The sequence below is a fragment of the Xenopus tropicalis genome, chromosome 4 (genome assembly GCF_000004195.4).
Source record: "Xenopus tropicalis strain Nigerian chromosome 4, UCB_Xtro_10.0, whole genome shotgun sequence".
NCBI classification, from domain to species: Eukaryota; Metazoa; Chordata; class Amphibia; order Anura; family Pipidae; genus Xenopus; species Xenopus tropicalis.
Genome location: NC_030680.2, coordinates 18,681,987 through 18,813,510, shown reverse-complemented (window position 1 = coordinate 18,813,510; position 131,524 = coordinate 18,681,987). Strand labels below are relative to the sequence as shown.

The 131,524-nt window shown below is 42.2% G+C and overlaps 2 protein-coding genes across 2 annotated transcripts; one reads left to right on the top strand and one right to left on the bottom strand.

Moving 5' to 3' along the window:
- The first annotated feature begins 58,880 nt into the window (after nt 1-58,880).
- On the top strand, nt 58,881-81,528 carry eif3m (eukaryotic translation initiation factor 3 subunit M). Its single transcript, NM_001004794.1, is given in 11 exon segments — nt 58,881-58,955; nt 62,110-62,242; nt 63,530-63,668; nt 64,285-64,408; nt 64,662-64,756; nt 66,038-66,121; nt 66,777-66,876; nt 68,055-68,136; nt 72,733-72,876; nt 73,094-73,154; nt 81,209-81,528. Coding segments are annotated over 11 exon segments (1,125 nt in total). The 5' UTR covers nt 58,881-58,913; the 3' UTR covers nt 81,330-81,528.
- Nucleotides 81,529-83,965: 2,437 nt separating this feature from the next.
- ccdc73 (coiled-coil domain containing 73) lies at nt 83,966-126,699 on the bottom strand. Its single transcript, XM_018093292.2, has 17 exons — nt 126,576-126,699; nt 123,232-123,303; nt 121,182-121,253; nt 118,769-118,804; nt 118,042-118,116; nt 114,595-114,633; nt 106,249-106,384; nt 105,630-105,709; nt 98,844-98,972; nt 96,019-96,078; nt 95,360-95,464; nt 93,295-93,405; nt 91,705-91,824; nt 90,065-90,248; nt 87,620-88,804; nt 85,955-86,058; nt 83,966-84,751 (listed from the first exon to the last, which is right to left on the bottom strand). Exons 1-17 carry the CDS (start codon nt 126,687-126,689, stop codon nt 84,575-84,577), a joined length of 2,799 nt encoding a protein of 932 aa, XP_017948781.2. The 5' UTR covers nt 126,690-126,699; the 3' UTR covers nt 83,966-84,574.
- Nucleotides 126,700-131,524: the final 4,825 nt, after the last annotated feature.

The following is a 131,524-nucleotide window of genomic DNA, read 5'->3' as shown; positions in this document are numbered from 1 at the left end:
AAAATGAACCAGCCCATCCCATTGGGTAGATATAAAGCACTAACATACCCCAGGGCATTTACTCTGCTGCTGGGGACGGTTGCCTACCAGAGTGGCAGAAAAGAAAGGTGATTGGTCAGAAAGAAAAAGATTAAATACAAAAGTGAACTTCTAACGTACACAGAAATAAAGTGTAGTGGTTTAGGGTATGGGTACATCCTCGCTGTGCTACTAGACCCCAATGGGTCAGCATCAGCTTATAGGAAATGTGACTTATTAGCCAGTTGGCCAGGGATTATAATTTCCCATAATGACACTCACTAGTTACTCGGGAAACATTAAACCCATCTACGTAAAGAAGTCACGTGGGCTGTATGTGTGTGCAACCAATGGCCTTGAGCCTTCCCCACAAGCCAAGGTGGATGCACGTTTTCTGTCTGGGCCACATTGGGTGATCTTGTTCCTTATGTGGCCCCAGCCAAAACCGACAGGGACTTCCCTAAGCAAAAGAGTTGTCACCGCAAATGAGCCTTTCCATTAGAGAATATTTAATTAGTACTCAGTACTGACATTTTCTGAACATATGTTTTACTTAATGAGAAGGCTAAAAGGATAACTAAGGAGTGAAGCGTCTGAACTAGGGGGCATAACCCACCAGACAAAGGCCGATAGAGGATTGTAGCTGTGGCAAAAGGGAGAGGGGTTAATCCTGCTGCAAGATTTGCAAAATTGGGGGATCTAATTGTGCTTCAGAAATAGACTGTGAGGCTGGGGTTAATCCTGCTGTAGGGACTAATAGAGAGGGGCAAATGTAAGGATGGAGAATAATCATGCCAGAGGGATTGATAGAGAGGAGGGCAGATGCAATGATTGAGGTTAATCCTGCTGCGAGGACTAATAGGAGAAATGGTAAGGCCAGAAGTTATTTCTACTGCAAACACCTAGAGGAGGGGCAACTGTGAGGCTGTAGCTTAATCCTGCTGCAAGGACTGATATAGAGGGGCAACTGTGAGGCTGTAGCTTAATTCTGCTGCAAGGACTGATATAGAGGGGCAACTGTAAGGCTGGAGGTTAATTCTGCTGCAAGGACTGATATAGAGGGGCAACTGTAAGGCTTTATCTTAATCCTGCTATGAGGACTACTAGAGAGGGGCAATAGTAAGGCCAGAGGTTATTTCTACTGCAGGGACTGATAACAACTATATACTGTGAGACTGGAAGGTAATCCTGCTGCAAGGACTAATAGAGAGGGGCAATTGCAGTGCTGGAGGTTAATTCTGCTGCAAGGACTAATAAAGAGGGGAGAAACTGTAAGGCAGGAACTGAGAGAGAGGGGCAATTGTGAGGTTGTAGCTTAATGGTGCTGCAGGGACTGATATAGAGGGGCAAGTGTAAGCAAAGAGGCTAATCCTGCTGTAAGGACTAATAGAGAGGGGCAATAGTAAGGCCAGAGGGTAATCCTGCTGCAGGGGCTGATAGAGAGGGGCAATAGTAAGGCCAGAGGGTAATCCTGCTGCAGGGACTGATATAGAGGGGCAAGTGTAAGCAAGGAGGCTAATCCTGCTGTAAGGACTAATAGAGAGGGGCAATAGTAAGGCCAGAGGGTAATCCTGCTGCAGGGATTGAAAGGCTGTAAGGTTAATTCTGCTACATGGACTGGGCAAAAACATAAAGGTATGTAAGAAGTAAGGATGTGTCATGAAATGACTGTACTAAAGGCAAAGTATCCCTGCTGAAAATGTAATAATATCACAGTTAATATCAATACAGTGTTTGCTGCAGAGCCAGGCCCAGGGCTTGTTACAAATGGCCGGGGGAGCTCTAATCCCCTTTGCTGTGTGTCCTGCTCGGGGTTACAGTAAATAGATCACATTATAGTTTCACCTTCAACTTGAGCCAAAAAGAATGAAGCGGTTATTTGTAGCCCACTCTATTATTTTACCGTAAATCTTCTAAATTCTGGAACTAATTACACCGAGGATATGTCTCAATTTGTTCTGCTTTAATGCCGCAGTCGGAGCCACCACCAGACCTGATTCTCAGCATCATGAAATTGATGAAGTGAGACTTGCGGAGTCCTAAATAACCGTGCGGAATTCCAGACTGGGGTTACCAGGAGAGGCGCTGACCCCATCCTCAACTTCCCTGGGAGCAGAGAGTGTAATCCCTGCACCTGTAGGATGGAGCTGCCCTACCGCTTGGTCCCCTGTAGGCTGAGGAGCTAATGTAAAGGCTGGTTCTATGGACACATTAGAGCAACCACACATCCATGTTCATTGTTACATTTTGATAAAAAAATATAACTTCTAATTCCATTTAAGGCCCCCAAATTTGGTAAAAAAAAAATTTCTACTACAGGTATGGGATCCCTTATTCGGAAACCCGTTATCCAGAAAGCTCCGAATTACGGAAAGCCTCTCTCCCATAGACTCCATTTTAATCAAATAATACAGAATTGTAAAACTGATTTCCTTTTTCTCTGTAATAATAAAACAGTACCTGTACTTGATCCCAACTAACATATAATTACCCCTTATTGGGGGCAGAACAGCCCAATTGGGTTTATTTCATGGTTAAATGATTCCCTTTTCTCTGTAATAATAAAACAGTACCTGTACTTGATCCCAACTAAGATATAATTACCCCTTATTGGGGGCAGAACAGCCCTATTGGGTTTATTTCATGGTTAAATGATTCCCTTTTCTCTGTAATAATAAAACAGTACCTGTACTTGATCCCAACTAAGATATAATTACCCCTTATTGGGGCAGAACAGCCCTATTGGGTTTATTTCATAGTTAAATGATTCCCTTTTCTCTGTAATAATAAAACAGTACCTGTACTTGATCCCAACTAAGATATAATTACCCCTTATTGGGGCAGAACAGCCCTATTGGGTTTATTTAATGGTTAAATGATTCCCTTCTCTCTGTAATAATAAAACAGTACCTGTACTTGATCCCAACTAAGATATAAATAATCCTTATTGGATGCAAAACAATCCTATTGGGTTTAATTTATGTTTTATTGATTTTTTAATAGACTTAAGGTATGGAGATCCAAATTACGGAAAGACCCCTTATCCGGAATACCCTTTGTCCCAAGCATTCTGGATAATGGGTCCTATACCTGTACAATATATTAATATTTATCATTAATTAGGGTCTCACTGGGCCCAATACAACCGCAGGGTATGTTTTAATGACATGTGGGTTGACAAAAAGTTGACCCATGCCCGCCACCAACCCGTGCCCAACTTAACCCAACAACTCACCTCAATGGGGCTTCTGCCCCACCCCATCTCTGATGTCACAAAGGGGGTGGGGAAGACTAGGCGTGCACCTATGAATAGAGGCTGCCAGAGGATGCAAGGAAGAGCTTGGTCTGAACCCACCCACGAGCCGCAAACCTTGTGCGTGGAGGTCGGACCGAACCCACCCGACCTGAGGGAAAACCCCCTAATGTGCATGACACATAAGGACTCATTTACAAAGGCCCCAGATGCACTAAGTACTTGCAACCCGGTGTGTTCTACAGAGGGCAACACTGGTGGATACAAGGCAACACTATCCTTACAACCTGTCATATGATAGATGCTAAGGACAGGGCTACTTTGCACAATGCACCCTGCGGCGCTCCATGATTTCCTCCAGCACACTACCCATGAATACAGAGTTGCCCAATGCAGGGAGTGCTGTATTCATCCCTAAAGCACAGGTCCTTGCACTCCATTGTGGAGCATAAGATATGGTGGCTGCTTTTTTGCACTTTGAGCCCCTCTGTTGTCACCTCCATCTGCCTTCAGCACAAATTACCAACCCAACAGAATGGTCCAGAGAGCACCCAGCGTACCAGCACTAGGTCCGTTATATTAATATTAGATGAGTTGACAATGGGATCCACCACCATCTAAAAAATAGAGAAAAATAAGACAAAAGAAACACTGTTGGTTCTACCCTGTATCTCTTTCATTTCTACAGCACATCGGGCCCCGCCGGGATGTGGAACACTGATCACACGTTTCCTCTGTGCCAGATTTATAGGCTTCAAGGCTATTGCCCAATCTCATTTAAGCCCTGAGCTAATGAGTGGAATTCAATACCTCTTATCTCCTTTATTTACATCCCTGTGGTGCAACAGCAAGAGGTAATTATGATGGCTGGTAATATAGAAATTCAATGTCCAGGGACTGTGAGGTTCTTTGGGTCCCACATATAATCCAATTGAAGAAGTGTTGTTTAGGGGTTCAGTGCTGCTTTAAGATTCCAGACTAAAGCTCCTCCATGCTATACTGGAACACACTGTCTGTGCACTGGCAATATGGTGGGGATGATGGAGGAAAAGTTCACACGGAGAAATCTGACTTTAGCAACATACATAACTCATGGCGAGGCAGCCATGCTGGCACTCGATCATATGGAGTCACCTCTCCATGGTTACAGCTTGTTTGGTTGCGGGCAGTTGCAGTTACACAAGTACAAAGGCTTAGCTGAGATGGACGGAGATAAAGTGCAATGGTCAGATAACTCTTCTTTCACTTTAATGATTGCTTAGTGCTAATTTAACCATTTCATTTCAGTACGTGCTTCTAAAGCCCTACACTAAGATCTGCTCATTTGGCAAGTTCCCCAATATTCCCACCGAATCGGCAGCTCAGATCTGCCCATGTATGGCCTCCTTTATACTACCATACCCACAGTATAATAGCTATAACTAGCACCCTGGGAGAGGGAGGAGCCGGAGTAGTGCAGAGTAGTGACAGGTCCCCTTTAAAAGCTTCCATTGTACAAGAGTTGCACAGTAACCTAGTAGGGTGCTAGTAGGGTGCTAGTAGGGATGATTCTCAGTGATTCGCTTTGGGTCGGTTACTTAGCTGGACTGGGCAATGCAGAACAATTGATTTTCAGAGTTGTTTTAGGTTCCCTTGAAACAATGATCTGGTTATAAGGGTTCTGGTGGCCCAACCCATACTGATTCTCTCATGGCTAAGGAATGTTGGCCGGCTGATGTTACAGAGCAGGCACAGGGGTAGCAGGCAGCTGAATAATGGTACAAAAGGTAAGGGAGACATTTCCGCCGCTGCCCCCGGGAGTGAACTCCAGTTCATGTATGTTGAGGGGAGACATTAGACACAAGATATACAGGTCCCTGGATCATTGGAAAGTATTTTAGTCTGCATTTCTCTCTGTTACGTAATATATGTTACTGGCGCTCTAATAGGGCAAAACTGCAGAAGGACTTGGGACTTTTCCTGGGAAAGTGAGTGTATCCAGCAAGCAACTGCAAATGGAACCTTAAAGGGGACCCGCCGCCTGGTTCTGTAAGATCCCACTGGTTTCTTAGTCAGAAGTGCTTGTGTTGTTCTTTAGGAATAGATATAAATGAATTTGCTAATAAAAAAAAACCTCCCAGATTGGGATCCTTTGCTTCTCCTCTGTGAGTGGCACAGGGGTTCCTCTCCTCCTACCTCCCCTCCCCCTGTGGGTGTAGCTGAGATAACCACGCCCATGTTTGGGTGGGCCTGCAGGTTCCTCTCCTCCTACCTCCCCTCCCCCTGTGGGTGTAGCTGAGATAACCACGCCCATGTTTGGGTGGGCCTGCAGGTTCCTCTCCTCCTACCTCCCCTCCCCCTGTGGGTGTAGCTGAGATAACCACGCCCATGTTTGGGTGGGGCTGCAGGTTCCTCTCCTCCTACCTCCCCTCCCCCTGTGGGTGTAGCTGTGATAACCACCCCATGTTTGGGTGGGGCTGCAGGTTCCTCTACTCCTACCTCCCCACCCCCTGTGGGTGTAGCTGTGATAACCACGCCCATGTTTGGGTGGGGCTGCAGGTTCCTCTCCTCCTACCTCCACTCCCCCTGTGGGTGTAGCTGTGATAACCACGCCCATGTTTGGGTGGGGCTGCCTGCTCTACACGCCCCTAGTAAATATGCTAGATTAGAATATTCTTGGAGTTGTAGTTCAGCTGCATTTGCTTAAAGGGCACCTATCACCCCAATATTGTGCGCTCTGCACTCCGGCTAGTAGAAACAATAGTTTAGCAGACTGGAGGCCATTAAAATACTTTGAAGGGCCACATCCAGCCCACAGGCCTCCAGTTGGACAACCCTGGCTTAAAACCATGGTTGAGTAAATGTATTTTCATTCCCTAACCCTAATGGAATACTTCAGCTTTTACCACAGTCCAAATGAGTAATGGAAAAAATAAGCGGAGTGACAGCGCAGTAGTATTTGCCAGGACAGAGTTGCCCCAAGGAAACCAAACCCCAACTTGTTCCACCCAAACTCTACCCCCAAACTCACTGTTATGGAAAACCCTGTCCCGTACACAGCAATCCATTCTCTATGATTTGACCAGGCCCCTGAAAGTACTCCAGCCTATCTCCACCTTATAGTGGCCCTGTGCTGGGACATACATGGGGTTATCAGACCTGCACACATAGGGGCCACCTACTGGCAAGAGTTAGAAGTGCAATAAAAGGATTTTAAAGGGGAACTCCACCCAAACACAACAAGCTTTTTGAAAGTAAACATAATTTCACACAACTTCTCAATATACATCAGTTAAAAAAATGCAGCTTTTTCTTTATTTTAATGTAATAATATGGTTTGGAACAGTTCCCTAAGCCCCGCCCCCTGCTGATCTGGCTGACTACCTCAGCCTGCCTTCAGCCTGCATCCTCCAAACTGACAATTCCCTGCACACGTGATGTCAATAAGGAAAAGAACATCACAGTGCAATGCATTGTGGGTTATGTAGTTCCTGCATGCTGTCTGTAAGCTGTGGAGAAGTTCTTACGATTTGTAACATCAATGTTTTAGTCCCTCCTCCCCTGCCAGGATTTCAAATGATGCAGAAAGGGAAGATTTCAGCATATAAAAATGGTAAATATTCATACTTTTTGAAGGAACAGATTAGATTAATAGGTATATTAGGGGTTTCTGTGTTGTGTGGGGCTCTTTAACAAATAAAGTTTCTCTCTCCCCAGCTCTACATGAGCAACTCAGAGTCAGACAGATGGAAGAAGAGTCTCCACCTCCAAGTTTATAGGCAGCAGAAATCAAAGCTTCCGTGGTTATTTAGAGTTATTTTCATGCAATAAGGGAGATGTAAGAATAGGATACAGGATTTATTGACTGCAAATGCCAATGCCAAACCTTGTGAAATCCGTGTCTGAAATAGAACCAGGAAATCCTGCTGAAATTGACAACAGGACAAATTAGCTTCTTGCTTGCCAGCAACTCCATGTGACAGGCAATGGTAAATTGCTACAAACGTGGGTTATTTGCAACAACGACAGGGGCGAACTGTGCTTAGATAAAGCAGATATGGTGGAAAAAGTTCAGGGTAACCATCCACCATAGCCGGCCCCTATCCACCAAGGAGCCGAGGTTACTAGGCCATTGTCTACCTGGGCAGAGTGTTGGGCCCTGTCCAGTAAGTAGAATTAGTTCTCAATTAAAAAAAAAGGCCTATGTATCTATTCTGGGCTGGTAAAACACCTGCCAAGGCCAGGGCATGTAGTTGCCAGGAAATTTATAATAACCCTAAGATTACCCCCTGTCCCACCCCCAATCCTCCCCAATCTGCCTAGATCTTATTTTATTTCTTCCTGAATGGGCTCTATAACCCTCTCTCCAGCAGTCCCAATGTCATGGCTCCACCCATTTTACATCAGTTAAAACTCATGAGAAGGGTGACAACCCTAACACCTCACCACACTACTCCATTAACCCACCCAAATCGCACCCATGTTTAATGTTGCTACTCCTGACCAGCTTAGCAGCTTATTGGCTCATATACATACTGCCAGAATGATGGTATCAACTTGACTGAGGCTGGGGATGTAGTCCTTGCCCCCCTGCCAAATAAAAGCATGGAAAATGCACCTCTGGACAGGCATAGTCCAGGCAGAGCAGGGAGCACAATAGGGTGTTGTGGCTATGTGCATGTTTGGGCGTGTTTAGCTCTAAAAACTATTTTTGGGGGGCATTATAATTTTATAATTATAGTGCAACAGCACTCACAGGTGCAAGGGAGCCCTTTGCTCAATGACTGGGCTTCAAAGCTTCATAGACTATTTTCTATACAGGCACTGGAGGGCCTGTGCCGAGGGTATCAGCTTTAGGGGGGCAGGCCTACTCTGTCTATATAGAAAAAAAATGCCTTAAAAATATATATTCACCCAGCCACCATCAATACCTGTGGCTAAACCTGGCTGCAGAGCTAAGGGTAGGAGGGTATGCATTTATTCTACTATTGGCATATGTATACACTGTACTGAGCTTGCATTGAATGGCAAGGGGGTGGTTGTCAGAGGCAGGGTCGGACTGGCCCACCAGGGAAAATCCCAGTGGGTCCCTGCTGTCTGCATGCAAGCCAGCCAACTTCCGGAAGATTTAAACTAAATTAAAGATGGTTGTGTGTTCCACTGTGAGACACACAGTCATCTTTAATTTTTCCCTGGAGGTGCGGCCTGATGTGAAAGTGTCACAAATTGGTAGAATAAAAAGGGAGGTGGCAGGGGTGTGCAGTGCAGAAGTGGCTGGGTGGTGGGCCCTTGACTCGGGCACCCAATGGGTCCTAGGTACCCCAGTTGGTCCTGTGCTAAGTCAGCGCCAGACCCAGAAACTATGCTGCCCATAGGCAGCGAATAATAAAGGAGGCTTAGCCTCCCCAAAAAAAGACCAGTATATAGTTGAAGTACAAGCAGTGCTATAGAACTAACAGGGGGGCAGTTGCACTGTGGCCACTCGACGCCTTACCGCCTTGTGAAAATTGACCCCTAAGGATTTGATCAAGGTTAAAACAAACATAAATTCCAGATTACCCGCAAAAAAAACCAAAAAAATATGCAAATAAAAGAAAAAATAAAGAAACTAAAAAAAAACATACAGAAAGTTTAAGGTAAGTGGAATATTTATGAAAGGGGAACTGAACCCCTTTTGAAGCTGTGCTTAACTGTTAATCAGACTACTCAGGGATGATAAATGTCCTGTAATACCTTGGGTGCTGACAGCATTTCAAAGCGTTGCAGGGAGAGGCCGCCGTACCACCCAAATGGTTAAAAAGAAAGGGAAAGTTTGAGCAAAGATAAAGGAAAGATCTGTTTCAGGAACACGAGTACAAGCGCCTTGGCCTGTGAGTTATGGGCCGGAGTTGTACAGGAGATGATATATGCCCCTACGTGAGATCCTCCTGATATCATTTGTCATGCTCCATACGTTATTTATCCCCCCAAAAAATGCATTTTGTATCTCAGCGAAGAGCTGCCATCTGTCTGGAATTATGGCATTTTTCCTATTCAAAAAAACACCGCCATTAATCAAAGGGAATTCTCGGGACTGGACCACATAAAGTGCAAGTAGGTGATTTCTGATGTAAATTTTGGATCACTTGTATTCCTTTTTCCCCCACAAATCCCTCTGATTTATTTGTCTTCATTTTCTGTCCGTATATTATGTCCCTATTCCGTTTGGCCGGCGGTCAGGTGTGCGAAGAGCTCCAAAATACGCCGATATATAAAAAAAAAAGGCCATAAAAACGGCATAATTTGAATTTGATGAGAAACGGCTGATAGATTCGACTGTAAATATGTCAAATATTCCGACTTGTTTGGGCGTTTCAGTTCTGTGGCCAATTTGTATCTCTTTATGTAAATATAAACGAGCGAAATGTTTGATTTTTAGCTGTTTCATAAAACACCAATCGTAGGGAAAAAACCCTGTCCATACCAGATCCCCCATTGCTCCTGGGCCCCCAGTGTTGTGGGGTTGGATCCCCCTATGGTTACGCCATTGGTTAGGGGTTAAGTGCTAGAAAATACGTGATTGCATACACACAGCAGGCAGGATTCTTAGGGGCGGATTTACTAATCCACGAACGGTCCGAAGGCGTCCAAATGCGTTTTTTTCGTAATGAACGGTATTTTGCAATTTTTTTGTAAATCGTCGCGACTTTTTCGTAGCCGTTACGTCTGTTTCGGAAATTGTCGCGACTTTTTCGTAGCGTTACGACTTGCGCGAATTGTCACGACTTTTTCGTAGCCTTCGCGCCGAGTACGAAAGTTTCGGATTCATTCAAGCGACAATTTACGATAAAGTCGTAACAGCAACGAAAAAAACGCAAAACATACGAAAAAGTCACAAAATGTTCGTTTCCAATCCGAATTTTTCCCATTCGAATTCGTGGATTAGTAAATCAGCCCCTTAGGCTGATGCCACACAAATAGCGTTTTTAGGCTGCGTATTTTCTCCGCCTAAAAACGCCGCACAACCCACACAGCCCCTGACTATGGCGTTTTTCAGCCTAGAACTGGTGACGTAGCAAATCCCGTTTCCCATGGTGCTAATAGTGCGAAATAGTAAAAAACGCTGCGTATTTCCGCTAGGTCTGGCAGCTGCCTTTGTGTATACATAGGAATAGCTTGCTGTGCAAATAACGGCGTATTTCGGCAAACGCTTGAAAAATCCGTGGTAAGGCGTTTTCTAGCGTATTTACACTTTGTGTGGTTTGCTTCGAGTCTTTTCAAGTTATTTCTATGGATGATGATATCAGGCGTTTTTCAGCCGCCGAGAGAATTAGAAAATACGCAGCATAAAAACGCCACGTGTGGCATCAGCCTTACTGGAGCATCCTCTTGCTTTAAAACAGCTGGGAAACCATAAAGGAAAACTATACCCCCAAACAATGTAGGGTGCTATAAAAATATATTACATAAACCAGCTCATATGTAAACCCTGCTTCATCTCAATAAACCATTTTCATAAAAATATACTTTTTAGTAGTATGTGCCATTGGGTAATACTAAATAGAAAGCTGCCATTTTAGGTACTAAGGGCCGCCCCCTGGGATCATAGGATTCACAGTGCACACAAACAAGGCACACATACATGCTAGGCCCCATCAGCCAATTAATGGGCAGAGTTCTGTCTTTTACTCCCACACTACTTCCTGTTACAGTTAGAGCTGCATTATTTCCTGTCAGCTGATCTCTGAGGGAGCACACAGCCCATCACTAAATGGCGGCTCAAGGGAAAAGATATAAAAGGGCAATATTTACTGATATATATATATTCCAGTTTGCTATGCTACTTTAATAGCCCCTATATGATATAAAGTATCTCTTGGTTAAGTATTCATTCTGGGGGAATCGTTTTCTTTTAATTACACGTTCAAGAACATTCACCAATTAGAATTCTACTGACCGTAAACTTCATTATAGGTGCAAAGGAATTTACTCTAATTTACAATTGGAATGCTGAGCCACAGCACTATGTAGGGCATTTGCTGGTATCTTACGTTGTTTCATTTTGGCTTTATTATATTACAATAGAATCAGACATCTGACCCAATACTAGATTTATCATCTATATTTCTATTATGGAAAATTTGACATTAGGTAAAACCCACCTTCACTTAAACATTCTGTTTTCCGACCATTCCATCTGATAGTAACTTCAGTGAAACTGCACACACAATAGTCCCACTCACACCCTACCCTACCCTGACAATGGGGCTTAATCAGTTCTACCCCACAGATCCACTGGCAACTGCTCCAGTTGCTGCCATCTGCAAAAAGTCCAGTTCCAATCTAAACACAATATATTTCATTCTGCTTCAAGCTGGTAACCTCAATATCCCTGTCAATTGCATTTATCAATAGCCCAACCCTAGGCCCTGGCATTGCAAGTACCCAGAGGCCCAAACAGCCCCCCAGCAGCCCAATAAATAGTGACTGTCTATGGCATCTTACAGCAGCCCCTCTGGTATTTGCCTGAACCCACAGATTGCCAGTCTGGGCCTGGGTCCTGGCATTCCAAGTACCCAGAGGCCCAAACAGCCCCCCCAGCCCAATAAATAGTGACTGTCTATGGCATCTTACAGCAGCCCCTCTGGTATTTGCCTGAACCCAGAGATTGCCAGTCTGGGCCTGATGTTGGAGAACAATTACTCTCCCCAAATCTCACTCTAAATGACTTCCAAACTGGGCTTTCAGGTGTATCTTGGAAAACAATTACTCTTTCTCTGCAAATTTCACCCTAAGCCTGAGCCCCTCTCCAATTCTCTAAGACCACCAAGGAGGGCCATTCCTGCAGTTTGGGAAACTGATCTAGGGTTTGGGGCACAAGTAATATCCGGCCTAGGGTACATAGGAGAATGTATTCATGATAATATCAGATATCCCAGGTTCTCTGTTGCCTCCTGCATCCTTACCCACTATAATATGCTTGCAGGCCCAGACTGGCAATCTGTGGGTTCAGGCAAATGCCAGAGGGGCTGCTGTAAGGTGCCATAGACAGTCACTATTTATTGGGCTGGGGGGGCTGTTTGGGCCTCTCTATACCTGATATGCCAGGGCCTATTTTGAATCTCAGTCCAGACCTGATGTTTTCTCTTCCAGGACAATTTTGCAGTCATCGCGTTTGCCCTTTGGAGTTGAGCAACATCTTCTCATTAATACACAAGATTCATCCGAAAAGGAACCCTCGCAATCAGCGCATCATTATCATTGTGATGACAAAGCAGTAAAAGGGGCCACGGGTTTCTGGTCTTCGCAACACTGTAGCCTAATTTGTTTCACTATAACCTTTACTTTGTCCTCCCACTCGGAATGAATGAGTGACTCGCTCCGGCCGCTCCGCCGGCTGAATTAGAAAAATCTAATTAGCTCCAAGAGATTTTGTTTTCCGAGGAAATTCTTTCTCAGGTGGCCTGTAATTAATTATGTCGAGCAAACTGAGGAGCCTCGCAGAGAAATGTTTAATTAAAATGAATGGCGACGGCAGGGGGGTCTCAGAGAGAAAGCTGGCTGGATACAAATAGTCAAGCGTTGCCAGATTTGGCCACTCAAGTGCAGGGCAATGGGCCCCAGGCCAGTAGTCCGATCCTGTGCAGGCATCATTGCTCAGATGTAGTCCCCAATATGTACTTTTCACTCCAACCTAATAGATCTATATATAGATTTTCACCCAGATTTCAGTTTGGCAGGTACAAGTATACGTTCTATTTCGTAACCATGGAGGTGAACAGGAAACAGAAGCTAATCGTGGCCTATAAAAAAGGATATTTGTTGCCAAGGAATGGTTAATTTGCAGGTTCTGGTTGGGGTACCTTTTAGTTATTATAACATGGCCAACTCCTAGCAACTTTTCAATTGGTCTTCCCATTTTATGTGGCAGACTTTTTGAATTATTATTTTCCTTCTGCTTCTGCCTTTTTTCAAGATTTCTATTTAAATTGTCTTCTGGTTGTTGGGGGTCTTTTTTTATTGTACAGGTATGGGATCCCTTATCCGGAAACCCATTATCCAGAAAGCTCCGAATTACGGAAAGCCTGTCTCCCATAGACTCCATTTTAATCAAATAATTCAGAATTTTAAGATTGATTTCCTTTTTCTCTGTAATAATAAAACAGTACCTTTACTTGATCCCAACTAAGATATAATTACCCCTTATTGGGGCAGAACAGTCCTATTGGGTTTATTTAATGGTTAAATGATTCCCTTTTCTCTGTAATAATAAAACAGTACCTGTACTTGATCCAAACTAAGATATAATTACCCCTTATTGGGGGCAGAACAGCCCTATTGGGTTTATTTCATGGTTAAATGATTCCCTTTTCTCTGTAATAATAAAACAGTACCTGTACTTGATCCCAACTAAGATATAATTACCCCTTATTGGGGCAGAACAGCCCTATTGGGTTTATTTAATGGTTAAATGATTCCCTTTTCTCTGTAATAATAAAACAGTACCTGTACTTGATCCCAACTAAGATATAATTACCCCTTATTGGGGGCAGAACAGCCCTATTGGGTTTATTTAATGGTTAAATGATTCCCTTTCTCTGTAATAATAAAACAGTACCTGTACTTGATCCCAACTAAGATATAATTACCCCTTATTGGGGCAGAACAGCCGTATTGGGTTTATTTAATGGTTAAATGATTCCCTTTTCTCTGTAATAATAAAACAGTACCTGTACTTGATCCCAACTAAGATATAATTACCCCTTATTGGGGCAGAACAGCCCTATTGGGTTTATTTAATGGTTAAATGATTCCCTTTTCTCTGTAATAATAAAACAGTACCTGTACTTGATCCCAACTAAGATATAATTACCCCTTATTGGGGCAGAACAGCCGTATTGGGTTTATTTAATGGTTAAATGATTCCCTTTTCTCTGTAATAATAAAACAGTACCTGTACTTGATCCCAACTAAGATATAATTACCCCTTATTGGGGGCAGAACAGCCCTATCGGGTTTATTTAATGGTTAAATGATTCCCTTTTCTCTGTAATAATAAAACAGTACCTGTACTTGATCCCAACTTAGATATAATTATTGGAGGCAAAACAATCCTATTGGGTTTGATTAATGTTTTATTGATTTTTTAGCAGACTTAAGTTATGGAAATCCAAATTACGGAAAAACCCCTTATCCGGAATACCCTTGGTCCCAAGCATTCTGGATAATGGGTCCTATACCTGTAGTATGTCATTCAAACCACTTCCTGGTTGCTAGGGAAAGAGGACCCTAGCAAACTAGATAGCTGATAAATTTTCAAACTGGAGAGCTGATTAAAAAAAATCAAAAGGGGTTATTTATCAACGTTCGTATTTTTTCCTTCTGCGATTCTAGTTTTTTTTAATTAAAAATCATCAATTTGTTTAGAAACCCTGAATTTTCGATATTTATTAAGCGAAAAAAATTGAATGTAAAACTTTGGTAACTGAAAGCTTGTGAGGTCCTGTATTAGTCAATGAGAGCTCTCCTAGGTAAATTCAATTCAAATTCAATTATTCAATTCAAGTTTTTAGAATTTTTTTTGGTCGACACTTTAAAAATGATCAGTAAAATATGAATTTGAAATATTTTTTTTTTTGTCACGGTTTCATTCTATTGCATTTTTGTATCCTAATTTTTTTAATAAATAAGATAACATTCGCGGTTTTTTTTGAGGTTCTTCAAAGTAAACAAAAAAACTACAAGAATTACACAGACATAAATTTTGATAAAAATATTTCCTTCCCTGCGTCAGTTTGCCAATTTTTCTTGTAAATTCACAGACGTGAGGAGGCATTTACTAAACAGCATGTATGTATGTATAAATAATAATAAATAAAGTTATACAACAGCAAGGTTCGGTTTTTTTTTATGCTGACTTTTGTGCGACAAAATGAAAAAGTCACGGTTATCGTGGGATAAGATGAAAAAATTGTGATTTTCGCTACCTTTCTGCCACTTTTTTCTTTTGTGCTCTTTCAGTTCAGATCTTTTAATAAATGACTGGGATTCGCAGAAATGAGTTTTTTCGTGGTTTCAAACAAATATAAATCAGAAAAAAACGTGCTTTAGTAAATCCCCCACCTTAGTAACAGATTTATGAAAATTCCCAGCAGAGTTTCATCACATTTATTAAGTCATAAAAATGTTCCTGACATTCAGGATATGGAGGATATAGGAGTTTTCTAACAATTTGGTGTATTTAGACGAACCTTTAGAATTATTTACATCAGTCAGAACTGACTGGACTGTTTTAAGCCAATTCTAATCAAATCTAAATCAGCTGCATCACAATACAGGTATCCCTTATCCGAAAAACCTATTACCCAGAAAGTTCCGAGTTACAGAAAGCCCATCTCCCATAGACTCCATTTTAATCATATAATTCACATTTTTAAGAAGGTTTCCTTTTTCTCTGTAATAATAAAACAGTACCTTGTACTTGATCCCAACTAAGATATAATTACCCCTTATTGGGGGCAGAACAGCCCTATTGGGTTTATTTAATGGTTAAATGATTCCCTTTTCTCTGTAATAATAAAACAGTACCTGTACTTGATCCCAACTAAGATATAATTACCCCTTATTGGGGCAGAACAGCCCTACTGGGTTTATTTAATGGTTAAATGATTCCCTTTTCTCTGTAATAATAAAACAGTACCTGTACTTGATCCCAACTAAGATATAATTACCCCTTATTGGGGGCAGAACAGCCCTATTGGGTTTATTTAATGGTTAAATGATTCCCTTTTCTCTGTAATAATAAAACAGTACCTGTACTTGATCCCAACTAAGATATAATTACCCCTTATTGGGGGCAGAACAGCCCTATTGGGTTTATTTAATGGTTAAATGATTCCCTTTTCTCTGTAATAATAAAACAGTACCTGTACTTGATCCCAACTAAGATATAATTACCCCTTATTGGGGGCAGAACAGCCCTATTGGGTTTATTTAATGGTTAAATGATTCCCTTTTCTCTGTAATAATAAAACAGTACCTGTACTTGATCCCAACTAAGATATAATTACCCCTTATTGGGGGCAGAACAGCCCTATTGGGTTTATTTAATGGTTAAATGATTCCCTTTTCTCTGTAATAATAAAACAGTACCTGTACTTGATCCCAACTAAGATATAATTACCCCTTATTGGGGCAGAACAGCCCTATTGGGTTTATTTAATGGTTAAATGATTCCCTTTTCTCTGTAATAATAAAACAGTACCTGTACTTGATCCCAACTAAGATATAATTACCCCTTATTGGGGGCAGAACAGCCCTATTGGGTTTATTTAATGGTTAAATGATTCCCTTTTCTCTGTAATAATAAAACAGTACCTGTACTTGATCCCAACTAAGATATAATTACCCCTTATTGGGGGCAGAACAGCCCTTTTGGGTTTAATTACTGTTTAAATAATTTTTTTAGTAGACTTAAGGTAGGAGATCGGAATTACTGAAAACCCCAGGTCCCGAGCATTCTGGATAACGGGACCCATACCTGTACTACAACTATGACCAATAATCTATGGTGAAATATGCCAGACTGGTACAAATAACTCTGCATTATAACCTTTGTAACCATTATCACCTTAGAGAGTCTCTAAGGGGGTTATCAAAATTCATGTTTGTCTAATTTTTGTATTTTTTTTTATTTTGAATAACCTTATATTTAAAAAAAAAAAATTGGGAATATGACCTTATTTAATAATAAATCAGATTTTAAAAAAGCAATCCAATTCGTCTTTTACTCATCACTTTTTTTGCTTAATAAATATCGAAAATGTGTGTATTTTTAACTATTATTCCATCTAGATTGTAAGCTCTACGGGGCAGGGACCTCCATCCTCTTGTGTCTTTGATTCTTAACTTATTGCAACTGTATCTTGTATTTATTGTTATACTGTGTATTTATCTATTATCTTAATAACCCCCTGTTTGTATTAATGTATTCTACTGCGTACATAAGTAGCACTTTATAAATAAAGATATACATACAAAGATATACAGGTATGGGATCCCTTATCCGGAAACCCGTTATCCAGTCTCCCGTAGACTCCATTTTAATAAAAATAATTCAGAATTTTAAAACTGATTCCCTTTTCTCTGTAATAATAAAACAGTACCTGTACTTGATCCCAACTAAGATATAATTACCCCTTATTGGGGCAGAACAGCCCTATTGGGTTTATTTAATGGTTAAATGATTCCCTTTTCTCTGTAATAATAAAACAGTACCTGTACTTGATCCCAACTAAGATATAATTACCCCTTATTGGGGGCAGAACAGCCCTATTGGGTTTATTTAATGGTTAAATGATTCCCTTTTCTCTGTAATAATAAAACAGTACCTGTACTTGATCCCAAATAAGATATAAATAATCCTTATTGGATGAAAAACAATCCTATTGGGTTTAATTCATGTTTTATTGATTTTTTAGTAGACTTAAGGTATAGAGATTCAAATTACGGAAAGACCCCTTATCCAGAATACCCTTGGCCCCGAGCATTCTGGATAATGGGTCCTATACCTGTACATTATTCTAATTTACGATTGAATTGTGGAAAAGAAAAATACAAACATTTTAATGAAACATAATAAATCCCCAAGAATAGAAAAATAAGTTTAAGCAGGGACTCTCTCTGTAATCTACACCATTGTTTTTAGCTTTTTGTACAAGTTTTTTTATCCCAGTGTTTAGAATTTATTGGAACAAAGAATTCATATTTAAAAAGATCTTTTTACCCTTATTTAATTCAACCCAAAAAAGTAAAAATAAAAATTAAATCATTCTTCCTATTTTTGCACAGAGCAGAGGAGTTTGGACAAGATTGAAACTGTCGGCTCAGTCAGGTTCTGTTTTGTTGTTTCCAATTTTGCTCTTGTTTTGGTAACGGATTTACTGTCACTGAAGTTGCTATTTTCCAGGTTTGAGCAACATTCCCAAAAGGCGATAGTCATATTTGAAAGGGGAAAAATGGGCAGATTTGTAGAAAGAAACAAGCAGGCACCTTCCCTACAAAGCGCTGGCTTTATTCCATCTCCGACTGAAGTACTTTTTGTGCTGAGAATAAGAATGGGACGGCATCCAATAACCGGTTATACAAACGAAAGAATTATGGAACGGAGGGCAGACACAACAGCCAAAGTGGTACCACCAGCTGCAGAAACATTAATTACCGTCCTGGACCACAAAGCAGCAGGAATGACCTTGGTGCTAAAATGAAATCTGAGAAACCAACATTTTCTTCCTTTTCTTCGGATTTGATTTTGTCTTTTTTTTTGTTTCAGGAGGCAGTAAATTCCCCCCAGCTGCTCCGACATAGAGACCAGTGTTGTGGGCAGGGGTATATTGGCTGCAAATAAGGGTGATAACATTATTCCACCTCTGTAAATAGGTTTATGAATCTGCCAGCCTATTCAATGGCAATGTGCAGTCTGACAGGAAAATACAAATCATGGCGCTAGAATACAAAACTATCGCAGATAAGATAATGAGCGTGAGAACTCAGGTCCAATTATAAATCCGCCTGGCGAGTAAAAGGAAAATACATTTAATAATTGCTTCATAAAATATAATGGAATGTGATGGAAAACATAGGCATTATTTATTCAAATACCCTGCCTTGCTATGGCTGTTACATTACATTTATGTCTGCTTGTTTTCTAGTGAGACCCAGAGACTATAAGGGTGAAGACACACAGAGCTACTAGTAGCAGCTACTTGTCATGGCTACTAAATAGACAATGCAGATCATTTACTGATAATTGTCTCTACATGTGTTTTAGCAGAGGCAATTCTCAGTATTGTCTATGGCAGGGGATTTTCTGGCATTTAGTAGCCTTGAAAAAGTAGCTGCTAAGGGTGAAGACACACGGGGCTACAAGTAGCAGTTACTTGTCGCGGCTACTAAAATAGACAATGCTGATCATTTACTGATAATTGTCTCTACGTGTGTTTTAGCCGAGGCAATTCCCAGTATTGTCTATGGCAGGGGATTTTCTGGCATTTAGTAGCCTTGAAAAAGTAGCTGCTAAGGGTGAAGACACACAGAGCTACTAGTAGCAGCTACTTGTCGTGGGTACTAAAACAGACAATGCTGATCATTTACTGATAACTGTCTCTACGTGTGTTTTAGTAAAGACAATTCTCAGTATTGTCTATGGCAGGGGATTTTCTAGCATTTAGTAGCCTTGAAAAAGTAGCTGCTAAGGGTGAAGACACACGGAGCTACTAGTAGCAGCTACTTGTCGTGGCTACTAAAATAGACAATGCCGATCATTTACTGATAATTGTCTCTACGTGTGTTTTAGCAGAGGCAATTCTCAGTATTGTCTATGGCAGGGGATTTTCTGGAGTTTAGTAACTGTGACAAGTAGCTGCTACTAAGTAGCTCTGTGTGTTTTCACCCTAAACAACCAGACAGGTGCTGCCATCACATCTACAAATAACTTGAAATCCATAAACACATTTTTTCATTAAAAGGGATGAACTTATGGAAACTTACTCGGAGCACTTTTGCAACTGAGATGCATTGTAGCTGTGTGCTGGCCAGAAAAGGCACAACAACGAAAGGTATCCTTCCCAACCTGCCTTCCCCCTGAGCCATTTTCTGATTTTGATAAATAAGGCGCCTTAATCAAGGTGAAAATTGTTTTACTAAAACGTTAATAACCTTCCCTGAGTTTTCTGAGCAAAAGACAAACATTTTACTGCACACCATTTTTGGAAATCTATTAGTTCTGAACACATATTTAACCAAAATAAACCAAAAGATTGTTTCTATCTTAATGAGTGGCCTATTAAGGAATCTTATCATACATTTGGGGGCACATTTACTAAGATGCGTTTTTTCTTCTAGCCTTGAAACGCGATATGGTATAAATTCGATCATTTCTGTAGTTCTAAATGTCTCAAAAATGCTTTTATTATTCATACGAAAATATCGCAATTGCGTTCCTGAAAGTCACTAAATTTTCAGGTCGAAAAGTTTGTAAACGCCACAAAAACCTTTCTGGCTTTGGAAGCCTTCCAGAGGACTCGACAGATCAATCTGTCCAAAAGATAGTCCCGATGAAAGTGTAAACGAATTCCAAAATGTTCATATTCTTTGCGCAAAATACAATTTTTTCGTGGAAATTTACCGACAATTTTAACAAAATTTTCGCATACGTTCCGAAATGTTCTATAATTTAGAAAATATACAGATTTATGTCAAAATTGTTTAGTAAATGGGCACCACAGTATTGTATAAATATGGCCTTTTTTTTTTTTACATCTTTTACCATGAGCCACCATTTTGTTTCTGCTCTCTCAGAGATCTCCTGACAGGAAATAATGCAGGTTGTTATGGTGACAGGAAAAAAGTGTGGGAGGAAAAACCCCACCTTTGTCCATTTATTGGCTGATGGACCCTACCATGCATGTGTGAGCACAGGGCCTCATATGAGCCAAAGGGACAGACTACAGTCCATGATATTTTTCAGTTTTGCATTATTCAATAGCACGTGTTATTTAAAAAAATATATGTTTCCTGAAACAGCTTTATTTATATAAAATAGGGGCACATTCATTAAAGTACAACAGGTCACAAAAAAATCGTATTTTTTCTAAAGTTTACAACTTTTGAGTATTTTCTGCAATATTTTTGTTAATTTGCACGACTATGTGCAACGACTACAAAAGTTTCAGATCAAAGTCAGAAAGGTTTTCCCGCCGTTTACGATCGTTCGGATAAGAATCGAATCGCCATTCGCAAACGTTTCAATATGAAGATTTCGGATCGTAAGTACGAAATCTTCATATTCAAACAAAAGGAATTTTCGTGACTTTTGCAATCATCAGAAATTATCAGATTTCATGATTCGGATTCGTACTTTAGTGAATATGCCCCATAGTGTTTAAACTATGGGCTGGACTAAGTCAGGGTGAATGGAAATGATCTCCAGAACCCTTAACAAGAAAGATAAATGAAGAAAAGGCTTGTGCCCTGGTGGGTTCGTGCCTAGAGGGGCAGCTTTTAGTGGTGGCACTTGGGTGCATACAGTATATATATAAAACAAACACCCAGCTCACCACCAAAAACTCAGGCATTGGAAGCTACTATTAGGCTTTTGGATCACTTATGTGATTGCCAAATGTGCGTAGGAAGAGATATGGCGCCTAGGGCAGGCCTGCCAATCTGTGGCAAATCAGTCACTATTTATTTGGCTGGTGGGGTGCTGTTTGAACCTCTGTGGGGTGCTGTTTGAGCCTCTGTGGGGTGCTGTTTGAGCCTCTGTGGGGTGCTGTTTGGGCGTTTGTGGGGTGCTGTTTGAGCCTCTGTGGGGTGCTGTTTGGGTATTTGTGGGGTGCTGTTTGGGCCTCTGTGGGGTGCTGTTTGAGCCTCTGTGGGGTGCTGTTTTGGCGTTTGTGGGGTGCTGTTTGAGCCTCTGTGGGGTGCTGTTTGGGCGTTTGTGGGGTGCTGTTTGAGCCTCTGTGGGGTGCTGTTTGGACATTTGTGGGGTGCTGTTTGGATGTTTGTGGGGTGCTGTTTGAGCCTGAGAGAAGAAACCTAACTGCAATAGGTGCTTGTAAGCTCTTTTGGGCAGGGCTCTCTCCACCTCTTGTATCGGTTATTGATTGCTCTATATGTTACTCTGTATGTCCAATGTATGGAACCCACTTATTGTACAGCGCTGCGGGATATGTTGGCGCTTTATAAATAAATGTTAATAATAATAATAATGCTTCCATGTGATGCCAGTGAAACAAGGTCTGAACTGACCCCCACAAACCATCCAGTTGGTGCAAAGAACCTATGTATAAATATATAAGTATATTTAGAATGATGTTAATTGTACCCGTTGGTTCTGGTACCAGTGCAACCCCTGTGTGGAATTGAAATGCATGTGGGGTTAAACATATTCTTCCTGAATTAAAAATATATGTCCTTCTATTTCTTATTAGTGGGAAAAAGGACCCAAGAAAAAACTGCAACATTAGGGTGAAACAACATTAGGGAAGGTTGATGTCTCCTTTAATACTAATAAAGTCCTACCAACTGTCCAGCTTATCTCTCGCTTTGAGCCAGAGGGTCCTGCAATCACAAGCGTCTGAATGAGAAAGGAAGCTTTTTTCATTGAGGAAAGACCTTGTGCTTCCAGATAACATTCCACACCTATCCTTTTATGTTCCCAGCCAAGAATTTGTTTTCAAAATTCACTTTGCATTTGGCAAACACAATGCTCTGCTCCGGCCTGTAGAGCATTCCCTCTGCATTTCTGCGCTGCCTTCTATCACGCTGACAGGGACAATTACAGGCACTAATCCTTCAGCTCCGCTCTAGTAATAGAAGTTCTTATTGTCTGTACAAAGGAAACACATATTCCCCATGTTCACACTCAGCCAAAATCTCCTTCCAAATCCGAGCAGTTGAACCTCTCCACCTTGGGGCAGTTGCTGGCACGGGGTCCCAAAATGGTTCTTGTGGGGGGCAGAAGCTATAAATGTATCCTTTGGGGGGTAGATTTGGCCTTGTGTTATTGTGCTCAGTGCAGAGATCTTGGGTATTTCAACTGACAAAGGAAATGAGTCCAACGCATCGGGTCATCAGATTTGAAATGCCTACCATATTAAATGCCTTACTGAATTATACAAGTAGAGAAGGATATGTGCACTATATAGCCAAGTATCCAGACATTATTATTATTATTAACATTTATTTATAAAGCGCCAACATATTCCGCAGCGCTGTACAAAAAGTGGGTTTCATACATTGGACATACAGAGTAACATATAAAGCAATCAATAACCGATACAAGTGGTGAAGACAGCCCTGCCCAAAAGAGCTTACAATCTACAAGACATTAGCCTCCCCTATATTTGCCTCCAAAACCAAGGGTATTAATATAAAGTTGCTCCTTTTTCTGAAGTCTTTCATGTGTTGATACATTGTTGGTCCATTCAACCACCAAAGCATTCGTAAGGGTGAGTATTGTGGATCGGGGTCAGATAGGTGATATAATTCATCCCATGCAGGGACGTCTCTTGCCTGAGATGGCTCCTCCAATGCCGCACTTACCTTTACAGCACCGGAGGGGGTACGGGGGGAGGCCACATTGGCACAATGGAGCTCTCTATATGCTGCCTCTGGTACCTTTGGGGGCCCCTGATCACATGGGACTTTATTTGGTTATGGTCAGGGCTCTATGCAGGCCAGTTAAGTGGCCCCTGTGTTGGAATAGATGGATGTGGCTGAAACAGGCAATTGTTTTTTTATTAGAACAGGTGTCCAAAAACTTTTAAAAGTAAACATGAACCCCAAAATCATTTTTTTTATTAAGACATCAATAACAAATATAATGACATAAAAAAAAATCCCAGCTGTCGATAATATATTGCTTGCCATGCTTCTATTCCTTAGGCACAGAGGCGGGGCAGACAATTACTTTCACTTTCTATTCAGCACTTCCTAGATGTCACTGCAATCCTCACTTTGCCCCTTACTCCTAACCATCTAATTGAGTAGCCAGTGCATGGGCATCAGGTCCCCCATTCAAGTGCACACACAAGATTTTGAAGTGATTCAGAGCTTGCCTTAATAGTAGTTTCCACAAAATGGCGCCTGCCTGTTAGCTGTGATTGTGAATTCCAAGATAAAAGGATACAAAATATTAATAATTTATACAGTGTATGTGAAGTTTATTTTGCTTAACGAAGACAATAGAAAACTATTTGGAATTATTTCTTAGGGTGACAAGTCTCCTTTAAGTAACAAGTCAGCTGCTTAAAAGCAAACTAAGGATACACCGGATCCAGGATTCGGTTCGGTATTCGGCGAGGATTCGGCCTTTTCCGGCAGGGTTTGGATTCGGCTGAATCTATGCATATGTTAATTAGGATTTGGACGGGTTAAGGGTGAAGACACACAGAGCTACTCAGTAGCAGCTACTTGTCATGGCTACTAAACTCCAGAAAATCCCCTGCCATAGACAATACTGAGAATTGCCTCTGCTAAAACACACGTAGAGACAATTATCAGTAAATGATCAGCATTGTCTATTTTAGTAGCCATAACAAGTAGCTGCTACTAGTAGCTCTGTGTGTCTTCACCCTAAATATTGCTGCGTCAACATGTGCGGCGACATTTAACCCTTCCAAGGGTCCAAGGTTTCTGATTCGGTTCGGTATTCGCCCGAATGCCTTACCATGGATTCAGGGGTTAAGCTGAACCCAAAAAACTGGGCTCGGTTCAAACATTTGATTGGTTGTTATGGGTTACTGGACAGGGGGTGTGGCCAGCAGGAGGCATTATGACCCTGCAGGAGACCTATGTAAGGTTTCCAGAAAGCTAAGCTATAATGGAGGCTTATACAAGGCTGCCACTGCCAGTAATACATTTCGGGATGCTAGGGGAAACAACAATAACACATTCACTTTGTAATATATCAGTTAGACTAATACAAAGAGGAAATAACAAATGGACCTATTGAGTCCCTTTAATCATAAAGCGCCAGATTAAAATATATTCTATACAGGCAACGATTCCCAGGACATTCCTTGTGCCTGTACGTCGGGTGATGGAACGTTCCTTTGATTCCAGCAAGTTTGAAAAATGGAACCTGTACCGGGGCCAAGTTTCTAGTTCTTTAATGGTAAAAAGAAAGTGTATGAACAGCTCTGTATTGTGTTCAACTGGTTTTTTCTTTTGGTCCCAGCAAAGTGTCCACCATAAAAAGCACATTTAGACTTGGTATGTGCCGACTTTGCAATAACAGAATCAGATTAAAGGGCATGTCCCCCCAAAAACTGCTTTTGAATGATGAACCAAAATGGAACACTGAACAACTTCCCACTATACGTTCATTATTCATTGGCACTGGTTTTGAAGTTAATTCTAAGTGGAGTTGCTATGAAAAGCCAGATCTGGTCTCTGGTTTTGACTCTTGAAACACAAAAAGCTCTTCTCTTCTAGGTCTGTTATCAGCCGACTTCTGCTACATGTGTTTCAGGAGTCAGAGCCAGCAGTGCAGAGAATGTAAACACACATTCATTTGGAAATAACACTAAAACCAATGAAAATTACTACAGGTATGGGACCCTTTATCCAGAATGCTCGGGACCTGGGGTTTTCCGGATAAGAGATCTTTCCGTAATTTGGATCTCCATAACTTAAGTCTTAAATATTGGATAAACCCAATAGGGCTGTTCTGCCCCCAATAAGGGGTAATTATATCTTAGTTGGGATCAAGTACAGGTACTGTTTTATTATTACAGAGAAAAGGGAATCATTTAACCATTAAATAAACCCAATGGGGCTGTTCTGCTTCCAATAAGGGGTAATTATATCTTAGTTGGGATCAAGTACAGGTACTGTTTTATTATTACAGAGAAAAGGGAATCATTTAACCATTAAATAAACCCAATAGGGCTGTTCTGCCCCCAATAAGGGGTAATTATATCTTAGTTGGGATCAAGTACAGGTACTGTTTTATTATTACAGAGAAAAGGGAATCATTTAACCATTAAATAAACCCAATAGGGCTGTTCTGCCCCCAATAAGGGGTAATTATATCTTAGTTGGGATCAAGTACAGGTACTGTTTTATTATTACAGAGAAAAGGGAATCATTTAACCATTAAATAAACCCAATGGGGCTGTTCTGCCCCCAATAAGGGGTAATTATATCTTAGTTGGGATCAAGTACAGGTACTGTTTTATTATTACAGAGAAAAGGGAATCATTTAAAAATTAAATAAACCCAATAGGGTAAATGCTACCTGCTGGTTGCTGTGGGTTACTAGTAGTGATGAGCGAATCTGTCCCGTTTCACTCCGCCAATAAATTCGCGAATCTTTCAAGAGATTCGCGAAATGGCGAAAATGTTACTCGGAAAAAAAATTGTCGCCCACGATTGTTCTTTTGAAGTGCGAAGTGCAGAGTGCCATTGAGCCCTATGGGAGACTTTCCTTGGGCCGGGTTGGAGCTGCAGAGTGCCATTGAGCCCTATGGGAGACTTTCCTTGGGCCGGGTTGGAGCTGCAGAGTGCCATTGAGCCCTATGGGAGACTTTCCTTGGGCCGGGTTGGAGCTGCAGAGTGCCATTGAGCCCTATGGGAGACTTTCCTTGGGCCGGGTTGGAGCTGCAGAGTGCCATTGAGCCCTATGGGAGACTTTCCTTGGGCCGGGTTGGAGCTGCAGAGTGTCATTGAGCCCTATGGGAGACTTTCCTTGGGCCGGGTTGGAATTGCCGAGTGCCATTGAGCCCTATGGGAGACTTTCCTTGGGCCGGGTTGGAGCTGCAGAGTGCCATTGAGCCCTATGGGAGACTTTCCTTGGGCCGGGTTGGAATTGCCGAGTGCCATTGAGCCCTATGGGAGACTTTCCTTGGGCCGGGTTGGAGCTGCAGAGTGCCATTGAGCCCTATGGGAGACTTTCCTTGGGCCGGGTTGGAATTGCCGAGTGCCATTGAGCCCTATGGGAGACTTTCCTTGGGCCGGGTTGGAATTGCCGAGTGCCATTGAGCCCTATGGGAGACTTTCCTTGGGCCGGGTTGGAGCTGCAGAGTGGCATTGAGCCCTATGGGAGACTTTCCTTGGGCCGGGTTGGAGCTGCAGAGTGCCATTGAGCCCTATGGGAGACTTTCCTTGGGCCGGGTTGGAGCTGCAGAGTGCCATTGAGCCCTATGGGAGACTTTCCTTGGGCCGGGTTGGAGCTGCAGAGTGCCATTGAGCCCTATGGGAGACTTTCCTTGGGCCGGGTTGGAGCTGCAGAGTGCCATTGAGCCCTATGGGAGACTTTCCTTGGGCCGGGTTGGAGCTGCAGAGTGTCATTGAGCCCTATGGGAGACTTTCCTTGGGCCGGGTTGGAGCTGCAGAGTGTCATTGAGCCCTATGGGAGACTTTCCTTGGGCCGGGTTGGAATTGCTGAGTGCCATTGAGCCCTATGGGAGACTTTCCTTGGGCCAGGTTGGAGCTGCAGAGTGCCATTGAGCCCTATGGGAGACTTTCCTTGGGCCGGGTTGGAATTGCTGAGTGCCATTGAGCCCTATGGGAGACTTTCCTTGGGCCGGGTTGGAGCTGCAGAGTGCCATTGAGCCCTATGGGAGACTTTCCTTGGGCCGGGTTGGAATTGCCGAGTGCCATTGAGCCCTATGGGAGACTTTCCTTGGGCCGGGTTGGAATTGCCGAGTGCCATTGGGCAGGGTTGGAGCTGCAGAGTGCCATTGAGCCCTATGGGAGACTTTCCTTGGGCAGGGTTGGAGCTGCAGAGTGCCATTGAGCCCTATGGGAGACTTTCCTTGGGCCGGGTTGGAGCTGCAGAGTGCCATTGAGCCCTATGGGAGACTTTCCTTGGGCCGGGTTGGAGCTGCAGAGTGCCATTGAGCCCTATGGGAGACTTTCCTTGGGCCGGGTTGGAGCTGCAGAGTGCCATTGAGCCCTATGGGAGACTTTCCTTGGGCCAGGTTGGAGCTGCAGAGTGCCATTGAGCCCTATGGGAGACTTTCCTTGGGCCGGGTTGGAATTGCCGAGTGCCATTGAGCCCTATGGGAGACTTTCCTTGGGCCGGGTTGGAGCTGCAGAGTGCCATTGAGCCCTATGGGAGACTTTCCTTGGGCCGGGTTGGAGCTGCAGAGTGCCATTGAGCCCTATGGGAGACTTTCCTTGGGCCGGGTTGGAGCTGCAGAGTGCCATTGAGCCCTATGGGAGACTTTCCTTGGGCCAGGTTGGAGCTGCAGAGTGCCATTGAGCCCTATGGGAGGCTTCTAAAATCATTCACTAAAGGACCAAGTTAGAAAGGTTTTCCCGCTGTTTACGATCGTTCAGATCTTTCGGATCGCCAGTACAATATTATTGTGACTAATAAGTATTTTCGTGTTTTTTGCGATCATCAGAAATTATTGTATCTAATCTGAATTTTACCCATTTCAGGATTCAAACTCGTACTTTGATGAATGTGCCCCTAAGTGGGTGCTTTGGGGAGATCACTGGTTTCGGAGACCTGTAGCAGTTCTTTAAAGTGCAGGGCAGAAAGCAAAGTGCAAAAAGCATGGTGGATAGTGCCCTTTTTTATTTTTGTTACGTTGCATCCTGCAAGTAGAAAATGACCCAATGACCAATGTCTTTTTAGGTTAAAAAAAGAAACTTTTTATGCTTGCGCTACTCCCTTTCTAACATCATATAATGAGTTCACGGCGGCTCTGACAAGCGATGAACAAGTTTGTCCTCTCTTGTATGTGCAGTCGATTTCCAGCCGCTCGCTTACACTTTAATTCCTGAGGTGAAGGACATGGAAGTGGGGGAGAGAGCTATTTTGTTTTTTTGGAATCAGTACTGAGAGCGTAACCAAGGCCAAGTAAAGAAGAAAAAAAAAAAGTCAGCGAAATTCATTCACAAGAGATCTTTCACGCTTGACTAACACCTGCTAAATTTCAGTGTGATTATATATTGAAAGGATAAATGTTTGGTCTAAAGACATAAAAAGAAGAATTTAAAGAGACACCGACTTCATTTGAGAAGGTGCAGAAATCCCAAGAATTGGAGGCATCTGTACACATTCTGAAGGGGTATATTTATTCATTAGCAAATGTTTCTGGAACACTGAGTCAGCCATAATGTGGACATTTAAACATTTAACACTAAGGGGTCCAATTATCAAATCACGAAGGCTCCGAGTGTATTTTCTAAGACGATTTCGTAGCTTGAGCAACAATTTCATACTTTGCGACAAAATCGTATTGTCGCGCAGAGTATGAAAGTTTCGGATTCATTCAAGCTTCGGTATCGGGACTTTTCCTTGGATCAAAGTTGGAAAGGTTTTCCCGCTGTTTACAATCGTTCGGTACAAAAATTTCATGACTTTTGGAGCACCAATACGGTATTATCGTGACTATTCCGATTTTTTCGTAAGCATTTTCGTGATATTTGCCATCATCAGAAATTATCGTATCCAATCCAAATTTTACCCATTTTGGGATTGGGACTCGTGATTTCATGAATAGACCCCCTAGGAGTAGTTTTCTTGGTTGTAGGGTTCCATGGCATTGGTCACCAAAAGTCCATACAGGGACCACAAATAGAAGAAGAACATATCCAGCATCGCTGTTGCAGCACCGTCCGCCTTATCCGCACAGGGGGAGATAAAGGATATGACCTCTGGTTGTCCGAGCCCAGGAATGGTGTTTGGCGTACGTCCTCCTCTAGAACGTTCTGAAGAGCAAATACTCTTCATGAATAAGTGCTGTTTCTGCTAAGTATCTTTCTGCAATCTTGGCAGCCACAAAGAATGAGAAAGATCTTTTTATACAGGAAATTCACCATTCATTTCATGAATAACCTGAACCGCTGGTTTCATATGTTTGTTAAGGGGTCCAACTGGTGCAGGTGGAAATGTGCTAGGCAGCTTCATACAGTCTGATTCAACCAGAAACTGAGACAATTTAGGGTAAAAGTCCAGAAAATTATGGAGACAGCAATTCCAAAATCGCGGCATAATAAACTTATCTAATAGTTGAGAGGAAAGGTTTCTGGTAACAGGCTTATTGGGGAGGGAACAAGAACTGCAATAACATCTCAAGGAAACATCAACCCTCAACCAACCAATTATTCATCAAAGCAGTCCATTAATAGCAATGCATAATTGGTCATCCTTGCAAGAGTCCAGACAAGTATGATGTCACTTCCACTTCAACAATCTCCTTCGGAACCCTTACCCCCTTAACTACACTGTCAGATTTGGGCAGGTACATCTGGCGGTGGGTGGGGCTGGTCCTATTTTATTTTTTTTTTTATTATTGCTACACTAGGCACAGGCCCTTGGGTGCCTATATATAAATACAGCCTTGACTCAAAGCAAGGTGGAGCTTATTGCCTTTGTTCCATTGAGGGAACAGCCATGTTATTTATGCCCCGCCCCTTCTGTATTCCCTGATGCATGCAGAACTCTTTTGCCTTATGCAGGGCAAGGCATAAAGTGAAAAGAACAAATTAGGTTGAGGGCAACATATCCACAATTGTTCTGGGCTGGTGGAAAATAAGTATGTGGGTGGAGGCACCAAGCAGAACTTCCCATTGCCCACCGGTGCCTTAAGGCAGCCTATTGGAATTCAAGCTTTTACTTTAACTTTTCACCCCAACTATTGCGAATTCTTTTATTATTTAGCAGTGTGTTTAAAGTTTCCCAAGGAAAAGTCAACCTTGACAGTGATTATTAGCGTATCCCTTGAGTCCAACCCCGAGGTTAGTTAACATCTTCTGCGTTGTATCTCCTGATCAGAACAGATCTTCTCCATAGAAATATATATATATTCTCTGCTCTCTGGTGCATTGTAAACTTAAAAATAAAATGTTGCTGACTTGAGCCGAGGGCGAGCTCTGTCTGCGTTGGGCCTCGGAGTCGCTCTCGGTGCTGATGTACTGCACATGTTAACATACTGTACTGCTAAGCATCTCCCCGGCTTTAATACTTGTCATATCTTAAAAAGCCACAGCTGTTTCTACTTAATAAGACAAGGCAAGAAAAATTCAAGTGAATGAATTAAGAGCTTTTTTTCGTACAAAACTCAGCAAAAGCAAACAGAAGCATTTGGAATAGAGGAAGAAAAATTCTAGCCCAGGCGGCAACCAAATCTCTGTTGAATTATTGCCAAAAGATGACTTTAATTTGTAGTAGTTACTCTTTGGCCCTAAAGACACGTTGATTTACGGCGGAATATGATGGCATTCTGCTGAAGACTGTTTTATGATCAGGCTTTTTAGCAAGATGGGGCCAGAATATGATATTGAGTGCTGACTATCCCAATGCAAGCTGACATGCAAAATGATCTACAGAAGCTGTACGGTTTGGCCTGCTCTATAGACTACGAGAGGCCCAGACTGTAATGTAAAGTAAAGCTTTGTGTAGTCGTAATAACACCGGGTGTAAATGCCCTACATCGTCAGTTGGGCATATTAATGTGAATCAATAGGAATGCCATTGGGGAGCCATTGAGTTCAGGGCTCTCTTTGTGTATTGCACCATCCTTGGTGGCAATTATTTGGATGCAATAGAAGGGCATGAATGAGCATGAATGTGTTCCTGTCACCCTGGAATTATGTGGGAAACACTGAGGGCAATTAATGCTGAATTGTGCATATTCTTTGTAGTTTATTGGAGTGATTGTAGATTGTAAGCTCTTTTGGGCAGGGCCCTCTTCACCTCTTGTATCGGTTATTGATTGCTTTATATGTTACTCTGTATGTCCAATGTATGAAACCCACTTATTGTACAGCGCTGCGGGATATGTTGGCGCTTTATAAATAAATGTTAATAATAATAATCCCCCTAAGCTAGATGCCATTGTTGGCTTTTGATGTTTGAAGACCAGCTGATGATGATATGGATGAGTAGTCCTTTGGAGTAGGCTTAGCATCAATGACCCTATGCCAAGTGCCACTGGCCAATGCATTTATATAGCTCAGATCACTTGTGTTTTACATCTTGGGGTCTAAGTAACATTTGGAGTGATTAATTTTGCAAGAATTCCAACTATCTGACCCCAAGCTTGAGGGATCAATCATCCAACATACATGTAACATCAGTATTTGAAGTTGACCTATGCCTCTTGGCCAGTGCAATCTCTAATTCTGTACTGGGAACACTCAGTATGCTCATTTTAGTCCTGAAGGTGTAAAATGTTTTCCTGTTCCATGAGGTCTCCTAAATGCCCCTTTTCTCGGATTGGGTGAAGCTTAAAGCATTTTTCACGGAGAACATCCAGACAAGGTAAAAAAAAAGAATAACACAGATAAAATACATATTTATATTGTAGTGTGGTAGCAAAGTAGTTAGAATTGCTGCATCATAGTCCTGTGGTTCTGGGTTCTAATCTGACCAATGTCTGTATGCAGGGGGTTTCTCTAGTGATGAGTGGTTTATAAATTGTGCCAACCCTAAGCTGCACTTTACCAACCTAGCCCAATATGCCATAACTTCTTATATTTCTGCCCATGACCCATCTCTGATGTCAACAAAGGGAACAGGGATGTGTTGGCTTGGAGTTGTTTGACCAGGGCAGTTTGAGAGAGAGGGCTGTGGTGAAGAAGCAGTGGGGAGGAGCCTGGTTTGCCTGCAACCTTCCCAGGAAGTAGAAAGTTGGCTTTCTGGTCCCATAGGTATTGGGCCCACACTGCCATGAAGTTTTTTGTAGGAGCCACTTAATCTGTCCTTCCACACTCCACAAATGGATCCTGATTTCACTGACCCTGCTGCATGCAGTAGGGATTAAGACTGTAAACTCCAAACAGGCAAACATTTAGGTAAATGATGATGATGAATCTCTGTTCATGTAATCAACAAGGGATAGCGGTGATGTCCAATGAGGTCTGATTTCCCAAAATGCAGATAAGACTTTTTCTTAACATTATGTACTAAATATAGAGTTTCAAGAAAGTTATTGTTCTAATAAATCCAATGGCGAAAACCTAAGTGAAAACATAAATACTTCCACATACTTTCCAGATTGGCCGCAGGATATAATAATTCTTGGCATTCTAAACTGGCAGGTTATTTTAAGAAAAACTGAAAATAAAAATGATACTAAGGGTTCCATATATTTCCTTCGCTCGGGTCAGCTTTCCACTTCACTTTATCAGCAGATAAATGGTTCATCTCACATAACTGCTGGCCAATCACTGGCTTAACTGGAAAAACAGACGTGGGCCAAACGTCCTAGATTTTGTACATCCATTAAAAGGGGAATCTTATGTGGCTTAAGTGATGAGAGAAATAGAAACCAGTCATGTGCAACTTCTTCTGTTTCACCGAACTATTGATTTTCTGCTTTACAGGTGCCCCTTGGAAAGCATTAGGAGATATCTGTCACAGTGCCTATAACTGAATGCAAACCAAGCAAAAATATTTCAACAGATCACAACAAATTGAGAAGATTAACTCAGCATTATTTTGTGTAAGAGTGCTATAGGGATCGTTCTCCCATAACGACCAGCAAGCTGACTCCCAGTGCTCCAGGAGCAGTCGGGCTGATGAAGCTCCAAAAAGCTATGGACAAAAGTAAGTGCTTCCACCAGGGTATTGGGTGCCCCACTGACTCCTACAAAGCTCTGACTTCACTTAGGTCACTAGGGAAGAGTAGGAGCAGTTAGCTTTGGTTTTTGGTTTTTAAGAGCTATGATTGGACTTCTACCTTTCAGGAGGCCCTGTTTTTGTCTTTAGGCCTCCAAAATATAATATCATTGTAAGGCAGAAATTCAAAGCAGTGAAAATGTTGAGCGTAAAAAAAATTTGACGCCCGTGACTAATATTTTGCAGCGTGACTATTATTTTGACGCCACAACTATTTATTTTGATGAGAGACTATTCTTTTGACGCGCAACTATTTATTTTGACGCCGCAACTATTCTTTTGATGCCGCAACAATTCTTTTGATGTTGCGACTATTTATTTCAACGCCGCGACTGTTCTTTTGACGCCCCGACTATTCTTTTGACGCCGCGACTATTCTTTTGATGCCGCGACTTTTCTTTTGACGCCGCGACTATTCTTTTGACGCCCCGACTATTCTTTTGACGCCGCGACTATTCTTTTGATGCCGCGACTTTTCTTTTGACGCCATGACTATTCTTTTGACGTCCCGACTATTCTTTTGATGCCGCGACTATTCTTTTGGCACCGCGACTATTCTTTTGACACCGCGACTATTCTTTTGATGCTGCGGCTATTCTTTTGACACTGCGACTATTCTTTTGACACCGCGACTATTCTTTTGATGCTGCGGCTATTCTTTTGACGGCGCAACTATTCATTTGATGCTGCGGCTATTCTTTTGACAGCACGACTATTCTTTTGACGCCGTGACTATTTATTTTGACGCTGCGACTATTTATTTTGACGCTGCGACTATTCTTTTGACATCCGCGACAATTTGGTTTGACGCGCGACTATTCTTTTGACGCCCGCGACAATTTTTGGATGCACTGCAAATTTTTCCACTGCAAATGTTTTCATCCGTTTCGCGAAAAAATCTGCCAATGACGAAACACAGAAATTCGCTGCAAATCAATGCCTGCCATCACTACTGAGCACCTGTTTTAAGGCCTCTGGGAGCAACACTAAAGGAGATGCAGCCATTGGTTTGGGAGGAACAAAGATAGAAAAGGCTGCAGAGAAGACAGAAGACTTTCTAACCATAAAAACGCAAGATTGAACAGGAAATGATGGATTGTATTCAACTGTGCTGCTGAATTCAAAAATAAGCCATTTTTAGAGGGCCTGGGTCAAAAGAAACTGTGTAGAATTTTTTACATGTAAGTGTTGTTGACCAAAATCCACCAGCATCCAGAAACAAGGAGCAATACTTCAGCAGCTATTGCCCTGGGTAGGGATAACACCTTATTGCTGCCTGCAACTCATACTCTTCAAGGTCCAACTATATAGGAAGCTCGTCTACGAAGTCGTGTGGCCAAATACCAGTACAGGAATAGGACTTATTATCCAGAATGCTCGGGACCTGGGGTTTTCTGGATAAGGGATCTTTCCATAATTTGGCTCTCCATAACTTAAGTCTGCTAAAATATCATTTAAATAATGAATAAACCCAGTAGGATTGTTCTGCCCCCAATAAGGGGTAATTATATCTTAGTTGGGATCAAGTACAGGTACTGTTTTATTATTACAGAGAAAAGGGAATCATTTAACCATTAAATAAACCCAATAGGGCTGTTCTGCCCCCAATAAGGGGTAATTATATCTTAGTTGGGATCAAGTACAGGTACTGTTTTATTATTACAGAGAAAAGGGAATCATTTAACCATGAAATAAACCCAATAGGGCTGTTCTACCCCAATAAGGGGTAATTATATCTTAGTTGGGATCAAGTACAGGTACTGTTTTATTATTACAGAGAAAAGGGAATCATTTAACCATTAAATAAACCCAATAGGGCTGTTCTGCCCCAATAAGGGGTAATTATATCTTAGTTGGGATCAAGTACAGGTACTGTTTTATTATTACAGAGAAAAAGGAAATCAGTTTTAAAAATTAGAATTATTTGCTTATAATGGAGTCTGATGGCCTTTCAGTAATTCAGAACTGGATAACGGGTTTCCGGATAAGGGATCCCAAAGCTGTATTACATTACCCCGAAAGGCAAGTTATTCCTAGTTTTGCAAGATAAAGGCTGACATCCTGATGAAGCCAGTAGCCGAAGGCCATACTCCTGCCCCTAACTGGTCAGTAGCATGGAAGGAATGACATATTAGGCAGAAAGTAACATAATGTGTGTAAGGGAGGGTGAAAATCATCGGCAGCTGACAGTTCTGGGACTATACATAGGAGTCTTTCGAGACCATCGTGCCGCTTCTGTTATATCTTCTCCTCTCCAAAAATGCTGTGACTGTAAACATCCAACTGCCAAAAAAGCATCCTTACTAATAACTTCGCCCCTAATCGGGCAATTAAAAGTGTAAATATATAAAGTGTCTCAGTCAGCAGCCAAGAAAGTTCTTCCGACAACCAAGCAAAGCAGTGGGAGTCTAGCAAAACCTATAACCCATAACATCTTTGCGCAAATTGGAAACTCATGTTCGACCCATGGTGGTCCGCCACATTTCATCTCGTAAACGTTTTTTTTTCTTCTTCTTCACTTTTCATAGTGTCATCGTTCACTGTTTTCATTTCAGGAATCATAGCCCGAGCAGACACCCAGAGACAGAATACTTTTTATTAAAAAAAAAAAAAAGGGGGGGGGGGATATTTTATGAAAGAGTGAAAAGTAGCATATTTTTACCCATTAAGTGCACAGACCTGTAAACTCTGAACCTGCGGTGGCCTTTGTTTCTTGTGACCTTGTTTCGGTGATTTATTTCTTTTTAACATTTCCAGCCTGTGGGAAGAGAAACATACTGTGTGTGTCTATTTCTACTGTTGAGAACTGACACTCAGTAATGTATGTGTTATTTAGGGCTTAGGAGATGGTCCGTGTTGGATCAAACCATGTAGATATTTAGGGGTTGAACCTCTTTTTTTTCTATAAACCTTTTCAACCAGGAACCAAGAGCATTTGAAGTCAGTATATTGGCACTGAATGTAATCAGTATATTATTATTATTATTATTATTATTATTAACATTTATTTATAAAGCGCCAACATATTCCGCAGCGCTGTACAATAAGTGGGTTACATACATTGGACATACAGAGTAACATATAAAGCAATCAATAACCGATACAAGAGGTGGAGAGAGCCCTGCCCAAAAGAGCTTACAATCTACAAGTATGAATGTAATAACCGTATTATCCATGTCTATGCCTGTTACAGTATTAAGCTTATGGCACACATGAAGGATTTTCAGCAGGAAAACGCCTCATACCTATTAATAACTTTTGGGCAGGGGGGGCATTTATGTTTTATTTTTTCAGCAAATAAAGAGAAAAATGCAACTGTGCATATGCTTTAGTATGAAATAGTCATAAGAAAACACAAGAAAAAACGCCCATTGACTCCAATGCATTTGGCACAACCAAAAACATGGGGAAAAAAAGCCCATCAGCTTCAATACATTTGGAACACAAAAAAACACTATAAAATAAATGACTTCAATGCATACGGAACAAGAAGAACTCTGGGAAAATTTCGAGAATTTTTCCATGGTTTCGCACATTTTTCAGTGAGGAGAAGGAGGACTTGCTCATTACTAGTAGCGATTTATTAAAGAGAATTAGTGTGAATATTTACATAGAAAACTTGCAAAAACTAAAAGCTGTAAATGGGAAGTGAATCTGAAGACATAAAGCAACTTTATTTTATTTGCATTCCAGTTTATTAAAACAGGTGGCGTTAGGGGGAGATTTACCAACATTCAAGTGTGATTTTTTTATCACGGTACAAAACTTGAATTCGAATTATGTTCCAAAAACTTTAATGTCTGGTATTAAGTGCGAAAATCATGATTCCCCACCCCCTTTAAAATAAAAAATGTATATATCAGCCTCCTATATAATGTATTATCATTTTTTTAGAGATTTTTTATTAAGGGAAAATGGTGTAAGCTCTACGGGGCAGGGACCCCCATCCTCTTGTGTCTTTGACTCTTAACTTATTGCAACTGATCACTGAATTATTTTTTTTTCTTTTTTACACAATACAGTAATAAATAAATGTACATTTGAGTTTGGAGGCTTTTCTATAAAATGTTAATAATCGATTTTTGGTAAATACGCCTGCCTGTGTACAGTACAGCCACAAGCAATGTAAACTTGGTTAAACAAAATAGAAGTCCCGCAACTTTTTTTGACGCGCAGCGAATTTTTCCGCAGCAGATTTTCGCTGTAGTTTCGCAAGACAATTCGCCAATGGCGATTCTGTGCCTGGCGAAAAAATTCCCTTTTATATATCACTATATATATCGCAAAGCAGTGAAAAATAAATGAAACCAATTTGTCTTTTGACTTTTTACGTGACCGTACCTATTTTGATGCGACCGTGGCCATTTTGACGCAACCATGCCCATTTTGACGCGACCATGCCCATTTTTACGTGACCGTACCTATTTTGATGCGACCGTGCCCATTTTGACGCGACCGTGCCCATTTTGACGCGACAAGACAATTCACCAATGATGAATCCAAGCCTGGCGAAAAAATTTGCTCATCACTATTTATATTGCATAAAAGTCAAAAAAGAAATAAAAGGTAAGAAGAAGAGTACAGGTATAGGACCCATTATCCAGAATGTACGGGGCCAAGGGTATTCTGGATAAGGGGTCTTTCCGTAATTTGGATCTCCATACCATAAGTCTGCTAAAAAATCAATAAAACATTAATTAACCCCAAAAGAATTGATTTGCATCCAATAAGGATTATTTATATCTTAGTTGGGATCAAGTACAGGTACTGTTTTATTATTACAGAGAAAAGGGAATCAATTAACCATTAAATAAACCCAATAGGGCTGTTCTGCCCCAATAAGGGGTAATTATATCTTAGTTGGGATCAAGTACAGGTACTGTTTTATTATTACAGAGAAAAGGGAATCATTTAACCATTAAATAAACCCAATAGGGCTGTTCTGCCCCCAATAAGGGCTATATAATATCTTAGTTGGGATCAAGTACAGGTACTGTTTTATTATTACAGAGAAAAGGGAATCATTTAACCATTAAATAAACCCAATGGGCTGTTCTGCCCCAATAAGGGGTAATTATATCTTAGTTGGGATCAAGTACAGGTACTGTTTTATTATTACAGAGAAAAAGAAAAACAATTTTAAAATTCTGAATTATTTAATTAAAATGGAGTCTATGGGAGACGGGCTTTCCGTAATTCGGAGCTTTCTGGATAACGGGTTTCTGGATAAGGGGTCCGATACCTGTATATAAATAATACATTTAATGAAGAAATAATCTAATAATAAAGAATAAAGAAAATTTTAATTCAAAAATGTCAAGAATTTCACAAAATGTTTCCAAATTATGAAACCTGTTTTTGCTGACTCATTCTGAAGACAACATTAGACAATTTTTCATTATATTTTTATCCGAACCAAACTAAAATGCAACACTATCGTGAGTACATGGCCCCATTGATTGTTGACAATGTATAAGAGACTATATCCAATTTTTAAATATTGATTTCCTGAATACAGTTATATTTATCAAAATTAGAATTTGTGAAATTTCAAGTTTTTTTATTGACAAAAAAACTCCCAAACTCAAATGTGTGCTTATTTATGCCTTATTCCTTTCATTTTAGTGAATTTTAGCAACTGCTGTTTGCGCCTGTAAAATGCTTATTGCACCGCGAGGCATGAGAAGCTGGGGTTTGTGATCCCCCGTCTCGCTGTGCGATGATTTATTTTATTGCTTTAACAGTTGATTTCTGTCTTTTGAAAAATAACACAATTGGGATGTATTTTGCTTGAAAATGGGTGAGATATATAATAGTTCCAATTCCTTCCCCAATGACACAGCTAGGATATAATTTTATGACATCATAGCAATGGTTAACTGCCCCAATGGTTACCTGCCAAAAAATGAAATATGGACATGTACCATAATGCTGCATGATATGTCAGTGCCATGAGTAACAGGTTGGATGACACAATGAGCTGAATAAGGGAGGGGGTGAATTACTTATACAATACCAGTTACCCACAGCAACCAATCAGATCTTCTTTGAACTGATTTTGATACTATTGGTAACTGAACTGGACCAACCATGTGTGTGCATTGAACAACACTTGTTGTTGGGCATGGAGGAAGGATGGAACAGGTACCATTACATACTTCCTGTACAGACAGGAAGGATGGTACTGAAAGCACAGAAGCAGGCAGGAGGGTGTAATGCAGGTTTGGGCCCCCCTCTACTTAGGGCCCCTCAGTGTTTGTGGTGTCTACTGTATACAAGTTACACCACAAATAGGGTTGCCACCTTTCTGCTACACTTTTCCCTTCACGGGGCAGGGAATAGGCAGGCCTGCAATGTCATAGGGTGGGGAATGGGCCCAAATGTTTTGGGGGGGGGGGGAGATAGGCAATTACAAATTACAATGCAGTTGCTGGTAAATTTGTAATAACAGCTAAGTCTGGACTGGGAGACAAAATAGGCCCTGGCATTTCAAGTACACAGAGGCCCAAACAGCCCCCAGCAGCCCAATAAATAGTGACTGTCTATGGCACCTTACAGCAGCCCCTCTGGCATTTGCCAGACCCACAGATTGCCAGTCCGGGCCTTATACTGGCCCCAGCTCAAGCTGATGAATTACAGGCTGGGCCAGTGAAACACCAGCCAGAGGGCAGCCCTAAGTCCAACTGAGGCTCTGTGTTATTAAATAAAGGCCTGCAATGTATTAGGCTCACAGTCGCTAACTGACAAACATCATACAACAGATACCTTTAAAATACATTCAAAAAGTGCGAATAACTGCATTCTACGGCTCACTTTCCTAAGTGCTCTCCCTATATATTTTAAACCCCGTCATTCCATTATCCGCAGGAACCATCTCCCAGTAAATTGCTTTGGAACGGCAAAGGAAGCCGGATTTTAATGCGCTATCTCCGTGCCCATTCATATTTTCTTTTTATAGATTTTCTAGGCAGCTATCATTACCATCTCCACTCACTCAAGCATAAGTGAAAGTTTTATCTCACTTGGAGATATCGGGACAATTATTTATTGCTGAGAAAACAAAACCTTTTGTCTGGCACAATATTTCTCAGTGACAGCTGTGGCATTTCAGAGAAAGCAAAAGAGAATTCTGCCTGATGGCCTACGCTGCAACCCAAGCACGCTTAATGGCAACTCTTTACTGACTTTTAATAAGATCTCCCCCAGTAATTTATGGAGAGAGTTTTGTGCAAAAGAGAAGTTATTCGCTAAAGTGTTCTTTGTTTCATCTCAGGAAATTTAGATAGAAAGCTTATTTCCCTTTTCTTTTTCTCCCCAAAAAATATCCAAGGAATATTCTTGTTATTTTCATTATTTGTAAAATTCCAAGAATTCTCAGTTAAGTCCTATAGAAAACACACTGTTTACGCAGACTGATCTAATTGGTGATGGGTCCCATTTGCTATAGAAAAATAAACTGTATTACTTAGATTGCTATGTGTATATGTTTAGTTATGGGATGGAGCAGAGTGCATTAGCAGAATCTGTGTTTCCTAAACATTACAAATGTATTACACAAGCAGGCAGAGACAGTATATGACAGTTCAGTGTTAGTAGCAATAGCAGTGCAGACAATACGTACCTGGGGTCCCACAATGGTGGCTCTGCCACTTAAAGAACAACTATACCCTCAGAATGAATACTTAACCATCAGATAGTTTATATCATATTAAAGAACATATAAACCCTATATTCTCCTACCATATATATAAGTGCATATATCCCCTCCGCTGACCAGCACCAACAGATAGCTTTCACCCGGCGGCCATTCTCTTCTCACACATCATCAGTGACATTTTTATCTGCAAACAGCACTGTGCGGTGTAAAGTACTTTCAATCAAGAATGCAGGCTTACACAGGCAGAACTTACTTTGGTTAAAGGAACAGTAACATTAAAAAATTAAAGTGTTTTAAAGTAATTAAAATATAATGTGCTGTTGCTCTGCAAAAAACTGGTGTTTTTGCTACAGAAAAGCTACTATATAAATAAGCTGCTGTGTAGCCATGGGGGCAGCCATTCAAGCTGGAGAAAAGGAGAAAAGACACAGGTTACATAGCAGATAACTAGTAGATAAGCCCCATATAAGAGAACCAACTCTGGTGTTCATAGATTGCTATGGTCTCACTGAGGATGCTGGGATTTTCATAGTTCTACAAATGTGGGAAAGGAGTTTGACATCCTTGCCCATATGGGAATCTGTAAATCCCTTGCAAAATGCGAAAACCAGAAAGTAATTCATCCATCACCGGCCTTGTTGGCAGTTCCCCTAGAAATCCAAACACTGCTGATCAATCAGTTTAAGAGTATTGAAACAAATGAGTTCCTGATTACAAAGACAAGCTGCTCCCTCTTATCTCGGAGCATCACACTCTCTGATTCCTGGCTGTTAAAAAATAAACAAACTGGGAATTAAAAAATGGACTTTTTTTTTTTTTTGCTGGACATGGAGATTATTATCGTAACTATAATTTATTACCAGATTAATCAGGCTATAAAATGGTGTTTGGGAACAGGAAGGGCACAAGGGACAGCTTTAGTGGAACTTATACATACAAAATGGATAAGGCACCAAGGCCCGTATTATAGCGTCCAACGAATCTATCCGAGACAACAATGAGGCTGATACAAAAGGTTACAGGCTTTGGCTTCATAAAGGGGACCTTAAAGAAAGTATGGAGGCTCAGAAACCAGGACTACTAATTCATCTGATTGGTGCTTTCCCAGTGTTGCACCCTCTGGCAAATCCCATTAGAATTTTCTCACTGCAAAAAAACTATTGCCATTTTTCTTAGCCAGTTCCACTTCTGTACTTATGCAACATAGTGGCAAATCCCAACCTCTTGCATCACTTGTGCCCCTAATACCATAGATCAGTACTGTAAATCTGGAAGGTAGTGGAGTCAGTGGGGGTCATTTATAAAAACTGGGCAAATTTGTACCTGGGCAGTAACCCATGGCAACCAAAGACTGGGCAAATTTGCAGCTGGGCAGTAACCTATAGCAACCAATCAGTGATTAGCCTTTTTCATCCAGCTGCAGGTTGAGTAATAAAACCATCTGGTTTTATTACTCAACCTGCAGCTGGTTGAAAAAAAGCTAATCACTGATTGGTTGCTATAGGTTACTGCCCAGCTACAAATTTGCCCAGTCTTTATGAATGACCCCCAATGTGGTATTCCAAGGGTAAGCCTGCCCATAAGGCTACAACACTGTCTCTAAATATGTGGAAACTGACACACAACATGGAGAAACTCAGTTAGCTGTACCACAGTTAAAGGGGAACTCTGGCTTCCAAATCAAAATTTGTTAAACAGCCCCACACAACACAGTAACCCCTAATATACCTATCCCTGTAATCTGTTCCTTCAAAAAGTATGAATAAATAAACTTTTTATATGCTGAAATCCAACTGCAAAACAGTTCTTCTCTTTCTGCACCATTAGAAATCCTGGTAGAGGAGGGGGGACTAAAACATTGATGTTACAAATTGTAACAACTTCTCCACAACTTACAGACAGCATGCAGGAACTACATAACCCACAATGCATTGCACTGGGATGTTCCTTTCCTTATTATCACGTGTGCAGCAGGGAATTGTGGGATTGGGAGGATGCAGGCTGAAGGCAGGCTGAGGACAGGCGACTACTGTTACATTTTATTTGAGTCTCAAAGTAGTCAGCCAGATCAGCAGGGGGCGGGGCTTAGGGAACTGTTCCAAACCCTATTATTACATTAAAAATCATGAAAAGGCTGCATATTTTTTAATTGATGTATATTGCAAAGCTGTTTGAAATTATGGTTACTTTTCAAAATGTTTAAGTTGCGTTTGGGTGGAGTTCCCCATTTAATATACCAGTTGCAATCAATCAAACCTTTGCCCATAACCATTTTACTCATTTTCAGTCAATTGGAGGGCATTGTCTGTGGGCACAAAACCATCCACCATCCTTCCCAGTAATATCTGGATCCATTGAGGAAAAGTGAGTGAGGCTCTTGAGTTTAACCAGCTGGAACCCATTGTCGTTGGTGATTTATAAGAGGCTGATTTATCATTTATAAGAGCTTATCTTTCTATTGAAGCCACTATTCATACTGTATTCTGACTTCCTAACTGCTGCCTAGCTGAAAATACATAGCAGGTAAAATTCCAAGCCTGAGAGCCATGGGTGGAACTAGGAGTAGGCCGGAGGGGCCGCTGCCCAAGGCACGAGGGGGGTGCAATACTGACAGAGGGAACAAATGAATGACCGGCGTGGTTGAGTGAGTTAGCAGTGATCGACCGGTTGGCTTGTGTGAACTACAGTGTGGAGTTGGAAGACATTGAAGTGTTGCCTTGGTCTTGCAAAACAAAAAAAAGCTAATTATTTTGAAATAAACACGAAAAAAAAAATATGAAGACTAATATTGAATTTAAAGGTGAACTTCCACTTTAACATCAACTGTATATACTTACCTTGCTCTTATGGGTGCACAGTAACAGGTCCTTTTATCGACATTCTCATTTTTGTGGTTTTAGAGGTTTTTGAAACAAAGGAAAAACTAATTTTTTCTAAAACCACGTATGCCAGTGATTTCTTAAAACAGCCTTTAAAAAAAAAACAAAAAAAGCAGAAAAAATGCAAAACTGAAAGAGTCAGAAAACTCTGAAAACCTCTAAAACCACAAAGCAAAGAAAGATTAGCCAGTTGAAAAAGGACAGCTGCCATTGACTTCTATAAGATCTCAATAGCTTTTCGATGTATAGATAATACAGGTATGGGATCCCTTATCTGGAAACCCATTATCCAGAAAGCTCCAAATTACAGAAAGCCTGTCTCCCACAGACTTCAGTTTAATCAAATAATACAGAATTTTAAAACTGATTTCCTTTTTCTCTGTAATAATAAAACCTGTACTTGATCCCAACTAAGATATAATTACCCCTTATTGGGGGCAGAACAGCCCTATTGGGTTTATTTAATGGTTAAATGATTCCCTTTTCTCTGTAATAATAAAACAGTACCTGTACTTGATCCCAACTAAGATATAATTACCCCTTATTGGGGGCAGAACAGCCCTATTGGGTTTATTTAATGGTTAAATGATTCCCTTTTCTCTGTAATAATAAAACAGTACCTGTACTTGATCCCAACTAAGATATAATTACCCCTTATTGGGGCAGAACAGCCCTATTGGGTTTATTTAATGGTTAAATGATTCCCTTTTCTCTGTAATAATAAAACAGTACCTGTACTTGATCCCAACTAAGATATAATTAATCCGTGATCTCCGGGCCCTTAAACGACACTGCACCACAAACAGGAATGCTACTGTAAAGGAAATCACAGAATGGGCTCAGGAATACTTCCAGAAACCATTGTCAGTGAACACAATCCCCCGTGCCATCCGCCATTGCCAGCTGAAACTCTACAGTGCAAAGAAGAAGCCATTTCTAAGCAAGATCCACAAGCTCAGGCGTTTTCACTGGGCCAGGGATCATTTAAAATGGAGTGTGGCAAAATGGAAGACTGTTCTGTGGTCAGACGAGTCACGATTCAAAGTTCTTTTTGGAAATCTGGGACACCATGTCATCCGGACCAAAGAGGACAAGGACAACCCAAGTTGTTATCAACGTTCAGTTCAGAAGCCTGCATCTCTGATGGTATGGGGTTGCATGAGTGCGTGTGGCATGGGCAGCTTGCATGTCTGGAAAGGCAGCATCAATGCAGAAAAATATATTCAGGTTCTAGAACAACATATGCTCCCATCCAGACGTCATCTCTTTCAGGGAAGACCCTGCATTTTTCAACAAGATAATGCCAGATCACATTCTGCATCAATCACAACATCATGGCTGCGTAGGAGAAGGATCCGGGTACTGAAATGGCCAGTCTGCAGTCCAGATCTTTCACCTATAGAGAACATTTGGCGCATCATAAAGAGGAAGGTGCGACAAAGAAGGCCCAAAACGATTGAACAGTTAGAGGCCTGTATTAGACAAGAATGGGAGAGCATTCCTATTCCTAAAGTTGAGAAACTGGTCTCCTCGGTCCCCAGACGTCTGTTGAGTGTTGTAAGAAGAAGGGGAGATGCCACACAGTGGTGAAAATGGCCTTGTCCCAACTTTTTTGGGATTTGTTGACACCATGAAATTCTGAATCAACATATTTTTCCCTTAAAATGGTACATTTTCTCAGTTTAAACTTTTGTTCCGAGATTTATGTTCTATTCTGAATAAAATATTAGAAGTTGGCACCTCCACATCATTGCGTTCAGCTTTTATTCACAATTTGTTTAGTGTCCCAACTTTTTTGGAATCCGGTTTGTAGACTTAAGGTATGAAGATCCAAATTACTGAAAGACCCCTTATCCGGAATACCCTTGGTCCCGAGCATTCTGGATAACGGGTCCTATACCTGTACTTCCAAATTTGTCACACTTTTGACACATAATAAAGGTGAAAAAAAAATTCCTGCAAAACAATTATATTTTTGTGCAAAATAAAATACAAATTGTGGGGGGAAAAAAATGAATTTAGTAAATGCCCCCACTTAATACAGCTGCGGTCCAGTGTTCCATATACACCATTGTGAGTAATGTGAAAAAGCTGAGTAATCCTCCTAATAAAAAGGTAAGAAAGGGCACGTGTAAAGTATACAACATTCTTGGAATTCCCCGGGACTCAAGGAATAATCATGAACGGGGAATAATGGCAGGAAGATAGCGGCAAAACCCTTTAAAGTACGTTCAAAGCATCAGCGGGAAAAGAAAAATGCTCAGAACTGTCAGAATCTGGTGAAAACGACACTTCATCTCGGCACATTTCAAAGGGCACGTGCATATGTTCGGCAATCATTTAATATTGGCAGAAAGATACTTTATGCCGGTCCTGTAACCCTTAGCAACCACTAACTGTTCTAATTACACAAGCTGATTGGTTACTGTCAGATACTATGCAGGACAAAGTCACTATTGCTTTACTTAGGCCAGGGCCTATTTTGAATCCTAGTCCAATGATTAATTATTTCTCAGTTGGGATCAAGTACAGGTACTGTTTTATTATTACAGAGAAAAGGGAATTATTTAACCATTAAATAAACCCAATAGGGCTGTTCTGCCCCAATAAGGGGTAATTATATCTTAGTTGGGATCAAGTACAGGTACTGTTTTATTATTACAGAGAAAAGGGAATTATTTAACCATTAAATAAACCCAATAGGGCTGTTCTGCCCCAATAAGGGGTAATTATATCTTAGTTGGAATCAAGTACAGGTACTGTTTTATTATTAAAGAGAAAGGGGAATCATTTAACCATTAAATAAACCCAATAGGGCTGTTCTGCCCCCAATAAGGGGTAATTATTTCTCAGTTGGGATCAAGTACAGGTACTGTTTTATTATTAAAGAGAAAGGGGAATCATTTAACCATTAAATAAACCCAATAGGGCTGTTCTGCCCCCAATAAGGGGTAATTATTTCTCAGTTGGGATCAAGTACAAGGTACTGTTTTATTGTTACAGATAAAATGTGAATCATTTTTTAAAATAAGAATTATTTGAATAAAATGGAGTCTATGGGAGATGGCCCTCCCGTAATTCTGAGCTTTCTGTATAATGGGTTTCTGGATAACTTTCATTAGTAGCGTAATATAAGTGCCTTTCCTTCTTTTTAAAGTCATATGGGGGGTATATGATCCCTTTAATGCGATGACAGGCTGCACAGGTGCTTACATACACAGTAATATAGTAAAATGTGTTGAAAATAGACATACGTCCATCACGTTCAACCATAATGCCTATATATAACCTGCCTAACTACTAGTTGATCCAGAGGAAGGCAAAAAACCCAATCTGAAACCTCTCTAATTTGCCGCAGAGGGGAAAGAATTCCTTCCAGACTCCAAGATGGCAATCGGACCAGTCCCTGGATTAACTAGTACTAAGAGCTATCTCCCATAACCCTGTATTCCCTCACTTGTACTGAGAGCTATCTCCCCTACCCCTGTATTCCCTCACTTGTACTGAGAGCTATCTCCCCTACCCCTGTATTCCCTCACTTGTACTGAGAGCTATCTCCCCTACCCCTGTATTCCCTCACTTGTACTGAGAGCTACCTCCCCTACCCCTGTATTCCCTCACTTGTACTGAGAGCTATCTCCCCTACCCCTGTATTCCCTCACTTGTACTAAGAGCTATCTCCCCTACCCCTGTATTCCCTCACTTGTACTAAGAGCTATCTCCCATAACCCTGTATTCCCTCACTTGTACTGAGAGCTATCCCCCTACCCCTGTATTCCCTCACTTGTACTAAGAGCTATCTCCCATAACCCTGTATTCCCTCACTTGTACTGAGAGCTATCCCCCTACCCCTGTATTCCCTCACTTGTACTGAGAGCTATCCCCCTACCCCTGTATTCCCTCACTTGTACTAAGAGCTATCTCCCATAACCCTGTATTCCCTCACTTGTACTGAGAGCTATCTCCCATAACCCTGTATTCCCTCACTTGTACTAAGAGCTATCTCCCATAACCCTGTATTCCCTCACTTGTACTAAGAGCTATCTCCCCTACCCCTGTATTCCCTCACTTGTACTGAGAGCTATCTCCCCTACCCCTGTATTCCCTCACTTGTACTGAGAACTATCTCCCATACCCCTGTATTCCTTCACTTGTACTAAGAGCTATCTCCCCTACCCCTGTATTCCCTCACTTGTACTGAGAGCTATCTCCCCTACCCCTGTATTCCCTCACTTGTACTGAGAGCTATCTCCCATAACCCTGTATTCCCTCACTTGTACTAAGAGCTATCTCCCATAACCCTGTATTCCCTCACTTGTACTAAGAGCTATCTCCCCTACCCCTGTATTCCCTCACTTGTACTGAGAGCTATCTCCCCTACCCCTGTATTCCCTCACTTGTACTGAGAACTATCTCCCATACCCCTGTATTCCTTCACTTGTACTAAGAGCTATCTCCCCTACCCCTGTATTCCCTCACTTGTACTAAGAGCTATCCCCCCTACCCCTGTATTCCCTCACTTGTACTGAGAGCTATCTCCCCTACCCCTGTATTCCCTCACTTGTACTGAGAGCTATCTCCCCTACCCCTGTATTCCCTCACTTGTACTGAGAGCTATCCCCCCTACCCCTGTATTCCCTCACTTGTACTGAGAGCTATCTCCCATACCCCTGTATTCCTTCACTTGTACTAAGAGCTATCTCCCATACCCCTGTATTCCCTCACTTGTACTAAGAGCTATCCCCCCTACCCCGGTATTCCCTCACTTGTACTAAGAGCTATCTCCCCTACCCCTGTATTCCCTCACTTGTACTGAGAGCTATCTCCCATAACCCTGTATTCCCTCACTTGTACTGAGAGCTATCTCCCTTACCCCTGTATTCCCTCACTTGTACTGAGAGCTATCTCCCCTACCCCTGTATTCCCTCACTTGTACTGAGAGCTATCTCCCATAACCCTGTATTCCCTCACTTGTACTGAGAGCTATCTCCCATAACCCTGTATTCCCTCACTTGTACTGAGAGCTATCTCCCCTACCCCTGTATTCCTTCACTTGTACTGAGAGCTATCTCCCCTACCCCTGTATTCCCTCACTTGTACTGAGAGCTATCTCCCCTACCCCTGTATTCCCTCACTTGTACTAAGAGCTATCTCCCCTACCCCTGTATTCCTTCACTTGTACTAAGAGCTATCTCCCATACCCCTGTATTCCCTCACTTGTACTGAGAGCTATCTCCCATAACCCTGTATTCCCTCACTTGTACTGAGAGCTATCTCCCCTACCCCTGTATTCCTTCACTTGTACTGAGAGCTATCTCCCCTACCCCTGTATTCCCTCACTTGTACTGAGAGCTATCTCCCCTACCCCTGTATTCCCTCACTTGTACTGAGAGCTATCTCCCATACCCCTGTATTCCCTCACTTGTACTGAGAGCTATCCCCCCCTACCCCTGTATTCCCTCACTTGTACTGAGAGCTATCTCCCCTACCCTGTATTCCCTCACTTGTACTGAGAGCTATCTCCCCTACCCCTGTATTCCCTCACTTGTACTGAGAGCTATCTCCCCTACCCCTGTATTCCCTCACTTGTACTGAGAGCTATCTCCCCTACCCCTGTATTCCTTCACTTGTACTAAGAGCTATCTCCCCTACCCCTGTATTCCCTCACTTGTACTGAGAGCTATCTCCCATAACCCTGTATTCCCTCACTTGTACTGAGAGCTATCTCCCCTACCCCTGTATTCCCTCACTTGTACTGAGAGCTATCTCCCCTACCCCTGTATTCCCTCACTTGTACTGAGAGCTATCTCCCATACCCCTGTATTCCCTCACTTGTACTGAGAGCTATCTCCCCTACCCCTGTATTCCCTCACTTGTACTGAGAGCTATCTACCCTACCCCTGTATTCCTTCACTTGTACTAAGAGCTATCTCCCATACCCCTGTATTCCCTCACTTGTACTGAGAGCTATCTCCCATACCCCTGTATTCCCTCACTTGTACTGAGAGCTATCCCCCATACCCCTGTATTCCCTCACTTGTACTGAGAGCTATCTCCCATACCCCTGTATTCCCTCACTTGTACTGAGAGCTATCCCCCCTACCCCTGTATTCCCTCACTTGTACTGAGAGCTATCTCCCCTACCCTGTATTCCCTCACTTGTACTGAGAGCTATCTCCCATACCCCTGTATTCCCTCACTTGTACTGAGAGCTATCTCCCCTACCCTGTATTCCCTCACTTGTACTGAGAGCTATCTCCCCTACCCCTGTATTCCCTCACTTGTACTGAGAGCTATCTCCCCTACCCCTGTATTCCCTCACTTGTACTGAGAGCTATCTCCCATAACCCTGTATTCCCTCACTTGTACTGAGAGCTATCTCCCCTACCCCTGTATTCCCTCACTTGTACTGAGAGCTATCTCCCATACCCCTGTATTCCCTCACTTGTACTGAGCGCTATCTCCCCTACCCCTGTATTCCCTCACTTGTACTGAGAGCTATCTCCCCTACCCCTGTATTCCCTCACTTGTACTGAGAGCTATCTCCCCTACCCCTGTATTCCCTCACTTGTACTGAGAGCTATCTCCCATACCCCTGTATTCCCTCACTTGTACTGAGAGCTATCCCCCCTACCCCTGTATTCCCTCACTTGTACTGAGAGCTATCTCCCATAACCCTGTATTCCTTCACTTGTACTAAGAGCTATCTCCCATACCCCTGTATTCCTTCACTTGTACTAAGAGCTATCTCCCATAACCCTGTATTCCCTCACTTGTACTAAGAGCTATCTCCCATAACCCTGTATTCCCTCACTTGTACTAAGAGCTATCTCCCATAACCCTGTATTCCCTCACTTGTATTAAGAGCTATCTCCCATAACCCTGTATTCCCTCACTTGTACTAAGAGCTATCTCCCATAACCCTGTATTCCCTCACTTGTACTGAGAGCTATCTCCCATAACCCTGTATTCCCTCACTTGTACTGAGAGCTATCTCCCCTACCCCTGTATTCCCTCACTTGTACTGAGAGCTATCCCCCCTACCCCTGTATTCCCTCACTTGTACTAAGAGCTATCTCCCATAACCCTGTATTCCCTCACTTGTACTGAGAGCTATCTCCCCTACCCCTGTATTCCTTCACTTGTACTAAGAGCTATCTCCCATACCCCTGTATTCCCTCACTTGTACTAAGAGCTATCCCCCCTACCCCGGTATTCCCTCACTTGTACTAAGAGCTATCTCCCCTACCCCTGTATTCCCTCACTTGTACTGAGAGCTATCTCCCATACCCCTGTATTCCTTCACTTGTACTGAGAGCTATCTCCCCTACCCCTGTATTCCCTCACTTGTACTGAGAGCTATCTCCCCTACCCCTGTATTCCTTCACTTGTACTAAGAGCTATCTCCCATACCCCTGTATTCCCTCACTTGTACTGAGAGCTATCTCCCCTACCCCTGTATTCCCTCACTTGTACTGAGAGCTATCTCCCCTACCCCTGTATTCCCTCACTTGTACTAAGAGCTATCTCCCATACCCCTGTATTCCCTCACTTGTACTGAGAGCTATCTCCCATACCCCTGTATTCCCTCACTTGTACTGAGAGCTATCTCCCATACCCCTGTATTCCCTCACTTGTACTGAGAGCTATCTCCCATACCCCTGTATTCCCTCACTTGTACTGAGAGCTATCCCCCCCTACCCCTGTATTCCCTCACTTGTACTGAGAGCTATCCCCCCTACCCCTGTATTCCCTCACTTGTACTGAGAGCTATCTCCCCTACCCCTGTATTCCCTCACTTGTACTGAGAGCTATCTCCCCTACCCCTGTATTCCCTCACTTGTACTGAGAGCTATCTCCCCTACCCCTGTATTCCCTCACTTGTACTGAGAGCTATCCCCCCTACCCCTGTATTCCCTCACTTGTACTGAGAGCTATCTCCCCTACCCCTGTATTCCCTCACTTGTACTGAGAGCTATCTCCCCTACCCCTGTATTCCCTCACTTGTACTGAGAGCTATCTCCCCTACCCCTGTATTCCCTCACTTGTACTGAGAGCTATCTACCCTACCCCTGTATTCCTTCACTTGTACTAAGAGCTATCTCCCATACCCCTGTATTCCCTCACTTGTACTGAGAGCTATCTCCCATAACCCTGTATTCCCTCACTTGTACTGAGAGCTATCTCCCCTACCCCTGTATTCCCTCACTTGTACTGAGAGCTATCCCCCCTACCCCTGTATTCCCTCACTTGTACTGAGAGCTATCTCCCATACCCCTGTATTCCCTCACTTGTACTGAGAACTATCTCCCCTACCCCTGTATTCCCTCACTTGTACTGAGAACTATCTCCCCTACCCCTGTATTCCCTCACTTGTACTGAGAACTATCTCCCCTACCCCTGTATTCCCTCACTTGTACTGAGAGCTATCTCCCATACCCCTGTATTCCCTCACTTGTACTGAGAGCTATCCCCCATACCCCTGTATTCCCTCACTTGTACTGAGAGCTATCTCCCATACCCCTGTATTCCCTCACTTGTACTGAGAGCTATCCCCCCTACCCCTGTATTCCCTCACTTGTACTGAGAGCTATCTCCCCTACCCCTGTATTCCCTCACTTGTACTGAGAGCTATCTCCCATACCCCTGTATTCCCTCACTTGTACTGAGAGCTATCTCCCCTACCCTGTATTCCCTCACTTGTACTGAGAGCTATCTCCCCTACCCCTGTATTCCCTCACTTGTACTGAGAGCTATCTCCCCTACCCCTGTATTCCCTCACTTGTACTGAGAGCTATCTCCCCTACCCCTGTATTCCCTCACTTGTACTGAGAGCTATCTCCCCTACCCCTGTATTCCCTCACTGGTACTGAGAGCTATCCCCCCTACCCCTGTATTCCCTCATTTGTACTGAGAGCTATCCCCCCTACCCCTGTATTCCCTCACTTGTACTGAGAGCTATCCCCCCTACCCCTGTATTCCCTCACTTGTACTGAGAGCTATTCCCAACCCTGTATTCCCTCACTTGTACTGAGAGCTATCCCCCCTACCCCTGTATTCCCTCACTTGTACTGAGAGCTATCTCCCCTACCCCTGTATTCCCTCACTTGTACTGAGAGCTATCTCCCCTACCCCTGTATTCCCTCACTTGTACTGAGAGCTATCTCCCCTACCCCTGTATTCCCTCACTTGTACTGAGAGCTATCTCCCCTACCCCTGTATTCCCTCACTTGTACTGAGAGCTATCTCCCCTACCCCTGTATTCCCTCACTTGTACTGAGAGCTATCTCCCATACCCCTGTATTCCCTCACTTGTACTGAGAGCTATCCCCCCTACCCCTGTATTCCCTCACTTGTACTGAGAGCTATCTCCCATAACCCTGTATTCCTTCACTTGTACTAAGAGCTATCTCCCATACCCCTGTATTCCTTCACTTGTACTAAGAGCTATCTCCCATAACCCTGTATTCCCTCACTTGTACTAAGAGCTATCTCCCATAACCCTGTATTCCCTCACTTGTACTAAGAGCTATCTCCCATAACCCTGTATTCCCTCACTTGTACTGAGAGCTATCTCCCCTACCCCTGTATTCCCTCACTTGTACTGAGAGCTATCCCCCATACCCCTGTATTCCCTCACTTGTACTGAGAGCTATCTCCCCTACCCCTGTATTCCCTCACTTGTACTGAGAGCTATCTCCCCTACCCCTGTATTCCCTCACTTGTACTGAGAGCTATCTCCCCTACCCCTGTATTCCCTCACTTGTACTAAGAGCTATCTCCCATACCCCTGTATTCCCTCACTTGTACTAAGAGTTATCTCCCCTACCCCTGTATTCTCTCACTTGTACTGAGACTATCTCCCATAACCCTGTATTCCCTCACTTGTACTGAGAGCTATCCCCCCTACCCCTGTATTCCCTCACTTGTACTGAGAGCTATCTCCTATAACCCTGTATTCCCTCACTTGTACTGAGAGCTATCCCCCCTACCCCTGTATTCCCTCACTTGTACTGAGAGCTATCTCCTATAACCCTGTATTCCCTCACTTGTTCTGAGAGCTATCCCCCCTACCCCTGTATTCCCTCACTTGTACTGAGAGCTATCTCCCCTACCCCTGTATTCCCTCACTTGTACTGAGAGCTATCTCCCCTACCCCTGTATTCCCTCACTTGTACTGAGAGCTATCTCCCATACCCCTGTATTCCCTCACTTGTACTGAGAGCTATCTCCCATAACCCTGTATTCCCTCACTTGTACTGAGAGCTATCTCCCCTACCCCTGTATTCCCTCACTTGTACTGAGAGCTATCTCCCATAACCCTGTATTCCCTCACTTGTACTGAGAGCTATCTCCCCTACCCCTGTATTCCCTCACTTGTACTGAGAGCTATCTCCCATACCCCTGTATTCCCTCACTTGTACTGAGAGCTATCCCCCCTACCCCTGTATTCCCTCACTTGTACTGAGAGCTATCTCCCCTACCCCTGTATTCCCTCACTTGTACTGAGAGCTATCTCCCATAACCCTGTATTCCCTCACTTGTACTGAGAGCTATCTCCCATAACCCTGTATTCTCTCACTTGTACTGAGAGCTATCCCCCATACCCCTGTATTCCCTCACTTGTACTGAGAGCTATCTCCCATAACCCTGTATTCTCTCACTTGCTAAGAATCCATCCAGCCCCTTCTTAAAGCTATATAATGTATCAGCCAGCACGACTGATTCGGGGAGGGAATTCCACAACTTCACAGCTTCTTATCCTCCAGTTGAGAATACACATTGTGCCTAATAAGCCTTTAAGGTGAAGGTTTCTTTATTGGGGCAATGGATCCTTGCCATAAAGCATGATGGAAATGCAGTCCTTAGTCAAAAAGAAAACGGAAATAGATGCATGGGTATCGGGAAATCAGTTTTACGCAATACTACACGTTGATTTTAGCATCGACAAAAAACAACCTTATAAAAACCAAAGGACCATTCCCTTTATGCGGATGCACAAGTGTTGAATGTTGATATATATAGAAAAGGGCCTGTTGCTAATTTCACAGTTTTAGTTACACTTATGGGAACATTTCCTGATGCCCATTTGTCTGCTCATCCTGCGCCATTCCTTGCTCCGCAGAGTGCTCTCTTCTAAATGATTTAGCCCCTTTCCTCCATGGAGGTTAAACATTGCTTTAAAAGTATTATTTATGGAAATCGAGCCTCATTTCGGGGTCTTTGAAGCGTAAAGCTTGAGTGTATCCAGTAAGTTGTAATGAGGAGGAAGTTTATAACGATCAAATAGTCTGTTTAATGGGAATTGATAGAATCTTTCATGAAAGGGATTTTCCAGAAACAGGCGCACATCCGGTTCTGTTTAAGCCTTGTAACCCTGCATTGGCCTCATTACATCGCTTCATCTATACGGACGAATATAAATAACCGCTCTCTTTGTTATGGATATTTCAGTTTTACAAGCACCGATGGATTGGTCCTCCTCAAACGAGACAGACAGGTCCGCTTTGTAGGCATCAAGCTACACGGAGATTAGGTGGGAAAGCAAATGCAGCGTCAGATATGGGGGTGAAGCCGGACGGGACTTGTCTACTTTGATGGACCAGAATATAAGGTTCTTTATGCAAAAGGGAAAGGTGACTTTTTGTTTACTACCAGCAAAGTGCAAAAAACCAGGCACAGTCCGTCATGCACTTTTCCCTCCGCAGTAACAGAATTGGTGCAGGTCCCTGCTCTTCATTTGGGAATATATATATATATGTAGACCAGGCACTCAATACCTGTGGCATAACTAGAGTTTGGAGGACCTCCCTGCAGACAAAAATGAGGACTAATAAATCGCACTCTGGCTGGTAGATGTTTACCTCTCAGCACTTAATAAAACAGAAAGAGAGAAATAATGATGGATGTTGAGCAGCACCACAAAAAAAATATTTTGTTAATGCCCACTTTGTGGCCACGCCCACTAAATGCCATGCCCATTTTAGAAAAACACAACCTTTCCATGTTTTAAATGGCAGCATCAGAAGCACAACATTCACCAAAAAACAGACACAGTGGCCCCCACTATTACCGGTACATGACATATTGTGGTCTTAAGCATTTCATGAGATACTGTGTCACCTGCATTTCATGCCAGTAAGATCACTGCAGAAATAACTGATGAACACTACATTAACTTCAGATTTGCCAGTAAGATCACTACAGAAATATCCAATGAGCACTCCACTAACCTTAGACATGACAGTAAGATCACTGCAGAAATAGCCAATGAGAATCTCCATTAACTCCAGATTTGCCAGTAAGATCACTGCAAAAACGGGCAATAAGTTCTCTGTTAACCCCAGACATTGCCGGTAAAATCACTGCAAAAATGGCCAACAACCACTCCATTAACCTCAGACTTGCCAGAGAGATCACTGCAGAAACAACCAATGAGCAACCCATTAACCCCAGACTTGCCAGTAAGATCACTGCAAAAATGGCCACTGAACATTCCATTAACTTCAGACAAGTCATCAAAATCGCTGCGAAAAATGGCCATTGAGCATTTCATTAACCCCAGGCTTGCCAGTAAGATCACTGTGGAAATGGAAAGATTGAAAGCATTACCTTACCCAAACAGAATAACCCAAACTTCAGCTGTGATAAGTGCCAGCTTGCAGGTGCGGCAGGTGCTGTAAGGTCTCTTCAGACCCAGGTGGCGCCAGGGCCCTTCAGGACCCGGGGACTCACCTGTGCTGCTTTAATTTCAACAATTTTACGGGGTTATCTAATCAAAGGCCCTAAGTTTGCCCAAGAGCAGTAACCCTTAACAACCAATCAGAAGGTAGCATTTCCTGGTCACCTGTTTAAAACCTTCTAAACCTTATCTTATTGGTTGAATTGAAAATTAAAATTACAAATATGCTCAGAGTGGGACTCTACCTTTACATTAATTTGATTTTTGGTGGTTTAGACCCCTATAGTATCCCCAGGAATTCATTTTGGGTTTTTTTCAGAAATATGCATTTTAAAGCACATGTTGCTTTGAGTGCATCTTATTGACAGCCTCCATACAAAAGTATTAAAGAAGGAAAGCTTTAATCTCTTTGCCTGTCTTCTTGCACCTAAGGGCACACCCAATGGATGGTTCTGTATTTAACCTTTACCTTAATATAAATCAGGCCCCTTCTCATGTTTTCTCGCACTGCGCCAGCTGCTCTTCCAAAGACTTTCCTGCGGGATGATTCACAATTCTTTGTATAAACATATCTCCAGCAGGTTAGCAGTACCAGCCTCAGAATTCCTATTTAAATAAGTAATCGTAGCATCTGCTGCCTTCCTGGCACTGGCCAAATTCCCCTTCTCAGCATGAAACCTATACAATAATAATCATATTCTCTACCCCAGTATGAAGCAAGAAATAACCTGAATTATTACTTGTACCATAACTTGTATTGCAGAAGTGAAAGTACAAAGGGCTCATTTACAATTTGCGCCTGCCATCTTTTATCCGCTTGTTGTAAATTAAAAAAAAAAGTTGCTGTCCTGGACCATTTGTATGTACATTATGGGGCTGTAATGTTCCATGACAGCAGCCTCCAGTCTACAACAGTTCTGTGCTCAACAGAGTATGGATTGGTCACTTCCTTTCTCTCACAATACAGCAGTTCTGTCATGATTTATGGCTAAGATTATAGATATCTTTATAACACAGACGTTGTGGTGCTGAATCAGCAGCTTACTGGCCAGTATATGGAGTTTGCCTGACAAATATCTGGATGACAATAGGGGTAGGTGCAGGTTCTTAATTGTAGAGAGTACAGTTTCTATGTTTCTAGTTAAAAATAAAATTACCAGAGGAGGCCTTTTGCTGCCCCTGGCAAAGCACAACCTGAGGTTAGTTTCTCAACAGGGACATCACCTACCCCTTCCCCAGTTAAGAAAATTTGACTGACTGCTCTGGCTGATTAATTTAAGATTCAAAATGTAACAGTAGTCGACTTTCCTCAGCCTGCATCCTCCCAATTCCACAATTCCCTGCACTCGTAATGTCAATAAGGAAAGGAACATCGCAGTGCATTGTGGGTTATGTAGTTCCTGCATGCTGTATGTAAGCTGTGGAGAAGTTGTTATAATTTGTAACATTAATGTTTTAGTCCCTCCTCTCCTGCCAGGATTTCAAATCCAGAAATAGAACCGTTTAGCTGCTGAATTTCAACATACAGACATGGCATTTATTCATACTTTTTGAAGGCACATATTAGGGTTTTCTTTGATGTGTGGGGGTTATTTATCAAATTTTGGTCCAACTTTAAAGAAAACCGTCATTTACTAGGGGGTGGCAAAATGTTAAGACACTTCTCTGTGCTATTTTTTTTTCCAAGTTTGGCCCCACAGTTAAACAGACAGAGCAGCCTGTACTTTAATAGATTAACCTTTTCAATTGGAAAAGGATATTGCAGCAAGTTGCATTCCAAATTGGTCAAAGACAAATATTACACCCACTAGGCCCTGGTCACAAAATGAACTTGCTGGGTTTTCTCCCACACAACCAAGGTAAATGATTTTCGGACTTTGCATTGGCTCCCATTCCCAGCTATAGACTACTGCAGTCAGGAGAACATTTGCCTCAGGTGCAGGTAGCAACCCAGTCCCTAAAAAGCTGCTGTAGGGAAAGGGTGGCACAAAATGGCTGAAACCACTTCTGGGAGGGGGTAAGACAGATTTTTTTGGTTGCTCGTTGCGTTTATAAAGCATGGGGATTCCGTAGAGTATTCATTATTTATAATAATGAGTTTTATTATTAATAATATTTCCGAGCAATGGCCTTCGCCGCTAGCAATGCCCACCAAGACAATGGCGGACAAACCTATTATCTCGGACATCTTTTCTACTGTCGGAGATTCCCAGTCACGTGTTCGAACCCGCTGGCGTCACCTGACCCGGAAGTGCTCGCCGGCTCCTCTCTTCTTTCTTTTCCGGTGCAGCCGCGGCGTGTGATCGGGACAGCGTGCCGCTGCTATGAGCGTCCCGGCGTTTATCGATGTTACCGAGGAGGATCAGGTGCGACAACTTGAGTCTAGTGATTCGGGGTGGGGGAAAGGTCCGGCTGTTTCAGTGCTCTGCTTTGTTGTGGGGCCTGCAGCGCCCAGTCCTATGAGCCTTCCTGAGTGGGCCCTGGGGTGGACGAATAAAATACAATATTCCAGCCTTTTAATCCCGTTGCTCGATTTATTGAAGCTATAGTTTCCCGGCATTCCAATGGGGTATCGCTGGGAGTGCTGGGAGTTGTAGTGTAACAGCTGGTAGCGCTTCAGACGATTGCCGACTATATCCCCTGCAGCTGTAATGCAGTGTATGTGGGGGAGGGACCCTTGTTCCATGGACAGATCCTGATTTTCATCCCACTCCTGGGTTTTGTAAAAAAAAAAAAAATATGTTCCTGCCCATGTAATAACAGTGGTTTAACAATAATTCCATAGTCCCCTCCCTTCAGTTCCCATGTGGCCCTGGCTACTCAAAAGAGCCAAATATTAAATATTGGGTTAATAATAAGGCAATCCAGTTCTTTATTAATAAAGATAACTCCCCATGCTATTATTTCCACTATCTACTGTGTTTAACGTCATCATGTATGTATGTATATCTTTATTTATAAAGCGCTACTTATGTACGCAGCGCTGTACAGTAGAATACATTAATACAAACAGGGGGTTAATAAGATAATAAATAAATACAAAGTATAACAATAAATACAGATAAATACAGCAGCAATAAGTTAAGAGTCGAGGACACAAGAGGATGGAGGTCCCTGCCCCGCAGAGCTTACAATCTATATTTGAATTGTTACAGTGGGTGCAGGCCAGTGGTTTCTGGTGGGTCCCGAAGTGTTTGGGTGACGGCCTTTGCTTGGGTGTCTCTGGGTCAAGGGGCTGTATATGAGCTTCTCATAATGTATACTTATTCTGTTGTTTTCCTACAAAGTCATCTGCAGTCTGTTTTCTTGTAAATTAGAACACATTACATACATGTTGGTTAATGGGAACTCCAGCTTCCAAACCAGAATTTGTCAGTGAGCCCCAAACAAAAACAGAACCCCCTAATATACCTATCAGTGTAATCTGTACCTTCAAAAAGTATGAATACATTTTATATGCTGAAATCCAGCTGCAAAACAGTTCTTGTCTGTTAGCATCATTTGAAATCCTGGCAGGGGAGGAGGGACTAAAACACTGATGTTACAATTGTAACAACTTTTCCACAGCTGACAGACAGCATGCAGGAACTACATAACCCACAATGCATTGCACTGTGATGTTCCTTTCCCTATTGGCATCACGTCTGCAGGGAATTGTGTGATTTGGAGGATGCAGGCTGAGGGCAGTCCGACTACTGTTACATTTTATTTTAAAGTAGTCAGCCAGATCAGCAGGGGAACAGGGGGCGGGGCTTAGGGAACTGTTCCAAACCATATTATTCCATTAAACATCATGAAAAGGCTGCATATTTTTTTAATTGATCTATAATGCAAAGTTGCTTAAAATTATGTTTTCAAAAAGCTTAAGTTATGATTGGGTGGAGTTCCCCTTTAAAGGACAAATAAAGTAAAATTCTCTAGGTTTATGCTGATTTCTTAGGCACCCCATGTTAAATACGGTGGGGCCTGGGGTGTCTTCCTTATGAGAGCCACAATATTAGCATCGTTAGGTGGAGGAACTTATCCATTAAGGCCCAACCGCTCCTCCATAAATGCTTGATTGTTGCTAGAGTGTGCAGTCTCTTCCAAATTGAGATTCTAATTAGCTCAGGGTTTATGATTGCTCAATTTGAGGTTCCGTTAAGGGCCAACTATCAGATCCGGCTCATTTGTCCCTGCATGTCAAATTCGGCCCAGATCACCAAATGAGCAGATCAGGCCTTGGCCGCCTTTAGTTGTCAGTATCGGCCTGTGTGCCACCAATGTAACTGCCGATATTGTGCTGTCTGTTGGCTGCTAGATTGAAGCATAATAATCAGGGTTTGTACTAAGAATTTTAGGGGTACTTTCAAATGTGACTCAAAGCCTGATGAGGCTAATGTCATTTCCACTCTGATTTCATGCAGAAGTGGATACAGGGGTCCATACTCTAAATACCAGTAAGCATTGCATTGTTGCATTATGTCAGCTGTTGTCATGGGGGCATTTCCCGCAGAAATTGTATTGTGCTTTTCAATATTTCATCTCCCAGAGTTTGAAATGTGCCTGGCATTTAAAAACCCTTTACAGCTACCTAGCCATACACACGTTTCATATAGCTGTTTGCTATATAGATGTTGTGTTATATATCTATGTTGCTTACCTCCAAGAGTGCCTTTTGTGTTCATCGGTGGGCTTTTGCTATGTCATCCTATGGAGAAGTTCTGTCAGGGCTAGCAATAGGCAGCTCCTGTTTCTGTATGTTTATACAAATATGTACAGGATGTGTGCATGCAATAGGCTATTAATGTCTTATATCATAGCTGGGAAATCTCTATTAAAGGGAAAGTAAACCATTTTACAAAAGATAAAGATCAGAGCAAAACGAGCCTAGCCATGCTTTTGTTATAAATGAGGATTGCTAAACCTATGGCCCTTTTCCCGCTGAGTAGGTAGGTATTGCGATACAGTGATATTGCTGCTCATGCTGGCTGAGCACAACCCCCCTTATCCCTCATAGCCAAATTCTAATGTTGCCCCCTTCCAAAACCTAGCTGGGAGGTCAGCCTAATGCCTCAATGGCTATAGCCAGGGGTTAATGTGGCCATATGTTAAAAGATCTGCTCTTTTGGCCCTTGCACACTCCAGTAACCTATAGGCAGGGGTGACTGTCTGCTAATGAGCTGTGTGTGTGTGTGTGTGTGTGTGTGTGTGTGTGTGTGTGTGTGTATGTAATAGGCAGTGATTAGATTGTTAGCTCCACAGGGGCAGGAATGATGTACAGTCTCTTTACGTTGCTGGGAAATATGTCAGCACTGTATAAATAATAATAATGAGCAGTGTGCTGAAGCCTGCTCCAGTGATACACTAAGGGTTAGCCATAGAATGAGCCTGCTTTTCTTTGTTGCCTGCTCTGTACTGATAAGGAACTGCCATGCTGCAACTGTCAGTCAGAACTCTACCCACACCTCCCTCCATATGATACCAGCATGCACGCTGTGTGTATTACACTCAGTAACAACTCTCTCTCTCTCTCTGTAGGCAGCCGAGCTGCGGGCTTACCTGAAGTCTAAAGGAGCGGAGATCTCCGAGGAAAATTCAGAAGGGGGGCTTCACATTGACTTGGCCCAGATCATCGAAGCCTGCGACGTCTGTTTAAAAGATGATGATAAAGGTTTGTATTTAGAGATGAGCAAATCCCCGCAGGTGCGCAGCATTGCAATATATTCTACTGCCCCATGCAAGAAATTCTTAGGAAGAGTAATAAATCACCCTGCAAGGCACGTAGGAGGGCAATATTGGAGCCTGTTTAATCCTATACGCCAAATGTCAGCACGCTGTTATTTATTAATTATACGGGGTTAGGCAGGTACAAACCACCAGATCCCTGGAACTCGTACCAAACATTCCCATAATGGTCCTTGTGTTGATTTTAGATTTAAAGGATTCATTTTACTTTAGTATAATATAACCTGATCTTCTGAGACCATTTGCAATTGGTGTTTCTAAGTTTTTTTTCTGCAGTGTGGAACAGACGCACTTTGGTTGCTAGAGCCTAAGTTAACTTAGTAACCAGCAAGTGGTTTGAATGCTAGACTGGAAGAGTGTAGAGTAACTTGGTTGCACCGGGCTCCCCGCGCAAAAAATCATCTGAGGGGGCCCAGCATGGACAGTCCCTCCATCCCCCCTTCTGGGCCACTAGTGATGTGCAGGTTTGCCCACGGGTTGGGTGCGTTCCCTGCACAACATTTTTGGGTCGCGGGTGGATTTGGGTCGAGCTCTTTTGCTTGCCCTCCGTGCCTGCGACCTTACATTGCCAGCACCCTCTCTTATTTATAGGGGCGCCTCTGCCCCTTTTGTGATGTCAGTATTGGCCGGGTCGGGCGCAGGTCTGTTAATATAGGGAACTAGCTGGGTCGGGTAAGGTTCAGGCTGGGAGTGGGCGGGTTAGGGCCGGGTGTGGGAAAACTCGACCCGCACATCACTACGGCTCACACCACTGTTGTAAAGGTAGGGGAGGGGGGACTACTACACAGCAGACTCCCACATCTTGTCCCCCCACGACCGCAGGGTCTGCTGTATAGGTAGTTAAGCCTCTGCTAGGAGATAAATAGATCTGAATATAAAGACAATTATGACAATAACCATAGCACTAACATTGTAGCCTCACAGAAAAAGTTTTTGGGCTACCCCATTTGAAAGCTAGATAGAGGTAGAAGAGGAAGGCAAATAATTAAACTATTAACAAAAAGACCAATTAAAAAGTTGCTACAACTAGGGCATTTTATAACATACTAAAAGGGTGGGCCACCTCTATAGTGCCACATTCCTGTCTCCCTGCGAGTGCTTGGTGGATCTTTGCTTGCAGAGAGTTGTACAGTGCAGCCAATTGGATGAATGCTTTCATGATCAGAAGGCATTATTACTATGCTATTGTGCTAAAACTATGCTTGTTCCCTAGATGTGGAGAGTAGTATGAATAGCGTGGTGTCTCTGGTCCTGATTTTGGAGACGGATAAGCAGGAAGCTTTGATCGAAAGCCTGTGCGAAAAGCTGGTCAAGTTCCGGGAAGGAGAACGTCCATCATTAAGGCTGCAACTGTAAGTTCTGTGTTTGTTTTTAAAGGGGATCCAATGAAAGGAACTGTAATTGAAAACCATTTTGCCATATAGTAAACATTTTAGCATTTTTTTTAAAGGGGAACTCCACCCAAACACAGCTTAAGTTTTTTTTAAAAAAAATAAACACAATATACATCAATTAAAAAACATGCAGCCTTTTCATGATTTTTAATGTAACTATATGGTTTGGAACAGTTCCCTAAGTCCTGCCCCCCTACTTTGAGACTCAAATAAAATGTAGCAGTAGTCGACTGTCTTAAGCCTGCATCCTCCCAATCCCAGAATTCCCTGCATGTGATGTCAATAAGGAAAGGAACATCACAGTGCAATGCATTGTGGTTTACGTAGTTCCTTCATGCTGTCTGTAAGCTGTGGCGAAGTTGTAACAATTTGTAACATAAATGTTTTAGTCCCTCCTCCCCTGCCGGGATTTCAAATGATGTAGAGAGCTGGATTTCAGCATATAAAATGGTATTTATTCATACTGTGTTGTTTGGGGCTCTATAACTGCAATTTAAAACAGTGTCTGTCCTCCCTATTTGTACTGTTTATATGTTTTTAGCATCATTGTGACAGATTCTTGGTTTGCTTTCAGGCTGAGTAATCTCTTCCATGGCATGGACAAAAGTATCCCAGCTCGATACACTGTATACTGTGGTCTTATAAAAGTCGCAGCCACCTGCGGAGCCATCATCTACATTCCCACAGATCTCGACCAGGTAGGCTTTCTTCTGGAATTCACTGCCAGCAGTGTCCTTTAGTTAGTTGTATGTGTTTGGGTTGTTATCTAGAGAGAAGGTTTATGGGAGAAGGACATCACCTCCATATTGTAAAAGGCAAAAAGCTCACCGAGGTGCAGTTCTGCTTAGACAATAGTAGCAAACTTACACCTGGAAGATACTTACACAGTGGGAATAATACTGTATTCACCTCCTTTCTGAGTCTCACTCTGTGTCATTTGTTTCACGTAAGGTTCGCAAATGGATTTCTGACTGGAACCTCAGCACAGAGAAGAAACACATTGTGCTCAGGCTTCTTTATGAAGCTCTTGTCGACTGCAAGAAAAGGTACGTTGTTGCCCTCTCTGTGATATTGGCCTTTAATTGCTTGTAGGGAGCAGAGAGGCTCCATTATGTGTGTTTCTGGAAAAAAATGTAGGACACAGATTCCATTTAGTATTGCTGTGCGGTTAGAACACCAGGACCAGTGCCCTATAGCGTTCAATTAGGGGTCATTTTGTGTAATGGCACGTAGGCTTGTTTCAAGCATTTTGTAGCTCCATGGGCAGAATGCTTGATATTGACCCCCGTTCACTTTGAATTGCAATAGCCTTTATAGCACTGGGGCATTTACTATCACATTTTCTTGTGCTCTCTACCCCCCTCCCATGGGGGCCCCAAATATTAACCCATTGGTCACTGGGGCTCCTGGTTCAAGGGTTTTGCCAATAAGTAGAATGCGGTCCCAATACGAAAAAAATGAGTGCATGTACATAACCACACTCATGCCCATTAAACCAAACCCCCACTCTCCCTCATGCCCTGTCTACTTCATAGCCCATGAATTTCCCTTTTAAGTCTGCAGTACCCCCGTGATGGTGGCCCTGTCCCTCACCCACAGAGCTTCAAATGCCAGGGTGAAAGATTTGATACTGTACCATGTATCATTTTGCATAGGCCCACTATATCCATTGGTTCTTTTTTCAGCCTGATTTGACTCAAATCAAATCTCACTGTATGGCCAGCATAAATGGTCATTAATAAAACTTAGTGACAGTTGACCTTATGCACTTTGTTCATTCTTGGTCCTCAGTAGATTCCATTCTCTGTTCACTGGGAAAAACTGGCAAACAGCATCCGTTCTGCTCCAACAATATGTCTGCCGGGTAAATCAGTGTGTGATTAACACTGGCTCTGCCCAAGCATCCTGCCTAGTGTAGCAGATACATATCAGAAATCCCCCTCTAAATCAACATTTCCTTCAAACCACTGGGTGCTTTTAGTAAGCTGTTTCTGTTCCTAGGCATTATCTCTAGCTGCAAATGGAAATGATTTAAGGAGGTATTTCCTGGGCATAAATACATATTTTGATAGTTATTATTCAAAAATAATATTTCACATTGACATGAACAGGTTCATCTATTTGGTACTGTTCCAGCGGAATCATTTCCCTAACCAGGACTGTTTGCTGTGGGTCCCTCTGAAATAGATAGGAACGGTTATAATGGGAACATTACCCTACAAAATGCCATGCTCTAACGGATTGGCTGTGTCAGGGCAGATCACCTGTTACATATTTAATGTGCTTCTAATTTGTTGAAATCTGATGTCATTTTTCTTTCTTAACAGTGACGAAGCAGCGAAGGTGATGGTGGAGCTGCTCGGCAGTTACACGGATGATAACGCCTCCCAGGCTCGGCTGGACGCTCACAAGTAATGGCTCTAACCTTTCCTTTTATCACTGTAGGGTAGATACATGATTTATCTGAAAGGAGCAGTCTCACTGGCATAGGTGCTTAGCACAAGAGAATTCCTGGTTCTGTGGCATCACTGCGTACAATGTACAAGCATAGTTCCATATTCACATATTTATAAATGGCCTTGCCTGATGACATTAGGGCTTGTCTCTGTCGGCAGTAGGCTATGCCCCCTGTTGGCATCTTATAAAGTGGTTACGACACTGGCTGAGAATTATGAAAAATTCTCTACATACCTGTAGTAAGCATATGCCTGAAGTGTGTATATAGACACCTGGATTTTTAAAGAATAAACAAGGGCAGGCAGGGTAGTCGAGCCCCCACAGCATCATTGCTGAAAGATGCGGATCATTTGGCTGCAATGTCCTGCATTCACATCTGTTTCACGTAGAAGCAGTAGTGGAGAAATGGTGCCTACTGTGCTCTATGGCATTATTCCCCCGCGTTTGTCTCTGCAGAACCAGCCCATCTAGCTGTAGCATTAAAGGAGCCATACAAGAGCTCTGCAGGGAACGTTAGGATGGAAGAGAAATTTAGAGTGCATAATTTGGCCTATTTAAAGGCAAATCAGATTCCAAATACAGTACCTGATGAGTTCATCTCTGCTTTAGGTGCATCGTAAGGGCCCTGAAAGATCCCAAAGCCTTTTTGCTTGATCACCTTCTTGCTTTAAAGCCTGTCAAATTCCTGGAAGGAGAACTGATTCATGATGTAAGTAGCAATTCTTTCCCCAAACTATCTGTAGTTTGTATAATTCTATGTTAATAAGCAATTTACCATAGTGCCTTAGAATATATGTCTATGGCAGGCTATGTGTAATACAAATGGTAGGCAGTATCACACATGGGATGTTTGGGGCACAAAACAATCATAAATGTATCCAGAAGTAACAAAACATTAACCATACCAAAAGGACAGAGGTCCCTCAGCGCTCCTAACTCATTTTGCATCATTGGGCGCTTGAACAGAGGATTTCGGATTGTTTTGTGCACCAAATAAACATGAGACTGCCTACTACTTGTATTTCTATGTGGTTTATACGGCAGTTTTCTTATGTGTATCAGATGGCTTACTCCTAAGTAAAAATATATTACAGGTATAGGATCTGTTATCTGGAAACCCATTATCCAGAAAGTTCCAAATCCTCCCCATCTCCCGTTGACTCCATAATAAGCAAATAATTCTAAATTTTAAAAATGATTTCCTTTTTCTCTGTAATAATAAAACAGTACCTGTACTTGATCCCAACTAAGATATAATTACCCCTTATTGGGGGCAGAACAGCCCTATTGGGTTTATTTAATGGTTAAATGATTCCCTTTTCTCTGTAATACCTGTACTTCATCAACAACAACAACAAACATTTGTAAAGCGCTTTTCTCCCGTAGGACCCAAAGCTAAGATATAATTACCCCTTATTGGGGGCAGAACCAGCCCTATTGGGTTTATTTAATGGTTAAATAATTCCCTTTTCTCTGTAATTATAAAACAGTACCTGTACTTGATCCCAACTAAGATATAATTACCCCTTATTGGGGCAGAACAGCCCTATTGGGTTTATTTAATGGTTAAATGATTCCCTTTTCTCTGTAATAATAAAACAGTACCTGTACTTGATCCCAACTAAGATATAATTACCCCTTATTGGGGCAGAACAGCCCTATTGGGTTTATTTAATGGTTAATGATTTTTAGTAGACTTAAAATATGGAGATCCAAATTGTGGAAAGACCCTTGAAAACCCCTGGGTCCCAAGCATTCCCCTGTATTATAGTATCAAATATATTGATCGCATGGATATGTTGAAAGCAAAGGAGGTCACTGTTTAACAGCAATCTGTTCATTTTGCCATTTGATATAATTTTCTTTATTTTTGTTTTTTTTAATAAGCTTTTGACCATATTTGTCAGCGCCAAGCTGTCCTCCTACGTCAAGTTCTACCAGAACAACAAAGATTTCATTGACTCACTGGGTAAGCAGAATGCCTTATTTCTTCCTAAAATCCCCCCCTTTGATTTTATAACAAGGCACACAGGGCTGTTTCTAGCATCCGATGGTATGATCACCTGTCAGATAATTTCAGTGTCTACAGGGGCCACTGTGGTGTAATTTTTACTTAAAAGGCACAGTACACACCCCTTTTCAACGCAAGCTCAGTAATTAGACATTTAATTAAACTTTTTGCCAGTTGTTTTAATTAAGAAACATCTATGGTTTTCTGTTATGTCTGTCACTAAACAAGAAATGAAGCTAGTTTTACTTTAGCACTTCCTGTCCTACAGAACTAATTACCAGTGCACTGAGAAGTCCCTAATAATGAGCTGCTAAAAGGCTTCTGCTTACTAAACAACAAAGAGGTACTTGCCAGTGCTTCATGGTACCCATACTCCGCCCTCCTTACGCGTTTCACACCATTGGGTGCTTCATCAGAGGAGGTTATGTGCAGTTTCTGCTTAGAGAAGGGAGAGGTTTGTTTTTTTTAAAGGTAGCTAGGGTGCTCTGAACTAATATCCCTGTTAATAAAGGAACAGGGGGGTGAGTTCACCGAACACACTCCAACTTTTAAATAAGAAAATTATAACAATAGGCAGAAGTCCTATTCAATGTCCTAATTTTTAGCAAAGGTTTTTGGTGTATACTGTTCCTTTAAAGACAGCACTCTGTATTCTCAAAACAGCCCAGTGTTGCATTGCACTTAGGGTTTGCTGTATGTGTATACAGTAGAACCCCCAATTTACATCCCCGGATTTTAAGTTTTCCCGCTTTTTACACCGTTTTTTTGTGGTCCCACCAATTTTAATGCATTCCTATGGGCTCTATTCCCGGACTTTACATATGAATTTCCCGCATTTTACACTGTTTTTATCATGCCTCTCCCTAGCAAATCGCTTAGTTTTAAGGTAAAAATACAGCTTACTTTAGGAATTAAAGTTTCCCCCATGTCTTGCGATCACAGGTGCCATCTTAGGAAGGTAAGTGTCACCTCTATCGCCTCATATTTCATACTGCGCATGCGTACCTATCCGGGAGCGTACAAAATACCGCGACAGTTGCACAAGTATGGGGAACAGCTGTACAAGGTGCAGATTTTTAAAAGAGTACAGATTTTTGTTTCAGTGCTGTACAGTATTCTTTCCGCATCTTATTAATTTATAGTGATATTCAAACTTTTAGCAAACACATGCATTAAATGCAAAATGTTTTACAGTACTGTAAAAAGCTGTTTCAGTACTTCTGCTAAAACCTGTGAAATAACTCAGTAAAGGAACTGTGTTGCAAATAAAAATTTATTCCTGTACTTATTTCCTTTAAATCATTGACATTTATGTGTCCTTAACACATTTCCCTGATTTTACATTTTCCCTGATTTTACATCTTTTTTTCATGGTCCCCTGAAAAACGTAAAATGGGGGTTCTACTGTATATTTGCCTGGGTTAGATGTATATATCTGTATGCAGGCTCAGCCTAGGAGAGAGAAGGATCATGTATAGGCTTTCCTCACATGCTGTTGGATTCCATTTTAGGAACTTGGGACTAAATGTTTCTGTTTTTATAGTTGCTGGTAACAAATGTACCAACGATACTTCTTACATTGAACTTTGCAAACTGCATTTTCTTTGATTTATGAACAGATAAAGATTCTGTGCCACCCATTCGCCCACTCTAAAGGTGGCCACACACGTGGCGATCTGCGATGTCGCACGAAAGATCGTCAGACCCGCCACTAGCCTTCAGGGCTGAAACGGCAGATAAGGAGGTAGAAACAATAGGATTTCTACCTCCTTCTGCCAATTCAGCCCTGCCGGCAGATTTTGCTCAGGCGCCTTCTATGGCGCCCGATCAAAATCTTTTGACCTGGCCGATCGGCGAGTCAACCTATATCAGCAGCCTCCTGCGATACCGGTCGACTCACCGACTTGCGATACACGCACCGAATATTGTACGAAACGAGTTTTCGTACGATATTATCGGTGCGTGTATGGCCAGCTTAAAGCTCCTTTTGCAAGGCACCCTGGGAATCTCAATCTTTTTTACAGTTTTTTACAGTTTATTTGCAATTTGATAAACGATAATTCCAAGCAGCCTTCCAATACACTTTAATGGGGTTGTTCACCATTAGAATTCTGTTCTGAAACAATTTGCAAATGTCTCTTCATTTTTTATTTTTATTTGCAGATTTTGGATTATTTGGCTCTTTATTTAGCAGCTCTCCAGTTTGGAATTTCAGCAGCTATCTGGTTGCTAGGGTCCAGTTTAGTCTAGCAACCAGGCAGTTGCTTGAAAGGGAGACTGGAATATGTATAGAGGAGGGCCTCAATAAAAAGTAACAATAAAATTGTAGACTCACAGGGCAAACGTGGAAGGCAAATAATTCAAAAACTATTGAAAAAAAATTAAATCAATTCAAAATTTGCTAAGAATAGACCAATCTATAACATACTAAACGTTAACCTGAAGGTGAACCACCCCTTTAATTCAAAATAGTCAACAGTCCAGTTTCCACAACACAATGCAGTTAATCACAGGACTATAACGTTTGCAAGGCATTGTGGGAGTCTCGGTTGCCAATAGCAAGGAATTATGGTGGCTTGGGTCTCTGTCCATACAGATGTACAACATGGCTTCCTCACTGGAGCAATGCTGGAGATTACACACAGTATCCATAGCCAGAGAGTGGAGATAGGGGGCCGAGCTGCAGGTTGCCGCTATCCTCCACGCTTTCCCACTCATTTGTTTCCTAGCTTGGGATCTGTGTGATGGAATGTTAATGTCAGCAGCTCCTTTATTTACACACGGAGGGAAAGGGAGTAGTCATTAACACTCTGAAACTCCCCCATTCATGTGTAATTGACTGTTTCAAAGGAGCAGAGGTCCATCAGCCATTGCATGCATTAAAATTACATTTTCCATATTGCTTTTTTTTTTTCTTTACCCCCTTCAGCCGTGGGTTGGGGGGGGGGTCACAGCCAATGGCAGACATGTTAAATGATGCATTCCGTTAATTTTGCAATAAGGGTTCTGATGGCTTTGTGAGCAAAAACTTGTTAAATTGGAAGTCTAGCCTTTTATGGTGCATTACAGGTCAAACACAAGTCCTCTGCAGGATCTGCTCAGGATTTGTATAGTTTGTTTTTTCTTCTCAAATTTCCAGCAAAAGTTTGCACCTTGAGAAATTACAAATAAGCATAAATGAATGCTGGCCGACAATGAACAATAACTGCAGCCTAAATATATCTTTTTGTTCCCCACCCTTCTTTTTTATCACTAGAACACTATTGCCATCGGAAACACCTGCACAAATAGCACACAAACTCCCCCCCCCCCCCGACAGGAAGTTAATTAGCTTCCTTTTTATTAATTAAGCTTAATGGGCGCTAATTGATTTTGGTCATTTACTTTTGAAGCCATGTGACCAGACCTCATTGATGCACCTCATTGGCTTGAGTTATGGCCGCTGTTTCAAAAAGTGAAGTTCTGCCGGTTAATGAACGCTAATTAGAATTACCGCTAATTAACACGTTGCTTCATGCAAACCTTGGAGGCGTTGATTGAAATAGGCAGGGGGTTATTGCATTTATGTTGTAATTTACTTATAATAGAATTACTGTACGATGTCAGATATGCTGCATTAATGAATAACTCTGCCATTCCTAAAAGTTATCTTCATGTTTCTGTAACGTAAATAGATTAGATACATAAACATACACAGTCATACATACGCACAGACTCCAAGATATAGGCAGTTTAATTGGCTCCTGATGAAACTGACCCTACTGTGTATATGTGATAGGGACCTTTAATTGTGAGCCCCCAATTAACAGATCATTTTATAATTTCTCCTTTGTAAATCACCTGGAGTTTCGTAACCATTTAGAATCACAATAATACAGACTGAATCAGGGTCAGACTGGGGAGTGTGAGGCCCTCGGGGGCCCTGTCCCCCATCCCCATGTGCTTTCCTTATACTTTGCCGCAATCAAGAGGGGGGGGGCAGCTGGTGGGGTTGGGGTCTGGGCCTAGGCCCACTGGGTTCTTTCCTCAGAGTCTCACCAGCCCAGTCCGACCCTGGCTTCTATACAAGCCGTGGAACGACATGATGACCTCTAATATCTTACACTTATAGTACATTGTTGCTTATAATACAAAAGATTTGCTTGCTGGCGACTTCACCAAACGTGCAGATCTTTCCATGTATGGCCAGCTTTAAAATGGGACAGATTTAAGCTGCATCTGTAGAGCAAGTTGGCAGCTTCTCTGCCTATGTATGAGCCATTCCCAACAGCTTCCCCAGCAATTTTTCTAAAAATCGCCCGGATATCAATTGGCCAGGTTTGAAATTCAGTTGGATGAGGATGCAGTTCTCTCACAGGTCTGCATTCCAATCATTGGCTGGCACAATTTTGCCTTGCATGTAGGTGGCCAAACCGGGCAAAGATCTGCTTATTAAACAAGCTGATCTTCATGTGAATGGCCAACTTTACTTGTGTGTTCTTAAAGCAGAAACAACAAAGCAAATGCAATTGTTAATGACCATTTTAACTAAACAGAGGGTTAAACATATTGCAGGTCTCTCTCATGAGCAAAACATGGAGAAGATGAGGCTCCTTACCTTTATGGGAATGGCCGTGGACAACAAGGAAATCTCATTCGATACTATCCAGCAGGAGCTGCAGATCGGCGCCGACGAGGTGGAAGCATTCATTATTGATGGTAAGTCATTCTCTTGTATCCCCCCCCCCACTTCATTGATGCAGGCCATATATAGATACGTATATAGAAATTTGCAGTGGCCTATTGTGTTGGCATAGGAACGTGGCATATATGGCCCCTGGGCGCATAAACCACTACTATAACCCATTTCCTTTTAAAATCATAACCTGAAAGAATGAAAACCTTCATAGACCTATTTCCTTTTTTATATTTCTAGCTGTCAAAACAAAGATGGTGTACTGCAAGATCGACCAGACGCAGAAGAGGGTTGTCGTCAGGTAAAAAAAAAGCACTTTTCATTTTCCCTCAGCACTTTTTGCAAAAACAATTTGCCGGGTTTTAATTATTTCACGTAATCCCTCTGTTTAATATGTTAGGAAGTGAGGACTGTTCCTGTCCTGTGCCTGTATTTAAATGCTGGCTGTTTATCATAATTTTATTAAAGCCCAGGCCTGAATGTGATTAGCTTATTTAATGAAAGTGTCCTATTTTCCAGCACATTTCACTTAATGGGCGCAGTAATGGCTTGAATGCTAATTAGCTGTGTGCTTGCAATAACCGCCATGGAGTGATTTAACCAATGAGGGATTCTCTCTCTCTCAGGGACTCTCTGGTTATTCTGTGTCCCTCACTTGCCATATCTGTAGATGCATTTTGATGACCATGTGTTTACATTTGAATGGAATAATGTGATATTGTATTTCCCTACTGTTTGTTTATAAAGAAAAAGTGACTGCTGTAAGGTGGTCAGAAACAGCATTTTATGCTTCCTGTTCAAATAAGTGGAATCCGATAGAAACACAGGGCATTGTGAATGACGTGCCGTGGGCCTTAAGGCCCCCATACACGGGCCAATAGAAGCTGCTGATATGGGTCCCTTGGACCGATTCGGCAGCTAATCGGCCCGTGTATGGGCAGAAACGAGCGGCCTGGCCTGAAATTGGCCAGATATCGATCGGCCAGGTTAGAAAATCCAGTCGTATCGGGGACCGCATCGGCTCATTGATGCGGTCCCCAAACCGACTGCCCATGGCCGCAAATGTAATCCGATCGTTTGGCCCCAGAGACCTTTAGTCTTTGTATCAATGGCTAAAAAATAACAATAGGGAACAGCGCTGCTATGGCTCCAAAGGGATTAAACACTCTCTCAAGCAAGCAAGCTGCCTCTTTTTGAAGTGTGGGGGGCCAATGCTGTCAAATGACTTCTGCAGGAAAACAAAATGTAAAGCTGGCCATACATGGGGTAATAAAAGCTGCCAACTTGGCTCCTGCAGTACAAGATAGAAGCTTGTTGGCCAATGTATGTGTCCTTTGATGGCCTGGCCAAGCAATATCTGGTCAAACATCTGACTTGATATCTGTTGAGTAGGATAAGGTGGCTGTACATTGGTAGATTTAAGCTTTTGATTTGGGTCCTTACCGCCAATGCAGCAGCTTGTCTGCTTGTGTATGGGGCTCTCTGATAGGCCTTGTCACACAACGTATGACGTATGAGCCGCTAGCACAATCAGGGAAATACCACACGTGCCACAGGGGTTGTTTCCCAGGGGTTTATTACAACCAAACGTAGATAAACAGGGAAAGGGCAATACGCATGGAAGGTCCACAAGTCCCAATTACATCAATCCTCCTACAGGGAGTCTTCAGGGCAAACCCCCTCTGCACAGTCTCCAGGGAACAAAGGCCGAGTCTCCCAGCCCAACCCCCAATACACAAAGGTGTCCCACCCAGACAGTCACAATTACCTGGGTAGCCTCCCCAGGCAGTTCCAATGGGAATAAACAAAGTTCCTTTTTGGGTAGTTCCACAGAAACACACTACCTTGGTTCCAGGGGCAAACAGTCCTTCCACAGGGGTTAGGGTAATCCAGTTGGAGGGAATCTTCCTGCCTGAGCTAGGATGGATCCCAAGGAACCGCAGGGGAGGGTGTCCTGCCGTAGCGAGGTTACACCCAGATGAACCAAAAGCTCCTTCTCCACCCACAACCTCTGGGTTTTCTACCCTGCTGCTGGTACCTCCCCTCTTTTCCACACCCCCTAGGATTGATTGGTTAGGAGGCTGACCCTGCTTCTGCTTAACCCAACCCTAGCAGCTCCAATTGGCAGGGTCCCCTGCAGCATCATTAGGGGAGGGGTTTAACCTAGGAGGGACTTGCCCAGCTCCTCTGGAGGGGACTTATGGGAGCTTCTTTGTTTAAAACCCTTTCGGCGGGAAAACAGAACAATGGGCTGCCACCATCTTGGCTAGATCATGCACTGGCTAAACATGGGGCCAGTATAAGGGTTTTTTGGTCACACTTCTCCCCCCTGGCGCAGGTGGTTTCCCTGGGGCTCCCCTTTATTAGGGAGGGCCTCAGGAACCACTGCTGGTCGGTTAGTCCTCCTGGCGTGAGAGTCCATCTGCATTGTGATGCTCTTTTCCCTTTCGGTGTTGAATGGTGAAGTTATACTGTTGAAGCAGGAGGCTCCATCTTAGAAGTTTCCCATTGTCTCCTGAGACCCTCTGTAACCAACTGAGGGGGTTGTGATCTGTCACAACAGTGAATTCTCTGCCATACAGATAGGGCTGCAGTTTCTGTAAAGCCCATACAATTGCTAGGCACTCCTTTTCAATGGTGGCATAGGCAGCCTCTCGGGGTAACAGTTTCCTGCTCAGGTAGGCAACGGGGTGCTCCTCACCATAGGTATTAACTTGGGAAAGTACTGCTCCAAGGCCAAAATTGGAAGCATCAGTCTGCAAAATGAAGCGCCGGGAGAAATCTGGGGCCGCCAGCACAGGGGAACTAGCCAGAGCTTGCTTTAGAGCGTTCATGGCTGACTCACATTCTGGGGTCCACACAATGGTTCGAGAACGTTGGCGACTTGTCAGATCTGTCAAGGGTTTGGCAACAGTACTATAGTTAGGGATAAATTTCCGATAATAACCTGAAGTTCCTAAGAAGGCTAATACCTGTTTTTGAGTTTTGGGTATAGGCCACTGACAAATTGCCTCAACTTTAGCAGGATCAGGGCGAAGCTGTCCACCCCCAACTCTATGTCCCAAGTATTGTACCTCGGCCATGGCTAAGTGGCACTTTTCTGGCTTAAGGGTAAGCCCAGCATCCTGAATTTGAGCAAAAACTCGCTGGAGGTGCTGGAGATGCTCCTCCCAAGTCTGGCTAAAGACAGCTATGTCATCCAGATAGGCCTGAGCAAAGTCCTGCATTCCCTCCAGCAGCCTGTTCACCAGGCGTTGGAAAGTTGCGGGCGCGTTTCTCATACCAAAGGGCATTACCGTAAATTGATATAAACCAAAGGGGGTGAGGAAGGCTGACTTTTCCTGGGCACTAGGGGCAAGGGGAATCTGCCAGTAACCGCGACTGAGATCAAGGGTAGTCAAATATTTTGCATTTCCCAGCCGGTCTAAGAGCTCATCTACCCTGGGCATTGGGTAAGCATCAGTGGTGGTCACATCATTAAGTCGTCTATAGTCCACACAGAATCGGGTACTACCATCTTTCTTGGGCACCAGCACCACAGGTGAAGCCCATGGGCTATGGGAGGGAGTAATAACCCCAAAGGCCAACATCTCATCTATCTGACTTTTCATCTCTGGCCGAACTGCTTCGGCCACTCGGTAAGCAGGGCTACGTATAGGTAACTGAGTTCCTGTATCAACTTTATGTTCAGCCCAGTGGGTGCGCCCTGGGTTCGCCGAAAACATGGGAGAATAGGAATGTAAAATTTTACGAAGTTGGTCTTGTTGAGATAGGTGAAGGTGGTCACTTATGGTAACTGCGTCTATTCCCCTGGCTGGAGTGGCCTCCTCAATAAGGTTGGGGAGTGGAGGATCATCAGTACCTTCAACTGGTGCACTGCATATGGCACTAACAATGTCCTCTCTGATGTGATAAGGCTTCATCATATTTATGTGGACAGTCTTATAGTGAGATGGGTCCTCAGGGGGAGTTACCACATAGGTTGTATCATGAAGCTTATGAGTGACCACATAGGGTCCTTCCCATGCAGCCTGGAGCTTGTCATGACGTGTGGGTACTAGGAGAAGCACCTTGTCTCCTTCCATAAACCTGCGTTCCCTGGCCTTGCGGTCATACCACACTTTCTGCCTTTGCTGAGCTGCGGAGAGGTGATCATGTGCCAGGCTGGTCATTTGTTCCAGACGCTGGCGAAACTTTAATACATAGGGGATTATGGGGACTTCTTGTGATTGTGGGGCCCCTTCCCAATATTCACATAGTAAATCTAAGGGGCCTCGGACCCTTCGACCATACAACAGTTCAAAGGGAGAGAATCCTGTGGACTCTTGGGGAACTTCTCGATAGGCAAATAGCAAATGGGGCAAATAACGCTCCCAGTCCTTCTCGCCAGATTCCACAAATGTCCGTAACATGGTCTTTAGTGTCCCATTAAATCTCTCACAAAGACCATTTGTTTGGGGGTGGTATGGGGATGAGTGGATCGCCCGGACCCCACAACGCTGCCACAGGCATTGCAGTAGTTGGGATGTGAACTGGGGTCCCTGGTCTGACAATATTTCACTAGGAAAGCCCACCCGGCTGAAAATCTGGATAAGGGCATCAGCCACTGTGGGGGCATCAATTTTACGCAATGCTACAGCTTCTGGGTACCGGGTGGCATAATCCATTACAGTGAGGATATACTGTTTTCCAGAATGGCTTGGCCGGCTAAGGGGCCCAATAAGATCAACTGCCACCCGTTGGAAGGGCTCACTGATGATGGGCAAGGGGCAGAGGGGAAACTTGGGCTTATCATTGGCCCTGCCAGTCCTCTGACAGCTGTCACATGTGCGGCAGTACCGCGTCACCTCCTGTGAGATGCCAGGCCAGTAAAAATTTTGGGTCAATCGGTGTCGAGTACGGGTAACCCCCTGGTGTCCAGCTAAAGGGATCTCATGGGCCATGTGAAGAAGCTGAGCCCGGTAACTCAGGGGTACTATAAGTTGTCGGGAACTCTTCCATGGCTGGTTGGGGTTCCCCTTCACAATCCTATAGAGTAGCCCCTGCTCCCAAACAATCTGTTCCCCTCGCTCATTTGGGGGTTTCCCTGCCTTAATTCGTATACATTCTAAGGTAGGGTCAGTGTGCTGAGCTTCCCTAAAGGTAGTGGGGTGGAGCAAGTCAGGGGTAGGGGGACTGTCACAGTCAGCTGCAGGTTCTCTTACCATTTGTGGCGCATCCATGGAGACAGCGTTGACTTCATTAGTATCTCGGGAGAGGCTGCATTCAATATGGCCCACATCATTGCCCAGGAGGATCTCAGCAGGCAGTTGTCGCAGTATGCCAACTCGATGAGTAAACGGCCCATGTCCTAGATCCAAGGTGACCTGGGCTAGGGGAATATCTTGTTTGTGCCCCCCAGCCAGAACAATACGGGCAGTTTTGCCAGGAATCACTGCATCTGCAGAGACAATATGGGGCTCCACTAGGGTAATAAATGATCCTGAGTCTAAGAACCCCTCCACCTGCCTACCATTGATCCTGACAGGAAGTACATGTTTTCTGGGCTGTCCACTGTTGTCCCAGCCCATCCCCAAGACAACATATTCCTCTATTACATCCTCTCTTGGCCTGGGAGGGGCAACCGCTGGGTCTGTGGTAAGCTGCCGTACTGTCTGGATAACTTGCTGACGAATATTGGGTCCTGGTGAAGAGACAGCAGCGACCTGCCGAGGTGCAGAGAGCCTCCCTGTGGGCCCTGGCGGGGCAGGACGTAGATTTAAAGGGCAGGCTGGAGATAAATGGGCCAGAGATCCACAACGGAAACAGGTCCGGGGTGTGGCTGCGCGAGTAGGTGCTGAGAGGGTGCGATTAGGTAAATGGTTTAACCGCGGAGGCTGGGGGCGGTCCAGACCACGGGTGTTGACCATAGTACCTGAAGCAAGGGTAAGGGGGCGGGCCTGGGAGCGGTTTTCAATATACTCATCCGCTAGCTGGGTGGCCTCATCTAGGGTGCCTGGCTTGCGGTCACTTACCCACTCCCGTACCTCAGTGGGGCATCGTTCAAGGAATTGTTCCTTAAGGATAAGCTGGCATAAGTCTTCCAGAGTGTGGGTCTTGTTGCCGCGTATCCAGTGGCGAAATGCCCTTTGTAGTTTCCCACCAAAGTTCTGGTAGGTATCTTGAGGGATTTTAACCAGGCTACGGAATGTTCTCCGGTAGGAATCAGGCGTAATGGAATAGCTGGCTAAAAGTATCCGCCGTACTTCCCCATAATTCGCCCTCTGAGGATAAGGGATTTCCTGATAAACTTCATTAGCTTTGCCTGTGAGCTTACCCGCCAGTATAAGCACCCACTCCTCCTGAGGGACTCGGTGGTCCTCACACAAACCTTCAAAGGAGCGAAGGAAACCGTCTATGCTCTGCTTAGATTCATCAAATGTGGGGAAAGCAGCATGAGTCAATTTCACCACTCGCCGCTGAGCATTGGGTGACCCCACAGCAGGCCCAGAGCTCAAGGGCCCAGGCTGATTGGTCTGCAAAGTTAGGCGCCATACCTCTAGCCGTTCTGCTGGGGACAGGCCTGGGCCAATAGCAGCTAAGTGTTTATGGAACATAGTGAGAGTGCTGTCCTCACCTCCCTCCGCTGCATCTTGATGCAAGTTAGACATCTCTTCTCCCCCCTCAGGAGTCTCCGGGTCCCCCTGGGTGTCGCCTTCTTGGGTAGGCTGAGCATGGGGAGTGAGTAGCTCCATCAGCTCGTGTCTCCGCTTCCCCTCTGGGTCAATACCCCACCGGTGACAGAGCCGTTGCAGCGTGGGTAGCCGGAGCTCAGAGAGCTCATGAGCTGTAAGGTCCAAGTAGTTCCCTGATGTGCTAGCATCCATATCCGCACCACTGCCACCAGAAATGTCACACAACGTATGACGTATGAGCCGCTAGCACAATCAGGGAAATACCACACGTGCCACAGGGGTTGTTTCCCAGGGGTTTATTACAACCAAACGTAGATAAACAGGGAAAGGGCAATACGCATGGAAGGTCCACAAGTCCCAATTACATCAATCCTCCTACAGGGAGTCTTCAGGGCAAACCCCCTCTGCACAGTCTCCAGGGAACAAAGGCCGAGTCTCCCAGCCCAACCCCCAATACACAAAGGTGTCCCACCCAGACAGTCACAATTACCTGGGTAGCCTCCCCAGGCAGTTCCAATGGGAATAAACAAAGTTCCTTTTTGGGTAGTTCCACAGAAACACACTACCTTGGTTCCAGGGGCAAACAGTCCTTCCACAGGGGTTAGGGTAATCCAGTTGGAGGGAATCTTCCTGCCTGAGCTAGGATGGATCCCAAGGAACCGCAGGGGAGGGTGTCCTGCCGTAGCGAGGTTACACCCAGATGAACCAAAAGCTCCTTCTCCACCCACAACCTCTGGGTTTTCTACCCTGCTGCTGGTACCTCCCCTCTTTTCCACACCCCCTAGGATTGATTGGTTAGGAGGCTGACCCTGCTTCTGCTTAACCCAACCCTAGCAGCTCCAATTGGCAGGGTCCCCTGCAGCATCATTAGGGGAGGGGTTTAACCTAGGAGGGACTTGCCCAGCTCCTCTGGAGGGGACTTATGGGAGCTTCTTTGTTTAAAACCCTTTCGGCGGGAAAACAGAACAATGGGCTGCCACCATCTTGGCTAGATCATGCACTGGCTAAACATGGGGCCAGTATAAGGGTTTTTTGGTCACAGGCCTAGCCAACCAACATCTGGACAAAAATCCAGCAGATGTTGTTTGTCTGGTTGGGTATATCAGAATAAAGATCCGTTTGTTTGGACAACTTTGCCAATCATGCAGACCTTTCAGAGTATGACCAGCTTTTTGAATAAGGACCACAATGGCGCTGAGATGTGATTTACTCCGGACATGTCTCCTAGGGCTGTACGCTGATCCGATCATTGGCTCAGGGGCCCAAATGAATAGATCGGGCCAGTTTGAGCCAAATATGGGGAAAAGAACGTGTTTGGGGTGTGGGATATTTCAATATAATTGTAATTTTAATATATATTTAATATGAGATCCCTTCCTTCAGTTTCCTGCCACTTGCCCCTTTAGTCACTGAAAAGCAACACACAATATTAAATATGGCACTTGATGTTTATGTCTGCCGACTCATTGACCACAGATTGTTAGAATTGACACGGATACGGCTGATTGGTTATATTCAAACCAGCTGTTACCTCTACAGCCGGCTGCTCATTTGTGAACTGCTTACTGCAAACCCAATTTCATTCATGTGTTTTGGACCTCACAGGGCACCTTAGCCCTAACCTTGTCCTATATTAAAGGGGCAATATTTTAATAGATATTTTTTTTGTTTGTTTGTGTAGTCACAGCACACACAGGACCTTCGGGAAGCAGCAGTGGCAGCAATTATATGATACGCTCAACACTTGGAAGCAGAACTTAAACAAAGTGAAGAACAGTCTCTACAGTATTTCCGACGCTTGATTATGATGATTATGATGATGATGATTATTAGCTTTTTTTATCCAGTGCAAAACAGCAGTTTTTGGGACGCTTTATAAAATTTGACCTCCTCTGGATCCAGTTATGTCAGGAAGGCAACAAGCCCGTTAGCAGTTCAACTTTACATTGGAAGGAAATTGTTTCTATGCCATCTAATAATAAAACGGAAAAAAACATCTAAGTTGGGTTTCTGTGTGTGTTTTATTCTTAAGGATTTTAAATCATGCATTTGCTGAAAGGTTTGTCTTTGCAAGCTGGAACTTTTTGCATGGAGTTTCCACCAAAATAAAAAAGTAATATAATGACTAGCACACTGTTTGCTTCAGTCTAGTAACCAATCAAATGCTTCAGAGCTTACCAGAAAAGCTGCCTGTTGTGCAGGTATTGGGTCTGTTGTTACATTATGGTTAAGGGTATTTCTTGCAGGGTAAAGTTGGTTATACATGGACCTTATATGGCCCCAAAAAAAAATTGATTCCATAAATATAGTCTGAATTATCCCTTCAGGCAAGGGCAGCTTGTTACTCTGGATATGGTATTTTCTTGTCAGGTATTCAGAGGCCCATTCTGGCAATCTGTGGGTTCAGGCAAATGCCAGAGGGGCTGCTGTAAGATGCCATAGACCAGTGCTGTCCAACTTCTGTTGTACCGAGGGCCGGAATTTTTCCGACCTACGTGGTGGAGGGCCGATAATGGAAGCCAGTTTTGACCACTCCCCTTTTTGAAACCGCACCCACTTGAAACCACACCCATGTTATCACATGACCATACCCATATTAATGGTTGTAGTACAGCAAAAACCTGCCATACTCTGCCTGCCCTACCCTGCCTGTGTGTGCCATACTCTGCCTGCCCTACCCTGCCTTTGTGTGTTCCATACTCTGCCTTCCCTACCCTGCCTGTGTGTGCCATACTCTGCCTGTCTGCATGCCATACTTTCACTGTGTGTGCCATTCTTGGCTGGTTTGTACCATACTTGGCCTGTGTGTGCCATACTCTGCCTGCCCTACCATGCCTGTGTATGCCATACTCTGCCTTCCCTACCCTGCCTGTGTGTGCCATACTCTGCCTTCCCTACCCTGCCTGTGTGTGCCATACTTTCACTGTGTGTGCCATTCCTGGCTGGTTTGTGCCAAACTTGGCCTGTGTGTGCCATACTCTGCCTGTGTGTGCCATACTCTGCCTTCCCTACCCTGCCTGTGTGTGCCATACTTTCACTGTGTGTGCCATTCTTGGCTGGTTTGTGCCAAACTTGGCCTGTGTGTGCCATACTCTGCCTGCCCTACTCTGCCTGTGTGTGCCATACTCTGCCTGCCCTACCCTGCCTGTGTGTGCCATATTCTGCCTTCCCTACCCTGCCTGTGTGTGCCATACTCTGCTTGCCCTATGCTGCCTGTGTGCCTGTGGCACACACAGGCAGCCTACAGTGACACAATGCTGGCACTGCTCCTACAGTCTGCACAATAACTATATATTAAAAAACTTTTTAATTGCAGTACCACCTCAGTATATGTTCTTTTTGTAGTGTGCAGGGATTATTTGTGGGTTTCTACTGCTCCTGAGGTGTGAACAGGGGAACAATGGGGGTGATTACAGCCTGAGCCTGAGGTGTGAACACTGCAGGGGGTGAACAATGCAGAGATTAAAAGGTGTGAACAACACAGGGGATTACATATTTAAACAATACAGAGGGATTACAGCCTGAATCTGAGGTGAGAACCATGCAGGGGGGGCAGTTAATCACAGTACTGATACCATTTAAAGCTTACACAAGAGTAAGCCATCAAAGCAGCCAGACAGGTAGGGGGCCACACAGAGGGGGGTCGCGGGCCGCCAGTTGGACAGCACTGCCATAGACAGTCACTATTTACTGGGCTGATAGGGATCTGTTTGTGCCTCCGTATGCCAGTCCAGGCCTAGGTATACAAGAGGCCCCCCATGTGGCGTGGGCCACATTTGACTGATCCAAAGATCCAATTGATTGGCAACCAGGCCAGGTGAGTGTATGAACTCTTTTATAAATTAATCTAGAGCCACTGAGCTCCAAAAATTAGGGGCTCCTTAATAACTTGAATGAAATAATTGTTGCTCCTCTTTTAATAAACATGGGGTCCATACCTTCAGTCAGGGCAGATCCTTATTGGGTGCAAACAAGCAGACTCAACAAGAAGCTACAAACAGGCCAAAGTAAATGAAATTGCATTGTATTCCAACAACAACAACAACAACATCCGTACAGAAACCCTTACGCATATTGTGCCTTAACACTCTTGCTGTGTGTTACAATACTGGCTCCAGTATGATGGCAGCATATTTGAAAATGTTTATCAAACAAACTGGAGTGAGTTAGTTAAACACATAGTGCCCAAATCCAAACCAACAGTGGGAATGAGCTATACTGGTGTATATCAGGGATTCTTAACTTATGTTGTTTTGAGTGGGTCACCTTGAATACAGCAACATCTACCCTTATAACTGAAAATATTAAACTAAGTTGGTGGGGGGGTGGAAAGGAGGGGCCAGAAAACAAAATGTAACCACTTCCCCCCCCCCATCACACTGCCAAAAATAGATCATTTTCTACCCCCCCCTTACCCCCACAGGGGCCCCCACCCAAACTCTCTCCCTGAGCGCATATAAATTTAGCGCGTTGGGGCCCACCGGGTTTTTTCCCCGTGTCCTGGCAGCCCAGTCCGACCCTGCCTGTCTGTCGGGACTGGAGAGGGATGATATTGGACATGTAACCTGAATCAAAATTTATCTTAAAGGGGTTGTTCACTATTAAATTTACTTTTATATGATGTAGATTGTGATATTCTGAGACAATTTGCAATTGGTTATCATTTTTTCTTTTTTGTGGTTTTTCAGTTATCAAGCTTTTTGTTCAGCAGTGCTCCCGTTTTGAATTTCAGCAGCTGTCTGGTTGCTAGGGTCTTGTTTACCATAGCAACCAGGCAGTGAGAAACTGGAATATGAATAAGAAAAAGGACTGAATAGAAAGATAAGTCATAAAAAAGTAACCGCAGCGATAATAACAGTTATAACAAAAGTTTTTGGCTACTGGAGTCAGTGACCCCCTTTTGAAAGCTGGAAACATGTAGCAGTAGAAGGCAAGTCATTCTAAACCAAAATAAATAATAAAGGAATAGGACACTCTATAGCATGTTAAATGTTAACTTAAAGGGGAACCACCCCTTAAATAGTGAGCTAAAACAAACAGGAAGTACTTATTCCGCAGGGGTTTGTGTGTCCGCTGCTAATTTTCTTTTCCTTCCTCCACTGAATCTTTGGTAAAGCAACAGCTTCTCAATTTCACTGATTTTGTCCTTTAATTTGGAGCAGGAGTGACCCACTTTTGCCTCCAGCGGTAACTCGGGTGAAACTGAAGTCTGCCTTTCGGAAGCCTGGAAAGGGAAAGTTGATAAATTCATTTACATCTGCCTGAAGTTAAAGGGTACCTATCTCCCTCATATTGTTTCCCCCCCATAAGAGGTGCAGGCTAATAGAGCCCACACCCCGGTTGGGAGAAACAATAGAAATAGCCCCCACCAGCGCTAGGCTACCCACACCAGGAGGAAGCTCCCGGGGCAGGCAGACATGTTGTGGCAGTGAGAGTGTGCCAAAACTCATTCATTATGAACATGTGTGTGACACAGGGGGGTGAATATTGCCATTTTAAGAATTAAGGGCCGCCCCCTGGGATCATAGGATTCACAGTGAAGACAAACAAGCCAAGGCACACATACATGCTAGGCCCCATCAGCCAATGAATTGGAAGAGTTATGTCTTATGCTCCCACACTACTTCCTGTTACAGTCAGAGCTGCATTATTTCCTGTCAGCTGATCTCTGAGGGAACACACAGCCCATCACTAAATGGCGGCTCAAGGGAAAGGATGTAAAAGGGCAATATTTACTGATATATATATTTCAGTTTGGTAAGATTCTTTAACAGGTCACTTAGCAAAATAAAAACTATCTGTTGGTTAAATATTCATTCTGGGGGTATAGTTTTCCTTTAAGAGTGGAGAGAATTTTAGTCGTTACAAGTGAAATGTTCATGGAAATGTTTTGTGCAATACGCCGCATGGTCTCACTCCAATACTCATCTTAAAAAGCTACATGGCGGCACAGTTGGCAGTTTTAAGTGCTCGATGGATGCTGGGGTATAACTATAGAGGAAGCAGACCCTGTAGTTGCATGGGGGCACAGGAGTGTAGGGGGGCCCAGTGCGGCCCTAATTAATGAACAATATCTTGGTGAAATTGGTCAACTAAGAATTTGCTGTGGGCCCAGTAACAGTTACGCCACTGGAGGGATGTAACCCTTCCAACAATTTACCATCCCCCCATACATTCTAATTTCCACTATATGAGTTATGAATATGAGATATGAATGAGTTAAAAGCATCCAACATATGTTCTCTCCTTAATTTCATACCTAAATTAAAAACTTTCCAGTCTCCTGCACGCATTTCACATACCTTGCCATGTTCCCTGATACATATGAATGCGAATGTACTAAGCTGATACCCCGAAAGGCTGAATCCCATCAGGATAACCTCTGCATAGGAGGAAGTCATGGCCTAAATGATTTTAATTGGCTTACATCTCGATAAGTCTGAACGACCGTATTCCATTCTTCGCTCTGATAGCTCTTAAGAAGCGGATGATCGGGTAAAGCTGAAGCGCCAGTCGCTTGTTTCACAATCTCTAAAAGAACAAAATTTATAAAGTGATAAAAGTCACAATACAAGGCTGATTAGTAATTAATTCACACTCCCGTTTCATGGCAGCAAAATTAGCATCAGAATGTAATCAGGCTCAGATTTGTGGCGAGGCCACAAAGGCCCGGGCCTAGGGCGGCACATACACAGGGGCGGCATGCTGCCCCGCTGCAAGCAAATTTTAACATTTTGCTCCCATATGGAGCAATGGGGACATGATTGAAATTCGGCCCTGAATGTAATGACCAACCCTGTAGCACCAGTTTCTATGACAGACAAACCTCATTTTCTGCTTAGCTTCTCAACAACTGCCCAGAGCACACTCAGGCCCGGATTTGTGGCGAGGGCCAAGGGTGGCACAAATTTAGGGGCAAAATAATTTTAAAATTTGGCTCCCATACGGAGCAATGGGGACCTCTCCCCACTGCTCCATATGGGACTTTAAATGTTTGCGCATGCGCACTTGCGCTCGCAGCGGGGGGGCGCCAGCAAGAGAAGTCCAGCACTGAGCACACTGAGCACGTGCAGTGCCACTGACACTTCTCACAAGATGCAAGATGGCAACTGCCCTGTGCACCAATTTCTAGCCATATTTGTTTTTAGGGTTTAGTTCTCTTTTAATTAGTTCTCTCTAGTTAAATTTTATATATATATCATCAAGAAAAAAGGGTTAAACACAGATTACTTTATTATAAAACTTTATGATGACCCATCTCAAGTGCATCAACTTTTGGGATTCTAGGGATGAACTAAATCCATCATTTTTGGATTCAGCCGATTACTGGATCCCCCATAATAGTCTGAACCAAATCGGAACCCTAATTATTGTTGGGTTCACTTTTACAGAACTTATGTTTGGCAGAAAGACTTAGAATTCCGCCAGATCTAAATCCTGCAAAAAAAAGTGCTTGGATTTGGCCGAATCCTGAAGCAATTCCTGGATTCAGTTATCCCTAGATTAAACAAGTGATTTATGCACCCCTTTCCCTGTGCTATTGAGGAATTTGGAGGGAAGAAAACATGATCTGTAATATGGGAGGATAGATCCAAACATTATGGATGCTAAGCCAGTGGTTGTCTGGCTTCTTCAATTCCAGCCTCCCTTAGAGGCCAAACCTCTGCCCTTAGCTCAGATATTTGGGTATCAGTCATTCAACCATAGTTTCAAGGCTAGGGGGCATGGAAAGCCAAGAAACTTTCACCCCAAGTCTTACCCTAACTGACCTTCAAGCTGAGCTTTCCACCCAAATTCCACAAAACTGGCCTTCAGCCTGGGCCCCACCCTCTCTTTTAAGGAGAGTTTAAATTATTTGAGTTCTTGGTTGAACTCACATATTGGGGTACCAGTCATTCAGACATAATTTCAAGAAGCTTTCACCCCAAATCTCAAGCTGAGATTTGCACCCAAATTCCACCCAACTGGCTTTCAGGCTGGGCCCCACCCTCTTCTTTAAGGAGAGTTTAAATTGTTTGAGTTCTGTCCAGGTACATAATTTGATTTACAGAATAGACATCACTATCTAATAGACCAGGAACACTGCACTCACCTGCTTCCCCTATGTTTTCACTAAGTATTGCACCAGAATGTGCAGTTATTGGGCTGTTAGGCTTCCCACTGCCTATTGTTGGATGGGATTCCACTGGAACATTCCCACCAGCCTGTTCTTGGGTTGAGTAACTAACAACTGATTGGTTTGTTGCCTCCTCAGCGCTTTTGGGGTTTTCCTGTTCACTCTTTCTGATTGTAGGGCAAGCAGTGGAATTATGTCCACTCACAGAAATTTCTTTTATATCACGTAGATCTGATTTATTTGTATGGATATTTCCATGCCCTGATGTCCTTGAATAATCCAGGATTCTTTTTTTAGTACAAACTGTTGGTCCGCCTGTATGCCTCTCATTTAATGGGTTTAACAAACTGTGACTCTTAAGAGAATGATCTGGAGTATTTCTTAAATTTCTATTCTTCTCACTGACATCCGGCGGAACTGTTATTGGTGGGGTCGAAGGACTTTCCTCTGCACTGAATATCTGGTTACTGAATTCCTCCTTATTAGAGAGAAATGTATCCCTATCATCTTTGTAAGTCTCTTCACCTGCAGGAATATTAGAACAGAACTCTCTGGGGTTCTTGCCTTTGAGATCGGTTTGATATTGATCATAAACATCACGTTTGCTAGAAACTATGTTTAACTCTAGTGGTCCCCAGTTCTGAGCAATTGATTGATAAGGATTTCCAGCCTTGATCAGACAAGTCACGTTTTTTCCAGCCGTTACATTTGCTTTAGCTGAAAGATGTAAAGGAGACAATTTGGTTTCCTGTTTGTGTTGTTTATTTATTTGAACGCTTCTTCCATCTTTGGACCCCGCCTTAAGAGCCACATCACTTCTATCATCCCCATATTTATCACTGAAGGAGTCTTCTGGTTGAGTTTGATGCTCAGAGCAGTCGGCCAGGGGTTTAGCGTTGTCTGCTGGCACCTTAGCTGATTCCAAAGTGGTTTCATCTTTTATGAAAGGTGTAGAGTTATCTGCTCCAAAATGGGCATTTCTACTCAAAGCTGCAATGTCAACCAGGCCTTCAACCTCACAGGGTTGTTTTATAGTATCTTCAGATGCTGGAAACTTGACTTTGTTATTACCAATGCTAAATTCATCTTTTTGTTCTTCAAAAAAGCTTTTGTTCTCCTTTACATTATCACATTGAGAGCTGTTCAGATCAGTGCTGGTTTCTTGAACAAACAAGTGATGAACACAAGTTAATAAAACAGCATAAGCAAAGCAACATCAATAAAAGAAAATATGAAAAATATCTAAGTTCATCCAAGTGGAAGAGATTATTGGATTCCATTTGGTCACTCACCTTATATATTGCAGTACTGTATTTTTGGATTCCACAGTGCACCTAGTGGGTTAACAGATATCTTGCCTTATTATACACTGCAAGGTCGCCAAATGGGCGGATCTTTCCGCAATATGCCTACCTTGGGGTGGGCAATAAAGAGTTGAAACAATTGTTTGGCCCTCGGGTGATCCCCTCAATCCAACGGGAAAATCAAACCCTCCCGATCGACATCTGTCCGATTTTTGGAGGGCCCCATACATGGGCCAATAAGCTACCGACATCCTGCCATAAAACTACACAACAATCCTTGCAGCTACAGTATAGTCCATATCAAAGAGATGTCAATGACTGAACACACTGGTGTGGGTGCTGGGATAGTCAGAGTTCCCATGAAAAGAGACCCAGCAGGATCGACAAAGAGATACCTGAAACACTGGATTTGATCTATGGTCGAATCTATCTTGCTCTAACTCCCCTCTCTAACTTCCCTAACAGAGGGAAAATCATCATAAAAACAACTAACATTGATTTAGCTGGGACTGGCTTTCCTGGGAAAAGGGTAGTATGGGTTATGCTTGACTGAATGGTCTTCCTCATGCATAAAGAGCACTGTAAGTACCTTGTTAGTTAGGCGCTTTCCTCTCCCTTCCATTGCACCTTTCCTTTCCCTTTCTTTCTCCCTCTAGTTCATTCCCTTGTTATTCTATACTTTGTAATTCCTTTGTAAATAAATATTTAGTAGCACATATCCATTTCCAAAATCCGCTCCGTGTGCCTGCCGCTGAGTTAACGCAGTGGTTCTGGGTGCAGGAACATCCAAAGCTGGAATGTAGGTGCTGATTTTCAACCAGGTCTGGGCTGAAATTAAAAATAGGCCCTGGCAATTCAAGCACCCAGAGGCCCAAACAGCCCCCCAGCAGCCCAATAAATAGTGGATGTCTATGGCATCTTATAGCAGCCTGATTTTCTTTGCTAGAATCTACAGATTGCCAGACTAAACCCATATACACAACAGGGTTACATTACAGTACAGATTATACTTTCCAGTGTTATGTTGTCTATTTATCATGCTAAAAATAAACTTTCATAATCTACAGAACATGGTGAAAAAAATATAAACACAGTCATATATAGTGCTATTACATACCGTTACATGCAGATGCCTCGCCTAACATATCTCTTACAACAGCAGCACCTAAAGAACAGTTTTCCGAGTGAGTTTCCATGCTCTTATCTTGATCATGCTCAGCTGTGTTTTCAGATTGTAGACAGTGAGATTTACATAGATTCTGTTCCAATTCTGGTACCATTGACGAGGTATGCTCTTGATCCTTGGCACAAAGCAAAACATGTTAGTAGGTCTCATTTCCATTGCAGTCAGTGTCGAACTGGGGTGTCCGGGGCCCACCAGGGCTGCCACTTCAAGGGCTCCCAGATGATGACAAAGCAAACCTCCCCTGCACTTACCTGCCTCTATGCGCCTGTGTTGACAAAGGTCGGAGGGAGCGGCCTCGGTTCCTGTCAGGGATCAGCCTGGGTCAGCTGGGCTAACAAGGGCAGGGGCCTACAGGGCTTTTTCCCAGGTATCCCACCGGCCCAGTCCGACCCTGACTGCAGTAAATATTGGGATCATCTTATTCAATGAAAATTAGACTCTTTCTGGTTCATTTACCCTTACGATGCACCTTGTTTGTGCCATAAAATAACAGTAAATACTAATTGTTTAGAGTAGTTTTTAGTAGTTATTTGAGCTGGTTAGACATTGCCTTAGTAGTTATTTGAGCTGGTTAGACATTGCCTTTATTCTTACCTATACCCTTAATGCTTTTCGACCTCTGTTATTACCCACATTCTTCATGCTTAATATAGAATACAATATTACAGAGTAACTGCAACAGTTTACAACTCTCCATGCTTTAATTTGCTCCTTATTTGTTATTATTGTCCTGCAGTTTATACTATAGGTACTACTTGACTAATGTAGGTATATGAGTTTTCTGACCATTAAGCTTAAACTCTTTAGGGGTCATTTACAAGCGCTAGCACAGCTGTAGTCAGTTGTGTGAAAAATCCTATTCATTAAAGGTATTTGCATCAAAAAGCACTCTTTGTGCTTCCGTATAGTAGCTCCAGGGTTCCCACTGCAGTCTGTGTTCATCATAGCAGCACAAGTAAGGCAAGAGAATAGGGCATGCACGTAATTCTCACGGTAAATGCCTGAAATGACGCCAATAATAATTTTCTTAGGAAAATCACTTCAAATTTGTGTTGAAGTGCGAGTGTTATTGTGCTAATTTTAACCCACCTTAAGATCCGCTCACTTGGCGATGTCGCCAAGCGAGCGGATCTTCTCCCGATATCCCCCACCTACGGGTGGGCGATATCGGGAGAATCCAGGCTAATTTGATCGTTTGGGCCCAGGGCCAAACGATCGAATTATAATGATGGGCATAGGCAAAGTAGGTCCAGAGACCGCATAAATGAGCCAATGCGGTCCCCAATCCGACTAGATTTTCTAACCTGCCCGATTGAGATCTGCCCGATTTCAGGCCAGATATCGGTCGGGCAGGCCCGTCGGTAGTCCCCATACACGGGACAATTAGCTGCCGAATCGGTCTAAGGGACCAGTACCGGTAGCTAGAATCGGCCCGTGTATGAAGACCTTTAAACATGGCGATTGCACTCAAAATTGCACTTGCATTCATAAATGAATAAATGAAAAAGTAAAAAAGACAATCAGTACTTGAATTAAGTTTTTATTACTACATGTCTACCCTATATTCATACCTGTGGCAATGCAATAGTCCTCATATCTTCACTTATCAGTTCCTGACTGTGTTTAAGTTCCTTTTCCACCAGTTCCTGTTCTTCGCTCTTTATATCAGTCTGACATGTCACGCTCTTTTCCTAAAATCAGAACACAAAACAGAAGTTGGGGAAGGGTGAGCCAGAAAGGTTAAGGTTATCTCCAAAAGGTAAGTCATTATCTCCTGAGTAAGCCTTTGAGCTATGAAATGTCATCCTACAGCCAATCAGGGAAACTGCTGGCCAGTGGCATTTTATCTCGAGGACTTTGGCCAAACATATGTTGGGTTTTTTTCAAAACGCATCAGTTAATCGAGCTTCTCCAGCAGATTTTTTTGTATTTAATTTTGAAATTTCACACGGGGATAGCCATGTTGTTCATTTCCCAGGGTGCCACAGCCATGTGACCTGTGCTCTGATAAAATTCAGTCACACTTTACTGCTGTGCTGCAAGTTGGAGTGATATTCCCCCCCCCAGCAGCTGATCAGCAGAACAATGGGAAGGGAGCAAGATGACAGCTCCCAGTAGAACAAATATATGTTCCCTAGACCAATAATGAACGCCAAGGGTGAGTCGCTGCTACCTGAAGAAACATAGGTACATACTAATGATAGGGCTGTTCTCAAACTCTAACAACCAATATGGAGGAAATGCCATATTTTATATACTAAACTTACTGCACCAGCCTAAAGTTTCAGCATCTCTATAACCAAGGCCACCATCGAGGGGGGGAGAGGGTGTACAATTGTGACGGACACTGTGAAATTTTCTTCTGTAAGGAGGCCCAGTCACATCACAAAAATTATGAAAAAATAAAATAAAGTAACGCCGAAACATACATAATTTCCACAAAAACTGCCTAGAAAACTATGTAACTTGCCTAGAAACCTAAATAACTTCTGTACCAAGCAAAAGCAAGAGTAACATCAGCTGTTTATATTGGGATCTATTTAGGGAATGATTGGTTATTGGGCCCCTCTGCAATATCATTGTGAAAAAAAATGAAAATGTGAAACCACTTTCATGTTGTAAATTCCTGGTTCTGCAAGGTCACTGTTTAAAGGGGTAGTTCCCCTTTAAGTTAATGTTATAGAATGGATGATCTCAGCAACTTTTCAACTGGTCTTCATTTTTAATTTCTCATAGTTTTGGCATTATTTGCCTTCTTATTCTTTTCATGTTCAAATGACCCCAACAACCAAAACTATTGCTCTGTGATACTACGATTGTATTGCCATTGCTACTTTTTTATTACTTATCTTTCTACTCAGGCCCTTTCCTACACATATTCCAGTCTCTTGGTCAAACCACTCCCTGGTTGCTAGGGTAAATTAGACTCTAGCAACCAGACATCTGCTGAAATTCCAAACTGGAGAGCTGCCAAACAAAAAGCAACATAAAAAATAAGACCAAGTGAAGACCAATGGCAAATTGTCTCAGAATACCAATTTGTACATACAAAAAGGTAATTTTAAGGTGGCCAGCCCCTTTAAGGAGGAGTAGGGTGTAAAGAACATTGTGCCCATGTTTAGCAAAGGTATATAAAGACTGGCACAGCTGTATGAATCTACCTGTTTCTTGCTGATTTCCAAGGCTTTCTCATGCTCACGCTGCAGAGCAAGGAACTTTTCCTCATTTTCCTTTGCCTTTGCCCTCTGCAGCTCATTATCTCTCTCCAGGGTCTGCAATAAAATTAATTATCCAAAAAATAATCAATACCACATTAATGAATTTTGATGTGTTTTATGTAGCTTGGACCTTTGTTTCTAACATGCTGGAAGTGCCACACAGATCAGGGATAATGTGCTATCAACAATCATTTTCATAAATTAACCGAAAGGTGCTTATAGTTTAGCCAACAGGAAACGGGGGGGAGTTTACAGAAAAGAAACGGCTATAAAAGGATATAAAAACACTTGCCATTACTCAGATTCACTGCGTGCCTTTTAATGTCCTGAAAAACTAATATAAGGTGCCGGGGCTGGGAGAGCTGAAATGTAGCACAATGCACCCTTGGAATAATGGAAATAACAGGCAAAGAGGGTAATAGCTGGAATTATTTCAGTGTCCTTATTACCAGAATGCTGCGTGTAATGACTACCTCCGTGCTCATCCGTGATTTACTTCTTTCTCTTGCCCCTGCAGCCTGTGATGGAGTCAAAGCTAAGACCTCTCCTTATGATGTACAACTTGGCTGTAACAATGCCCAAGGAGAGCGCATTATTCCTGCCTTTACTCATAGAGATTGTTCTCTATGAATCAACAGTACCAGTTCACATCCATTTGGAATTTGTTTTTTTTATTAAATCACATTTTTGTTTAAAGGGAAGGATGAAAGGCTTGCATCTTTGGCAACAAACTCATTCCTTTATATATGAGATGTAAACAAAGTACTAGCAGACAATAAATGTCAATGCACATAAAGGGAGGTCATTTGTATTTATGGGCCTCGGCTTCATGTTTTTGGCTTTCCTTTAGAGCAACTAGTCAAGCGGGGAATGGTTTAGGTTAGAAAAGTTCTTTTAATCTTTTTTCCTACAAGTAAGAGGCATAAATACTGTACATTTCTTAAACCAGTGCCACAGACTGGTGACCAGCAGCTGCTTCTTGTAGGAAGGAAATATCAGCCCCCCTTTAGTCTCTATGTTGGAGATATATAAACATGAGCCTAAAAGGGAAAGAGCGCTATAAAATAATGAGTGCTGGGCCCAGAGCCAGTAGCGCCCAAGGCACACCCCTGTAGGATTGCCACCCAGCTGGTATTTGACTGGCTTGGCCGGCAAATTGGCAGCTAGGGCCAGTGCCAGCATTACAAAACTACCGGCAATATAGCTACCAGCAAATGTGTAATGGTAGCAACTCTACCTGTAATCCCTCCTTTCCCTAATTCTCTCTGTGGCACATTACACCCTTTTATATAAAGACCAGTTCCCCCACATCCACCAATTTCCAGCGCCGGATTTGCGTTCCAGGCACCCAGAGTCCGCCCCCCTTGATCACCCCCCCCTCCTCCCGGAGCACGCAGTTAAACTCCCACATATGGAGCAGTGGGGAGATGTCCCCATTGCTCCGTATGGGGGTAAAAATTCAAAATCTTTGACAAAAAAATTGTGATACTGCAGAAAAATGATAGAAATGGCAAAATTTCACCAACATTTTGTTAAGCTACACTACAACTACTTTTTATAGAAAAAAAAGGCTACTATATTGCTAATTTCTTTCAAACATGGCACCTGGACAGAGCCTTAGATAGGGGGGGCTCCAATCCGATTGGTTGAAGTGAAAGGTAAGGGTCACATAATAATGATGGGGTTTCTCCTGGTACCCCAGAGGCCCAGTCCAATGAACATACAAGCTAGATTAAAAGAACTTTTCTAACCTTTATAGAAAAAAAAGGCTACTATATTGCTAATTTCTTTCAAACATGGCACCTGGACAGAGCCTTAGATAGGGGTGGCTCCAATCCGATTGGTTGAAGTGAAAGGTAAGGGTCACATAATAATGGTGGGGTTTCTCCTGGTACCCCAGAGGCCCAGTCCAATGAACATACAAGCTAGAATGTATAGCAGGCTACTGTTTAGAAGCCATTTGTATTTGAGGCCAACACATAAAATGAACAGATACAGGCAGTATAACCTGATAGTCCTTTTCTAGTGCAGTCAGTTGATGTTCCAATTTCTGGATGGTCTGGGTGTACCGCTGAATTAGCTCCATCATATTTTGTAAGGATCTTAGCGCCTCCTAAGACGGTGGCGTAGAAAGACAAAATACAGATGAAAATGAATAGTATTAGTATATAAGAATATAGTATAGTCACTAAAATGAATATCTACTTTATGCCATGTAGCTTACTTCCTAGCATCTCCCAATCTTTTCCTCTTGTTTCCCTTTTTAGTCTACATTCTATCCCCCCTATGCAATAAATGGCACTACGTTTGCCTATAGCACCCAATAAGGTGACCAGTAAATCCTACCTGCTAATTTGTTGCTATGGGTTACTGCTCCTGGGCAAACATATTACATAACCCCCTAAGTTCTAAAGAGCAGGGCCATCTTCCATATGGATCCATACAGTAGCAAAACTAGAACTGACTGAAAATCTTGGATCGCCAAGACTTTTGGGTACATCAATCATGGCTACTCTTCCTATACCCCCCATCTCCATATATATTTCTATGTAACAAATACTATATAATCTTTTCTCCTATTCTATAATAAGAAAAATCTTGTTGGTGTTCTATAAAAATCTGATTCTAAATAATAGTGTAAATTGCCAAAACACTAGGAGCTGTTACCTGCTTCTCATCCTTGAGACTAAGATTGGCCTCTGAAAGCTTCTTGTTTATTTCAGCCTCCTTTATGAGACAAAAGGAAATAAGTCAATTAAGCCTCCAGCATGGTATTCCATGTTGCTTCAATGACATTGTGCTATAAAGTGTTCATTGAGGAACTGATTAGTAGATTGGCATATAAATAGGTGTTAATTACACAGATAGTTTCCTCTGAGGGCTAGCCATAGTCGCTGGGGCTCCCCAAGGGAATCATATATGCAAGTTCAACCGTTTGCTCAAATAAGTCCTATTTGGCTTCTGGGGGAATACATTGAAGCCCATGTTACAGGAGACTTTAGTAGAACTCTAAATACTAACTGCTAACTGGAATTCCATATCAGTATAACAGATAATCTCAGTCACTTCTCAGCTTATTACAGTTCTTCAGCTATTACTATGGTCACTGCTTGAGTTGTCACCTTTTTTGGAGTAAAATATTGTCCTTCAAGGCAAATTTCTCTCAGATAGGCCTGTAAAATACCAGCCAGGTGGCAACCCTAGTCACCACTTCTATTAAACCAGTATGTCGATATACAGGGTGTTAAGCTTAAGCTTAACCTTTCTGAGACTCTCCTATATTTAGAAGGTCTCCTTGTGGTCTCCAGGATAATGTGCAGATTAAGACTTATGTGAAATCCAAGGGTGTACCTAGTGCTGCCCCTGCCACTTTTTCTCTGAGGTACTGCCAATATGCTGAGCTTGTTCCACTTCCTCGAGGAGCCTTAGCTACTCATCTAATGACCTACTGCTATCTCTATCCAATTAAAGCTGTCCGTACATTGAAAGAGACGCTCGTTTGAAAGGGTCCACTTTAATGTGGACGATATAGGGCTGATCCAATTGTTTTTCCTGAGGGATCACCATGATGGTAAATGCAGGCTATTGGGTTGAGGACCACATCAAAAAGCCAATATAGTCCTTGCCCTTCAGCATTTTTAAATCTGCCCTGATTTAAAAGGTAGGCTCATCAGAGGACCCTTACAGGAGCAGATAAGCTGCCAACTCTGACTGAAAGGGTTGATTGGCAGTTTAAATCTCCCTATGGCCACCTTAAGGCCTACCAAAAGGATTGCCTACCTAAGTAGTGTTGATAGTGTTAGTAGGCACCTCACTGAGGTAGCTAACCTCAGGGCCTTGGTGTCATTAGGTGTTGCCTTCATCAGCCAAAGAAGTCTGCACACTGACTTACATGGAATTCTCAAGGCAATCCCCATCCTCCCAGATGACACTGAGGGACCACCCCTAACTATAACCTTCCACTACAGGGAATTTCCTGCCATCTAGGGACTGGGATATGTAACAACAACTAAATTATCTAAAATAACACCACACTATGGTCCAAGCTATACAGACCAAGCAACACCACACTCTATACAGACCAAGCAAATGCCTACCCCCCCTCTTTTAAACGCCACCAAAAAAACCTGGGACATGATGTACAAAATCTCCAACACGAAAAACTCAATCTCACCTGACACACCTCTGTGGCACAATACACTCCTTAACAATTTTGCAACTTTTGAAAAAAGCGCTACATGGGCAAGAGCAGGGGTTAAACAACTTCACCACTTATTACACTCAGGATCCCTAAAAACCTGCGAGCAACTCCAGGAACTTGCTGCCCTAAGGACCTGTCAGTGTTCAGTTACATGCAAATACGACATCTCTTCCTTATACAGTTTCAGAACAATATCCATCCCATACAATACACGACAGTAGAAAACATAATCTCTGCCCCAGACAAGCTTAAAACCCTCTCCAAAACATACGCAGCAATCACAACTCACAAATATGACCCCAGAGTCAAACTCAAATGGGAATCAAGCGGTCTCCACCTAGACCCAGATGACTGGGAAGAGGTGGAAGACAATCTCTACTCCCCATTAATAAGTACAAGAGACAAACTAATTCAGTTCAAAATTATACAACAAACCTACCTAACACCTAAGAAATTACACCAGATGGGTCTCTTGGAACACTCCCGATGCCATTGCTGCAATGAACCTGATGCTGATTTCATTCACTTACTTTTGAGCTTCCCAGAGATCCAGAGATTTTGGCAACAAGTCATGCGCTTCCTAGCAGACTAACTCTCCTTACCTCAAGTTCTAAACCCAATCACATGCCTGTTGGGCCTGGTGGACTCCCTACTACCAAAGATAGCCTCCACATCACTTATGAGAGCTCTGCTATTTTATGCAAAAAAAACAGTGGCCCTACACTGGATGGGTCCCCTACCTCCTACTTTTAAATAAATGGATAAAGCTGATCAACTCCCAACTGGGTTAACATATCTAGCCAGAGGATGCCCACTAAAGTTCGAGAAGATTTAGAACCCATCGCTGGAGTCTCCAGCAACAACTGCCTAAAGCACCATAATATGCTCTCCATTCCCTATTTCCCCCCCACTTCAATAAAAGTTGACTATTAAAAAAAAATAATCTAAAACAACATTAAATTAATCCCTCTCACAGGCATCCATTTGAAAAAAAAATGTTTCTTGTTTCTAAAATTGGGCATCATTAGGGGCAGATTTATCAGTGGTTGATAACCCAATCAAATCTTTTTGCATCTTTTCACTGGGGAAAATGGGGAAATGTTACAAAATGATGATAAATATAGGAAAATCTAATTGTGTTTTCCACTGAAGGTTTTTTTTCAACTTTTGATAAAGCTACTCCCAAGTCTGATTAAACTAGGCTACAAATCTTGAGCACATATAACATGGTAATCATGACTTTTGCCAAATGCACAGAATTTCAGACTTTACAGAATTGGCCCAAATGTACCATTAAAAGCTTGTTCTGTAGCTCTCGCAGCTGCTGTTCTTTCTCAATAAGGACGTGTTTCTCCTCATCTGCCTGTTTCTCGCACATCACCTTATATTTCATCAGCTCAACAGAATTTTTCCTTAGTTCCTTGAAAAGAAAAATGTTTTTTTTTTATTTCATTCTGAGCAGTGTCATAAATATTTAGATTTGAAGTACACGGAGAGCTGAAATCACTGGAGGTGCCAATTTGTTAGGCACCCTGCAATGAGCCAAAACACTAACGGTGGGCTGAGGCACACTGTATGGAAAATGCTCTGCCCGGGGGCAGGGCCGGAATTAGGGCAAAGGAGGCACCTGCCCAGGCAGCGCCACGTTAGGAGTCCCAGCAGCTCTCAGCACTAGAAGATTCTGATTTAATTACACTCCTGGTAGCTTGCCGGGCGCTGCCACCTGAGGCAGGTTTCTCAACTCACCTCATGGCAGCAGTGTCCCTGTGCCTAGGGCACATTAATGGGGGGCCACCCCATTACCCCAGCTTGTCATTGTGCGGTAGGGTCAATGACCCCTATCCCCCGCAACAGCATTGTGCATGCACACACAAACAGAGGGGGCAGGGGGCTGACTGGGTCACAAGGAGGCCTTGCATCTGACACAATTCTGTCCAATTCCCCAATATTAATGCAATTGAGTGCTCATTTCATGACAGACTGGATGCAACTGTCGGCATCTCCGGTGTTCAGCAAGTTGAGCTGTGTATCCAGTTCTTAAAGCACAAGTGCACGGCACCTATTAGCACTGGGAATGAAGGGAGCTCTGATACTATCGCCTGGTAAGGAAATGGCGGTAGATCCAGGGTTTCCCTATGTCAATAGATGCAGCAACACTCAATTTGGAAAGGAAGGTAGGAAAGCTGATGCCAGACGTGGCGTAGGGCTGATATTTTCGACAAGCGGAGAAACGCTTGGCGAAAATATCAGCCCTACGCCACGTCTGGCATCAGCCGAAGCGATGAGGTGCTCCAAACAGAACTATTTGGAAGTGCATGTACCTAAAGTGAATGGGATTTAAATTGCAAGTCATTGCGTGGAAAACTGCAAGAGCCCAACTGTTCTTGTAGTTGTAAATGACCCCTATATTTTTTGGATTTTATGGATTTTTCTTCGTTTAATAGGCAGTTACTGATATGAAGAGCTGAATGCTCTTTGTAAAGCACTGTGTAGTACAACAGCACTATATAAATAAAAGATAACAAGATGTATAGACCACGATCATCAGGGCCACTTGAGACAAAGGGGGACCAGTGCAAAGATACCCTTCTTTTTAAAGGTTACAGCCACATGCATTTCAGCCCAAAAATCTGCTTTAGGCCGATGCCCAGATACAAACTGGAATGTAAATTTCAAGTATAAAAATGTTGAATAAAAAGATTTGGCATCTAAAAACACAATCAATGGGAGTTGTATTTTTTATTTTTCAATTCTAAATAATTCAATATTTGGCAGACGTGTTGAAAATAAAGGGTAGAACAAATAGAATGTTACCGTTTTTTATTTACTGTATATACTCGAGTATAAGCCTAGTTTTTCAGCACCCAAAATGCACTGAAAAAGTCACCCTCGGCTTATACTCGAGTTGGGTGCCATGGGTCCCTCTAGACTAGCACCCTCTGTCCTTGGTGTGCAAATTAGGCCACTCGCAACCAGACCCTCTAGTGCCTATTGTTTTTGTTAACCCTCTTCTCCACTTACAGAGCTAGTTTACTGTTTTTCTTTGAAATATATACTGTATTTACCCCACTGATGCCTCAATTAATGTAATTTTATTGGTATTTATTATGACTATTGAAACTTAGCAGTAGCAGCTGCATTTCCCACCCTAGGCTTATACTTGAGTCAATAAGCTTTTCCAGTTTTCTTAGGTAAAATTAGGTACCTAGGCTTATATTCAGATCGGCTTATACTCGAGTATATACGGTAATGTTTTTATTCAACTTTTTACGTTTTGAGTTTTTTCTTAAATAAGCTCACAATTGAGATCTGAAAATTCCAGTGTTAATGAATGTACCATATGAAGGGCAAAAAATAAAAAAACTGTTATAACAAAGCCAGTAATTAGCCATGAAGCCTCAGCCCCCACCCCTAACAACAGACTTGCATTTTCTTAGAATAAGATATTTGCAAAACCACAGAAAATGAATTGGAGTCAATGGGCATCTCTTCTCTTTGTTTTTGTGCCTAATGCGCTGGAAAAAATTCTGGAAAGAATTCTTTTTTCAGCAAAACAAAATGCATGGCAAATATGTACAAATATGTATAAGGGTGAAGACACACATTGCTTCAAGTAGCAGCTACTTGTTGTGGGCTTGCGGCTATTAAAATAGACAATGCTGATCATTTACTGATAATTGTCTCTATGGGGCAGATTTATCAAAACACAAGTTCGAATACCGAATGGGGAAAATTTGGATTGGAAACGAAAATTTCTGAAGATCGCAAATATCACGAAAATGCTTACGAAAAAATCGTATTAGTCACGATAATATCGTATTGGCGATCCGAAAGTCACAAAATTTTCGTACTGAGCCATTGCAAACAGCGGCAGAGCCTTTCCGAATTTTTCGCGCGGGCGCGCAACTTTTTCTTGCACCAGCGCGAAAAAAGTCTCGCGAGCACAAAAAAATCACAACTTCGGGCAACTTCATGACATTGCAGCGAAGGCGACTAATCTCCCCATGTGCCCCTTAGCAGAGGCAATTCTAAGTATTGTCTATGGCAGGGTATTTTCTGGAGTTTAGTTGCCGTAACAAGTAGCTGCTACTTAGTAGCTCTGTGTGTCTTCACCCTTGCTCATCCCTAAACACAGGTTTTCAGCTCTTTTGGGGCTTCTTGCAGGTATATGCTGGTCTATCCCAATATATTTGTTCCCAGATGATAGAATGATCTTCAAAAAGGAATCCATGGATAGGTTTCTGCTTAAAGCTTTCCAGCTTTCTTCCATCTATGGTGCCAGCCCCCTGAGATACGTATTCATGGATCGGCATCTCTTCCAGCTAGAGCAGCTTGTTACTGACAAAATTCTTATTGTTGGACATATCTAATATAACTAATTCTAAAGCAACTGGACTTGTTAAGTAATTATTGAAGACTTTTCACTACTCATCCGAGCAGCTTCTTCAGTTCAACTGACTGGTATGGGAAGTCCTCAGCATTTATACTCTTCCACTAATCCAATCACAATGGCACTTTTTAACTCTTCAGTTGCTTTATAATTAGTTATACTAGATATACCCTGACCTGGATGAATGAAAATCTTCATAGTCTTATTGTTGGACAGTTTGGTACTGCAGTTATATACAAAGGGGGTTATTTATCAAAATGTACATTTTCTTTTGCAATTTGCTTTTTTTTTGTGCTGTGAATTTGAATAATGGTTTAAAAAAGGAGAATTTTCAATTAAAAAAAAAGCGACAAAGGCAAATGTAGAGCTTAGGCATCTAAAAGCTTGAGAGGTCATGTGGAAGTCAATGGGATCTGATTCACCTTTAAAAAATGTTCAAAATAACGGAATTTACCTTGATATTTTTAAAGGAGCAGTTTGCCTTCATGATCATTTTTAGTATGTTATAGAATATAGTATGCTATAGCCTGTTCTTAGCAACTTTTCAATTGGCCTTTATTTTTTTATAGTTTTTTTGAATTACTTGCCTTCTTATTCTGACTCTTCCCAGCTTTCAAATGGGGGTCACTGACCCTGGCAACCCATGAATAATTGCCCTGAGATGCTACAATTTTATTGTTATTGTCATTTATTATTACTTATCTTTCTACTGAAACCCTGTCCTCCATGTATTCATATTCTAGTCTTTAATTCAAACCGCTGCCTGGATAGAGATAGGGTAATTTGGATCCTAGATACCAGATAGCTGATGAAATTCCTAACTGGAGAACTGCTGAACACGAAAAAAAGCTAAATAAGTCAAAAACCACAAATAATATAAAATGAAGACCAACTGCAAATTTTCTCAGAATAGCACAAAATTGTAGATTGTAAGCTCTATGGGCAGGGCTCTCTTCACCTCTTGTATCGGTTATTGATTGCTTTATATGTTACTCTGTATGTCCAATGTATGAAACCCACTTATTGTACAGCGCTGCGGGATATGTTGGCGCTTTATAAATAAATGTTAATAATAATAATAATAATAATAACACCTTTATTACTGTTCTAATATTATTTCACTGAGTTTCAGGATTTTACCTAACTTGATTTATGAGTTTACCTATAGAAATAAAGCTATCCCTTGCCGATTACCAAACTGATTACCAAAGGACATTAATCACGTACATCAACGGCGCATTATTTTAAAGGGAAGCAGCAGCAGCCCTGGTCTTACTCGCAATATAAACACGATGGATTTATTCGAAATTTAGAAAAATGTACATGACATTCTTTGGCAAACAAGATAAAGAAGAATACACTTTCATCTGTTTTTTTCTAAGTTCTAGATCCTACAGCCATAAATACAGTGCCCTTTCCTTTGCACACCCCTCTCTCTCTCTTCACTTCCAGGGGTAGTCTGTTTAATATCTCTCTCCCCTTGAGTGCTCTGACGTTCCCCTAGACACACAGCAGAATGTATGAATGCCGTTTGACGATAGTATCAAGAATTCTTCAATAATGCCATAGTGGTAAGCAAGCATTTAGCGGAGTAATAGTTTTATCTGGCCACAAACTGGGGTCTGTTTAATTTTTCTCTACAAACCAGGAATTCCATCTTATCGCAGAGCTGGGGCTCAACTGCTCTGGACAAACTCAAATAATGATATAAACGGAATTGGAGATAGTCGAGTGGCTGAAAATTCATAAACACGTAGCTCGGGCTTTGCTTCGTAAAGTAAGCTTTTTCGGCGATTGTGTAAATAATACACATTTTTATGTAAGTGATAAAAAAAAAAAAAAATATTCCCAAATGTCAGTGTTGGAAGCTTTTTACTACTGGTTATCCATTTATATTAGATTGTTGCTTACGAAATTTGAAAATATAAACTGATATTTAGAATATTTCTAATTCCTTTGTGGCTATAGTAGTATCTGGGTTCTTTTTCATTTGGCCCCTAATTGGGGTTGGACTGGGGCCCCCTGGAACCACCACCTGGATGCCCCCCACCCCAGTTGCAATGTCAATCTCCCTCCTCCCAACTATGTACTGCACTTCCCCCTTGCAGCCATGATTGGGGGAGATGTGCAGTTAGCGGAGGGCACGATCCTAGGTCAGCGGGGGCTGTTCCAAGTGCCCCACCAGCCCAGTCCAACCCTGGCACTAATGTCTAGGACAAGATGGTTTGGCTCAGCAGTAGCTGAGATTTTCAGTGCAAAAAAAAAATCAAAATAGCAAAATGATGTATTCAGTAGGTTATGCAAAACATTTGCACAGTATGCCAAATCTCAGTAAATTCGAGATGCCAACAGGTATGAGCACATTTTTTTCTCATCTGATACAGATTTGCTGCAAAATTTACATCTTCATGAGTCACAAATATTTTTGCAACTCTTCACTAGAATTTTGCCATGTGTTTTGTTTAAAAATAAAATGTGTTTTGTTCATGGGAATAAAAAACATCCGCTGGCTCCAATGCATTTTTAGTGAGTACAAACTTTTTATGTGAGACAAAACTTGATAAAAAAAAAAAAATACCCACTGATTTGAATGCATTTGGGGCCAAGAAAAAAAAAAACATTGCATTGCATTTTGCAATAAAAAAAATGCGTATTGACTCCAATGCATTTGCTGCTAGAAAAAAGTAGAGTAAAAATTCCCACTGACTTTAAAGAAGGAAAGATAAAAATCACTGGGGGGGAGCAAAATGTTAGACAATCCCCAGTAATTGTAATCACTTACCTGAAACCCCCGGTCGGTGCACCGGAGAAAACTGCACCAGCTCGGACAGGGAAGGCAGAAGTAGGGAGAGGATTTCTCTCGCAGCTACCCCGGGTGGGTGTGGTTTTCTCCTAACAGGAGCACCAGCCCGGGGTATGAGGTAAGTGAATTCAATCACTGGGGGTGCCTAATATTTTGCCACTCCCCCCAGTGTCGGACTGGGGTGCCAGGTGCCCACTAGAAAACCTTAGACTGTGAGCCCAGTCTCCAAACAATTTTTCCTTCTCTCCTCACTCGCATTATTTATTCTCTTAATCACTTCTCCGTACATATTATTATTTATTTTTCCTTCTATTTATTTTCTTTGTTCTCATGTAGAATTGAGGAATGACCATAGTAAAGGTATACAAGGAAAATGGCTGGGTGAACAGGAGGGCCCACTGACACCTGGGCCAACCGAGAGTTTTCCTGGAATCCTTGTGGGCTAGTCCAACACTGACCCCCCCCCCAGTGAGTGTACCTTTCCTTCTCCTTTAATGCATTTTTTCATGAGATAAAACTGTCAACAACCACGTACTTCAATGCATTTGGCGTGAGAAAACCGCCCATTGATTCTTATGTATTTGGTACAAATGCACAAAAGAAAAAACTGCATGTTCTGTCTCACATCTGGGTGTGAGAATAAACTTAAGAAAAATGCCTGTTGACCCTGATGCGTTTGGCAGTTTTTTTTTTTTGCCATGTGATCTTGTGAATTTTCTGACAAAGTTTCTCTCACGATTTGTTGCCAGCCAAACTGTCAGCTGCCAGCTGTGGCTAAAACAATAGTGGTAAAAATCCCAGCGAGCCTTTATCATTGATTTCTTTTGCATTTTGCACATTCACCAAAATCAGTTGGAAGCCCGTATTTCATTGTGCAGACATACCTCTCTTAGGTGATCCGACTCAGATTTTTTTTCTTTATTTTCAGACATCAGTTTCTGGTTCTGCTGTATGGCCTCCTGTACTTCATGTCATTAAAAAAAAAAAATAATTAAAGGGGATCTCTGGCTTCTAAACTTTAATCTGCCTTCAAAAAATACAAATAAATACAATTTTTATATGCTGAAATCCAGCTGCAAAACAGTTCTTTTTCTGCATCATTTGAAATCCTGGCAGGGGAGGAGGGACTAAAACACTTGTTACAAATTGTAACAACTTCTCCACAGCTTACAGACAGCATGCAGGAACTACATAACCCACAATGCATTGTACTGTGATGTTCCTTTCCTTGTTGACATTATGTGTGCAGGGAATTGTGGGATTGGGAAGATACTATAATGAGTATCTTACTATAATGAGTACATATTATGGGATATGTAATGCTGTTGGGAGGGGACTGTATAATGCATATTTTTTGTGGGCCTCCGTGATGGTTTACATGTGTATGGTGCCATAAATCTTCCCCACCCCTGTATTTAGTCTAATAGTATTATCATTGACTATTCATAGATAAACTCCTCATATAGATTAGCATTATGCACTGTTGCACAAATGATCATTTACCATTTTGCTCCAATTTTTCATGCATTTCTTTTGTGATTCCAAACTGGCACGTGATATTCGCATAGCACCTTTCGAATTCAGAGAGTTGCTTAATGTGATCTTCCTTGGCCAATACATGCAGCTGAGCCTTCTGCTCCTGTGGGATGAAAAATGTCAGTACAAACTAGCGCTGAGATGATATTTAGGGGCAGATTTATCAAAATGTGAGTTCAGAACTGAATACATAAAAACTCACCCACCTTCTATTCATTCATATGGGAATTTTAGAAGTGTATTTATCAAATGGTGAGTTCTAACTTTCACCCATTGATAAATACACTTCTTAAAATCCCATAGGAATGAATAGAAGGTGGGTGAGTTTTTATGTATTCAGTTCTGAACTCACATTGTGATAAATCTGCCCCTAAATGTAATCTCAGCGCATAAATCTGCCCCTTAGGGTTACGAACATATAGGCAGATTTATCAATATTCAAGTTTGAGAAAAGAACCAGCAACAAATTGAACAGAATGTTTGTGGTCAAATCACACTGGAATTTACTTCAGTGGGGCTAAAACTCTTGAATGGTTTAATAAACTGACAAAATTCCTAGAGATGATTCGTTCTATAGAAATTTCGCCAGCTTTTACTTTGCATGTTTTTTCTGGAGAATTTTTACTTTGTTTTTCTTTGTATTTTTTTTTAATATTGGTGTGTAGGCGCCATCTCAGTGCATTGTGCCTGAGTCTGAGCTTTCAGAAGGAGCCAGCGCTACACATTAGAACTGCTTTCAGCTAACCTATTGTTTCTCCTGCTCTATGTACTTTCAATAGGACCCAAGTTCCATAATAGCAAAGCAGGAATTCTGCTGGAGCAGCACTATTAACTGGTGCATTTTAAAAAAACTTGTTTCGCTATGACAGTATTCCTATAAGAGAACAGAACAGTAAATACACTCAAATGCCAATATTAGTTATATAAATTAACTCACTCAAAGGCCTTTCAGACCCAATTGCGCCAGGGCCGAGTCTCTTGCAGCCTAATACACTTGCCAAGATGCAGTCAGTATCTACCTGCCCAGGTCTAGGGGCGCTAATAATAGGTGTGCTAGCTATACATTCATTTTTCCACAATTGTTAATGGCTCGTTTTGAAGTTGTTATATTTTCAAATAAATTGGTTGCACATGTAATAAATAATGTTGGCCATACCTGAGCAGATCTGGCATAGGCAATAGGGATGCACCAAATTCATTATTTTGGGATTCGGCCAAACCCCAAATCCTTTGTGAAAGATTCCGTTGAATACCAAACTGAATCCGAATCCTAATTTGCAAATGCAAAGGACTAAAGAGAACTGAACGCGCAGTTAAATTTCTGTGTTTATGTGACAAAAAAACCACAGGATTTTAATGATTCAGATATGGTTTGGCCTGAGGCATGGATTCGGCGAATCCGAATCCTCCTGAAAAAGGCTGAGTCTAAAGGTGGCCATACACGGGCCAATTGTAGCTTATCGGGCCATCTAGGGGAACAACAGGCCTGCCAGACCGACATCTGGCCAGATATCGATTGGGTAGGTTAAAAAATTTAGTCGGATAGGTGACCGCATCGGCTTGTTGATGTGGTCCCCAAACTGACTGGGCCTATTACTGGCTTTCTAATTCAATCATTTGGCCCCAGGGCCAAACGACCGAATTAGCCTAAATTCACCCAATATAGCCCACCTGTAGGTGGGGATATCGGCAGAAGATCCGCTCGCTTGGCGAGGACTTAACGTGTATGGCCACCTTTAGCCAAATCCCGAACCGAATCCTGAATTCGTTACATCCATAATAGACATGATCCTTAACAATGTCCTCCATGGCACTGGGCACAACAATGGTAACATTTTATTACTTGTCAAATATGAATCAGGCAGGCTAGAACATCTCATTGAGTGTGGACTCCATAGGTGCAAACTTTGGTTGGTAGGTCTATACAAGATGATGAGTTTGGCCTACTTGGGTGGCCAAATATGGTCTAAATGAGCTCATTGGAACCATGCTAAATGAGCTGATCTCCCTGTCCAATTCCATCTGAAGCCTCTGGGCTCTGTTTTGTAGGCTCAGAATCAGCTCAGCTACAAGTTCCCAGGTTTGTAGATTGCCTTTTATGTTCTGAAATAACACTGTATTCTCATTCTAATTGCCTCCATTTAATAAGCACTGCTCTCACATTTCCATTACGTTTCTTTTAAAAGGCATATATTTTGTTTTTCATGTACCCGGGTTTTCAAGTGCTTTACACGCATAAACATCAGCACACAATAAAAGATGACTGTAATCAAAATGGGTAACATAATGAGAGCAGGGTAGAATATACAATACACATTTTTCAAGCTTTATAAGGTATGAAATTAAACACAGGGCAATAAATGGATTATCATAATAAGCAAAGAAATAACAAGTCATTTAAAATGACTTCCGACTCTCAGAGTGAGTCTCATTGACGAAGTTTTAATTACATAATAAAACTGGTAATATGGGATTTGGAACAATTACATCATCTGGGAAATGAGTTGAGATTACAGTTCTTTTTTACACAAATTTCTCACTACAGAATGAAGAAGAGCTGCACCAAAAATAAAAATAAACCTTTAATACAGTGCATTACTTTAGAAAGTGTAATTATAAGTTTGGAAAATGCTTATCTTGCCCTAGGATGAATCAAACTACTATTTTATGCTTGCACATTTGCAAATAGGTTGACATTTTACTTCATTTAGAGATTCTGTGCTCTAATGAGATCTGTAGGGGGATTATTATTAAACAATTAAACCGCTAATCTGGATTGACTTCAGTGTTCCTGTGCAGGGCCACTATAGGGCCGCATTCTCCTTGGGGTCAGGCTCCCGTAGGTACCCATGAAATACCCTCAAAGAGGTGAGGATTTGGTTGGAAAACCACTATCTCCTGACATCCCAGGTATGATGTGTGCTGTTAAATTAGTGGGACAAAAAAAGTAGAATGGTCCCACTCTCCAAGATACTTCTCCTCCACTCCTCACTCAACCTCTATATTTTCCTAGTTTTTTATCTTTACATACTATAATCTATTATTTTACCTATTTAGTCTCTTTGTTCGTATAGAATAAGGAATGGCCATGAACTAGGCCAAATGGTTAGAAACATGAGGGCCCCCTAAAACCTGGGCCAACTGGAAGTTTTCCTGGTATAACTGTGGGACAGTCCGACACTGGCTGGGACCACACAGAGGGCTGGTCAGAGATTTTATTATCTGTGTTCGGGTCAATTCAGATTTCCTGATAGAACGATGTGGTCAGCAGGCCGATTCTGGCGTGAATAAGAACCACACAGAATTCTAACCCATACTACTTAGTTAGTATGACCCTGCCCCTAGAGTGCCTCAGTTATTGGTCTACTAATCATCAGGATCCCCTAGGTGGTGTTCCCTAGTATTTCCTAATACAATGATATGGTCAGGAGGTCGGTTCTGGTGTGGGCCTATTAAATAAGAACCACATAGAATTCTACCCTATACTACTTAGTTATCATGGCCCTCCCCCTACTGCGCCCCAGTTATTGGTCTATTAATCATTAGGACCCCCAAGGTGGTGTTCCCTGCCAACAAGTAAAATGTGGTGCCAATTAAAAAAACTGCCTCCATCTGTCATAGGACTGTGACTATAGTACTCCCTGTATTCAGTGATGGCAGCCCTGCTCCTGGGTCTTACAGTCAATAAATATTAGTTATTTTACTGAATGTAAAATAATATTTGTTCTTCCTAACTGAGCAAAAATCTCAGCTGCCCTATCTACATGCCTGTGCTGGGGTGCAAAAAAATCATAGGTCTAAATTGGCCCATCCCAATCTACTTGTTTGGTGACTTTGAGGACGACTCCTTCACAGCTATTTTGTCTATGTGAATAAGCATCTATATTCAGATTATTTTTTTCTGGGTCCAGTTCAAGCCAGAGTCCATTCTCATTAGCCCAAGTGAAAGGCAAAGTTCCTAGTAATTTGGCAATAACAAGTTGCCATCAATGGTGTATCCAGATGTCATCAACACTATGGCTGGTTACATCAGAAAACCATAAAGAGCCAAAGACCAGCTATAGCAAAGGGCAAAGTGAAATATGTCATCGAGGCAGTCACATTCTTTCTCAAATGTAAAATTTTAACTTCTATATGAGAGAGAAATGATGGCACCACAGCTATTGTTTAGATTGTTTCACGTGTTAATGTTGAAGGTTCATTGAGGTCAAAGGACACGGTATTCAGTTTCATCCTATTTTGTTGGAAATCGCTGTAGCGTTTAAGATTTTCAGCCCAAATGTTATTTGGACGTTTCATTTTCAGTTTGTTAATTAAAAAATCACTTTATAACAGTACAACAATATTTTCGTTTTTCTTTCTAACAGGGCTGAAACAGATTCTCCGCAATGTCAATCCAATCAAGCTTGGCAGTGTGTCTACATCAGTGCTTTTCACATTCTTCATTACTATAAGAGATTAGACACACGGTGGGATTTTCATGGGAAGAACTGTTTTCTTTAAATTATACTCAGGGGGTGATTTATTACCGCTCCAATTTGAATCTTTGCCACTATTCAGATTTTTTTGCGCTAAAACTCATCAATTTGAATTATGGTTTTGAAAACTCGATTGTTCAATATTTAGTACAAAAAAAAAATCAGAAAAAGAGGAATGTAAAAACTTCTGCATCTAAAAGCTTGTGAGCTCATGTAGATGTCAATGGGAGTTTTCCGAGGTATAAATTTGTGTTTTTTAAAATCAAGTTTTTCAAAAAATGTAAAAAAAAATTTCAAAAAATTCAGTGCATTTGAGTTTTTTTGATGGTTTAATTCAGTTGAGTTCGTTATATTCATTTTTTTAAATAAATAAGCAAATATTGGGGCTTAGTGAAATTTCAAGTCATTCGAATGGAAAAAATGGAAAATTCACAAATTTCAAATATTGAGTAAGCCCCTTAGGGGCAGATTTACTAATCCACGAATCCGAATCCTGAAAGGGAAAATATCGTATTGGAAACGTAAATTTTTCGACTTTTTCGTCGCCGTCGCGACATTATCATATTTTGCGCAACTTTTTAGTCACCGTTGCAACTTTATCATATTTTGCGCTACTTTTTCGTCGCCGGCATGATTTTTTCGTATTGAGCGATAGTAAACGGCAGAAAAACCAATCCGATTTTTTCGCAACAGTGACGAAAAAGTCATGGAAAATATACGAAAAAGTCGCGACGGCGCCGAAAAAAATTGTGGGACATACGAAAAAGTCACAAAAATACCAATCATTACAAAAAAACACATTCGGACGCCTTCGGACCGTTCGTGGATTAATAAATCTCTCCCTTATTGTCACACTATAAAATTCAACCGAAAGATAGTGAGATTGCATATGAAATGTTGTATATAGTGATGGGCGAAATTTTTTGCCAGGCATGGATGTGCTGCAAATTTCGGCGTTTCACCATTGGCCTTAAAATTCACCATGCAACAAAAAATTGTCGCCCATGTCAGAAAAAATTGTTGCGCGTCCAAAAAATTGCCACAGGCGTAATTTTTTTTTGTGCTCAAGACAATTTTTTGATGCATGTCATTTTCGACTTTTTTCATTTGAAAGATTCGCAAAATTTTTTGGCGCCGCAAAACGAGACAGATTCGCTCATCACTAGTTGTATACAAAAATTGAATGCAAATTAAACAGAATTCAACCATCAGCTGCTTTGAAGAAGACTCCGTGGCGCAAATATTTTTCTGCAAAGAAAATCACACCGAAAAACTGGTCCTAAGTTTTTCAAATTTGACTAAAATGTTTAAGATTTATCAATAAAAAAAAACATAAAAATTTGAATGAACAAATTCAGCAACTAATACCTGTTCAGATTCAATAAAAGTTAATGAAAGATGTATTTTCAAAATTCTAGCTATTTTATTCTCAAGTTATATATATAGATTTTTTTTAAAAACAGTATTAAGTATTAATATTTTTAAGTCAAATTTTTACAGACTCGTTGGAAAAAAATCAAATGCAATTTTCATTGCCATCACATTTTTATTACCATATTGCAAAAAATTCAGGTTTAATTTTATTTTTTTTAACATCACTTTTTAAAGAAAATTGAAAACTGATAAACTGGCATCCTTGTATAGAGAAAATTTGAACTTCAAGATTTATAAATTCGAGTTTATGTTTTTATGTTTGAGTTTTCTCAAAACATTTTATCTGTTTTTGAGGGTTTTTTTCACAAATTCATTTTTTATCATGAATTTTTTATCAGATTATTTTTTTTTTTTATCAGGAATTCGATTGAGGCAGTTGTGCTAGCATATTTATGAACAAAAACTAGATTCTATCATTTAGATGCAGAAAAAACAAAAATCTCACTATTCCATTCATTTTCAATGAAATTTGTGTTGCAAAAAAGAAGTCTGCTTAAAGAGCTAGCAGGGTTACTTTAGGAATTCCCTAAGTTATCCCATAAATCAACAGTCTCTAGATAACTGATTTATCAAAATCTAAGAATCTTTGTTGTTAGTTTTTACTTGACCTCCTAAGTGAGAAACCCCTAATACCAGATTTTTCCAATCTTGTGTATTATTACTTGTGTCAGTTTTCTCTTGTGAAGCTGCGCAAGTCTCCTATAGGCTGCTGTAGGATTTAGAAAGTAAGCCCAGTCCTAAAATTGTTTCATTAAAGAAATGACTGGTATTCACATTAGATTGAATATTATTTGTACCCTCTGAACTCCCCACATATTTTTTTTCTAGTCAAGATCGAGCTAAGCGAAATGTTTCAGGTCACCCCAGATTTTTGTTATTGACTGAGCAAGTTCTAGATAGGTTCTAACTTTTTTTTTCCTAAAAAACAATATGTAGCTTTTTAATGTAACCGGTTATGATTGGATTTTAGAAGTGGAGCCTAAGATTCTTGGCTCAATGACTGTTATTTGATGTGTTGCAACCTGAATCCAACATGGCCTACAAAAGACCTTAGTGATAAACACAAGGATCACCATTCATTTCACTAGAGGTATGTGGCTCTCTGTCCTAGATACATCAATGAAGTCTTCTACATCTGTAAGGAGAGTTCCCTTAATTCTCACACTGTTTTTGAGATGATATCTCCTGGGTAGAGATGTAGCGAACTGTTCGCCGGCAAACTAATTCGCGCGAACATCGGGTGTTCACAAGTTCGGAAGTTCGCGAACTTTTTGCATATGTTCGCAATTTGGGTTCACTGCGTTTTTTCTCGGCCTAAAAACGCCACACAAGCCACACATGGCGTTTTTCAGCCTAGTACTGGTGTAAGCAAATCCCGTTTCCATGGTGCTAATAGTGCGAAATAGCAAAAAACGCCGCGTATTTCTGCTAGGTCTGCCAGCCGCCTTTGTGATTTTACGCAACGCTGTGTCAACAAAGTATTTTTCAGAGAAATTTTTGCCCTTGATCCCCCTCCGGCATGCCACTGTCCAGGTCGTGGCACCCTTTAAACAACTTTAAAATCAGTTTTCTGGCCAGAAATGGCTTTTCTAGGTTTTAAAGTTCGCACATCCCATTGAAGTCTATGGGTTCACAAAGTTCGCGAATATTCGCGCTTTTTGGCGTAAGTTCGCTACATCCCTACTCCTGGGTTCCCATCACCTTTCATTTTCATTTTTTATGTTGTTGTGCCTGTACCAAGCTCTGCCTGTAATACTGACCATGCTGATTTGCCAATGCCACCTACTCCAACCTTGGCCATCTAACTATGGTTCCTGCCCAGTCCAACAGGGCTCTTGTATAACTGTTTACATATTGGTGGTGCACTCCTATTAGCAAGTTTTATAAATAGCTGATGATCACTGGAGGGGAGGGGGCTTAAACGTGTTATGTTATTATGCTGTAACTGGAATTTATTTTCTTGAGTGCCCTGCTTCTCTATAAATTTCTTTTTTATAGTAGCAAACAAAAGGAATTCTGGGAATGAATTCCAAACTCTTAAAAAAATCCCATTTAAATGGGTTTATCCGATAGGCTACAGCTCACCCACTGGGTTTTTGAAGCAGAAGCCAGGATAATAGCTGATCAGATTCCCAACTAAAGACCATGTGGTTCTACAAACAACCTTATTTATTTGTTTTTTATAGTAGGGGACTGTTACATCTCTAGCATCTGCTTATGGGTCTGCTTATACAATACTGAGCATTATAACCCATCTCTTTATTGGAAGTCATTAGCATTTTTAGATAACAGAACTTCTCGTTCCTTTTCCCTTCAATAGTGCAAACTTGGGGTGTGAACACAAATGAAAATATTGCCAAATATTAAAATCTACAAATAATGTATTTTAGGAGCTTCTCACCATATCATGTAGTTTCTTCTGCAAGTTGTAATTTAGCAACTACAAGAAAAAAAAATGAATAATTTTCAAAATAAAACATTTTCTTGCTTGTCTAATGCAAAATATCCATAAATAAAGAGGGCTGTTTCTAAAACTCATATAGTATACACAGACAAGTTGTAGTTTAATTCCTAAAAGATACGCTTGTTTGGCAAGGTAGCCAAAAGAGCAGAACTTTCCCTTTTATGGCCATCTTGAGGTATGTGATATCAGGTAGATCCAATGTATGGTCCTTGAGCCAAACAAATGGCTCACAATGACAGCAAATGCAGGCTGATGTTCTCCTGCCCCAAACAAAATTTTTAAATCTGCCCAATAAATGTCTTGTCAGATACTGGGCTTTTGAACAGGCCTATCAGCTCGGACCAACTTAGTAACTTAAATCTGGCCATCTATGGCCACATTCAGGGTCCAACTGGGGGTGCAGGGCCCACCGGGGCTTTTGCCTCAGGGTCCCCTGTACACCCAGTGGCCCCCACTGCCTTCACACACTTTCCTCTGCAGGGGCCCCCAAAACCTGTCCGACCCCCTCCCCAAGCATGCCTAAATGAAACTTACCTGCAGCACGTCGGGGGACTGGTGGATTAGTGGAGCGCCCTACGGGAATTGAGTCTGTGGCGTCTGGGCCCACCAGGTTCTTTCCCAGTGCAGTGGCAGCCCAGTCCGACATTGGCCACATTAACTGGTTAATATGCTGTACTGAATTTGGTAATGAAACAATTTTTGGGTTCTGCCCTTTTTTGGCTCCAATAGTAAAAATAACTTTTCAGACTTGCAGAGTAAAAAGAAACAGAATGATCACAATGCCAAACTACTCATGAGAGATCATCAATACAAGGTGATTGTTATTTTCCATTGGTAAACAGGCAGCACTAATCTATGAAAACATATACCGAAATTGCTCCTGCCCATACTGTATTAATTTATTTCAAACTTTGCACTATTTTAGTTTAGACACTTAGAACCACACTACAGGGGTCATTTACAATGTACAGATGTACAAGATCTATTGTGACCCTTAGTGCTCATAAACAGTACTTTAGCCAAGGGTCTGACTGCACTCTACCCCTAGTGCCAGATAAACATGATGGCTCTTTCTCCCACCCTCATGAATACAGTGCTCCTGATCACAGGCAGTGCTGTATTCATGATGGTGGCAATTTATTTAGGAAGGAAGGCAGGGTGCAAAGTGGTTGGATATCCTTTAGTTCTGGTGAGGTACAAGGATTTGTAATTCAACAGTAACAAGGCACCCGATATTCTCTGCATTGGGGGGGGGTCTATTTTCTCAATCTCCGGCAGTAAACCCAGTGGAGGGAACAAAGGAGATGGAGAGAAAGCTTTAATGACAGGTCATATATAAAACAAGTATATATAAAACAAGAAAGCTGTACAAGTATGAATTTAGCAGCTTCGCATATGGATAAGTCTTTTGATTTTCTTCACTCTTGGTTCATACAATCATTTAGAATGAAATGCCATTCTTTAACTTGAATAGTATTTCTCCATTTCTCATCTGTCCATGGATCACGAGCAGTGGACCATGAGAGCACCATACATCACTCCTGCTGTGTCACAGGCTGAACAAGGCAAAACAAACCCTAACTGATCTCGCACATAAGGTCAGCGATGAGTAGGAATTTATTTTGGTTCCAAAATGCAACCAGCATTTAGCAGATGATTAAGGGGGGGTGAAGGTGAAAGAATTTTAATAAGAATCAAATGTACAGCATACCGTTAACTGTCCTAGGTGCCATTATCTACTCAGTTCTCAAGTTTAACATAGAGGAGCACTTAAGAGTGGAATTCTAGTGGAGATAAAGGCTACTGCTACAAAGTCAAGAAAAAAGTGTGTATTTGTGGTGGTTAGATATTTATTTGGAAAAACTGGGGACTGAATCTAAGGGGCACATTTACAAAGGTACGAACGCTCGAGTGACTTTCAGATCGCCAATACGATATTATCGTGACTAATACGATTTTTTCGTAAGCATTTTCGTGATATTTGCGATCTTCCAAAATTTCCGTTTCCAATACGATTTTTTCCCATTCGTGATTCGGATTCGTGGATTAGTAAATGTGCCCCTAAGAGTGCACAAATTGTGCATTCTTACTTTCAGTCCCCAATTTTTCCACATACAAAAGATAATCAATAGGAATTTCCCTTTTCTCCAAACTGACCCTGTTATATATAATATCTTATGAAGAATGGTTGCAACTATGTAACTGGGAAATGCAAAAAGTTCTGTAATATCCTTGCTCCAAGTTCAGTTTCTTCCGTAAAAAGTTGACTACATTTACTTGGCTAACATGTAAGGGCATATAGGTGTAGTGCTTAACATGCTCTTGTGTATTTATATCAAAAACCTTTATATCTAGAAACATTATCTTCATATTGACTTGCAGTTAATGTGGTAAACAGTATAAAGATCATACTGCAAGAACATTAAAGGAGTGTCCAACAACACCTATTAGATATTAAATGGATCTGATAATTTTATATCTTGTTCTGGTGGTAATGTAGACTATCTATCTGTAATAGGTACAGAAAGTGTCAGTCTGGAATCTAGAGATGGTTGCATTTCCTCCTTGCTAAATAAAAAAAAAGGTGAAATGGATTTTTATCATGATGATAGCAGACAACAGGGCCAAACATGACTGGGGACCACCAGGGTTTTTCACCACCCACACTTGTATAAAATATTCTTTAAACCTGCACTCAATAGGGTCTTCAATGTTTGGTCATTTTTGTAAACCCTTCTCTAATAATGTCATCAAAGAAAGGGTAAAATGAAATTTTTAGTAGGCAGGAGACTTTACTCGAGTCTTGCATCCACCCCAACCCATAATGGGACCTTCTTTCAACCCAAAGCACATGTAAACCTGCAAGTCTCACAGATTTTAGGCCTACCAATTATGACTACCAACTGGCTTCTGACTATTTCCAGGTTATCTTGGAGAGCCTGTTAAAGGAGACAGAAAGTGTAAATCACTTAGGGGTGCCAAATGTTAGGTTAGCAGAAAAGTGCACTGGACATTTGGCACCTCCAAGTTATTTACTATTTTCTTCTTCATTAACAAGTTTTTTTCCAAATCAAACTCAGGACCCCAGTGCTGCTGTTCTGATCAACTTTTTGGGTAAGTGTTATTTAGCCATTCATGTTACAGGTCTAATAATGAGTAAAAGTTTTAAAAAACGGGAAACTTGTACAATATCTGCTCATTCTGCAGTCGAAATGACCCTACTTGTGGTGTAAAATCTAAGCTACCAAACCACACCTCTCTATACCTATTGTCATATGAAATATTGTTTGTATATGTTGTACCCCAGGTAGTACAGTGCTGGGGAATACGTTAGTGCTATATAGTTTTAATAATAGTAAGATCATTGTCACTAATATATTTTACCTGTAATGTTTTTAAGTCTTCTTTGAAGCTGCAGATTTCTTTCCCTTTAGTTTCTACAGCAAGCTGAATTTGTCCCTAAAGTCCATGCAAAGAAAAGTGTGATCTCAAAAAATGGCAGATAGAATACAAATTGGAAGACTTATTTATCAGGTCCTGAATTTGTGAATATTATAGTTTTGTTTTCAATTCTAACAAACTAGAAATTTTTCTCAAATGTTTGCTTATTTATTAAAAAAATTCAACGAAAAAAAAATCAAATGCATGGAATTTTTCTTATTGGGTCTACAAACTCTCAAAAAAACTCAAATTGAAAAACCGCATAGTTTTGCCTGAGACAACTCCCACTGACTTCTGCCTAAACTCGTTAACTTTCAGATGCAAATGTTTTACATTCAGGTTTTATGGATTTTTTGTGCTTAATAAATATTGAACCTTAGAGTTCTGGAAACCCTAATTCAAATTTGGGGATTTTTTGCACAAAAAATGCAAATTGCTAAAAAACTGCAAAACTGTGAAACTTTTAGGGTTTGGATTCAGTTTGGCCAGGAGTGTGGATTCGGCTGAATCCTGTCGAAAAAGGCAGAATCTTGGCCGAATACCAAACCAAATCTTGGATTCAGTGCATCCCTACTATTAGTACAGTAAACAATGGATATACAAATGAAAAACATAAACAATATTCCCAAAGGGTGCATTAATATTCCCAATTGTTACATTATATCCGTACCTTCTCCTCTTCAACAGCACACATCTTTGCCTGAAACTTAAAGAAAAGTTTTCAAATTCGATTGTAAATTGTAAATCAGAAATTTTTGCTAAAGTCTAAGAAATAATGTTTAGGATATTATATATTTATAAAGGATGACATATCTGCACTTGTTTGCCAGAAAAGTAATAGAAATAGATGAGACTCAGTAGGGCAGAATAGTTTATTTTTCATTGAGCATTTATTTTTTTCAGAAAAGGCTTGTTGGTTCCTAGTTGTGATGTCTGTGTCAGGATAAACTCAACGCACACCCAACCTGAACCCAAAACTCCTTGCTTTTATAGAACCCGCACCCAACTCCTTGCCTTTATAGAACCCGCACCCAACTCCTTGCCTTTATAGAACCCGCACCCAACTCCTTGCCTTTATAGAACCCGCACCCAGCTCCTTGCCTTTATAGAACCTGCACCCAACTCCTTGCCTTTATAGAATCCGCACCTAACTCCTTGCCTTTATAGAACCCGCACCCAACTCCTTGCCTTTATAGAACCCACACCCAACTCCTTGCCTTTATAGAACCCGCACCCAACTCCTTGCCTTTATAGAACCCACACCCAACTCCTTGCCTTTATAGAACCCGCACCCAACTCCTTGCCTTTATAGAACCCGCACCCAACTCCTTGCCTTTATAGAACCCACACCCAACTCCTTGCCTTTATAGAACCCGCACCCAACTCCTTGCCTTTATAGAACCCGCACCCAACTCCTTGCCTTTATAGAACCCACACCCAACTCCTTGCCTTTATAGAACCCGCACCCAACTCCTTGCCTTTATAGAATCCACACCCAACTCCTTGTCTTTATAGAACCCGCACCCAACTCCTTGCCTTTATAGAACCCGCACCCAACTCCTTGCCTTTATAGAACCCACACCCAACTCCTTGCCTTTATAGAACCCACACCCAACTCCTTGCCTTTATAGAACCCACACCCAACTCCTTGCCTTTATAGAACCCACACCCAACTCCTTGCCTTTATAGAACCCACACCCAACTCCTTGCCTTTATAGAACCCGCACCCAACTCCTTGCCTTTATAGAACCCACACCCAACTCCTTGCCTTTATAGAACCCACCCCAACTCCTTGCCTTTATTGAACCTACACCCAACTCCTTGCCTTTATAGAACCCACACCCAACTCCTTGCCTTTATTGAACCTACACCCAACTCCATGCCTTTATAGAACTCACACCCAACTCCTTGCCTTTATTGAACCCACACCCAACTCCTTGCCTTTATAGAACCCGCACCCAACTCCTTGCCTTTATAGAACCCGCACCCAATCCATACCCTCATCTTCCCACTTAATGTGTTACTTCTGCGCACACCAATGGTGCTAGAAAAGGAAATCTTTTGGGAGCAGATAAGGAGAGTACTTTCCCAGTCAGACCTGCACACAACCCGAACCCGCAATGCCCACCCAAATTTCAACCCAAACCCACCTGACCCTTTCCTATGTTTGAGTGGGGTTGTTTCAAGCATGCCATTTACCCAATAGCATTTGTTTAGCCTCCCCTTTAGCTTATAGTAAGGATACCAAGTATATTTAAAGTGTAATTGCAACTGTCATCCAACTATGGTTTTAATGAATGTCTAGGGTGGTATATAAGCATTAGCCCAACTGACCTTAAGGCCATGCTACCCCCCTTAAGCAATCCCTATAAGGAAGCCAGTCCCACAGTTTTTAAACCATTGCTCTTTGCCACAGTTCTGGCCAACTTATTACAAGTAGTGGGCCAATTATATCTCATACAACATGTTGGAGGGCATGATTAAATTAAAATTATAATGCCATATAGTGAAGTCAATGGAGCCTCTATGCAGACTAGGGGCCATACAAATGTCTTAACCTACCTTTTTCTCTTTGCTACAAGCAATACACTTTGAGCTGTGAGCCACTGACATATTCCACCTGCTCTAAATGCAGTGCACTGATGACCAACAGCTATGGCTGAGTTGTTTAGATCAGGGGAAAATGTTAGGTTGATGGATTACACTAATAAACCATTTAAATATTAAATACTATAAAGAAAGGAATGATAAAAATCTAGTTGTGAAAAAGTTTACATTTTGGGAACTGTACCAGGTTGGAAGAGCAGTAGCTCTTGAAAACTACTGAACTTGGCCCTGGCATTCCAGGTTCTGTTGGTTTCCCTGTCTGTGCCCCAATTCTTGGAGCATACTGATTAAACATACAGTATCTAGAGTCCACCTACACAGACCCAGACCTTGATGACCAAGATGACAAAGGCCTATCAAGGACCATTTAGGCAACTACAAAGTTCAACTTCATAGGGCAGATATACTAGTGAAGGGGAACAACTTTATTTGTGTAAAGTCCATTTCTAGTTATTTTTATAAAAATGCTCAAGTACCTGTTTTTTTAAAGCATCCATCGCTTCTGTATGCTGCTTGTCCAGGTTCTTTGCCTGATTTGTTAATGTTTCCTGACAACAAACCAAATAAAGCACATTCACTGAGAATGGGTTAGTAAAATGTTCATTCTAAAGTTTGCACTGGGTCTAGTAACCCACAGCAACCAGATATTTTTTTCAAACAGCAGCCAATAAACTGTTACCAGCTGATGTTGCTCAATATTGTGGCATAACTGCAGAGATTCAGCAAAACCCAACTACATTTAATTATAGGTGGGTGTTTTAGAATCTACGAAGTACAGTACAGTGAGTTGGTTAATTAGACCATGTACACATGCTGGTAAGGGGCGTGTGTAGGTTAAATAAAGTATAATATTTTTCTTTCAAAATTTTTTTTAATTTTAAATAGTTTCCTGACCCAACTGATAAAATAATGTGCAGGTATGGAATCTGTTATCCGGAAAGATCCGAATTACAGGAAGGTCATTGCACATAGACTCCCTTTTAAGACAATAATTTAAATGTTTTAATATGATTTCTTTTTTCTCTGTAATAATAAAACAGTACCTGTACTTGATCCCAACTAAGATATAATTACCCCTTATTGGGGCAGAACAGTCCTATTGGGTTTATTTAATGGTTAAATGATTCCCTTTTCTCTGTAATAATAAAACAGTACCTGTACTTGATCCCAACTAAGATATAATTACCCCTTATTGGGGGCAGAACAGCCCTATTGGGTTTATTTAATGGTTAAATGATTCCCTTTTCTCTGTAATAATAAAACAGTACCTGTACTTGATCCCAACTAAGATATAATTACCCCTTATTGGGGGCAGAACAGCCCTATTGGGTTTATTTAATGGTTAAATGATTCCCTTTTCTCTGTAATAATAAAACAGTACCTGTACTTGATCCCAACTAAGATATAATTACCCCTTATTGGGGCAGAACAGCCCTATTGGGTTTATTTAATGGTTAAATGATTCCCTTTTCTCTGTAATAATAAAACAGTACCTGTACTTGATCCAAACTAAGATATAATTACCCCTTATTGGGGGCAGAACAATTCTATTAAGTTAATTTAATGTTTAAATTATTTTTTAGTAGACTTATGGGGGGTATAGGGAGCCAAATTACGGAAAGACCCTTTATCTGGAAAACCCCAGGTCCTGAGCATTCTGGGTACCAGGTCCCATACCTGTAGCATGGGCACATGGAGCATCTGCGACTGTAAATCAGCAGAACATGGCAGCTGGCAAAATGTCCCCTCTACCAGTCACCTCTCCTAAGACTATGGAATGAAAGACACCTATTGAACCCTCACAGAGCAAACAGGACCTTGGTGCCAAAATGTTCAATAGTATTAGAAGCAGTAACCAGTTAATAAGGGCATTTCACTGCCCAACTGTTACCACTTGCCTATCCATACAACAGAAACAGGCCAGGGAAGATATTGGACAAGACAAAAGCCAAGAACATTCCAGCAAGTCTCCCAATTAGTAGTGATGAGCGAAACTGTCCCATTTCGCTTCCTCAAAAAATTCACAAAACTTAAAAAAAATTAGTGAAACGGTGAAAAATGAGCAAAACTGCGAATTTTTTCATCAATTTCACGAAACAATCCGCCAATGGCGAAACGCGGAAATTCCATGCCTGGCGAAACATTTTGCCCATCACTACTCTTCACCTCTTGTATCGGTTATTGATTGCTTTATATGTTACTCTGTATGCCCAATGTATGAAACCCACTTATTGTACAGCGCTGCGGAATATGTTGGTGCTTTATAAATAAATGTTAATAATAAAATGCCTGAAAATATTCCCTCATCACTACCAACTGGGTTTATATGGTATAATTATATTATATTGACAGCAAGTGAATATCGTTAAGGTATTACCCAGAGATATTGATTGTTAATAGACTACTAATAATTCAAGCATTCTATGGACATAGATATGCTAAAGAACAATGTTTGCTGGATATGTATGAAGTGTTTTTACATTACTCAGAATATACTGTATTATAATGTGTAACAGTTATACGCACGTTTTGCCACAGAAGATCTTGTTTTTCTAATAGAACTTTGCTAATTTGTTCTTCATACTGAATTTTAGCAGCCTGGTGAGAAATGAAACCAAGAAGCATTAGTACAGAACAATTCCATCAATTTTTATTTTTTTTCAATTGTAAATTTTAGAGGTTTTTACAGTGCCATTAAACTTAAATTTTCAACTCACTCACTCACTCACCCAACTCAAATGTTTGGTTATGAAAAAAAACTGAATACAAAAACTCATATTAAAAAATCTCAAATTCAATGGGAGTCTCAAAAAAATTCAAAAACTTCAAAAACTCGGATTGAAAATCTGCACAAATTGGCCTAGGGCCACTCCCTGTGGGGCTCATTTATTAACACTGGGTAAATTTGCCCAATGGGCAGTAACCCATACCAACCAATCAGTGATTGGATTTTTTTCAGTCAGCTGCTAGTAGAACAATGAAGGCAACAATTTGATTGGTTGCCACGAGTTACTGCCCATGGGTAAATTTGCCCAGTGTTGATAAATGAACCCCACTGACTTCTACATGAACTTGCCAGATTTTACATGGCAAAGTTTTACATTCTAGTTTCCTTTTAGTATTTTTGCGCTTAATAAATATTGAACATTCAAGTTTTTGAAACCATATTTCAAAATTCATGAGTTTTAATGCAAAAAAGAAAATCAAATTTGAGCAATAATTAATAATCACCCCCTTTTACCCCATAAAAGGTCAAGGAAAACATTTTCTTTAGAACAAAGATGTGTTCTGTGACACCAATGTCTGATTTCTTTTAAATGTTTTTATATGAGTAATTTCCATGTGTTACAGGAGTTTATTGTTATTTAAAGTAAAATGGTCTTTTTTGGAAAGCTAGAGACTAGCCCCCAAACGTAATAAAAGGCACCAAGTTTGCCCAGTAGCAATAACCCATAGCAACCAATACAATGTGTGCTTCTAAACATGGGACCAGTAAATTCTACCTGATGATTGGTTGCTATGGGTTACTGCTCCTGGGCAAATATTGGGAAATAAGAATAGGAATTTGTATTTCTCAATGTAATATTGTTCATTAGACTGTTATTGCATTCGATGTGATACATACAGTATGTGATACATTATGCATTTAATGACAGAATAACATTCTATTGTACAGAATATTTTGAAATTGTACAAACTGGATGATAATAATAAACTTTATAAGAATAAACTGTCCCTGTGAATAAAGCCAATTTACAGTACAAGACAGATAAAGGGCAAGGAGAACACAGCAATGCAAGCTTTTAAATTACATTTTTATTAAACGCCCTGGGACCACAAGCATTAAAGTGTTTTTTTTTTAGTTTTTTGCTGTTACATAAAAACACGTCCATAAAAATAAAAGAGGAGTTATTCAATGTTTATTTGTCCATTTTAACCTTTAAGAAGTATCAGCCATTTTGCTGCAGGCTGCAGATTAACAAACTGGGCAGAGATTTGATCAGGACACTTAGTTACTGACCCCTAAAAGATTTAGAAGCAGAATACAGGCAAATGATGTATACGAAGGCTCAGAATGCTGACTGGTTGCTTTATGTATTTATTTCTTTAACTTTCAATCTGCCTCCTACAAAATAATCTTGTATTAGATTATAGTCATACGGAAACTTGTTACGCTTGCTGCCCTTAAAAGCTTTGCTTATAGACTTCTCCAACATGAATTAGAAAGATATTTCCAACAAATTCATTCAGAAGTTTCAGCAATTAGCACAAAGGTCCGAACCATGTATTAGATCGTCTTTGATGACTTAACGGCAGATTTATCAAAGGTGAAGTTCAGAAATTTGTGTCATGAGGATCATGCCAATTAATTGCTCATACCCATGAATTATGTATGATATTCAATTGTTGTTGTGTGATTTAAGCTTAATATGATATATCAAACAAATCAATTAGCAGTTTCTTCTCTTTTAGCTGAAGATACTCTAATTTTGGAAACCTCAAATTGTATTTCCTCGAAAACATGAACCTGACTCCAGGGTCACCATCAGAAATTCTGGGGCCCCTTACAACAAAATTTTCTGGGCCCCCCTCCCCCAGTGACCCCCTCCCATCAGTACAAAGGACACACAGACATTGGTAGCCAGGGACCCCTAAAACATTGGTGGCCAGGGGTTATGGTTTGTATTGGTGCCAGGGCAGGAACGCCCCAAAACATTGCTAGCCAGCCCAGGGCCCCCTAAAATATTGGTGGCCAGGGACCCCCTACACATCGGTGGCCATGGACCCCCTACACATTGGTGGCCAGGGCCCTCTAAACCAGGGGTCCTCAAACTTTTTAAGCAGGGGGCCAATTCATGGTCCCTCAGACTGTTGGGGGGGGCGGACTAAAGTCCTCCCCCAGTGTAATATGGCCCACTCCCCACTGCTTCCTCACCACTCCACCCTGGGTCCTCCACTTGGGCTTGGGCTGAACATCATTTTTGACTGTTGTATTAATGATGAAAGATCTATGTTTTTGTTATTTCTTTAGCTGAACAGGGCAAAAAGGGATATTAAAGCTACTCCATAATTGGTCCTTTCTAGGTCCATTTACAAACACCCAGCATACTAGTGCAAGTGCCTGCCCTGTCCTTGCCTTGCCTTGGCAGACGGTAAGCACAGGGCTCCACTGTGGCCTACAATAGCCAGTGCTCCATAAATTGTGAGTCTAAACAATGCACATGTTAACAAAGAGGGTGGTAGGGGGGATGTCTATTGCCCCCCTTGCCTGCCCCCATCATGAATACAGCAATGCCATTTGGTGAAAACGATTCCCTCTCTGTGACCTGCCACAATATTTTCTTGGTGCAGAGCACAAAGTCTAAAAACATGGCAGCTTGTGCCCATTTTTTGCACACTGCCCTGCACTTTTGAAAAGTAATTATACATACAAATAACTTGTAATTTATGAATTCTGGGAAAACAAAATTTGCTTTCAGGGGACCACAACACAGGACCTCTTCTGAAATCCTTCTAAAATTGCTCTTGCACTTTTGCCAGCAGTAAAGATCCATATTAATACTTAGATTGCCATGCAAAGTGAAACATAAGGGGTCATTTCTAACCCCAAGGGACAAAAGTGCAAAAGCACTAAAAGGTGTATCCCTTAGTTTTCATTAACTAGCACTTGCACCTCCCTCCAGGAAACTGAATTAAATGTGATGCTCCGTGTAGGAACTGGTTTTAATTATGTTTGTAAACTTTGCAGCAATGCTGTTTTACAGCAGTAATGGTAATACGGAACTACTTTCACTGCATGGAATATGGAAATTACTTTCACTGCATGGAATACTGAATCAGTTTAAAGCAAGGAGAAAAGAAATACCTACACGTCCCATATGAAGTTCTGCAACAGCTTCAATTAAACTTGTTTTAAACTCTAGCAGTTGGCTGGCACACATTGTCTCGGAGGATGCTTGAAAGGTATAAGAAGCAGTGTCCATTTTTTTAAATCTTCCACTACATAAAAAAAGAAAGATAAAAACAAATAAGTTAAGTAGACTGTACAGAATACTCCTGCATCTCTGTTGCACTTCTTTGCAGTATCTATACATTATCATGCTCATATTAATCTCCAGCCCCTTACCTATACAGCTCTATTTAGCAATGCCCCACCTTACATCACTTACCCCAGATAGTGACTTAAGGATTGGTGGCATGACCATGGGGCAGTGACCTAAAGGGGCACACCGGGCAGGGATTTGGTGGCTATGGATAATAGATGAGCTGGGAGAGAATGGGGCCGTAACCAGTAAATTTGCAGTACTAGTCCTGGCATTAGCTGGCATTTTAAAAGCTAGGCTGGCAAGTTGGCAACCCTAACCATAGACCTGTGCTCTCTGCACTGTTTAGACAGTAGCATTCCCAGATGCACACTTGTATGTCTTTCTTATCCCCACTACCTTGATAGTGTGGACAGGACTGCTTGCATGCCATGCCCGGCCACCCCAGCTGCAGAACCCACACCGACCTCCACTGTAAACCCCTTCCCCCCACTGCAAACAGACTAATTCTTTCAATAGCCTTGAACTCCACATTAAGTACATGTATTACTAACCCCCTGATGGGCAATACAAGTTGCACATCCTTTCAACCATTCTGGATTCCCAAACCCTGATTTTGGTGCTCCCCCTCTCCCTCAGAGCTCAGCAGCAATGTATCCAGAGAGCAGTATTCCTGCATTGTCTGAGTTGGCTGCAATGACATATAACAGGAGACAGACCTGTAATATATACTTACAGCATGTTACAATTACTTATTTCTCTGTTCTCTTATTTATCTCCATCAATGTAATTGAAGGGGAATGCAAGTCTCAAAAAAATGGCTTCTGCACTAGGGCTACTGAGTCATTTTTTTTTTACACAAGCCTAATGTCACTTAATATAGTCTCCCGTGTTCCAACTGGCCTAACCCTCCTTATTATATTCTTTTGGGGTTAAGTATATTTGTAGTGCCTACTTGCCCTACACATGTAATCAAGTCTTTGAGCAACACTACCAGGCTTAAGCTTCTGGATCAAATTCACCCACAAGTTAGCATGAGCTGGATGCCAGCCAAAAGCTGGACTGCAAATCAAAGCCCGGCCAAGTTGTATTGGTGCCCAAGGCAAGACTAAGTGGTCCTATGCCCTGCCTGTCTGCCCCACAATTATTGTGACACCAAAGCAGTGGGGCTCATTTATAAACACAGGGCAAATTTGCTCCTGGGCAGTAACCCATAGCAACCAAGAGATTAGCTTTTTTGAGCCATTTTGCAACCAAATGGGCTTCTGCCTGTGTCCCTACGGTAGCGGCCCTCACTGCAATGCTTCGGACTTTTCCAAAATACTAATGTACTGTGATTGTGTTTAAGACTTTTTGCGCCATTGATCTTTCCATACCACATGATGCCAGTAAGCACCCCATGGCACAGCGTAGATAAAAAGGCGAGCTAATAACACTGATTCTGCCTGCATGTATCACCCTGCACTCCCCCATACCCATGTACATACTCCGAACCCCACTGTTTCATCCTGTGAGTGCGGCACATACCCCAGCACTGCTCAGTACTATAGGAACAGAGAACCAATAACATTCTCTTTAGGTCTCCTCTCCCTTCAGCCCTATATTCCTACTCTCAGAAAAACCCCAGGGACCACCACAAGTCTCCACACACATCTCACTCCAACAAGCAGCAGCTTTTCCTGTCAGATGGAGCTGTGAGGGCAGGTCCTTACCTCAGGTACCAGCTAGCCCCTCCCTCACCTGACATCACAGCCTCTGGCTGTGACATCACCACTTCCTCCAAGGCTCTGTGTTGTCCCCAGCCCCATGAGAGCAGGATAGGATTGACTGCAAAGGCCTGGGCCTAGGGTAGGGTTGCCACCTGGCGGGTATTACTAGCCCGCCCTGTATAACACATGCCAAGGCCAGGGCCAGTATTACAGATTTACCACCAACACTGCTGGCCTTCCTTCTTGATTAAACCCCCTTGGTCTGCTCACTACCCCCGGACACTCTCCAGTCTCTCCTCGACCCACAGGCACGGACAGGGTCGGACTGGACTGCCGGGACACCGGGAAAAATCTCGGTGGGCCCTTGCTCTAGTGGGCCCCATGCCACCCAGACCCGACCCTTGCCGGCGCTCCCCCTGCCCGACTGCTCCTTCCCTGACGCGTTAAAATATGCGCACTCTGGGGAGGAAGTCGGGTGGGGGGCCCTGCAAGGGAGGCCCTGCGGGGGGTGAGGAAGGGAATTAGGGGACGCGGTCAGTGTGGGTACTTGCCGGGCCCCTGGGGCGGGAGCCCCAGCGGCCCCTTCACCCCCCAGTCCGACCCTGGGCCCAGAGAGGGGAGCTGCTGCCATGTGGCGAGTTGAGAAAATCATCTCAGGCGGCTGTGACCCCCAAAGCTTCTCCTGGTAATTTTAAGAGCTGAATTGCCAGTTCTAAAACCGTAAAATCAGATCAGCTCAGTTAGTGCAAAGAGCGCAATTGTGCTCCCCCTGGACCCTTTCCGGCACAAAAAAATGTAAGACTGGGGGGGGGGGTCTGCATCGCCTGAGGGTGCTAGCAACACCCATGGGCCTGGACTGGCAATCTGTGGATTCTGTAGAGGGGCTGCTGTAAGATGCCATAGACAGTCACTATTTATTGGGCTGGGGGGGGCTGTTTGGGTCTCTGTGTACATGAAATGCCAGGGCCTATTGTGAATCCCAAACCAGACCTGCCAATCATTATTCCTCCTACTTTGCCCCCCCACCCCATACACACAGTTGCACCTATGCATGCTTAGTTTTTTGGCGTTGGAGGGGAAAAGGGGGGGCTGCATCGCTAATGCAGAGACTAAAATTAGAGACTTCCTTTTCAATTTAAAAATGGTAACTTCAGGGGCACTGCTGTCTGAGGCGAGTTTCTCAGCTCCTGCACCCATGGGTTTTCAAAGGGACTGAGCTTAATTCATTTACCACAAAATCACATGCCTGCCCACACGACCAATTTGTTTCACCAAAAAATTCGCGAAACGGCGAAATTGTTGCACGTCCACGACTATTTTTTTGTCACCACAGCTATTTTTGGACGCACAGCGAATTTTTCCGCGGTGAAACATTTCGCCCATCACTAGTGATTAGTACTCAGCCACGGTGTTTTATAGCAGCAAATATAAATATAAAAAAATATGAGAAGGAATGTTCTTTACACCCAAATATTTGAAGGGCACCTAAAGCAAGACAGAGCCTTCCCATGATGCACGCTGAGGATCCCTATAGTAATGCCGTATAGGGGCTAGTGTGGTACATTGGCAGGATTCGGCTGCACAGTGGGGCCATTACACAAAACAAATGACTCTTGTATTATATAATATTGTATTATATTTTGTTTGACCTGTAGTCAGGTCTCTGTGTTCCCCTCATGCGTGGATTCAGTGGGAGGGTCCCTTTATGTTGGTCCTGTAATGGAAGCCAAGCAAGTCTATTTAACCCATAGCGTTATCAATCACAGGCCGAGATAAATGAAGCTGCTCGGGTTCCTGGAGTATCACAAATGACATGGCGACCCCAGGGCCAGCAATCTTTATTTCCTTCTCCAGTGATTCACTTCAGTAGATATTAAACAATTTTATAATCCATGAAAGGCAAAATTAAAGGACACCATCCATAAAAAAAGAGAACAATTCCCATAATGAACAAAGTGACGTCTGAATTATCTTATAAATTATATGGCCGCCTGGTCGCCGTAATGTAATGAAGGGAAGATTGTAATCATCAAATGCCCCGGGCCAACACTAATATGCATTTAATCACATGGCAGGCAGCAATTTGTCACTTGGTCGGGGGGTACGGGCGCATAAAATACAGGATTCTGACTCTCACTATCTGCACTGCTGTGTAGCAACGAGCACTCGTCAGCCATAGATACAGATAGATAGAGTGGGGACAGAGAGAAGCAAATGTACAGTATATATATATATATATATATATATGTATACAGTGATATTTGTATATATATTAATTTATTAGAGATTAGGTGCCATGTATCAAGAGAGACGGAAGAAAGAAGCTCCCTGCCAGTGGCGTAACTATAGAAGCAGACCAGCATTTGCTGGGGGCCCAAATTGTGGGGTCTGCATCCTCAATAGTTGTAGAGCAATGATCCCCAACCAGTGGCTCAGGGGCAACATGTTGCTCACTAACCCCTTGGATGTTGCTCCCAGTGGCCTCAAAGTAGTTAATTCCTGGCTTGGAGGCAAGTGTTAATTGCATAAAACCCAGCGTAAAGCCAAACAGAGCCTTCTATAGGCTGCCAGTTTGCATAAGGGCTACCTAATAGCCAATTATAGCTCTTATTTGCACCCCAGGAACTTTTCCTTGCTTGTGTTACTCCCCAACACTTTATCCATTTAAATGTGGCATACGGGTATAAAAGGTTGGGGATCCCTGTTGTAGAGTATCGCCCTCCCCGGCCATTCTACTGCCAACACAGGGGATGTGAGCAGGTGGGAGTGGGGAAGGGGAGTGAGCAGGTTTATGAGTTTACATTGTGTGCTGGGCCCCTCCAAATATTTTTCTGCAGGGGGGGCCTGGCACTTTGTAGTTACACCGCTGTCCATGCCTCCGAAGTACTAATCTTAGGCTAATGTCACACTAGGAGGACCTTCCTGTTCCTGCACCCAAAAATCTGCCATATGTGCACAAGGACAGGCGGTCATGGCAGTGACAGGCCAAGCCTTATGGGTTCTCTAGGCATCCCGGCCGTTGGGAGACAGGGGTCCAAACTTTGGGGTAGGCCACAGAAGAGGCAC

Bases quoted from the DNA above. Each gene is read 5' to 3' on its own strand.
- ccdc73 (XM_018093292.2), bottom strand. From the start codon at position 126,689: ATGGACACTGCTTCTTATACCTTTCAAGCATCCTCCGAGACAATGTGT. The intron at 121,254-123,231 runs GTGCGTATAACT...GTTTGTTGTCAG, and splicing joins AAGATCTTCTGTGGCAAAAC to GAAACATTAACAAATCAGGC. The intron at 88,805-90,064 runs GTATGTAATAGC...TGTTTGTTCAAG, and splicing joins CGAGGCATCTGCATGTAACG to AAACCAGCACTGATCTGAAC.